Below are 110,792 nucleotides of genomic sequence, written 5' to 3'. Positions count from 1 at the left end.
ACTGTGTGCACCTTTGAAGTTTCCTCTTTGATTTTTTAACAAAGATAAAAAAAAAACTTCCTCTGTTATTTAACAGTTGAAAAACTCTCAAAGCAATGAGTTTGATTATTTCATTCAGTGTCATTCAGTACTGTATAAATACTAACATTAGGGATGGAATTCATATTACTATAAATAATGACATCAGCAGTCTCCTTGGTGATCATGATTTCAAGCTCGATTATGCTTTCTTGCGCCATCTAGCGCTCTGTGCATGCCAACCGCTAGTGTAATCGAGCTTGAAATCATGATCGCGCCTAAAGACTGCAATGGCAAGATGTATGGTGAAAATGATCTACATTTTGATTTTTTTTTTTTCTAATCCAAAATCAATTAGATTACTTCAGATATGGATTACATTTTATGGATTACTTTTCTGCTGCCTTTATGTGCTTTTTGGAGCTTCAAAATTTTGGTCACCATTCACATGCATTGTATGGACCTACAGAGCTGAAATATTATTCTAAAAAATGTTAATTTGTGTTCTGCAGAAGAAAGTCGTACACATCTGAGGTAGCATGAGAGAGAGTAAACAATGAAAGAAATTTCATTTTTGCGTGAACTGTTTCTTTGTGTTAAAAAAAAAAAATCATTTTGCAGTTTTTTCCCTCTCATGAGGAAAACTCTTCGTCTGATGTCATGTTTACATTTCTTTTCATGAGATCATAAACTGGCTATGAAGCTGTGCCTCAACTTTTTTCATTTTATTAAAAGATAAGAGACTATTCAAAATGCTCTGGGAGGGTTTGTATCAGCTGCCATTCCCATAGCAAAATGATTGACATGCATCTTTTGTGAATATAATAAAGCATCTTTATTATATTTTAAAGGACTGTTAAAAAAAAAAAAAAAAAAAAAAAAAAAATTAATAACCTGGGGCCATCTAGTAAATCGGACATTTCAAGACATCCTCTCCAGTCCAAACACACCAACCATAAATCGCAATGCACGGAAGCTGTCAAGCTGTGCTACAAGATCGACAGCTCCTCTTATCCAATGACTAGTCGAGCACTGACGGCCACCAGCCAATGGCGTGTAAGAAGGCGGAGCCACGAGCCTCCAACACACCAGCGGAGGAGGTGTTCCTGGTGACCATCTTGGATGCGCGAAGTGATTGTTTGGCGAATAAAAAATAATAGGAAATATAAAATACAGCGTGAAAAGTTGGGAAATTGCGTTGGAACTGAAAAGGATATTAAGAAGGAAAGTGCTACTCAGGAAAACCAGGTAAAGCATCATCGCATCGCGGGAGCGTCACTCCATTTACGTGCCTCTTTTATTCTTTTCCTTTCCAATTTGTACCCCAGCCCAAAAAAAAAAAACAAACAAAAAAAAAAAAAAGAGCTCGAGCCGGTCGCGTTTACTACTGGCTCGCGAGCCGCTTACGGCAAGAGTCGCGAGCTTTCTGACTCCTCTGATGTTTATATATTAACGCACCAGTGTCTCAGCTCGCCGAAAAAGTAGTATGCATCTGTCAGAAGTTTCACTTAAGACCAAAATAAGAGAAGCCACATGCAAGGAAAGACAGTGGCAGGCTCTATGGTTTCATTTGATTCAGGACCATTTTCTAAATCCAACTTGTTTTAAATGAGCTGTTATCATTAGGGCCGTTAGATCTGGGGGTTTAAGGGGTAACACAGACTGAACTTGCATTGCATGGAGTTAGCAAAGGCGATGGAGGGTCTACATCAGCTCGCGCTTTTGAACTGCCAGCTGCATTGTTGCAAGAACTCCATGGATTCGCGCGACTGTGTGTTTTTGTCAGAGAGCTTTAATTGACATGGATGTGACAGCTTATATTTTGAGTCCTCTGTAAGGCTGGTGAAAGGAATTGCACATTTCTCATGCACTGTTCCGATATATTCTAACTAGTCACTATGGACTATTGCATAGTGCCTAGTTGCATGAAATAATGTTTTTCTTCATATTGTGGCATTTAAGCTACTGTCTCTTGCTTAGCTGGTTTAGATGGAAAAGATTTATGAAAAGCCTGAGATGTCCATTGCTTTGGTTTGAAATCTGGTCAAGTGCTTGGATATACACTGCATGCACAATTATTAGGCAAGTGAGTTTTCTGATCTTATCATTATTTCCATGCAAATTTTCCAACTCCAAACTATATAAACTTGAATGCTTATTGGATTCAATCATTTTCAGGTGATATATATTTGTGTAATGAGGGAGGGTGTTGCGAAAGTGACTAACACCTTATATCAAGGTGTGCATAATTATTAGGCAGCTTCATTACCTCAGGTAAAATGGGCCAAAAAAGAGATTTAACTGGCACTGAAAAGTAAAAAAATTTAAAATGCCTTTCAGACGGATGCAACACTCTTGAAATAGCTAAACTATTGATGCGTGACTACCGGACAATCAAACGTTTTTGTTGCGAATAGTCAACTGGGGCGCAAAAAACACATGGAGAAGAAAAGGCGCAAATTAACTGCAAAAGACTTGAGACAAATTAAATGTGAAGCTACCAGGAACCCATTATCCTCCAGTGCCACCATATTGCAGAACTGCAACCTACCTGGAGTGTCCAGAAGTACAAGGTGCCAAGTGCTCAGAGACATGGCCAAGGTCAAGAAGGCTGAAACACGACCACCACTGAATAAGATTCACAAGTTGAAGTGTCAAGATTGGGCAAAGAAATACCTGAAGACAGATGAAATGAGAGTGACTCTTGATGGACCAGATGGATGGGCCCGTGGCTGGATCACTAATGGACACAGGGCACCACTTCGAGTCAGGTGTCAGCAAGGTGGAGGAGGGGTACTGGTGTGGGCTGCTATCATGAAGGATGAGGAAGTTGGACCTTTTCGAGTTGAAGATGGACAAACTCAACTCCCAAACCTACTGCCAGTTTCTGGAAAGTAAGTTCTTCAAGCAGTGGGACAGGAAGAAGTCCTCAGCATTCAAGAAGGCCATGATTTTTATGCAGGACAATGCTCCATCACATGCATCCAAGTACTCCACTGCTTGGCTAGCCAGCAAGGGCCTCAAAGATGCCCAAATAATGACTTGGCCCCCTTCCTCACCTGACTTAAATCCTATTGAGAACTTATGGGCCCTTCTCAAACGTGAGATTTACAGTGAGGGAAGACTATACACCTCTCTGAACAGCATTTGGGAGGCTGTGGTTGCTGCTTCAGCGAAAGTTAATCGTGAACAGATCAAGAAACTGACAGACTCCATGGATGGAAGGCTCATGGCAGTTATTGAAAAGAAGGTGGCTGTATTTGCCACTGAATATTTTTGAAAGGCCAAAAATGTTATTTAATTGTCATTTTGTGTTACTTATTTGTTGCGCTTACTCTTAAAAAATTGAGTAAACAATTGAGTTGGGAGAAATTATTTTTGTAATTTAGTTGCCTAATAATTGTGCACACATATATTCCCATGAGAAAGACAAAATTCACTTTTCCTTTGTTAAACATTCAGGTTTGAGGTTCAGTAACATTTTGGATTGACTGAGAGCGTTGTGTTTGTTCAACAATAAAATTAATCCTGAGGAATACAATTTGCCTAATAATTGGGCACGCAGTGTAAAGCTGATAAAGAAGTTCAACTACATCTGCATTTTCTGCCTGAGAGAAAAATAATTGTCTTTATAATCACATCCCGAGTCTCCAATGTTTCCTAATGGCAATTAAATGTTACATACTGTCCAATAGTTTGTATTGTATTGTGCTGTTTTACACCCCCTCAAGCATCACTATTTGACTGGTGAATTGCATGCTTTCAGTGCCAAGGAACAAGCCAAGTCGAAAGGCATTTAGGCTGATACAGTTGAAGTCGGAAGTTTACATACACTTAAAGTCATTCAAACTTATTTTTGAACCACTCCACGGATTTCATATTAGCAAACTGTAGTTTTGGTAAGTCGTTTAGGACATCTACTTTGTGCATGACACAAGTAATTTTTCCAACAGTTGTTTTACAGACAGATTGTTTCACTTTTATTTGACTATATCACAATTTCAGTGGGTCAGAACTTTACATACACTAAGTTAACTGTGCCTTTTAAGCAGCTTGGACAATTCCAGAAAATGATGTCAAGCCTTTAGGCAATTAGCCTATTAGCTTCTGATAGGATAATTGGAGTCAATTGGAGGTGTACCTGTGGATGTATTTTAAGGCCTACCTTGAAACTACGTGCCTCTTTGCTTGACATCATTGGAAAATCAAAAGAAATCAGCCAACACCTCCACAAGTCTGGTTCATCCTTGGGAGCAATTTCCATATGCCTGAAGGTACCACGTTCAACTGTATAAACAATAGTACGCAAGTATAAACACCATGGGACCATGCAGTCATTATACCGCTCAGGAAGGAGACGAATTCTGTCTCCTAGACATGAACGTAGTTTGGTGCGAAAAGTGCAAATTAATCCCAGAACAACAGCAAAGGACCTTGTGAAGATGCAGGAGGAAACAGATAGACAAGTATCTATATCCACAGTAAAACGAGTCCTATATAGATATATCCTGAAAGGTTGCTCAGCAAGGAAGAAACCACTGCTCCAAAACCGCCATAAAAAAAACCAGACTACAGTTTGCAAGTGTACATGGCTACAAAGATCTTACTTTTTGTATAAATTTCTTCTGATCTGATGAGACAAAAATGTAACTTTTTGGTCATAATGATTTGGAGGTAAAAGGGTGAGGCTTGCAATCTGAAGAACACCATCCCAATTGTGAAGCATGGGGGTGGCAGCATCATGTTGTGGGGATGCTTTGCTGCAGGAGAGACTGGTGCACTTCACAAAATAGATGGCATCATGAGGAAGGAAAGTTATGTGGATATACTGAAGCAACATCTCAAGACATCAGCCATGAAGTTAAAGCTTGGTCGCAAATGGGTTGGAAGACAATGACCCCAAGCATACCTTCAAAGTTGTGGCAAAATGGCTTAAGGACAACAAAGTCAAGGTATTGGAGTGGCCATCACAAAGCCCTGCCCTCAATCCGATAGAAAATTTGTGGGCAGAACTGAAAAAGCATGTGCAAGCAAGGAGGCCTACAATCCTGACTCAGTTACACCAGTTCTGTCTGGAGGAATGGGCCAAAATTCCAGCAACTTATTGTGAGAGGCTTGCGGAAGGCTTCCCAAAACATTTGACCCAAGTTAAACAATTTAAAGGCAATGCTACCAAATACTAACATAGTGTATGTAAACTTCTGACCCACTGGGAATGTGATAAAAGAAATAAAAGCTGAAATAAATCATTCCCTCTGCTATTATCCTGACATTTAACATTCTTAAAATCCTAACTGACCTAAGACGGGGAATGTTTTTTACAATTAAATGTCAGGAATTGTGAAAAACTGAGTTTAAATGTATTTGGCTAAGGTGTATGTAAACTTCTGACTTCAACTGTACTTCCACATGCGAATATAGTGCATCAAGCATTCAAACATAACGAAACCGAACGTCATGAAAATCATTCGATTCATGTATTATAATGCAATCATTACCAGATAATTTGTATGTGTGGTGGAAAGTTATTAAAATTTATTCGCATATCCACTCGAAATCCGAAAGAGGTCTTCCCTTCTTGCCGATGGCATAAACGATTCTGAACAGTGCCTTCATCTTTCTTCTAGATTAACTGAGTAGCAGGAAACAAGCACAGAGCCGTTCTATGCAAACACCTGCAAAGCCTACAGAGCCCCTTGAGGACAACTGGAATGTGTTTCAATACTTTTATAAGGAGTCACAGGTATTGTTGGAAAAAGCACATGCCAGAGTGGTGTGTGACACTGCAAAATTCACCGGCCAAATTGAAAATTTAACAACATTTAGCACTTTGCAGGTGTTAATTTCAGACCCTGATGGTATCATAAATTGGGCTTCTTTAGCTCGGATCACAATAAAAAAAACGCTATTTTTCAGGCTCGTCCAGCTAGTGTGCATGTGCATTGTCGAGTTGACAGGTGATGTCTATATCTGAAGAGTGATTTGCTCCATTACCTGTAAAGCAGGACTATTCGCCATTTATAGGTGTTTTAATTTCTCCCATTAATTTGAATGTAAGTGGACCATCTTGGGCTAAACATTCTTTGATTGTACAACATGTGCATCGAACTACCAAAAGCCAAAAGGGACAAAGTAGTGTTTTATAAAATCACGTTTTAATGTGCATAGGTTTAAAAGCATGCAACTTCTAGTCTTTGAGTGTATCTGAAGTTGAGACAAAAGTTAGTTTCAGTAATATTTAAATATATAATCCATAAATGTTGCCCACAGATGTAACATTTAAACTTTTTTTATAAAGTGTATTATATTTCGATATTTCATCAAAGGATGGTCCCATATGTATATCCACAGATGTCTGGGCTAAGCCCCGAATATCCACTGACACTAGCTCCGCCCCTGTTAGCAAGTCTGAGAGACTCAGAGCCGGGATTAACAATCCCATTACAAAACACAACATAATCAAGTCATGCAATGCTACCTTGAAAGGGTCATGTAACCCCAAAACACATTTTTGAAATGTTATCAGTTATGTATGCATTGTACATCATTGAAAACAGTGATAGCGCTCATTATGTTTAATTCTAAGGGGAAAGTGGTTAATCTTGCATAGAACTGATCTGAGAGCAAACTTTTGCACTAAACACCGTGGTGAGAGCAACATCACTCATTTAAACCGGAGCAAGCATGTTTCCTGGCCACAGTTCTGCTACTCTAGCACTCCAAACATGAACCAGCTACAGCACATATTACATTGCGTCTTCTCCTTATGTCTGATCATGGACAGCATAACATGACGGCTTGGTCAAAAACACGGTGATGAATATCAATCACTCAGTCATGTCAACTCTCTTTTTGGTATTTTTTACATCGTGCAGAAGTTATCGAGATATAGGCCCACAGGGTTTCCAGTGTTCTGTCGTCAAGACAGTGAAGATGAAATACTGGATAACTTTACAAAGGCAAGGTTAGTAAGTGATTTTATAACATTAGTCATGTTATTGCGTATTATGTTTAAGTATTGTGGCTGTACTATTGATACAGCATGTATTAAATGTTTTGTGTTTTGGATCCGTTTAATTTCATTAGCTACATGTGCCTTACTAAACGCAATTTTTTTTTCTTTTGAAAAAGAGGAATGAGCTGGAAGTATTTTCAGTTGTAATGAAGGGTGGTTTCACATATAGGGCTCAGTTTTTGTGAGCGCGCAAAGAGCAGTGCTACGCGCAACGACCATGCGCAATGTCTTACCCAATGTTTGTTTGAGCTCTAATTCTAATCGCAATTTTCATGCCAGCGCAAAGCGCAAGTGAGTGTGGGAGGGAGTGTTTGCGCTATTGTGGGTGTATGCGCACAAGTTGTGGGTGTATTGTATGTTAATGAAGTGGCGCAAAGTGCAATTTGCTATTTTCTGAGAAATAGGTTGTTGTGCTAAGACTTTTGAAAACCATGTCTTAACTTAGCGCAAAGTTTAAATTCAGTTTCTGCATTTGCAGTTTGGAAATTCCACCAGCAGGTGGTAATAAAGTTCATGTACAAACTTTGAAAATATAGTGGAACATCAAATTATGTCCCCGAATACTTACATTCTCTGTAATTTAACAGAGCATACATCCAAATTCTGAGGAGAATCACATTTCCATGTGTATAAAATGAGCGTGTCAGTGTCATAGAAATATGCCCGACAATCATCAATGATGCATTTTAATGCACAAAAGACAAATTCAGCACATACTGTCCATTTACACTACCAACTTCTTTTGAATGTGCTTTCTTGGTTTATATCGCAGGTGCTTGAGGGAATTAATTATATAATAGGATGCAGATTTAAACCTTCAAACCTTAACCGTTAGTGGAAGGAACGGACTCAAGATGGCGCCGAGTATGGCTGCTGCGTTGCGAGCTCCGACACAACATAGCAATGGTTTGTTTGTTTTGTTTACAATTCTTATGTTTTTTGTCTTGGATGTTGTCTGCCTTATTGTCTACGACAGACAAACACTTTTGGACATTGGTTCAGCGATCTCACACCGTAAACCGGACTTCACATTCCTCAATGCCGACCCGCTGTTTACAAACACGCAAGAGGAGCCCTTTGTCTGGGCAGCACGGCCGCGGAAACGCAAGAGGAAAAGGGGAAACAGAGCCGGCGTTCTCATCAGAGTAAGACGCCGCGCAAATCGACCCCCGCTACCCACTATTCTACTGGCAAATGTTCAGTCTCTGGATAACAAGCTCTGCGAGCTGAAAGCGTGGATCTCTTTCCAACGAGAGACGAGGGACTGCTGCATTATCTGCCTTACGGAAACTTGGATGTCTGCGGAGATTCCAGACTCAGCCATTGAACCCGCGGGGTTCTCCATGCTCCGAGCGGACAGAGCGAAAGACCTCTCAGGTAAAACTAGAGGAGGTGGTGTATGTTTTATGATCAACAAATCCTGGTGTGATCAGAGGAACGTACATTCCATCAAGTCTTTCTGTTCTCCTGATCTGGAATTTCTTATGCTTCTGTGTCGACCATTCTGGCTACCGAGGGAATTCACAGCGGTCATTATCACTGCTGTGTACATCCCACCACAAGCCAACACAGACCGGGTACTCAAGGAACTGTATGGGAGTATAAGTGAGCAGGAAACCGCGCACCCTGAGGCCGCGTTCATTGTGACCGGGGACTTTAATAAAGCCAGTTTAAAATCAGTCGCACCAAAATATCACCAGCACATTAGTTTCAACACACGAGGGGACCGGGTTTTGGACCATTGCTACTCTCCGTTCCGGGATGGCTACAAATCCCTCCCCCGCCCACCATTTGGCAAATCGGACCACTCTTCCATTCTGCTTCTGCCCGCTTACAGGCAGAAATTGAAACAGGAAGCACCCACCCTCAGAACGATCCAGTGCTGGTCGGACCAATCAGACTCTACGCTACAAGACTGTTTTGATCGCACGGACTGGGAGATGTTCCGGTCAGCCTCTGATGACGACATCGAGCTTTACGCTGATAGCGTAATGTGTTTCATCAGAATGTGCGTAGAGGAAGTGATTCTGACCAGAACTGTGCGAATCTATCCGAATCAGAAGCCGTGGATCAATAGCGATGTTCGCGCGGCACTTAATGTGCGGACCTCCGCTTTTAATTCCGGGAACGCGGAGGAGCATAAACAAGCCAGTTATGCCCTCCGAAAAACTATCAAAACAGCAAAACGCCAGTACAGGAGCAAGATTGAAGGACAGTTTAACACCACCAACTCTAGAAGCATGTGGCAGGGAATTAACATCATCATGGACTTTAAAGGGAATAAAAACTCCGCCATGAACACCGCTGCCTCTCTACCGGATGAACTAAATACTTTTTATGCTCGTTTCGAGGGAAATAACACCGCCCTCGCGGAGAGAGCTCTCACGGCTGAAGCTACAGAGGTTAGTTCACTCTCCGTCTCTGTAGCGGATGTAACCCGATCCTTCCGACGGGTGAATATCCGCAAAGCCGCGGGTCCAGACGGCATTCCGGGCCGCGTCATCAGAGCGTGCGCGAACCAGCTGGCTGGTGTTTTTACGGGCATTTTCAACCTTTCCCTCTCTTTGTCTGTAGTCCCCACATGCTTTAAAACATCCACCATTGTGCCTGTTCCAAAACAATCAAAAATAACTTGTTTAAATGACTGGCGTCCTGTTGCTCTGACCCCCATCATCAGCAAATGTTTTGAGAGACTAATCAGAGATTACATCTGCTCTGTATTACCACTCAATCTTGACCCGCTGCAGTTTGCATACCGCAACAACTGTTCCACTGATGATTCCATTGCATCTACAATACACACTGCTCTCTGCCACCTGGAAAAAAAGAACACTTATGTGAGAATGTTGTTTGTAGACTACAGCTCAGCATTCAACACCATAGTGCCCTCCAAGCTAGATGAGAAACTCCGGGCTCTGGGCTTAAACAGCTCGCTGTGCAGCTGGATCCTGGACTTCCTGTCAAGCAGACGCCAGGTGGTTAGAATAGGCAGCAACATCTCCTCATCACTGACCCTCAACACTGGAGCCCCGCAGGGCTGTGTTCTCAGCCCACTACTGTATTCCCTGTACACACATGACTGTGTGGCAACACATAGCTCCAATGCCATCATTAAGTTTGCTGATGACACGACAGTGGTAGGTCTGATCACTGACAATGATGAAACAGCCTACAGAGAGGAGGTGCACACTCTGACACACTGGTGTCAGGAGCACAACCTCTCCCTCAATGTCAGTAAGACAAAGGAGCTTGTGGTGGACTTCAGAAGAAAAGACAGAGAACACAGTCCAATCACCATCAATGGAGCACCAGTGGAGAGAGTCAGCAGCTTCAAGTTCCTGGGTGTCCACATCACTGAGCAACTCACATGGTCCGTCCACACTGAAGTCGTTGTGAAGAAGGCTCATCAGTGCCTCTTCTTCCTGAGACGGCTGAGGAAGTTTGGAATGAACCGCCACATCCTCACACGGTTCTACACCTGCACTGTGGAGAGCATCCTGACTGGCTGTATCTCCGCCTGGTACGGCAATAGCACCGCCCACAACCGCAAAGCACTGCAAAGGGTGGTGCGAACTGCCAGACACATCATCGGAGGTGAGCTTCCCTCCCTCCAGGAAATATATACAAGGCGGTGTGTGAAAAAAGCTCAGAGGATCATCAGAGACTCCAGCCACCCGAGCCATGGGCTGTTCTCACTGCTACCATCAGGTAGGCGGTATCGCAGCATCAGGACCCGCACCAGCCGACTCCATGATAGCTTCTTCCCCCAAGCAATCAGACTTCTGAACTCTTGATCTCTCACAATCAAATACATCAGCACTGCACTTTATTACTCTTTTATCTCACACCGGACTGTCATAAATTATATTACTGTTATTATATTATGTCTCTCTTAACAACTGACTATCAACCGACAGCCTGAATGTCAATACAGTACAATACAACCTACTGTACATTCTATATATATATATATATATATATATATATACTTTTTATATATATATTTTAATTTTTATTGAATAATGTGAATCTATATAGGAAAAAAAAAACAAAAAAAAAAAACAGCATATTGTATACTGTACAGTGTATGTTATTATTTGTATATTGTTGAGTGTAATTATGTGTATAACAGATGTTTAAATTGTGTTGTGTTAATTTGATGTTTTAAGTTGTGTAATTATGTATAACAGATGTTTAAATTGTGTTGTGTTAATTTGATGTTTTAAGTTGAGTGTAATTATGTATAACAGATGTTTAAATTGTGTTGTGTTAATTTGATGTTTTTAATTTGAGTTTAATTATGTATAACAGATGTTTAAATTGCGTTGTGTTAATTTGATGTTATTGTAAATTGGTATATGTCTCATCACTGTCATGACTGCTATGTTGATCGGAACTGCACCCAAGAATTTCACACACCATTGCACTTGTGTATATGGCTGTGTGACAATAAAGTGATTTGATTTGATTTTGAGATGGTGGAATTGAATAATAACCGGAGAAAACCTCAGAATTAAATTGCAATTTACAGAATACTGAAATTTCATGTCCATGCCAACTGACTTTGCTCTTATGACTTATGGCATAGCACTGCGCTTAATGCTGGCGCTCTTAAAATAGGGCCCATAGTCCATTTTAAATTAACCAAACCCAGTTCAGTTTAAGTGAACCAAAAAGAGAACCAGCTGTAAATGACCTCAGTGCTTTTGGTGTTCACAATGTAATTGGACTTAAAAGAGGACCCAGTTTCTTTTTTGGTACTTTTAGCATTGATGTGGTCTCAGACCATTTGTTGTTCACACCACAACTCCTTATAAGAACTCAGACCCCATGGCAGTCATGATTATGTCATTTGGCTAACAACAAATCGTCATGCATATAATTGTGATTATGAAGATAAATTGACACTTCTTAAGGTGTGTGTGTGTGCTTAAAACACATTCACCTTATGTAGTAATGTATTCATATTTAACTTGGAATCAGATAATAGGGCTATATTATTTCCTTTAAGGCTTTAAAAACTTTAAATATTGCACAGGCATAGAATGACATGAAAAATTATATTTTAATTAAAATATTTCCACAAACTTAAAATATGTCCCTCTTTTTGGTCAACTTTACATTTACACCATTTTTAATATAACCCAGCCAATTATATTCTATTCTTATCTATTCTATTAATATTATGCAATAGTAATATATTTCTGTCCTAATTCTTCACTTTCACATTATGATAAGGGTCTCCAATTAAACCCCCAAACACTTATTTTGCATGAAGGAAAACGAAACAAGATTCTGTGACTATTTGGAAATATGTTTCTCGGTTAGATAAATAATCTTGATAAAGCGATTATGTAATACAGCTATGTATGGCAAGCCTCGAGGTACTTGTGTCATAGCAAAATGCAAAACGGGCTGATACCTCTTTGCCTTCACATAGCAAGAATCATTCAAACCACAAAAGAACCCACAAACAGACCTTACTCAGATCACCTCCCACTCTGATACTGTTTAGAGTGCTCAAATGAACTAGATGTGAAAACGCTCTAACATTATGCCACAAATGTTGCATGTCAATAGAGTTTAACTTGAATTAAATCTTAAACATATCTATAAATTTATGTTAAGTTTCAAAGCAGTCTTGCTTTGTCTGCTCTTAGTGCTTGTTTTGAACAAAACATCTTCATCCTCACTCTTCACACGTTCACACTTTTATCCCGTAATTGATATACGTCAAAGTGTTTAAACTCTTTTGCATTTGTCTCCAAATGCACCTCTATCGAGAGTGTTGTAAACCTGGAAGCGAGTTGTTGTGCTTGACCCCATCCCACCCACTACCCTCCCACCTTTCTACATATTTTCATGCCAATCTTTTATTTATTTATTTATCTGAGCTGTGAACAACTGGTGCTGAACTGGGGGTTTCATCATGACAGTTTAAATCAGATAAACGAAAAAGACACCAGTGTTCACCAGCCCAATATTATCATTTTTACACATAATGATACGTTTATCACGTACATACCTGTATCATTATTTACATTATGCTGTTTATTATTACTGAGTCCAACCTGGAGAAAAGTAAAAATGCACCTTAATTTTACCCTTAGACATCCATAAGGCTTGTAAGGAAAGTATGGTTTGCTATGTTTTGCACGTAGGGAGAAAGAAGGAAAACAGGACCTATCAAAAGGCGTCTTCCGCTGTCCGTCAAAATGAGGCGAGACAATTTGAATTGTAATATGTAAACATCATCTAATATTGCTGTGCTGCTCTGTACACACTATCTAGAGAGTACTGCATAATTGTTCTCCCTTCGAAGTGCACTCATTTATGCCACCTGTCCTGTGTTATGAATTGGGATCGGACACATTTTGGAATGGAACTGCGAACGGAATTAGGCTTACATAGCTAGAATTGTCTGCATTCACGTAGTATGTTACGGCCTTTAGACTTGCTAGTTTGGATGAACTGTTTCTTTAAGGCTAGGCCTGCAAACACAAAGATGGTACGTGCAAACCTACTCTATCAGCATTGTGCCCTTTTACAGGCCATTGAACACCAGGTGTGTGCAGGGGGGCTCTCATTGCAATTAGTGTACTGTACATTACCGTGGTTGGACAGCATCTGGCTGTTGGCAAGAAATTAAAATAGCTGTCTAAACATTGTTGGAACTTGTAATTGCTTTCATATTGACAGAGCGGTTAAAGTAAATAGTAACTTGGGAGTATGTGGTCCCACATCAGAGGTTTGGTTTTAGATAATTAGTAGATAATGCAACACAAGGAAATCTTTTGGAATCTTTATTCCAGTTCCTTTGGAGATTATTTCAAATTGTTAAAAATGTTAGGCTAATTGCTCTTCATTAATACACCATTGGGAATCTTACAATCCCACAGTGTTTGTAAAGATGTCATCACACTACAGTGCCGGACACTGCAATTACAGTAATTACACTAACACTGTAGAAATATTAAATAAATAAAATGGACAGTTGATCACCCAAATGGCTTGTTCTTTTTTGACATGACATTAAGCCTTATTATTACAATCTTGTTTCTTCGTAGTATATCCAGTAATTTGTAATTTTCTCAATTTCTTCCATGAAACATAAAATGTTAATGCTGTCAGGCAGAATGACAGTCTCAGTCATCATTCACTTTAATTGTGTGGAAAATAGATGCAAGGAAAGTGAATGGTGACTTAGGTTGTCATTCTGCTTAACATCTCCCTTTGTGTTGAAATATGAGGATGAGCTAATGATAACAGAAATTTTTTTATTTTTGGGTGAACTTTCCCATTAAGAAACAAGACAGTGGACGAATGACCTGAAGTGGTGCTAATTTTCTCTTCTGTTTTTTTTTCCAGTAAAAGAAGGCATGAAGAAAACATCATAGTCAAAAAGTCATGGCTGATAAAAGAAAACTTCAAGGTAATCACATATGATAGCGGAAGAAATGTGAAAATGATGGCCATCTGGTTTTAGTTCTAATGTTTCTGATATTTCCTGGGCCTTTTAAGCAAAGAGTACATGTTTAATAGCCTTTTTGAAAGATATCTAAATGCAGTTTGAGGAGAGCGGTATATGAGTAGCTTACATTATTCATCATTATCAGCTGTATCCTGATGTATTTAACCCACGTGTGTGACTGTGTGTGTGTCTCAAAGGACGTGGCCTGGCCTGACCTCAACTCCTCATTTACCGCATCTCTGCTTCTCTCTCCTCAGGTGAAATAGACAGATGTTTGAAAAAAGTTGCAGAAGGGGTAGAGCAGTTTGAGGACATTTGGAAAAAGGTAAGAAACGTGTACATTGAGTTAACTAATATATATATATATATAATATATATATATCACACACACACACACACACACACACACACAGTTGAAGTCAGAAGTTTACATACACTTAGGTTAAAGTCATTTAAACTCATTTTTGAACCACTCCACAGATTTCATATTAGCAAACTATAGTTTTAGCAAGTCGTTTAGGGCATCTACTTTGTGCATGACATAAGTAATTTTTCCAACAATTGTTTACAGACCAATTGTTTCACATTTAATTGACTATATCACAATTCTAGTGGGTCAGAACTTTACATACACTAAGTTAACTGTGCCTTTAAGCAGCTTGAAAAATGCAGCTTGAAAATGATGTCAAGCCTTTAGGCAATTATCCAATTAGCTTCTGATAGACTAATTGGCTAATTGGAGTCAATCAGTGGTGTACTTGTGGATGTATTTTAAGGCCTACCTTCAAACTCAGTGCCTCTTTGCTTGACATCATGGGAAAATCAAAAGAAATAAGCCAAGACCTCAGGAAAAAAAGTTTGTGGACCTCCAAAAGTCTGGATCATCCTTGGGAGCAATTTCCAAATGCCTTAAGGTACCACGTTCATCTGTACAAACAATAGTATGCAAGTATAACACCATGGGACCACGCAGCCATCATACCACTCAGGAAGGAGACGCATTCTCTCTCCTAGAGATGAGCATAATTTGGTACGAAAAGTGCAGATCATTCCCAGAACAACAGCAAAGGACCTTATGATGCTGGTGGAAACAGATAGACAAGTATCTATATCCACAGTAAAATAAGTCCTATATCAATATAACCTGAAAGTCTGCTCCACAAAGAAGAAGCCACTGCTGCAAAACCACCATAAAAAAGCCACACTATAATTTGCAAGAGCACATGGGGACAAAGATTTTTCTTTTTGGAGAAATGTCCTCTGGTCTGATGAAACAAAAATTGAACTGTTTGGCCATAATGACCATCGTTATGTTTGGAGGAAAAAGGGAGAGGCTTGCAAGCCGAAGAACACCATCCCAACCGTGAAGCATGGGGGTGGCAGCATCATGTTGTGGGGGTGCTTTGCTGCAGGAGGGACTGGTGCACTTCACGAAATAGATGGCATCATGAGGAAGGAAAATTATGTGGATATATTGAAGCAATATCTCAAGACATCAGCCTGGAATTTAAAGCTCGACCGAGCTTTATGGGTCTTCCAAATGGACAATGACCCCCAAGCATACCTCCAAAGTTGTGACAAAATGGCTTAAGGACAACAAAGTCAAGGTATTGAAGTGGCCATCACAAAGCCCTGACCTCAATCCGATAGACAGTTTGTGGGCAGAACTGAAAAAGTGTGTGCGAGCAAGGAGGCCTACAAACCTGACTCAGTTACACCAGTTCTGTCTGGATGAAATTCGGGACAAATCTGGGCCAAACTTCCAGCAACTTATTGTGAAAACCTTGTGGAAGGCTACCCAAAATGTTTGACCCAATTTAAACAGTTTAAAGGCAATGCTACCAAATACTAACAGTGTATGTAACCTTCTTACCCACTGGGAATGTGATGAAAGAAATAAAACCTGAAATAAATCATTCTCTCTTCTATTATCCTGACATTTCACACTCTTAAAATAAAGTAGTGATCCTAACTGACCTAAGACAGGGAATGTTTTCTACGATTAAATGTCAGGACTTGTGAAAACTTCTGACTTCAACTGTATACAGTGTATATATATATATATATATATGTACACCGATCAGCCACAACATTAAAACCACCTGCCTAATATTGTGTAGGTCCCCCTCGTGCCGCCAAAGCAGTGCCAACCGGCATCTCAGAATAGCATTCTGAGATGCAATTCTTATCACTAGAATTGTACAGAGCGGTTATCTGAGTTACCGTAGACTTTGTCCGTTCGAACCAGTTAGGCCATTCTCTGTTGAACTCTCTCATCAACAAGGTGTTTCCATCCACAGAACTGCCGCTCACTGGATGTTTTTTGTTTTTGGCACCATTTGTAGTAAATTCTAGATACTGTTGTGTGTAAAAATCCCAGGAGATCAGCAGTTACCGAAATACTCAGACCAGCCCATCTGGCACCAACAATCATCCATGCGATTATTTAATCAGCAAATCGTGTGGCAGCAGTGCAGTGCATAAAATCACGCAGATACAGGTCAGGAGCTTCAGTTAATGTTCACATCAACCATCAGAATGGGAAAAAATTGGATCTCAGGGATTTGGACCGTGGCATGATTGTTGGTGCCAGATGGGCTGGTCTGAGTATTTCTGTAATTGCTGATCTCCTGGGATTTGTACACACAACAGTCCCTAGAATTTACTCCAGAAACAAAAAAAACATCCAGTGAGCAGCAGTTATGCTTGTTGATGAGAGAGGTCAACAGAAAATGGCCAGATTGGTTTGAAATGACAAAGTCTACGGTAACTCAGATAACCACTCTGTACAATTTTGGTGAGAAGAATATCATTTCAGAATGCTTTTCTGAGACATGGGATGGAGCTGTTTTGGCAGCACGAAGAAGAGCCGGGGATATATATGAGAGAGAGAGAGAGAGAGAGAGATGGGGCCGCTCTGTGTGTGTGCTTGATCCAGTGGCGCGGGTCCAGTGTCATCGCCCGGCGTCGCTGAGGACTGCTGCCCAGCTGGCTGAGCACCGACTGATGGCGTGATCGGGGGCCACATGTGTCTCATTCTCTCTGGCGTCCCCGGCTCTTCCCTTATGTCCCTCCCACTGATTAGGCAACTCAGTACCGGGCGTATATTCTCATGGCACGGACACGCCCTCCTCCTCATCACAGTATTGATACAACATCATGAGAAAAAAGCTTTGATACTGTATATTGATGCATGATTGTATTAGCACAAGTGTACTTTTCTCGTAAATTCTCAGATTGAATTGAATACAAGGATTGGATGTAATTAAATTGACATAAGAATGGTTTCATGAATAATTTTAATAGAAATGTATTACAAAGAAAAAGTTTAATGTATGAGGCTTAAAGTACAGAATACACAATAAAATAAAAGTTTGCACGCTTTTAGAAAAATCGTACATGAAAACAAACATTTGACCCATGCTTTTTTAATGATCAGTCTTTCTAAAATTGCACTCAAATGTTTCCATTCACACCAAAAGCATTCTTGTGCTAAAATAGCTAGATGCAGCACAATGAAAATACCAGAACACAAGTTTCTCGAGATGTGTTTTCATAGTTGAAGGTCTTTTAAATGGACATGACTTCTAAAAAACGTGACTCTCCAGCACGAGAAGCTGAAAAAATGTGAGACGTGGCGCAACAGTCAAAGGCATCCTTTAAGTGCATGTTTACGTAGAAAAACGAATGTGTTCGGTTCATACAGCCCCTGAGGGTCCAGGCTAAGAAGAGTCCTTATAAACGTATTGTTTTTAAATATATTTTACCATTTTTTTTAATTTTTTTTTTAACATTACAAATTACATTTATATGTACCATATATTATGTACCATGTTACCAACACCTGTCAATGCAGACTGAATCTTGTATGTTCTGAGGCTGTTATTTTCCCCCATTAAATTGATGTTTATGAAGAAATAATTATGTTCTAGTTAGCTCTATGTCTGTGCTTTTGTCAATCAGCTCCACAATGCAGCCAATACCAACCAAAAAGAAAAATATGAGTCTGACCTCAAGAAAGAGATTAAAAAATTACAGGTGAGAATTTCCTTTGATCATTTACTGATTGCACTCGGACATAAGTGAGCCAATTCAATCAAGTGTGTTGCTTTCTGAAGGTGTTGACTTTGACCAAGTGCTTTAAATTGATGGTAATACATTGGCATATTTCACAGCACAGTGTGTGTGTTTTCTGTATTGGTAACCATAAGGACAAGTGTTACCCATGCCAGGTGTCATGTGTGCATTTGTCCACTGAGCTTGTAAGATGAGTCCATGCATGCTTGATTTCAGGCATCCAACTCTAAATTTTCTCTTTCATTCTCGCTTTATTTTCTTTTTCCATGTTTTTTTGTTTGTGCCTGCGTTGGTTCTGCAGCGTCTTCGAGACCAGATTAAGACGTGGGTCGCCTCCAATGAGATTAAAGACAAAAGGCAGCTAGTAGAGAACCGCAAACTTATAGAGACGGTGAGTAATCTGCATGCATTCGTGGGTGTTCGAAGCCTAGTAGTGTTTTATTGTATTAATGTTTTATAATAAATAATGCCATCTTTAGACAGCCCCCGTGCTTTATTGTGCCTTCAGTATCTTTTAATCAGACTTTAATATATGAAATATATTAATAATGTATAAAAAGGGGGACATACACAGTTTTTTTTCCTGTGTTGCCATATTACCTGTTAAAAAAGGAAATTTGGGTGGGACATATCAAAGAGCTTGTCCCATTTTTTTAAAATAACCTGTAGTTTAGGTCACAGCAGTGAACCATGATTTGCTACTTGTTATTGCTCTGGAGTTGATATTCGGGGAAGGGACGTTCTCATCAAAGAGAGCATTTTATTGGACAAAAATATGTATATGCCTCTGAGTGCAAGATGAGTTATCAGTGTTTTTGGTCCGTTTTCCCATAAGTAAAAGACTTTTAGATATTTTAGATGCATTTATCTGTTTTAAGTTATTTCTGTCAACTTTTAGGAGTACACTAGCATATACAGTAGATGGCCTTAGAGCTAATAGATATAGACTAAAACCACAAGCAGAAAAGTGCTCCTCTTTGTCATACTTATGCAAACAAATGTTTTATGTATTTTGACTCAGATTGATGATGAGCTTTCTTTGTGTTCACAGCAAATGGAGCGGTTTAAGATTGTGGAACGGGAGACCAAAACGAAAGCATACTCTAAAGAGGGACTCGGCCTCGCTCTGAAAGTTGATCCTGCACAAAAAGAGAAAGAAGAGGTTGGGCAGTGGCTAGCGGTAAGAATGGACCAGAACATTAGAGCATTCACAGAATCCTCAAGAACGTCCTGTCATTCTTGGGAGGATCTTTGTCTTGAACATAATAATACTTTGTTTTTCCTTTAAAAGTTTGCATAATTTACTAATGTCACCTTTCTACTTCTGCTTTGTACACTTTTTGTACCCTCAGAACACGATATACACTTTGAATATGCAAGTGGACCAGTTTGAGAGCGAAGTAGAATCACTTTCTGTCCAAACCAGAAAAAAGAAAGGAGACAAAGAGGTCAGTTACATTTCAGCCACCATTCTCTGTACTTCCACTCCATCTTTTACTTACAGTGTAATCTGTTGATTGGTTCTTTAGCAAATCAATCTGAATTTAAAATGATCTTTAAAAATCAAATGAAAATGAAAGGTCATGAAAATATATTGGTCATGTGTGGGAACTCTGCATAGTATTACCATGGTACTTGGTATACATGGCATTACCATTTGGGCCATGAATCAATTTAATTTTTTAACCAATTAATCCCACAGTTTTCACAGAGATTAATCACATTTAATCATAGGACATGGCACATTACAACAAAGATTAAAAAATATATCATCATAAATATATTTACTTTATACTTTAACTTAAAAAATCTTCTTGTGTTTTTCAGTGAAGGTAATAGGAACAAATGGGCAGATTCAGTTCATATTAAGATTTATTGGCAAGATAAACTTAAGTGTGCATTGCCAATCCATTATTAGACATTATACTTACAGATATAAAGCAAATTAAATTCAGTTGCTGAAGTTCAAAATCTTAAAACTATTATTTTGTCTGGCTTCCGTTCAGTCTTTACAAGTATACCTGGCTGCAGCTTGCTGAACAGCCAGGTCCTTCTGTCGCGCACACTCTGGGTCTGTCTCGCGTGGTTTCGCTTTTGACAGTGGTTCAGATGACACTTAGTGAGCTTTTTCGGACGATCCGAAGAGATACGGCAGCTTGCCTGTATCTTTTCCACACCTTGCTCACCACTTGCGGGTGAAGTCTCCATTCTCACAGTAAATCCTCTCCAGTGTTTATTATGCATGAGACATTTGTAATGAATTAGTCTGCACTGCTCCACAAAATCTTTCAAAAAGTTTCTGTGCTAGGATGTGCAGTCAAGTGTGTACCTCCTGGAAATGTATATATGCCCATTTTAGCCACAGGAGCTGTTCGTGAAGATTAGTGAATTTTCAGAAATGGAAAAAAAAAAATACTACCGAATTGCTAAAATGTTCTTAACACTTTAATTTCTGCGATTAATTGTTGACTATTTAATGTGTCAAAAAGTTCCCAGCTGTAATTATCATTTCAGTTTTTTTGTTTGTTCCCACATTCATTTGTGGCAAAATTATATATTTTTTCCTTATGCTGTGACCTTAGAAGCAAGATCGAATAGAGGAGCTGAAACGATTGATCGAGAGGCACCGGTATCACATCCTCATGCTGGAGACCATCCTCAGAATGCTGGACAATGAATCGTTACAGGTGGACACCATCCGCAAGATCAAAGATGATGTAGAATACTACCTCGATTCTTCTCAGGACCCTGACTTTGAGGAGAACGAGTTTCTCTATGACGACCTTGATTTGGAGGAGATCCGTAAGTATTTGTGTGCATGCAAGATATCTTTTGAGTGTTTCGTTCTCATTCATAACTCTGCCTTTTCCGTGTGTAGCCCAGCCACTGGTGGCCACGTCTCCATGTCAGGCAGAGGATGAAATTTTCCAGAACTCCAGTTCCACGCCAACCTCAACAACGTCATCTTCGCCCATACCTCCCTCCCTGGCTACATGCACTACGGTGAGTATCTGCCCCTCTTAGTGGCACTTGTTCAAAATAACATAGTTTATGAAATTTCGACTCATCTCTCAGTTTGTAAAAACAAACAAAAATTGCATTTACAGATGCAAAGGATGTCTATGGGACAAGACATTCCAGAGAGTTTAACCCTCCCTTACTGATCGGTCATTTTTGACCAAAATCACTTCTGATGTAATAAAAATTGTTTCCTTTATCTGAGCAGTACAAGTTTAAGTGACTTTTACCCCATCTGAACACACATACAAAATTTGGACTGGATTTGGAGAAATACATTTTGATTCTGAAAAAAAAAAGCAGCATACACCCCTCCCCCCAACAAAAATGAACTGGTGACACTATAACATAGAGCAATTTTTTATTTTTATTTTGGCAAAATAAATTCTATAAATCAGCCACATTGCAGAACAAACACACATAAATGAGGGGGGAAGACCATTACACACCCACAATGCAGCAAACACACACACAAATAAACGGGTAATAAATTAGACTAACATAGCCAGAAGGCAGAACATACACACACATATGCACACACTCAGAAGAACAAAGTCTTCTTTTTTAGAAACTAATTGAATTTTCACAGTCCATTTTATGGATAGGACGATATATCGAATTTCAATATATTGCAGACCAAAAAAATTATTAACACTATCATGGCATAACTCGATATTTCGAAATTTGCAACTTTGTTCTCTGTCCATGTGATCATAAATGAAATGACCCGTAAACCATCATAATCTCTCTATCGCTAGATTTTACCACTACAGCACATTTTTCTACACTGTTTACAGGGTTCACACAAGGTCCTTGAAGTGCTTAAAAGTGCATGAATTTAGCTTTTAGAAATGTAAGTACTGAAGTACCTGGAAAATCGCATTGTTTTGATGAAAAGTATTTGAGATTAAAACGGATCGTTTCCTCCGTATAGTGTGTGTACATCAAAGATGAGGTGACTCCACTTTCATTGAATAATGTGTCTTAACATCCTTTCTGTTCTTTACAGTCAGATAATAAAGTAAAAAGAAATATACATTTTAATCTCACACAGCATGGATGTGCTAAAGAAACACTGAAATGCACATTGAAATTCTTTTAAAGTGACTTTTTAGCGTTTCTTATACAAATGAATGTAAACTCAATGTTTTTACTTGTAAATTGTACACATTATTTCAAACAGTGATAGCTCATGTCATTATTATATGAACCATTTCATGACATAATATTAATTAATAGAATGTAGAATTTTTAAATGTTAAAATGTGATATTAATAATGATGGCAAACAAATGATTAAAAAATCAAATATTCACTTTCACATACCTTTTTCAAGACAGGTTTTGTTCAGTTCTATTGCTTGTTCTGCACCTGATCAGCCTGAATGTACCCCACTATTTTTGAAAGCTTATTTGTTTGTCATCTTTTCTTATATAGAAAAGTATATGAGAAACTCTTATTATTTAAACTTTGAGCATTTATATTGTGTATTAAAGAACTTTATTTTGATGAGAAATTATAAATGTATTTTGCTCAAACTTCTTAAACTTCTTAAAAATGAAAAAAAGTTCTGTAATATTTTGTAATTTTAAGTGTTATTATATCGAATCAAGTTTATATTGAATCGTGAAACTCATATCGTATATCGAACCGAATCGTGAGATAACAATATCGTCCCATCCCTAGTCCATTGTTGTTCATTTCTGTTTATTACTGTTCATTTTCTTGACATTATTTTCCTTTGAGTTATTACATTTTGATGTTTGAAATAAATGATTGGTAACAAAATGGTTATTCTATGTCTTCACTTTGTAACACCAGGTCAAGTTTGACTGTAAGCATGATGTAACATTATTGCAAAAATGTACAGTTCAAAACAGTTTAAAAAAAAATTAATTCTAAACTTTGACAACTAATAATATGATAATGTCTAAATATACTGTATATCCAAATGCAACCTAACCCTTTCTGGTATCCTTGCACATATTCCATGAGTTACTTTACATGGTCATGACATGAGTTGAAAGATAGGGTTATAACTTTGCACAGACATGGTTAAGTGATTTTATCACTCACTCACATCATGTTAACACACATAATATTAATGTCTTGTGGCTATATTTTTTAAACGTTGTGTATTTAAATTAATATTCCAGTATAGTGCCTTGCCTCATATACATCTATTGTATATGTATTACTATAAACATGAGTTTTGTTTGCTTTTACAAACTCGGGATGAGTGAACATTTCTGTAGCAATTGACAAGATGGTAGAGCTTGATGGATCTTAACTTATTATTATATTGAACCCAGAACATTCCTTTAAAACACTAAAAACGTAAAAAAAAAAAAAAAAAAATCATAAAACACTTATTTTTGGAATGAATAAGTAAACTCAGTATATGTGGATAGATATCAATGTGTTATTTTTGTGGAACAATTTTGTAATTGTTTATTTGTTTGTTTTTCTGTTCTGTTCTCTTTATTTGTGCTGTTGAGAATTCGGAAGATGAAAAGAAGAGAGGTCGTTCGACAGACAGTGAAATCAGTCTGGTGAGACATAAAACAATTCAATATAAGTGTTTTTTGATTGACATTTAGTTTACCAATCCTGCCTTTTTGTCATAGTCACCTATTAAGAATGGAAATCCATCTTCATCTCTATCCTCCTCCTCTTCGTTGTCCTCATCTTCTGGAGCTTCTTCAAACTCTTTGATCTCCATGGCAACTATCGCCAGAAGTGGAAGCTTGACATCAGGGGGCAGCAGTCTCTTAGGCAGCCTGGGCGGCTCTGGCAGCTACAGTTCAGCCACCCAGCAACAAATGCAGCAATCCCAACAACAGCACCAATACAAAAACTCCATCTCCTCTCAATCCAATCCCAACTCTGCCTCCTCCAGCAACAGTATCTTACTCCCAACATCCACCTCTACTTCACCGGCCAACACCAGCGCACCCGGCTCCCTCACGTCCAACTCACAAAGCCAGCCTCTATCGGGGACAGGTCCCATCTCTAATATGGGCCTCGGGAAGGGTACAATGTCATCAAGTGGCACAAATCAGATACCGGGCTTGGTTTTATCAGGGATGCCGGCGTCCTTGAGCAGTATGACTGGGTTTTTGAGTGGATCTACCCCAGCGCCTTATGCGCAAGCGGCCGCCGCAGGAGCCAGCGGGCTCTCAGTGTCCATTGGAACGAATGTTAGTAGTACCAACTGCAGTGGACTTGTAACCTCAGTGGGAACAAATGGAGGTTTAGGCTCCACAAGCCTTTTGGGCTCAGGTGTTTTGGATCTTGGGTCGATGCAGTCCGCAGTGGAGCCTTTGCCTCTGGTGGCTCCCAGCTCTGTGGGAGGAGGACTGTCCTCAGGAAGCAGTGTGGGAGTTATGGGAAGCAATGCAGGGACATCTGGGACAGGAAGTGCATCAGCTGTGGGAAGTGTTGTGTTACCACAACCGCCTAGTGCACCGAAACAAAATGGTGGTACAAGTAAGTACCTGATGCAGAGTAATTCTCCATATAGAAATTGTAAATTGTTAGACATTATTAGAAAGTAAACCAATAAGCCACTCAAGGCTTTGCATCGTGCCTAAAAACACTTTACCTATGGTAAAATCACTGCAACACTCTGCGTTTACATTGGCAGTTATCATTGAGGTGTGGCGGGTTTTTGCATAGTTGAGCTACATTCTTCATCTGTCTGCCCCAGTAAGCATGACACAATGTGTAATTGAATATTAGAAGGAAGGTCGTCAGCTGATGAAGTGCCAGTAATACACTGGCGGCCAAAAGTTTGGAATAATGTACAGATTTAGCTGTTTCGGACGGAAATTGGTACTTTAATTCACCAAAGTGGCGTTCAACTGATCACAAAGTATAGTCAGGACATTACTGATGTAAAAAACAGCACCATCTCTATTTGAAAAAAGTCATTTTTTATCAAATCTAGACAGGCCCCATTTCCAGCAGCCATCACTCGAACACCTTATCCTTGAGTAATCATGCTAAATTGCTCATTTGGTACTAGAAGATCACTTGCCATTGTATCAAACACAGTTGAAAGCTATTTGGTTTATTAAATTAAGCTTAACATTGTCTTTGTGTTTGTTTTTGAGTTGCCACAGTATGCAATAGACTGGCATGTCTTAAGGTCAATATTAGGTCAAAAATGGCAAAAAAAGAAACAGCTTTCTCTAGAAACTCATCAGTCAATCGTTGTTTTGAGGAAAGAAGGCTATACAATGCTTGAAATTGCCAAAAAACTGAAGATTTCATACAAAGGTGTACACTACAGTCTTCAAAGACAAAGGACAACTGGCTCTAACAAGGACAGAAAGAGATGTGGAAGGACAGATGTACAACTAAACAAGAGGATAAGTACATCAGAGTGTCTAGTCTGATCAACATAGCAGTCATGACAGTGATGAGACATATACCAATTTACAATAACATCAAATTAACACAACACAATTTAAACATCTGATATACACATAATTACACTCAACAATATACAAATAATAACATACACTGTACAGTATACAATACACACTATATAGATACACATTATTCAATAAAAATTAAAAATAAAAATATATAAAAAAAAGTGTATATATATATATATATATATATATATATATAGAATGTACAGTATTGTACTGTATGTAGCACTTCAGCTTTTGGAGCATGCGCATGACAGCGAGGCCAGTTGTTGTCCGATTAACGTGTATACATGATGGACGAAGCCGAGCTACAATCACATTCGCTGAGTCCGAAATTGCATACTGTCAGATTATGTACTGTATTTGATGAAGGATGCACTTCTAGGCCAGTAGAAAAGTGCATTCTTCTGGTATGCAGGCGAGTAGTGTGAATACATTCCGAACATACTTCATCTGGGAATGTGGGCATTGTCCCATGGCCCAAATATCGTGAAAACAATCAACCCTGGTTTTGTTTAATAAATACACATTAAGCACAAGGAACAACTTTCTTGGCATCTGTAGCGCGTACAGTTGAAAGCCGTTCGACCTGTGGTTGTCCCCGTTTTTTTTTCTATCCAGCATTTTAATGTCATGTCTCCTCAACTCCCGATTTATTAAGGGATGGTACAGTGTCCAAAGGATGCGCAACTCAGAATTTTGCCAGAAATATTAGGTCATCCCGGTATTCCTCGCTTTTTCTTGTTTTAGTCCGACTGAAATCAAACTAAATGTAATCATAATGGCCTTTGGCTTTTATAAAACTGATTTTAAACTGTAATACTGGTTTGCAACATAGGAGCTTGGCACATTAATACAGAATATGCGGTCACAGGTGTACATTGAAAGTCATTTTGCAACGGCTTTGAAAACTGCTCATCCAATCAGTTTAAACATTAATTTAAAGTCGGAATCAGTTTTACAACAGCTATTACACAATATAATGTAATAAGGAGAGACTGAAATTATTATATTAATATTTGTTTATTCCCCCCCCCTTCCAGGTTATAGTGCTGTGGTAGCAGACAGCACGTCAGACTCCGCCCTCAACAGTGCCAGCCAATCACAGAACAGCCAATCCGTGTCTTTAAATTCCACAACAAATCAGCCGTGGGTATTGGTTCACTTTCTTGTACTCAAACTCATATAGACAGCCACAGAACTGCAACTGCCTTATTACATTTGAAAAGTATAATAGTGATGTAATATTGTGAGTTTTTTGACCATGCTATACAAAAATCAAGTTGATTTTGTCCCTTTTTTCCAAAACTAGTAACAAAGAAGGGTTTATTAGTGGCTCTTGCTAATGCAAACATCACTGACTTGAAGGAGGTACCCAAGCTATATCTAGGGATCAGAATTAAAGCAACTTCCCAGAACATCCCTTCAACCACATAACAACACATTAACAACCGTTCAGAACACTATAGCATTCTGACGGCAAGTTTTGCACAAGCAGGCAACACTCACATTTTCTTCCGAAAAGCTAAAAATCTAGTTGGAAATAAAGTGGTAAAGACTGCATCAAAAGAAGCTAGAAATCAATGCTTTTCCTTTAAAACTGCTAAACTGCAAATGTGTTTGAAGCATCATTAAAACAATTTTGTAAATGCTACTCTTTCTCTTGTCAAAACAGTAAGGACAGTGGGTCCAGCCTTCTGGGGTCGATGACACTGATGCCCAGCTCGCCCTCGCCATCATACAGTGAGAGTAAACCGGGTGCTGGCAGCCTGCTGAATGGCCCACACTCCTACACACAAGCTGCCGACATCATTAAGGTCAGTCGCACCTTCAGATACACACTCGCCACATCATCTCAAGATATGTTTTTAAAGCTGAACTTGTTTTAAAGGGATAGTTCACCCAAAAATGAAAATTCTCTCATCATTTACTCACCCTCATGCCATCCCAGATGTGTTTTTTCTTCAGCAGAACACAAATGAAGATTTTTAGAAGAATATCTCAGCTCTGTTGGTTCATACAATGCAAGCGAATGATGAAAAGACCTTTGTAGCTCCAGAAATCACATAAAGGAAAGATAAAGAAATCCGTATGACTCCAGTGCTTAAATCCATATCTTCAGAAGCAATATAAGAGGTGAGGGTGAGAAACAGATCAAAATTTGTCATTTTTTTTACTCTAAATCTCCACTTTCACTTTTACATCTGAAAGTCACATGTGGTACCTGTTTAGATTCACTTTCACGTCTGAAAGTTAAAGTAGAGATTTAGAGTAAAAAAAGGACTTAAATATTGTTCTGTTTCTCACCCACACCTGTTATATCGCTTCAGAAGATATGGATTTAAACACTGGAGTCATATAGATTACCTTTGTTTCCTTTATGTGATTTTTGGAGCTACAAAAGGTCTGATCACCATTCACTTGCATTGTATGGACCTACAGAGCTGAGATATTTTTCTAAAAATCTTCATTTGTGTTCTGCAGAAGAAAGAAAGTCATACACATCTGGGATGGCATGAGGGTGAGTAAATGATGAGAGAATTTTCATTTTTGGGTGAACTATCCCTTTAAACATTCCCAGAGTGCATTCTGAGAAAGCTGTTTGCTGTACAGAATAGGCTAGTGTTTTATTAGTTTCATAATTTGAATTTTGTCACCACAATGTTTATTCTATGAATTTGGGATTGTTCACAGAGGATGTTCTTGCATCCGTCTGCACTGTTTTAATACATTTTCTGTCTAAACATTCGCTAAATGGACATCTTTGACTGTTCAGGTTTTTCTTGCTTTTTGGTGTCTTGCGCCATGAATGGCAAATTTTTAAGAGGCAGTGTCAAGTTCAAGGTACAGATCACCCAAAAATGACAATTCTCTCATTATTTACTTACCCTCATATTATTCCAAATCTGTATTTCCTTTCCTCCACGGAACACAAAAAGATAATGAAAGATTAAATGGTTCTGGAATGGGAGAAACATAAGGGTTAGTAAATTATGACAGAAATTTCATTTTTGGGTGTACTGTCCCTTTAAAATAATTTCAGCTTTTAAAAACAATTCCCCCCCGCCTCCCCCAATCATCAACAGGCTAGATCACTAGAGGTAAACATTTAATTGATCACCGTATCAGTGGTATAATTTCTTTAAATGGCAAATGTTGCTAAAGTGTATTTCTGTTGGATGTTCTTGCTCTCTCCAGCCTCAGGAGCCCCTCAGTTCTCTCAAATCAATGGCAGAGCGGGTCGCCCAGGAGTCAGGTTTAGAAGGAGAACTGTCTGCACTACATATCACTAGTGGTAACTATCAACACACTCTTATTCTTTCCCGTTATATCAGAGATTAGGAGTGGGCAAGATACTCCCCCTCCCCTGAACCCCATTCCCCCCACCCCCCCCCGCTCTTTTGTATTATGATATGTCCTGTTTATATTTAAAACAAATCAAGTAGTTTTTGAGTCATTTTTCCATTAAAAATATATATGTTGTGATTCACCTCATTATGTCATACTTTGTTATATTGCATTTCTTTCTTTCATCCTCTCTCCCTCCAGATATATTCCCCAGCTCCACGGCTACTTCAGACACTCCTGCAGCTCCTCACCCTGCTCTGTCAGAGGTGAACATCCCCCCATCATTAGGTGTGTGTCCGCTGGGGCCCGTCTCCCTCTCCAAAGAGCAGCTCTACCATCAAGCCATGCAGGAGTCCGCCTGGACACACATGCCTCACCCGTCCAACTCTGAGAGAATCAGGTACACACACACATATACAATTCCTTAGCTCTTAATGATTCTGACAGGTGAGTACAGGCATGCCTTCAAGTCTATGAATATTATAGAAACTCGTCAGATTTGCCCATGTTTTGGATCATTTTTTTTTTTTTTTTTTTATATTGTATGATACAATATATAATGCAGCTTTATGATGATTTTGGGCACTGAAAAATTTATAGAGTTTGCATAATTGTATTTCTGTACAGAAACATCCAGATGTACCCCTTTTAGAATATGGAGCACCAAAATGTACTCAAAATAAAAAATAAGTAAATCAATAAATAATTCTATAAATCAGTAATTTAATGTATCAATTATTTTTTTCATATTAAAAAATTGTATTTCCAAAAGTGACTTTTAATAGGTTTCAGTAGGTTTTAATAAGTTTGACTTTTAATTAATAGGATACATTTCCAAATGACTCCTGATGAACTAAATTAATTTTAATGAACCCTGATTTCAACAAAGTAAAGAGCATTTCCGTAATAATGGAAGATTTTTCAAAAAATCTTTGTGTTCAGCAAAAGAAAGAAAGTCATACACATCTAGGATGGCATGTGGGTGACAAAATGATCAGAGAATTTTCATTTTAGGGTGAACTATTCACTAAAGTACTTTGATCCTCCTAATATGATTTTGGAATCATCCACACACAAAAATATCACATTTCTGTTGATCTGAAATGTCTGCCTTCTTTCAAACTTCTGTTTTCTTGTACTCTTTAATCATTCTAAAGTTAGAATTTAATTCTTTGTATTCCACACAGGCAGTACCTGATGAGGAACCCCTGCCCAACACTGCCTTTTCACCATCAGATGCCACCTCCTCACTCTGAGAGTGTGGAGTTCTACCAGAGACTGTCCACAGAGACCCTCTTCTTCATCTTTTACTACTTGGAGGTGTGTGTTTCTGTCTTTTAAGGACATTTAGAGATGCTTGTACCGTTAACGTCCTTCCTGAAGCCTCAGTAATTGCAAACAAGTTGTTTTGTCCTTCAGTAAGCACACATACTTTGCATTTGTTAGATAGATCGAGGTAGTTTATTGATCTCTGAGGGGGTTTTCAGGATTACGGTAAGATCACAGTCCCTTTTACTGGTGTATTGCTGGTGAATGACTGATTATTCTCTTCCTCTCCCTAGGGTACAAAAGCGCAGTATCTAGCAGCCAAGGCCTTGAAAAAGCAGTCGTGGAGGTTTCACACAAAGTACATGATGTGGTTTCAGAGGCACAAGGAGCCTAAGACCATCACTGATGAGTTTGAGCAAGTGGGTCACACTCTAACTTAAATTTATTTTACCACATCTCTTAAGAACAACCAACAGTCAGTTGTTAGACTGATTTAAGTCTCACAAACTTTAAATACCAGCATTCCTACTAGGGGTGTGTAATAATATTGATGTTTCTGATGCATAGTTATCTTCATTTGAACAATCTCGATATCGATTTGTAAATCCCAAGATCGATCTTTTACTCTATGCGCAACCCTCTACGCCAATGAGAGGAAATCGCTCTCATTTGCAACTAAATTTTGTGCTATGTGACTAAAATTGATATATTTGGCAACTGGCTGGTAAATGTTTAGATTTCACTCAACAGTGATTGTGTAGTCTAGTGGTGGAGTATTCAACAGCGAGATCCTTACACTGCGTGTTAAGAGTAAAAGTTGTTCCATGTAATGTTTCCAAAGACAAGATCCACGCAACACATTTGTCATTGAATACTGTCTCTTTTAATACCTTTTCTGTTCTTTCCAGTCAGTTGTTAATTGAAAACAAAAAGAAACGTTTAATTCTAATCACACATTGCACGGATGAGGTAAAGCCATTCGAGTCCTTTCTCGTTAATATGCACTCATTTACAGATGCTCTTTACAGAAATGCCTGTTTTCTTAAAGAGACAGTACCGGTTTTTAGCACATGTTCAACAAATCAATGTAAATACTTGTAAATAGTATAAATTATGCATTAAACAATAAGCATGTAACAAATAACATATGCAATATTTTTACTAATTTTATTAATATTTATTAATTGAATACATGGATTTGTTCATTTTTAAAAAGCTAAAATGTGACCAAAATGATGAAAAATTCATATAGTACAATTAGTAAAATGTATATTTTCATTATGTACCTAGTTAAAAGGTCCCTTGTATAAGTAACAACATTAGCTGGGAGAGAATTTCTTTTAAATGTAAGCAAAGGGACATTATAACTGAAATATACCCATGTGAATCTATTCATAATCGAATCGAGAGCTTGTTAATCGGAATCGATCCCTGCCCAAATTCCTGCGGCCATGGGAAACCTGGAAATATCAAGAGATTTTAACTTTTCCAGGTCTGGAAATCTTCTGGAACTTAATAACATCTTAAAAAGTCCAGGAAATGTCCATATTGAATATACAATTTTGTAGTTAGTCTCACAAAGCCAGACTTTTTTACTATCAACATAAAGTCTGGACCACTGAAACCAATCACAGTTTGTTTTTTACATACCCTTCAGGGTTGGGGAAATATGAAATTGATAATATTACATTAATGGAAAAAATCATTCAGCTAATGGCGCAGCAGTCTTCATAAACTGCTATACAAAACAGTATGGCTACTTCAAGTTTAATGTCTAGTACCAGCAACTTCAAATGACCCTACAAACTACTTTGTCAGATCTAAATTCTGGGTTCTGGATTAAAACTATGTTGTAGTAAATGAAAATTAAATTTACATGAAAATGCTTCTATTTTTTTAACTGCATATTTCTAAAAGAGTGATTTGTTTCTGTCTTTCTACAGGGGACATATATTTACTTTGACTATGAGAAATGGGGCCAGAGGAAAAAGGAAGGATTTACGTTTGAGTACAGGTACCTTGAGGACCGAGACCTTCAGTAACGGATGGACAACAAGAACGGAGGACTATGTCGACATTCCGGACTGAATCAACACACTCTCTTTTATTCACTGAGGTGGAGATCCAGATGCATATGCGGAACTGTTTTATGTCTCGCTGGTGCATAATGCATCTGGAGCCCTCCCACTCTTTTCAATCCACCCCACCCACAAGCCACTCCCTCCCCTTATGACTCTGCCTTCTCATTAAATCGCGCTGAACAGCGTTAAATATCTCAACTTCTTCCATCTTAGATAATGAAACTTTATGGAGCATTATTGCACCAAAGAAGATGTTGAATGTGGTCGTGCAAAGCATTCACCCTTATAAGCAAAATTACAACAAAAACAAAACTAGATGTGGACTAATTATCTAGCCATGGTTAATTGTTTAAAATTAAGTTCTAAAGATTCACTATGACATTGAAAACGTAAAACTAAATTAAACAATTTTTTCTGAGCTACAGTTGTTTTATTCCTATGATACCTTTTAAAGTAAACATCAGCAATTAAAGGTTTCAGCAAAACCATATTCTGGTTGCCAAAGTAGTATCAGTTTTGACCTAAGAAGCTTTCTTTCTTCGTTACACCTTAGTCTTGCAGGCACTGATTAATGCACAGGTCTTTATTCATAATTAATACATATAAGCTTTCATGTACATGCCCCCATACTCTTAATAGTAATATTTATAGCCATGCACTAAATAACAGAGTAATGAGCGAGTCTACAGCACTAGCTATTATTAAAAGCACACTTATTTTAAAGGTGTGTTTATAAGCATTAACAAACAAAGAGACCAAGTTACTCCAAACCGGTCAGGATTGTCACTCTCACCAAGATGTAAAAAAAAATGTGCCTCTGTGATCTGTTTGTTAAATATGCAGAGCTTTTATTGAGACTCAGAAAGGTAATTAATGAACATGTTTATGAATATGGTAAATGTACATCGTAGCTAAATTATTTGGGAATTTTTGAAAGTGAAACAATATCGACAAGCTTTCCAGAGCTTCACAAGACTTCATTAACTCTTCACTTTTTCTTTTCACAATGACAGTTTCTGACATTTTAAGCTTAAAGTATTGTCCCCCCTATTTGTTTGTGCCGGGTAAGTTTGCAACCACAGACATAAGGAAAAATTCTGTAGAGAGGGATGTGGTCAAGTCATTTATAAGTTTCTTTATAATTCATCAAGAAAGTGGTGTTAAAAACCCAACCTACAAAATGCCCATGGACAAAACCATGTTTTTATCGTGACGTTTATCTTTCACAATGAGCATATGGAAGAGAGGAGAAATGTGAAATATATATATATATACACTGATCAGCCACAACATTAAAACCACCTGCCTAATATTGTGTAGGTCCCCCTCGTGCCACCAAAACAGCGGCAACCCGCATCTCAGAATAGAATAGCATTCTGAGATGATATTCTTTTCACCACAATTGTACAGAGCGGTTATCTGAGTTTGAGGAGACTTTGTCAGTTCGAACCAGTCTGGCCATTCTCGGTTGACGCCTCTCATCAACAAGGTGTTTCCGTCCACAGAACTGCCACTCACTGGATGTTTTTTGGTTTTGGCACCATTCGGAGTAAATTCTAGAGACTGTTGTGTGTGAAAATCCCAGGAGATCAGCAGTTACAGAAATACTCAAACCAGCCCATCTGGCACCAACAATCATGCCACGCTCCAAATCACTGAGATCAAATTTTTTCCCCATTCTGATGGGTGATGTAAACATTAACTGAAGCTCTTGACCCAGAGCTGCTTGATTTTATGCACTGCACTGCTGCCACGTGATTGGCTGATCAAATAATCGCGTGGATGATTGTTGGTGCTAGATGGGCTGGGCTGGTTTGAGTATTTCTGTAACTGCTGATCTCCTGGGATTTTCACACACAACAGTCTCTAGAATTTACTTGTTGATGAGAGAGTTCAACAGAGAATGGCCAGACTGGTTCGAACTGACAAAGTCTATGGTAACTCAGATAACCACTCTGTACAATTGTGGTGAGAAGAATATCATATCAGAATGCTACTCTGAGATGCGGGTTGGCGCTGTTTTTGCGACACCTAGGGGGGCCTAAACAACATTAGGCTGGTGGTTTTAATGTTGTGGCTGATCGGTGTATTATTATTTATTTATTTATTTATTTTATTTTTCTATAGGGAAAAGTGTTGTACAGAACACTTGTTCTCCTTCTGTCCCCCCCCCCCCAAAAAATTTTCATTTAAATGGCATGGGATATTTCACTTGCAAAGTGGACTGGATTAAAAAAAACACTGCAATGAAAGTAAAGACTGTAAAATATAAATAAAATAATTACTTAAAAAAAAAAAAAACACTTTGTGTTTTCATCATTGTTGAGAATGAGCGATTTTACACTAATTATATTTAACAATCTGCCATGTTCACACTACAAGCTCTGGTATACGTCGTTTATCCACGTTCAGGATCGCCTCGAACACGCTTGAGCGCTCAGCTTTTCAAAGTATACTCTTTTGACTGCGAGCAAATACGAACGCCTGCGACACATTCACACTACGACTGCTTTGTGATATTCTTTTAGTAGTCAACAGCATGCGCCGACAATGTGCACAGACGAGAACTGTACTTGTTGAGAAAATTTGGGCCACACATGGACAGTCCGTGCAGACTGTGCTGATGACAAAATTTGTGTTATGCTGACTGCACATTCCGATCAGCAATGTGGACAACCGAAGATGACTTTGGCCTTAATGGTGCAGTCATACTAGACTTTGTGCAGTTGTGTCTAGAAGTTAACGGTCCGTATGCCAGAGTCTCACGAGAGTCGCATTTGCTGTTACCAAGGTTAGAGTTGGATTTATGGGTTTCTGTGGGACTCCAAATAAACATAATAAACGCAGTGTGTGAACTTCGCAAGACTTTCGGCATCCGAATGGTTTCCTTTTAGACACGACCACTTCTGAGTCCTCTTAGGAGGTCTGGTATTGGTCTGGATCTTGAAGAGAATGGTTTTAACTCTCTTACAAATAAAGAATCCTGAGGGTAGTCTTGCATAACCAATATTGAAACAAAAACAGGACTTTAATGGTAATTTGTTGGTGGAATTCTGTTAAATGTAGCAGTAATTTCCATTTCACCATCAATCCTCTGTGTATTACTGAAAGCATGCACATTGCATTAATACACTTTTAGATGTATATTCATATTTTTCATAGTGTAAAACGGGTATCTCAGACAAGGCAGTGAGAAAACACTTTTTTGTTTATAGTCACAGTATTAGCACAGTACACATTTTCCCCAGCTATGTTATGTGGATTGGCATGTTCATATTGAGCCGCACTGCAAAAATACCATTACAACATACCTGAATATGTTTTTATCACATTCATGCATCTGTGAGCATATTCGTCCCATAATGCCATGTTTTTATGTCTGATTATTTGTGCGTGTGGCCTCTGCGACGCATTTGGTTTGGGCCAGCAGCTCCAGGACTGTTTGAATCATTTGGCTGTGTATGTTTGTGTGTGTGAATGCCACGAGCACTTCTGGCAGGTTCACTACCATGAAGCTCCCACAGTGACAAGCCTGACCTCACCATTGCCTCCAGAAACACAGGGTGTCGTGTCATGCCCCACATACAAACATTCTCTCTTACACGTCACTGCAGATTGAAATGCTCATTCCCCAATGTCCTATAGTGTGTTGCCTTTAAACTGCAGTGTGATACTTGAAAACAATGCTATCTTGTCCAGACTGCTTCCTGAAACCATCTTGAATTTTCACAACATGAGAAAGCCAGTGCCAGCTCCCAAAGAGTTTATATCTATGCATGGCATCCAGTTACTGACAGAACCACTGGCGTAAGAATTAAATAAGAAAAAAAGATGGAAAACAAATCATGCTCAATCACAAAGTTTTTGGGACATGTTTGTATGGGTAACATTTTTATAAGTATAAACCAAGAAATCACTTGGGCCACACTGGTACTGAAAGAATCTGATTCAGATTCAGTCATAATTTAACATTAATTTATTAATAATTTAACATTCATTTATTTAATCATTCAAGAGGAAACAATCTTTAAGAACATGGCTGAGCCAGCTGGTATGTGATAGCTGTGCATTGTGTGTAAACCTCACTCCCATGGCCTCAAGAGGCGCACTAGCGACTGACGCTAGGGGCTGTAGTCTTTAGCCTCCTCATTAGAGCGCCCGCCTCCCATGCCGGCTGATGCCGGTTCGAATCCCGCATGGAGTGGTTCGAGCAGGAACGGATACAGTGATTCCATGACCCGGATGGGAGTGAGGTTTAGGGGGGTTAATGTAACGGGAGCCAGCTGGTACGTGATAGCTGTGTGGTATGTGTAAACCTCACTCCCCTGGCCTCAAGAGGCCCACTAGCAGCTGTACTAGAGGCTGTAGCCTTTAGCCTCCTCATTAGCATGCCCGCCTCCCCTGCCGGAGACGCCGGCTCAAATCCCGCTCCGAGCGGGTGGAGCAGGACTGGTTACATCAGCAGTCTCCTTGGCGATCAGGATTTCAAGCTTGATTACATTTCCTAGCATCATTTAGCACTCTGCACATGTGTCAAGCACTAGGAATTGTAATCGACCTTAAAATCATGAATGCTCCTAGAGACTGCAATGGCAATATGTACAGTAAAACAGAATTATATAAAAATAGAGTTACTGTATAATTTGGTCTGTTCTCACCCAAAACCAAATGGATCACTTCAGCTGACATGGATTAAACACTTAAGTAATATGGATTACTTTTATGCTGCCTTTATGTGCTTTCTGGATCTTCAAAGTTTTGGTTGCCATCCACTTGCATTGTATGGACCTACAGAGCTGAGATATTCTTCTAAACATCTTTGTGTTCTGCAGAAGGAAAGTCTTACACATCTGGGATGGCTGAGGGTGAGTAAATGATGAGATAATTTTCATTTTTGGGTGAACTATTCCTTTAAATATTACCAGAATGTGGTTTTTGACCATTTAAATCCTAACGCCTTTTATTTTATTTTTTTACTTTTAATTTTTTACTAAATGTTTTGCATAAAATGTGCTTGTGCTATCTTTCTTTGATGCAATTTAGTTTGATATTGTTGTCCAATGCAAGGACTTTCAATCATTTTAAATGTGACACAAGTGTCCAGAGGGTCTAGCCATACACAGATATAAAATTTGCAAACACCTGTCAAACTAAAAGAGAAAGAGTTATCATTCAGTGGAACTGAGTTAAATCCATTATTGATTGTCATGGGATTCTTCAGTTGCCAGAGCAACCAACTGTACAGCATTTATATATATATATATATACACACACACACACACACACACACAAGGTTGGGGAGTAACGGAATACATGTAACGGGATTACGTATTTAAAATACAAAATATAAGTAACTGTATTCCACTACAGTTACAATTTAAATCATTGGTAATTAGAATACAGTTACATTCAAAAGTATTTTGATTACTGAAGAGATTACTTTGCATTTTATTGTCATTTGTTTCATTTAATATTTAGTCCTTTCAGATGGAAAACATTTATACATATAAATGATGCGATCCAAAGTGCATTTGAACAGCGGTGAAACACTTTCTTATGATGTGTTACATTCATACGAGCAGACAGAGAAGTAAGTTTGAAGTAAGTTTGGAGCAGAAGAAATAGAAATAAACCTTGTGTAAATTGTCAGCTTTACGCTAAGCTAAAATGCTATTTCTAGCCATTTTACATGCACATTACCAGGCACGATCATATTTTTTTATCAAGAAAATTCACGTTGGATCATAATTTCTTTTTTTCTAGTAAGACTTTTGATATTAGTATTCTTGATGATATTTTTTGTATTGTTTTCCTGTAAAAATATCTAAAAATCCTTAATACAAGATCAGTTTGATTTATTTTGTTTTAGAAACAACACTGCATAAGATATTTAGGTTTTTCAGAGAATGTATTATTAACATTGTGTACTTTGTCTTACTGTACTGCCAGAGTTTGTCTGTCACACATCAAACGTAAGGGCAAATCTCCATCTGTATTCTAACTCTGCAGATGCACTCTAAAGTAATATAATAATCTAAGATAATGATATAAGAGGTTCACAAATTCTCGCGCGCTTGAATATCGTACGCGCGTGCCTGCCTGCACACGAGCGTCATTTTATTTTCCCCTATAAAAACCATAGGTCCAGCACGCGCAGAAAAGACGTTCTCGGCCAATGAAGCGTGCCAGCGATTGGCAGATTATTTCCAACATTTAGCAAATGAAACCACGTGCATACATCTGTTCGCTCCAATCAACTGATGTAAATTGAGCGAAGCGGACCTTTGTGGGAGCAATTGGTTTTCCTTGCGTTTCAGTGGAGCGGAGGTAGATCGCTATTAGTGATGTGTGGAGCCCATTGAATTTGTATTGGAAGCGGAATAATAGAGCAGATACGGTCATTTAAAGAGCAGGGAAACGGATATTACCGGGCGCGTCTAATTAATCCGCTGTTTTACGCTTATTTAGCGACACGCGGATTATACTGTGCATTGTCAATAGCGTTTTATATATATATTTAAAAATCCTATTTTTACCTGGCTGGAAGCACGGAGTGAATTTTTTCTTTCTTTCTTTCTTTCTTTCTTTCTTTCTTTCTTTCTTTCTTCTTCATGTTGGACAGTAAATTACGCATGGTCGATATTTTTTTTTTTTTTTTTTTTGCAAATATTTTGGAACTATACCGAGACGTTCATTTAATCCTTTAACCTTTTTATGACTTGTGACTGAATGCAAGCTATATTTTTAAAGTGCTGTTCATTTTTGCAGACCAGAGCAAGCGGAGATAAAGGAAAACATTACATAAATCAGCCGTTGTTTTTGAGTCGCTTTCCAATGAAATATTCTTCCATCCCCAGTGCAACAAAAAACTGCGTCTTTTTCTACGAATCGAGAGTTGTACAGAAGCGCGAGACCCCATCTCTGTGAATATATTGCATCGCCTTCTAGCGCGTGCTGCATGATCTAATTCAATTTTCAAGAGAGGGGCAACAATAACTTTGAACTGTGTAGGTTATGATGGGACATTTTCCCCCCTCAATCTCAGCTTCAAGACCGCCGTTTTCCGCTGATCTGAAGCGGGCAGTTGTTGACACGCGCGCAGGTAAGACGTGCTTTCATTTTGTCTGATGCTGCGGCTGCAACGTGCGCGAGGATCGCATACACATGGGTCGCGCTCTCAGTTACAGACTTTCCTATACAGCATGTTGTTTTATTTTTTTGGGTTAATCGTTGTTAATGGTGAAATTGGATTTGTCATCTAAACAAATAAAGTGTATGATGATAATAAGACTGAGGATGGATACGTTATGTCATAGGCTAGGTGTCACACAGTATGTGTCCTCCGCCACTGGAATTTTAATTTCCTCCTTGAGATCTGCCATGATGCTGCTGTATGGTTGGCTATAGAGTGTTTGTTTGTGTACGACTTGTATGGCAATTATACGTATGGTGCATCCCCCCATCCCCCCCCCCCCCACACACACACACACACAAAAGGGGGCCATAATTGAGCAAATCTTTTAATGTTTCACGTATCAAATGACATGAATCAATGTTAATATCCGAATCTTTTGTTCTTTACATGCATAAATGACGCCTTTTGTATTACTTAAAGACTTGTTGCTAACACACTTAAAAAAATAAATAAATAAATAAAAATAAAAATAAAAACCCTAACCTGACAGAGTTAACAGGTTCATTTTGTTTTCTAAGGCCCAGTGTCATCTCCATTTCCTTTCTACCCTCCATCCCCCCCATATGCCACCATTTTTGATGTTTGCTTGCTCGTAAAATGGTAATGGGTTGCATATTGGCCTGACATCTGCCATGTGCAACCTGTTTGTGGATGGGACTGATGCTGCTGTCCCTGAGCCCATCCTCCTGAGCCAGAGAAAAGGGAAACATGATGATGGAGGGAACGGATAAAGGAGGAGAGGAAAAGGCAGATGAGTGGAGATGTGTACTGCAGGCTACTTAATGTGCCTTGCTTAAAGGGATAGTTAACCCAAAATAATAGTGTCATTATTTACTCACCCTCATGTTGTTTCAAACCTGTATCACTTTCTTTTTTCTGTAGAACCCAAATGGAGATGTTAGGCAGAATGTCAGCCTCAGTCACCATCCACTTTTTACTGCATCTTTCTTTCTTTTGTGTTCCACAGCAGAAAGTCAAAAGGGTTTCGAACAACCTGAGGGTGGTTAAATGATGACAGAGTTTTTAAGAGCAAATATAAAAGATATTTACTGCAAGCAGGGATAAACAAGCAAACGAAGTAAGGTAATCTATCTACCCATCTCTATGTCACATTCCTCTATCTCACTCACTGCGGTAGAGCTATTCTAAGAGAACACATTCGACCCACGCACTGACAAACAGATAGAGGAAAAGAAAGTGTATGAAAAAAGACAAAGTGAGGCAAGAGAAGTGTGTTGTGTATCACACTAGGGCCACTGAGGAGACCTCTGTGTCCTTAAAGAGATAGTTCAATCATAAATTAAAATTCTGTCATCATTTCCTCACCTTCACGTTGTCTCCAAACCTGTATGACTTTCTTTTGTTCCACGGAACACAACAGGAGATGTATGGCAGAATGTAAGCCTCATTCACCATTCAGTTTCATTTTTATCTTTTTTCCCCCATACAATGAAGTGAATGGTGACTAGGGCTGGGCAAAATATATAGAATTTTAATCTGAAAGTTAAAGTGGAGATTTAGAGGAAAAAAAAGGACTTAAATATTGTTCTGTTTCTCACCCACACCTATTATATTGCTTCTGAATAAATGGGTGTAAACACTGGAATCATATGGATTACTTTAATGATTCCTTTATGTGATTTCTGGAGCTACAAATGTCTAATCACCATTCACTTGCATTGTCAGGATCTACAGAGCTGAAATATTCTTCTGAAAATCTTCATTTGTGTTCTGCTGAAGAAAGAAAGTCATACACATCTGGGATGGCATATGGGTGAGTAAATGATAAGATCATTTTTATTTTTGGGTGAACTATCCCTTTAAGTCGTGTAATGTCCCACTGTATCTGTCCGATTATCAGATAAACTGACTCACAACGTGTGCTGGGGCTCACGACCTCCTGAGTGTCAGAACTTGCACCGTGTACCCCGCCTTTAAGCTAAAACTTCTGTCAGAGGTTCTGAACTGCGGCTATTCTTAAAGAAACAGTACTGTTTTAGTGCTTGTTCTACATATCAATGTAAATACTTGTAAATGCTAAATGTAATGTAAATACTATGGATGTCATTCACTTAAAATTTGTAATCAAATTAATTACATGATATGCTTATTAAGCGAAATTAATAGCATTTATAAATATTTGCAGAGAAGGGCCCCCAAATAACAATAATTAAATCTATAATGATAAAATAATTATACAAAAATTATATTTAAATAATTATAAATATAATACATATTATACATCTAATAATTCAGACAATTAAAATGCATTACATTATTGTGGCAGACGAGTGAGCATTGATAAGACAATACAAAAAGTGGCTTTAAAATGCAATATCAGTTATTTCCATATAATTATAAGCATAAGCATTGGCCTACAGTCCATAACAATACATTTTGCAATTGAATTCTCTTTGAGGTTTATCATAAGGGCTTTTCTAAGCACGTGTCTACATACACATGTGTTAGATGGATGATTTTGGTGGATCTCACTATGGTAGCGTCGCATCATAAAAACACAGCGTTTTTTGGTCGCTGTGTAAAGTTAAACTTAGTTTGAAATGAAGAGACCCCTGCATTTGAAATTGCGCTCCATCCAGCTGTGTATGAACGCAAGAACACGATCTCATCTTGTGCTGTTGCTAGTGTGAAGCAAGTCTGAGTGTGGCTTGTTGTCTGCACAGCTGTACGTTGCCTATACAGCTGGAGTTTTGCTTACTGCCCCCTGCTGAAATCAGGTGGGACTCAAAGCTTGAATTGTTCTGATGGAATATTCTGTTACTGTGCTATATTAGGGTAAAGTTTTTGAATGTGTTATTTTTCATATAATTAATTACACTGAATTAACTTGTTTAATCAATGGCTCAAATATGTACATAATTTTTTATTGAAAGAATACATAGAATTTGCTAAATTTTTAAAAAGCTAATATGTGACCAAAATGATGAAAACTAATAATAAAATACAATTTATACAATTAATATTTTCGTAATGTACCAATATAGAAGGTCCTCTGTATAATTCACAGCATTAGCTGAGAGAGAATTTCTTTTATATGTAAGCAAAATGGACAGAAATGTACCCTAATGAAACGGTATCGAAATCAGAATCAAATCAAATAGAATCTGAATCATTACCCAGCGCTAATGATGACTTTGGAGGCTTTCAGTCCCTAAATTCTGCCTAAAATCTCCTTTTGTGAGGCAGAAAGTTATACGTTTTTTTTTTTACAACATGAGTGTGTAAATTAAAGTGTGATTGATAACACAATTATAATTTTTGGGTGAACTATACCTTTAAGACACACTGAGTGTGCAACAGAGTTAGTGTGCATGCGTGTCAGTGGAATATATCTGCAGATGCTGTAGCACACATCCCTTGAGCGCTCAGATGTAGGCACCGCTTTCACAAGTTTGTGCTTCCAGGACCCTGTCTCTCCGCCTCACATCATTAGCCACACAAGGCGTTGCCGATGGCAACTCTGGAAGAGCCGACTTGGTGAGCGTACCCAGTCAGTAAAGCACACTGTAAAATGAAAAGGGCATGAGATGCACCCGGTTGCAGTCAGGGGCCATTTAAAGGTGCGTAGCATTGTGTGTTTAGATTTTTCCCCTCCTTATCTCATCATCGCCTCTGCCACAAGGTCCCCAAGACCCTTCCTCCCCCATCCCTGCATCCTTCCTCTTTTCCCCTCTCTTCTCAACAGGGTTCCTCTCTAGTCTGCCAACCTCCCACTCTCACCACATCTGTGGTTGTGTCACCCCCTGTGTCCTCTCTCTATCCATGCTTTCCTCCAAAGCTCCATCTCTTTGAATACTTAAAGCCTTCACTGCATCCCCTACATGCATGCCTTTTTGAACCTGTGGCATTTATACTGTTATTATCTTATTTATTCTGAGTGCTGCCAGGGAGGGGAACATTGCTGTTTAAGATTCACTGTGTTGCATCAGCGGTACCAACATGTGCGTCTTGTGTAAGGTTTGTGTGATGGCAGAAATACAATGTATGTTACTCACTGTTGTGGCTTTGACGTGTGACTCAGTATTTGAAAAAGCTGAGGTCGCACTACTATATGCACGAAATATGCTGTGCATATTGCATATCATTTGCATCTTGTTGATCGTGAAGTATGATGTGGTTCTCAGGCGTATGATTGTGGTTGATTTTAGAAACAGCCTTGACTTTAAACCTTAAATTCCTGTTGTTTGTACCGTTAGGGAAAATACTAATTTCTTAAATGGATAGTTTATCCAAAAAGGAAAATTCTGTCATCATTTACTCAACTTCATGTTGTTCCAGATACGTATGACTTTCTTTCTTCCGTGGAATAAAAAAGGAGGTATCAGGCAGTATGTTAGTCTCAGTCACCATTTACTTTCATTGCATCTGTTTTTATCATTCCATTAAAGTGAATGTTGACTGAGGCCATTTATTCTAACATCTCCTTTTGTGTTCCACAAAAAAAAGTAAGTCATACAGGTTTGGAACAACATGAGCTTGAGTAAATGATGACAGAATTTTCCTTTTGGGGTGAACTATCCCTTGAACATTATTTTTAATAATTTTGATGGTAGTCATTTCCTGACTGGATGTGCAAGTATGTCCTTTGGAGTGTCAGATGGACCTTGCATGCGTTTTCTAGTTTAGTATGATATACAGTTGAAGTCAGAAGTTTACATACACTTAGGTTGAAGTCATTAAAACAAATTTTTTAACCACTCCATAGATTTAATATTAGCCAACTATAGTTTTGGCAAGTCATTTAGGAGGAGAAACATTTCCAACAATTGTTTACAGACAGATTATTTCACTTTTAATTGACTATATCACAATTCCAATGGGTCAGAAGTTTACATACACTAAGTTAACGGTGCCTTTAAGCAGCTTGGAAAATTCCAGAAAATTATGTCAAGCCTTTGGGCAATTAGCCAATTAGCTTCTGACAGGAGGTGTACTGAATTTGAGGTGTACCTGTAGATGTATTTTAAGGCCTACCTTCAAACTCAGTGCCTCTTTGCTTGACATAATGGGAAAATCAAAAGAAATCAGTCAACACCTTAGAAAAAAAAAATTGTAGACCTCCTGGTTCATCCTTGGGAGCAATTTCTAAATGCCTGAAGGTACCATGTTCATCTGTACAAACAATAGTATGCAAGTATAAACACCATGGGACCATGCAGCGATCATACCGCTCAGGAAGGAGACGCATTCTGTTTCCTAGAGATGATTGTAGTTTGGTGTGAAAAGTGAAAATCAATCCCAGAACAACAGCAAAGGACCTTGTGAAGATGCTGGAGGAAACAGATAGACAAGTATCTATATCCACAGTAAAACGAGTCCTATATTGACATAACTTGAAAGGCTGCTCAGCAAAAAAGCCACTGCTCCAAAACTGCCATAAAAAAAGCCAGACAATAGTTTGCAAGTGTACATGGGGACAAAGTTCTTACTTTTTGGAGAAATGTCCTCTGGTCTAATGAAACAAAAATGGAACTGTTTGGCCATAATGACCATCGTTATGTTTGGAGGAAAAAGGATGAGGCTTGCAAGCCGAAGTACACCATCCCAACCGTGAAGCATGGGGGTGGCAGCATCATGTTGTGGGGGTGCTTTACTGCAGGACGGACTGGTGCACTTCACAAAATAGATGGCATCATGAGGAAGGAAAATTATGTAGATATATTGAAGCAACATCTCAAGACATCAGCCAGGAATTACAGCTCGGTTATTGTGAGAAGCTTGTGGAAGGCTACCCAAAACAAAAGTTAAACAATTTAAAGGCAATGCTACCAAATACTAACAAAGTGTATATAAACTTTTTACCCACTGGGAATGTGATGAAAGAAATAAAAGCTGAAATAAATCATTATCTCTTCTATTATCCTGACATTTCACATTCTTAAAATAAAGTAGTGATCCAAACTGAACTAAGACAGGGAATGTTTTCTACGATTAAATGCAAAGACTTGTGAAAATGGAGTTTAAATGTATTTGGCTAAGGTGTATGTAAACTTCTGACTTCAACTGTATATTGTCACTGAATTTTTCACAATTAGGTTTGTTTTATCAAGGCTCCTCCAGTGATGGTCAACAAACATGATACACTTTAAGATTTAAGTTATAGTCAATCAAGTTTGCATTTACAAATACTCTGGAAGAGGATGAGGTTGCAGTTGCAATTTTTGTGGATAATTATAAATGATTTATCTGAAATTTGTGTTGAAACATTAAACTGATACATTGGTCCCATGTTAAATCACTCTATACATCAAAACTTTGGTAGATTTAAAGTGCAACATGTTGATGAAATCAATGCATGAAACGTAACCCTCATGTCATCACCACTAGAACACAAAAGGAGATGTTAGACAGAATGTTAGGGGCTGACAGACTCAGTCACCATTCACTTTCATTGTATGGAAAAAAATGCAATGAAAGTGAAAGGTGACTTCACAACTGCTCTTTTCTTTTATAGCTATGGCGTCAGAAGACTTGGAATATAGCACATTAGCCATATTGACTACTTTTAATGTATTCTTATGGTGTTTTTGTCATTTATGGAGCTGAACAACATTCATCCCCAGAAGAAAGTCATACAGGTTTGAAATGACATTAAAGCGAATAAATATATATATATACAGCTGCAATCTAAATTATTTAGCTCCCCAGAGACAGTAAGGATTTACAAAGGTAAGATTTTCTGATGACCCAGAATTTTTAAACTTTATATCTATATCAGTTGAGTGACACATTCAAAGTCATGGTGTGAATATATAACCTGATATTTCTAAATAGCAGGATTTTTTAAAAATACTGCAATGTCATAATTATTCAACCCTTATTGCATGTAGCTGTTCCTTAAATATGTAAGGCTACACAAGTAATTGTTTTAAAACAAAATTAAGTCATCAGTCTGTAATGGCACTTATTTAAGTTTTAAAATTTAAGTTTAGCTTTGTAAGCAAAAATGTATTTCTATGCAAAAAATGCAATTAAAAATAAGCTGTCTCAAAGCTAATAGAGGAGATTATTATCATTACACAAGACCAGGTCATGACTAAAAGTACATTTCCAAGGCACTTCAATTTCCAACAGACAAAACTGGCAGCACCATTCATAAATTTTTTTAAATATGTTACAACAGCAACCTTCTTGGGGTGTGGAAGAAAGCAAAATTTCACCAAGGGAAATGTTGACTTGAATATTCAAGAAGTAATAGGAAAGACCTGTGGAGTCCTGGAAGAAGGTTTTATAGACGTATGACACTAAACTGAAAATGAGTTTTAGATCCATGGGTCAGCAGTACGTCTGGAGTAAGATGACAAGGTGATGACAAGAACGACACCATCCCCACAGTCAAGCATGGAGGTGGGTCAGTCCTGTTATGGGGGTGTTTTGCAGCTGCTGGAAACGGCTATCCTAACAATGTGACTGACACCATGGATTCTTTCAGGTATCAGGCCATTTTGGCATGAAAAATGTGATGCCTTCAGTGTGTAAATTGAAGTTCAATGATCACTGGAATTTCCAGCAAGACAGTAACACCAAGGATACATCCAAGTTGTCCAAAATCTGGTTCAGGGATAGGTCGTGGAATGTCCTTAAATGGCCCTTTCAGTCCATCATTAAAATCCCATTGCAAACCTTTGTTGGGATTTCAAGGAAGCAGTGGCAGCACAGAAACCAAAGAATGTCAATGAGCTGGAAGCTTTTGCTCATGAGAAATGTGTATAAATTCCAATAGAGAGGTGTCCGAAGCCTGAGAACACTTAACTGAAACATTTATTTGCTGTTATTGACTAATGATTGACTTTGGGGGTTGAATATTTTTGACATGACATGACAATAAGTTCGTTATTTTCTTATTCAAAAATTTGGGTAAACTGAACCCTTTGTTCTCAAAATCACTTAAATGTGTATTAAAAACTTACTTTGACTGTTTACTGAGGTTTTAGTTGTTGTGTTTTAATTCACATCACCAGAATGTATTGCTGGTCAGGGGGGTTGAACAATTTCGATTGCAACTGTGTGTGTGTGTGTGTGTGTGTGTGTGTGTATATATATATATATATATAACACACACACACACACACACACACTGTATATATTGTGTAAACTAATATTTGAATGTGTTATACATAAAATAATCTGCAGTGGTTCTCAAATTGGTTTTGCTTCAGGATGCATGTATTACAGTGGACATCAGGTGGCTTGCTTCTACTGAGTGATGCCACCAAAAAAAGATATGGAGAGTGTCGTCTCATCCCTTTTAATATTTGATAAGCCTATTTATTTTTGTATATTATGGTTATTAGCATGTACTTTTTTTGCATTTAGCATTGTTTTTTTTTTCTGTTGCCCAAGGTCCAGCAGTTGCGAGACACATATAAAGTGTGCTGTTTCTAAAATGTAATGATGGAAACATGTCCCACAGGAGCCTGGTGGAATTCAGGGTTTAATTAATTCTTGACTTCCTTCTGTCTTTCAGTGAAAATCAAAGACTAACAAAAGAAAACAGAAGCCACAACGAAGTGCCCTCGGCCTGGATGAAACTGATTGGAGTCCCAGCAAGAAATACAAGTTTTCTAAAGTATATAAACTATTAATTGTTTTTGTGAGCCAGAGGTTTTTGAAGGGATATTGATTTTTCTCAGATTGATGACTATTTTTTATCAACTGCTACCAAAACCAGTGCCAAACATTAACTGTGCCAACCAGAAGAAATTATTTCACCTGCATTTTTGAATTTTTCCTTATCCATTTAAGTCAAGACAGATTTTTTTTTTTTTTCCACAATCAACACTGACATTGATTTAAATTTTGACTTTATTTTCAACAATCGTTTTTAATTCAATAGCATGTAATAGCTCCCAAATTGAAAAGTTTTGCATGGTTCTGAAACAAAGAGGCAGAATAGTGCTTTATTGGTTAAACATGCTATATGTAAGTGTGGATGTTAGTAATGCATTAGCCTGAGAGAGTTCGGCTCCTGATCGATTGATCGATGGATGGACAGGCTTATGGATGGCTGGCACAAGCCTCATTAAATTTTCCAAAGTGAGCTGCTGCTAATTCAGTTGATTAGTCATCTGTTCCTCTCACAAAAGCCCATTTAACTCTTCCTCTACATCTTTAGTGTCTTTAGTCATCCATCTCGAAATCCTTTCTTTTGCTCCTCTCCTCTTCCTTTGCCTCTACGGACTCTGCATGTTTAGAGCATGCAGCAAAACCCTTAAGAGTCTAAGGGTTAAATACTGAAGCCATACTTCTCATAGCCATATTAACGTCAAGATCCCTGTCATCATTGTGAAGAAACAGGTGGATGGGTATATTCAGGAATAATTTAAGAGGTCTGCATGACGTTCTGTCATATTCTGCCATATTCACCAGAGAGCCATTGACGCATTTACTGTGTTGCCAGTGGGACAATGTTTAAAGTTGTTCCGCTACTTGAAAAAAAAGTCTTCACCGTACTCTTAGAATAGGATCTTTGGTGGAAACATTATTGAGTTCGCTTGCTGGTCTCTACGTGCCCCACATTGACGGATGAATCCCGACTTGTTCATGTCTGTTCAGTGGGCTCAACCATGCTGTCCTGCCAGAACTGGGCCCAAGCCCCCGTTTGTTTTATTTTGTTGGGTTGAGCTAAATCCAGAGCAGAGACACTCAATCAAGAGGGTCCAACACACATAGACCCTCAAGTAGACAGCCTTTACCTTGACTCAGCATCCTTCCATTTCCTCTCTTCTCCTGAACACTTCTTCCTTTCTAGTCTGACTTGTGTTGTCAAACCAGAAACTAGTATACCTGCTGCTTGTTACACTTTGTGAGTGCCCTATAACTATATACACTCTTCCAAAGCCTTCGTAATTAGCCTTTGTCTCGCTGTGCTGCCTTTAGAAAAAGATCAGCTCTTCCTGGTTGTAAAGTTCTGAGGTTTCATTTCTGAACTTCTTAAAGTTGTACTTTCATTGCTTAGTTCTATCTTAATCTCTATACTCATTGACTTCCTTTTGAAACTTAAAAGATAAAGTACTTAGTATTTTTCTGTGGACATTTCATGAGAACTGACACTGTTAGCCTGATTATTTGAACTGCACAACAGAACCTCAATGACGTTGGTGTTTTGAAAGGTAGTCTCACAGACATTCTTATTGACGTGAGCCTAAAGCGCCAAACAACTGAGATTTGTTTACGAGACAACATCAGTTCTTGGAGCTGACGATGACAATTGTTTACAAGGAATAGCTCAGTAGTAGATACTGTTTCCTTAAGGGTGATATACCATTTCTTTCTATAGAGTTATTTAGTGGGTCGTCGTGTAAGACAACTGAAGTGCCAACCCGAAAAGAGAACATTTGTGAAAACAAGTAGACTTTGAGATATAGTTTACACTCAAACAGAAATGTTTACATGTTTCCCATAAGATGAACTCAGACTGAGATTTGAATGAATCGTTAGTGCCATAGATCAGTTATATAGACTTAAAGTAAAAACACCTTTAAAAAGAAACTGTACCCATGACTTTGACTTTTGTGACACTTTAAAAAATTTACATTGTTTACAGAACTAAATTGCTTACAAAAAAAGTTTAAAAAAAAAACAAATATTCTTTGTTTGCATTTAAATCATTTCCATATTTTTAAGCTGTTGTTTATAGAATATTCCATGGAGAAGATTTTAATCCAAATATTTAGTTTTGTGCCAAATCAAAGTTTTAAAACATTCCAGCTCACACTCATTAAATTCAAACAAGCATAAAACTTGTATATAGATTTACCTCGTTGCGAATAATCTCCATAGAAATATGTTTACACCCTGACCGAGAGTCTCATGCCATGCTTTTTCTTTAACCTGAACTCCTGCACTTGGATGTGCATTTTGCATATTGAATAATTTGCATACTGGTGTATGCACGTGTGAAAGAGAGAATAACTTTACATGTCTTATATATTGCCGCACTGACTTGCAACTTTTGATAGTCATCTCTTTAATACATAAGCTTTTTGTAGGCCTGACAAGTCTTTTGTATAAAGGCTTCACATTTTTTCATCTTTGAATAAAAAGCCCCCTGTACCAAGATGCCACCTGCTGCCATCTTGTTTTTCCTCCTATTTGGCCCTGTGCTCTCTACAGTGACTATTACCTCGGAACGCTCCTCAGTGAATGGGGGGCCAGTGCTGCTTCTGTTGCGAGGACGCAACCGCAAGGTTCCTCCTCTCCAGCTGGACATACGAGGCAAGGAATCTGCTGCCATGGCAGCAGAGCCAGAGGCTGCCGAGATCCCTCCAAAACCCCTACCACAGATTATGCTACCCCGTAATGTGACAGCTGACGCCCTGAAGCCCCCATTGGGTGCCGCTCAGGTGGCGCCTCCTCCTCGTCGGCTGGTGGATGTAGATGTTTGTCAAGGTTACTACGATGTGATGGGACAGTTTGACAACACTTTCAATTGCACCAGGGGAACCTACATCTACTGCTGTGGCACCTGCCATTATCGCTTCTGCTGCGAGCATCAGCGCAACCGTCTAGACCAAGAGTCTTGCACTAACTACCGCTCACCCGACTGGGCCAACACGGGACCCATTACCCAGTCCCCAGTCCGCCACGACCCTGATTTTGACCCACTACATCAACAAAGCAACAACACGGCATACGTCATTGGGGGAGTCATCTCTTTTACGATGGCTGTGGCCATTGGGGTTAAAGTGGCCTTCCATAAACTGTCTCGACGACCAAGGAACAGAGACATCAATATGCCTAGGTGAGTGAAAGGTCAATTTTGACATTATGAGAATGTGATGGGTCACTCGTATACATATGAATGTAAGAATTCATAATGGTAAATATGGCGGCTGTAGTCCCGCATTAAAGTTAAAACAGCCAATTGCATTTTTGATAGTGTCAATGCAACCTGCAATATAGAGGCTGTAGGAATTGAAGTCCCCCCTTACAGTTAAAACAGCCAATCACCTTTTTAAAATAGGCATCGCAACACACAATGTGGTGGTTGTAGGAATGGCAGTCCCGTCTTACAGTTAAAACAGCCAATCAGCTTTTTCACTGAGGTATTAGAATGGTAAATATGGCGACTGTAGAACTATAAGGCCCGTCTTACAGTTAAACCAGCCAATCACCTTTTTGATAGAGGCATCGCAGTGTGCTATATAACAGCTGTAGTAATGGAAGTTGTCCCTTAAAGTGGCCAATCACTGTTTACTTGAGAACGTGCATGCGCATTTGCTAGACTAGCTTGAAAAGTAGCGTTATGATTTGTGTGATCTGAGCTAAAAAAAAAAAAAAAAGTGCAATTTGTGGACCCCATTGTTGTCAGATTTTATTGCTGATTTGAAATATGTTATTTGAATGTAATCTTGACCAACAGATTCTGAGATTTCAGTCTTTCCCCATTCAAGTAGATAAGAGCTGAACTTGTATGCCTAGAAAATAGCTGCCAGGAGGTGTTACAAATATGGCAGCCAAGTGACTTGACTTGCCTTCAAGGGACTTTGATTATGATCAGAAAGGGAGCCTGTCACATTGCGGAAGAAGACAATGCTGTATACATCAGAGCTGTGACTTTATCTGCTGACTGTATCGGTGATTGCAGTCTGAAAAGATTGGTAGTGATTGTAATGTCAGACTCATTTAACCTTTTGGCTTTTGATTCCATCATATACACATCCCGTATTCTCACTCCCTCTCTACAGAGCACTGGTGGACATTCTGCGTCACCAGTCCAGCCCTGTCCGACAAGGAGAGAGAAACAACAGTACGGTCCATACAACTACCACCTCCAGTGAAGGCACACTAGGGCGGCCGTCTAAAACTTTCTACCCTCCTGTCCTCCAGAGCAAAGATAACCGAAGTGAGTCTATCTTACTAGTAGACACACTCACACACACACAAGAGTTAGTCACTGACCATATAAAAGCAAAACAGATAATGGGTGTATGATAATGAGAAAGAAATAATGGATGTAGCCACAAGGTAAATTTGGAAAATTTTGTTGCAGTGTAGAACACAGCAGTAGAACTGGAAAGACAAGTTGCATGGAAAGAATTAACATACATGGGGACAGAGAGGCTTGGCAATATTAAGTTGTGCAAAGATAGGCAAGTGTGATTTCTAGGCCTGTCACAATTATTTCATAATTAAATACTATTGTACTGAGTTAACCGTGATCATTGTCGACAACCGTTTTGACACAACTGTGATCACTTTGCGTTCTAATCATATCCAAATAAGGTAATTTTAAACAAATATATAAATAACATATCTTTTGTTTGCTTATAGCATTCATGGTGAACAAAAAGCACTCTGGGTTCCTTTTTTATTACATGCTTGTAATTGCAAATATTTGTAGTTAACATACAAAACTATCAAGAAATACAGTGATGTAAAATAAGAGATTTGGAATGAGCTTAAGGGTTTAACTGGACTTCCTTAAAATAACATTTTAAAATGAATTAGGAAAGAAATATATTACTACTGCAAAATAATATTATAATTACATAATAATATTGCATAACATAACATTACATACATGTATTATTATTATTATTATTATTGTTATGAATAATATGAATAATAATAATCATCATTAAAATAATAATCTTATGTTAAATATGATTGTAATCTTCATAATCAATATTATATGACTCAAATATAAAATGTTATTTTTCATGTCATTCTACCTGCAATATTTGTTTACTAAGCCTTAAAGGAAAGCACACATTTTATTGTATGATATTTAAATATTCAGATATCAAAATGATGAAAATCTACAGTACAGAAGTAAAGTCTGGAGGCATGTTTTAGTCAACAAATTAACAAGCCTAAGTGTGTATGAGGTAATGCAGAATAGAGGATGTGTCAGAAATGAGTCAGTTTGATTCTGTTTCAGAGGCCAAAGATACAACATCATGTAATCAGATGCAACTAGAAGATCCAAGTAAAGGGGGGAGTAAGAATAATAAAGGTGCTTTTTCACCTTTGAAGTTAAAGATCCCATGAAATTGCTTGATGAGTGCAGGATTCTTTCTTGTGCTGACATATTTCCTAGGTAGTTTGAGTGAGATGAGGTGGTATTAGCGGGAGATTCTCATTTTAGAGCATTTTTTTTATTATTATTATTTATTTATTTTCAAATCTGTGTAGCTCAAGATGAGTCATCAATATTTTTGGTTTGATTTTCCAGAAAAGAAAAACAGTAAATGTTTATAGTATCTACTAAAAGTGAATTTTGTTAAGCTTTAGGACTACACTTGCATATAATTGGACTGGACATGGACTGAACTCTAAGTTGGATTTCATGGGTTCTTTAAAGGTCATCTGCTGGGCATTACCAACTAACATATACAATCTTATAGGCTACATGCAAAGCAGCCTGGCATGTATTTTATGAATTTGGAGTCGGTCAGTGTTTACTCTGCTCTCTTGCAGTTGGGAAACACAATTTTGTACATACTGGGTCCAGTCCTAAACACACAGCTACCATCGGTAAGCCAAGGACCTTAGGCAGATGTGCAAACATGTTGCTTGAAATAGCAGGTCTGTATGTGAATGCTAGTAACAGAGAAGCAGTCGCTGTGTGCTTCAGTTGTGTCTTTTGAGTGTCTGTCACTGCCTTTGCTTTAGCTTGGTCACACTGGTTCGAGTGTTTGCTCATGCGCTCCCACTTTGTTGCTAACCTGATCAGTTTTTTTTTTTTTGTGTGTCCTGTTTGCAGTCACCAAAGCTTTGATAAATGTTCTGGCATGCATATTTACAGAATGTCAAAATCATTCTGTATGTTTATGTATAATATTATATTCATTTGAAATGCAGTTATATGAATATGATATTTAGCCTAGTGATTCTAAGAAAATGTATGGATTGTCAACTAAAAGTCGGCAAATGTATATGCAGGTTTGGGGAGTAACGAAATACATGTAACAGGATTACGTATTTAAAATACAAAATATAAGTAACTGTATTCCACTACAGTTACAATTTAAATCATTGGTAATTAGAATACAGTTACATTCAAAAAGTATTTATTACTGAAGAGATTACTTTGCATTTTATTGTCATTTATTTCATTAAATATTTAGTCCTTTCAGATGGAAAACATTTATACATATAAATGATGCGATCCAAAGTGCATTTGAACAGCGGTGAAACACTTTCTTATGATGTGTTACATTCATACGAGCAGACAGAGAAGTAAGTTTGAAGTAAGTTTGGAGCAGAAGAAATAGAAATAAACCTTGTGTAAATTGTCAGCTTTACGCTAAGCTAAAATGCTATTTCAATCATATTGTTTTATCAAGAAAATTCACGTTAGATCATAATTTCTTTTTTTCTAGTAAGACCTTTGATATTAGGGCAAAAATCATATTCTTGATGATAATTTTTGTATTGTTTTCCTGTAAAAATATCTAAAAATCCTTAAAACAAGATCAATTTGATTTTATCTTGTTTTAGAAGCAACACTGCATAAGATATTTAGGTTTTTCATAGAATGCATTTTTAACATGTGTATTTTATCTTACTGTACTGGCAGAGTTTTTATAGTCAAAACAAGTGAATAAATCTTCCAGTGCTGAAGAAGTAATCCAAAGTATTTAGAATACGTTACTGACCTTGAGTAATCTAACGAAATACGTTACAAATTACATTTTACAGCATGTATTCTGTAATCTGTAGTGGAATACATTTCAAAAGTAACCCTCCCAACCCTGTGTATATGTATATATGTATATGTATATGTATACACCAGGGGTACTTAATAGGCGGACTCTTGTCCGGATCCGGTCCGAAGGACAATTCAATCCGGACCAAGATAAACAATTCTGTGCTAGTTATCTCTGACACCTGGCTAAGTGATTGTGTAAGCATACGTGTATATGTGCGCAAAGTGTAATTAAAGCATGTTCAGCACTAGAGAGAAATATTTCTCTCTACAGCGGGAATAAAGCACGTTTAGCACTACATGCTTTATTCCTGCTTCGCAAACGTTGCTTCTCTCCCCGCTATAGACATGAGGCACCGCATAAAGCCTGATTTACTGTATGTAGAGTTGCAGGCGTGGTTATTTTAACAAAAGTAGCGGAGACACCGCTACAGATACTGGCATCTTTCACTTAAACACACCACAGAAAACAACATTGAAGCAAAATGAAACTATCTTCATCTGTCTGATATGTGATTCAAACGGTTCAACTAAGCCAGGTTTGTGTCAGGACAAGTTAAGATGATGCCTTTAGACTATAATTTTTTTTTTTCCATCTAAATTTAGCTTTATTAATCAGCATGTTATGCCTTTCATAATAAACAAAAAGATTTTAGTTCTAATTTTGTGAAAATTAATCAGAGATATCATCATGGCATGGATGGCAAGGAAAGCCTATTTATACTTAAATTAGGCCTAAGCAAACAGTATTTTAATGCTTCACTGTTGTTATGTACCTCATTTGTAGAATAGTATATTCTCACTTTAAGGAAAATGTAAAAATGGTCCATTAAGACGTTTACATTTTCATATTTTTACAATTTTCTCTCAGGGGACAACTTTGTACCCCTATACAGTATTTTTTTTATCTCTCAAAATCTCTCTTATGTCCCATACATATATATTCTGAAAGTAAAAATATTTAAACACAAAAACTGGACTGCTGTCATTCAGCTTCAAAATGACCTGTTGATCTTATCTTTTACAACCCCAATTCCGAAAATGGGACAGTATGAAAAATGCTAATAAAAACAAAAAGGAGTGATTTGTAAGTTATATTCACCCTTTGCTATATTGAAAGCACTACAACTACACATTATATGATGTTTTACCTTGTGAATTTAAATTTTTTTTTGAAAATGTACAGTAATTTAAAATCAGCTGATTGCAACATGCTCCAAAAAAGTTGAGAAGGGCAATTTAAGACTAATAACAATTTGACGAGTTGAAATAAGGCGATGTGAAACAGGAGATGTTAAACAGGTGAGGCAGTTGTGTCTTAATACTATATACTGTATATGGAGCTTCCAAAAACAGCCTAGTCCTTCAAGAGCAAGGTTCATTCAAGACTTGTCAATTTGCCAAGAGATGCTTCAGCAAATAATCCAGCACTTTGAGAACAATGTTCCCCAAAGACAAATTGGTAGGAATTTCGGCATCTCACCCTCTACAGTGCACAATATAGTTAAAAGATTCAAGAAATCTAGTCAAATCTCGGTGCATAAAGGGCAAGACGAAAACCACTCCTAAATGCACGTGATCTCTGATCCCTCAGACGTCACTGTCTTAAAAAAACAACATTCATCTGTAATGGATATCATGAACATGGTCTTGGGATAACTTTAGTAAACCTTTGTTAATAAACAGCACTCACCGCTGCATCCACAGATGCAAGTTAAGACTTTACTGTGCAAAGCAGAAGCCATACATCAACACTGTCCAGAAGCTTTGCCGACTTCTCTCGGCTCGGTCTCATCTTAGATGGAAAGTAGAACAGTATAACTGTGTTTTTTGGTCTGACATTTCAAAATGTTTTTGAAAAACAAAGCCGTCGTGTTATCCGGGCCAAAGAGGAAAAGGGCCATCCAAGCTGTTATTAGCGTCAGATCCAAAATCCAGTGTCTGTATGTACCAGGGGTGTGTCAGTGCCCATGGCATGGGTAACTCACACATCTGTGAGAACACCATGAATGCAGACAGATATGTATAAATTTTGGAGCAATATATACTGCCATCCAACACCATCTTTTAAAGGGACGTCCCTGCATTTTCCAGCAGGACAACTTCAAACCACATACTGCCCAGATTTCAAGTGTATGGCTGTGTAAGCAGAGAGTGCGGGTGCTAGATTGACCTGCCTGCAGTCCTGACCTGTCTCCAATTAAGAATATGTGGCGCATTATGAAGCACACCATATGGCAACGAAGATCCTGTACAGCTGTGCAGCTAAAGACCTACATAATGGATGAATGGGGGAAAATTCCACTTTCTAAACTTAACAAACTTGTGTCTTCAGTGCCCAAATGCTTAATAAATGTTTTATAGAACAAATGGTGATGTTTCACAATGGTTAACACTTGACTGTCTCAACTTTTTTGGAGTGTGTTGCAATCATCTGATTTGAAATGACTATACATTTAAAAAAAAATAAAAAAATAATGAAATTCACAGGTTAAAACATCATATAATGTGTAGTTGTAGTGCCATAAATATAGCAAAGGGTAAATATAATTTACAAATCACTCATTTTTGTTTTTATTAGCATTTTATACTGTCCCAACTTTTTCGGAATTGGGGTTGTAATATTCATATCCAAGTGCCCTCAAAGTGATGAAGTGATTTTTTTCTTCTCATTTTGCCGACTACAATCTGGTGAGCATTGACTTGAACCCATATACAGTTGAAGTCAGAAGTTTACATAAACATTAGCCAAATACATTTAAACTCAGTTTTTCACAATTCCTGACATTTTATCATAGAAAACATTCCCTGTCTTAGGTCAGTTAGGATCACTACTTTATTTTAAGAATGTGAAATGTCAAAATAATAGTAGAGAGAAGGATTTATTTCAGCTTTTATTTCTTTCATCACATTCCCAGTGGGTCAGAAGTTTACATACAATTTGTTAGTATTTGGTAGCCTTGCCTTTAAATTGTTTAACCTGGGTCAAATATTTTGGGTAGCCTTCCACAAGCTTCTCACCATAAATTGCTGGAATTTTGGCCCATTCCTCCAGACCAGGGCTGGATTGGTAATCTGGCATACCGGGCATTTTCCCGGTGGGCCGACACACTTTGGGGCTGATCAGGGGCGGACTGGCCATCGGGAGAACTGGGCGAGCCGGCTGCAAAATGGACTGAATGTGCCGCGATAAGATGAAATGGGCCGCCGCGTTATGCAGAACGTTCTGCGTTATGCAGAATGGGCCACAAAACGGTGCCGCGATAATGCAGAAAAGGACAGCGACCCCTTGCAAGCCTCACCCTTTTTCCTCCAAACATAACGATGGTCATTATGGCCAAACAGTTCAATTACTGTTTCATCAGACCAGAGGACATTTCTCCAAAAAGTAAGATCTTTGTTCCCATGTGCACCTGCAAACTGTAGTCTGGCTTTTTTATGGCGGTTTTGGAACAGTGGCTTCTTCCTTGCTGAGCAGCCTTTCAGGTTATGTCAATATAGGACTCGTTTTACTGTGGATATAGATACTTGTCTACCTGTTTCCTCCAGTTTCCTATTGTTTGTACAGATGAATGTACAAGGTACCTTCAGGCATTTGGAAATTGCTCCCAAGGATTAAACAAACTTGTGGAGGTCCACAATTGTTTTTCTGAGGTCTTGGCTGATTTCTTTTGATTTTCCCATGATGTCAAGCAAAGAGTCACTGAGTTTGAAGGTAGGCTTTAAAATACATCCACAGGTACACCTCCAATTCAGTACACCTCCTATCAGAAGCTAATTGGCTAAAGGCTTGACATCATGTTCTGGAATTTTCCAAGCTGCTTAAAGGCACAGTTAACTTAGTGTATGTAAACTTCTGATCCACTGGAATTGTGATATAGTCAAGTAAAAGTGAAACAATCTGTCTGTGAACAATTGTTGGTAAATTTACTCATGTTATGCACAAAGTAGATGTCCTAAACGACTTGCCAAAACTATAGTTTGCTAATATTAAATCTGTGGAGTGGTTAAAAATGAGTTTTAATGACTTCAGCCTAAGTGTATGTACATTTCTGAATTCAACTGTATACAGTATATAGAAACTGTTATAATTCAGAGAGGCCTAACTAAAATTCATTACATTATTGTGGCAGATCAGTAAAGCATTGATTAGACAATATGAAAAGTGGCTTCAGGGGATGTACTTGCTTGTTTTGAGCAAAAAACATCCCCCTAGAAACTACACCCCTGCAGACATTATAGCTAATTTTCTGTAAAGCTGCTTTGGAACAATATGTATTGGGAAAACCAAAAATAAATAAAAAACTATACATATAAATATGATTTGACTTGATTTGACTTTTATTTTCCAGTGTTTTTTTTTGTTTTTTTTTCTACTTTGGCAACATCTCAATGATCTCTCTGTGCACTGTCAAACAAACAAGTGATAGACAGTGCTGAAGCATTTTACCAAATAGAAATTAGTAATTAAAATTCAAAGTAATGGCCTGCATCATCCAATCAGTGCCAACCATGATAAAATAAAAATGATGCATGATAAATTCTGAATCTATGTACTGATTACCATTGTCCCAAGTCTGCCAAACATGTTGAGTGGTCCAAACATCATCTGCAGCCTGAAACTTAACTTTTGGTCAGATGCTTGGAGTGAATGCACTTGGCTGGAAATCTGTAGGATGCTTCCTTGCTCCCTATTTAATGAATGACTAAACCTCCAGTGTGCTGTCTGTCTTCACTGGTCTCAGAACAGTTTGAAATGCACCTTATTTGCAACTCCATATAAAGCCTCTATAAAAAAATAAAACATTTGATAATGCACAGTTAATATAACATTTCTAATGAAAAACTAATGCTGTTGTCCACTATATGGGTCATTGTGTTTAACAGCATGTCCTTTTGCGATTAATCGCTCAAATAATAAAACAAAAGTCATATCAGATGAAACTACAGTTCTAATATTTTGACTCAAACAGATTTATTTTAAAAATGTAATTAGGTTTCTTACTAGATAGATAGATTGTCTTATCCCAAAGACAAACTCCACTGTGATCGGCACCATGTTGTTATGTCACATGACTCTGTACGTCGAATATTTAACCCTTTACTGACAGCCCAGAGTCATCTGAACTGAGATCAGTCATGAGATTTGCATAGAGCGAAGCAAAACACAATGTCCGTGCAGAAGGATGTGGGGTTGCATGAGGTTAAAACAAGACAAATATACTTGATAAGCAAAATCGTATTAAAATACTAAAACTTATTTTTTACAATTTTAAAATTTTATCTTAAGTTTATTTGTATTACACCATTAGCTAACTGTTTTCTCTTGTTTTAAGCATATATCTAACAGCATTTAATGAGATTTATGCTTAAAACTAGAAAAGCAACATAATAGTTTTTGGTATTTGCCTTATTCTCCTTTCTTGTCCCCTCTTAGAGCGAGTTCCACGCATGAACAACACCCAGCTGGTCTCCACAGGAACGCTGCTCTCCAGCAAGCACAGTAATTCTGGCTTTCACCCCTCTCTCTCTCACTCCTTTCATAACCTTGCCCAACTACCTCCATCATACGAGACCGTCATGAAACCAGAGATCAACCGCTACAGCTCCCTTAAGAGACTAGGTAAGTGCGTGTATAGAGGAGCATGCCATTTAAGAGTGTTTCTGAGTGTAGCTTGGGGTAAACTGCTCCCATTTTAGGGCAATGCCTTATAGCAATAGACATGTTTGTTGTAGTTATAATTTTTGCTCATTCCGTGGCCCCAAAACGTATTTGGACACTTAAGCCACCCCTAATACGAAATTAATTTTATTGCATTAGATAACAAAAATATTAAGCCAGGTGGTGTCTGCAAAAAATGATAAGTGTATGCGTACTCAGCGCCACTGATAACAGCCGAATTGTGCACTCATCATAACATTTAAAATAACAAATTCCAGCAGCAGATCGCCACTCATTATAATGAACACAAATGAAAAGGAAACTGTTAAAAAATTGGAGATGTTTTCTCTGTATTAGAAATCTCCCTGACAATAGTAATTTGAAAAAGTGGTGGGGACAACATTGACCATGGCAAAAAAGTGGTGGGGCATGTCCCACCCATAAATGTCCCCTATGATTTGAACCTAACAAACATAAAACTTTTTATAAAATACTTTGTTTTCTTTTAAAATAACTGTCACCTGGTTTAATATTTTGTTATCTAATGTAATGACATTCATATATTTTTAGGCGTGGCTTAAGTGTCCAATTATTTTTTTGGAGACTTATTAGACTCAATGGGGATAAAATCATATAAAATACTGAAGTTGATCATATTCAGTCATATTCAGGTTTTTTTTTTTTTTAAATCACTTTTACTGAGAAACTAAATTAAAAAGTTTTTTTTTAAAAGTCCACATTTGTACAGGACTTTTCAATGTTTGGACTACACTATAAAGTTCATTATAAAAGTTCAAGGGTTGAGATTTGTGGATCAAAACTGATTGATTGAGGGTATTCTAATCTTGTATTTTCCTAAACACAGAGAAAAACCTGGATGACTATTCTGGATATTACACCTCCAAGCAAAGGCCAAACAACGCTCCGCCCAGTTTCCACTCCTCCCAGCACCACCTGCACTGGGGCGGTGACTTTACACTGGGTGCCAGAGGTACTTTGCCTCTCCATGCATCCCGCACGCGAATCCATGTGCCCAGTTCCACATCCACCCCCAACCCCTACCCTTTACCCCCGACGCAGTACCACCCCACCTTCGACTCATTGAGTAAGCCACCTCGCCGTGTGATGTCCCAAGACCAGCTTCTGGCACTGGGGGAGGGTAACACTCTCTCACGCCTCTCCAAGAACCAGCAGCATCAGTATTACAAACCCATGACCACAAGCAAGAGCTCCAACCAGACTTTACGCAAGTCTCACGAGCGCCTCCTGGTGTCACCAGACCGCCTGGAGGAAAGAATGATGGGCGGGAGAATGGGTGATTACGGTGCGATGGTGCCCACCATGTCCCATCTTACCCACAACCAGAAAGCGCAGTCCCAGCAGAACGTATGTGTGACGCCATCACTCGACCGCCATCACATGATCAAAATGAATTCACACCCTACCACCGGCAGTGAGCAAGACCACACGATCGCGACCATGTCGTCTGGTCATGGGGGCGGGACTTTGGGTTGGGGTGAGGGCCACGGTTCCGGTGGAGGACCTGGAACGATGGGCCATAGCGCTCGCCGGATGGCCTTTGCCACAAAACGACAGAACACCATTGAACAGCTGCACTTCCTTCCTGGAGGGAGTGGCGGTCAGGCACTTAGGACAGGGAGCAAGAATGAAGTGACTGTGTGAGTGAAAAGAAAGAGAAAATATGGCTAAGGAGATGATGGACAGATGAGGTGTGATTGCGCAAGCCGAGGAGAGGGTAGACAGTGGAACATAAAGAAGGCTATGACCTGAGACAGAAATGAAGAACGAAATGGAGGAAGGAAAACACAGAAAAGGCTTGAAGATTAATGGGGGGTAGAAAGAGGCTAAGCCAGTATCGCTAAGCCTTGAATGAGAGAAAGAGTGATATGAAACTATAACAAAAGTGATTCAGTAGATCCTTAAATTGCTAAATTCTCAATAATTGGAAACCTGAAGAGGGGGTCCAGATCTCTTCTGAATGCGTGTAGCATTTAGTTAGTGTTTTGATAGCACTATTCAGAAATGTTCTGAGAAGATACAAATAGAATGCAGGTAAAAGTAGATAATTATTAGAATAGGGCAAGTTTTCTCTAGTGAGAACATTCCAACTCATTATATTGACAGATGTTAAAGCCAAATGGTTTAGGGTTCAATTCAGTTTTATTCTGTTGGATTAGATGACAGCAATTGACTGATAGAACCTTGCCTCAAGAGTTCACTGAAAGTTTGCCAAATTTTTGGTTTGCGATCCAACAGTACGACACCACACAAAGTGTCATTCGTCAGTCAAATGAGGGAACAATGAGATATTCTGGATGAAACTGGGAAGGTGTCAAATAGTACACTGAATTACCTCATGGAGACTATGATTTGACCACTTTCAAAACAAATGACTTGGGAATGGATTGTGACTTGGGGAATACTGTGCGCATTGCGGCGTTTGCCATCCAGTGAAACTGTTGACAGACAAATGCTGGTGATCCGTCAAAGAGAAGAAAGAAGAGAAAAGAAAAGGACATCGAAACTGTCACTCATTTTGTGACCTGACTCTTTAATCTGCACTGTTAATAGAAGTCCAAATGTCATCAGCCATATTAGAGTTTATTCACATGGAATACAATGGAGGGAAACATTTTCATTGGGAGATGGGAGTTCATATATTGAAACTAATGATCAAAGATTTTTAGCCTCTTATAATGAGACTGAATCCTTAAAGTTGACATGAATAATTGTCATTTTGTTATTGATTTTTTGCATTGTTGATAACCTTTTGGCTGTTTTATAATATCTTTGACAGGCTGACCGATTATATAATTGATTGATGGGTAAATCAGGTAATACTGTCTGGACTAATAATGTTTAAGCACCTAGAGAAAACTTAAATATACAAATTGTACTAAAAGCAGTCTCAGCCATCCATATTTGATAGTTCAAATCTGATAAAACTCAAGCCTCTTTCTTGCATGTTTGACCAATCAAAGGACAGCTTAGTATGACGGCATCAAAGACTCTGAAGTCGTTATGGTTGTTCTGGTATTTACAAGTGTATAAGAGAAGAAATATACAGTAATTATAGGCATGCACTAATGTCAAATAAGACAGCATAGTCTTCACACTTTATTTGCAACTCAAGCTGTTCACTATGTAAGGTTGTATAAGAGGGGGGAAAGGGAAAAGGGTTGTTATACAATGGACAATTTATAATCCAAGGGCTATTACGAAACTTCTTTATGTGTGTCTGTGCTTCCGTGTTCTGACGGCTTTTTAACTTTTCCCGCGTCAATGTTGGGGACGCGGATGGTGCGGAACATAGAGGCTACATGCCTATGAGAGTACAAAACAGAGCAAAATAAAACAAATTCTGCAAAGCTACTTTACACTCTGTCACACTAGGATGCATTACTATCTAATTGATGAGTTAGGATTTAGGAGTGAAAAGCTGTCTTGTTTATCTATATTATATTCTATAAAAATGTCTTTTTGTTAGCGATTTCTGTGTGTTTTGCAGCTGTCTACACATCAAATGGACAGTGTTGTGGTGGAATGTCTGAGAACAACCTGGCTGAGGAAGATTATTGGGCCATAATACTGTATAGTACTTTAGATCACTCTGCAAGGTTTAAGTTTTAATTAACTCAGTTTTAAAAAAAAGTGGAAAAAACATTTGAAGTAAATCCCGAATATTCAAATATGTACACATGCCAATTTATGTGCATATATATAGTTATCAATATTATTCATATACTTTATTATTAGCATTATCTTTTTTTTTCTGTGACTTTAGAAATTGTCTTTATTTCTGATTTCTGTTTATATTTGACTTTCTAGTGGATTCTAACCTTTGTAACTCAACAAAAAAAGCAGATGCAATCATAGTGAAAAGAAGAAACGCATGAAGATGTCAAAGCCAGTGTTGATGATGTCATATTGCTGACTTCTGATGTCAAGGTGTGTATGTGTCCAGTTTGTGTGTCTGTATTTGTGTGCTTGTGTGTATTTCAGTGTCTATTTTGGAATGCTTTATCTCACATTTTATCTGACGTTGGATGGGTTTCAAGTCAGAGAATGTGGATTTCAGAACACCTAAGGGATATTAAACCCCAAAAATATGATTTTATTTTTTGTGTCTCTTTGAATGCAAAAAATATACAAAATAAAAGTGTTCATATTTCATTGCTGCATTCACCAAAGGTACAGAAAAGAGAATAAAATAATAATAATAATAAAATAAAATAATAAAATAAAATAAAAAACACTAGAGCATTTAATATTATTTACAGTATTTTTGTGAAGACATTAACATGTTTTATGCCATGAGGTAAACATACCTTGTAAATTTTCTGAAATAACAACTGCATAAAATTTTACTGTCTAAGAACTTTATTATTTTGAAATAAAATTCTCACCACTAACAGAAATTGAATTCGTTTTTAGAGAGCGAGAGAGAGAATAATGGCTATGAATTACAGCATATTGATGTTTAAGGTTTGTTTGCATTACAAACCTCAGGTCTCAACTATTTTATCTTCCCATTGTGTATATGCATTTATGTCCTAGCGTTTTTCTCCTCATTTGGTTAAAACGTCAAATAATACTTTTATTTAATCTTCAAATAGTTTAGTGTATAATAATACTGTATGATATACTCTATTTATTGTTTTAAAGAATCAACGTCATTTAGGATTCCTGTGGGAGATGGACGAGGCATCATCGGCACTCGCCATTTTGAGGGGCAGGGTGGGCGAGGACCTTATGTTCGGGTAGGGGTGGGGGAGAGACGGCGGCATGTTGGCAAAATGGCTTCAGTGAGGTGCTGTGCCCTGTGTACTCTCTAAAATACATTCCTGTGCTGGACTGCACTCTCCCTCTGTCGTGTTCTCGAAAGGAAAAATAACTGTTCTAATTACTTGCCCTGGCATATGTGCGGAACAGCTGTTCTGAGCGGTTATTTTGTAACAGTCATCGGCGTGAGAGAGCTGAGAAGTCACGTTTTTGAGCGCGCGCGCGCGCGTGTGTGTGTGCTGATAATGCGCCATTACTACGTCATAAAGCAATGCAATATTTACAATCCCCACGCGCCGTTTGTTTTTCTTTTTTGCGCGAGCTAACCAATACAATAAACGCTACGAGTAGCTGCAAGATACAGCTTCTCAGGGTATTTTACAAAAATGACATGTTATTTTTCTTCCAGCCTACCTCAATAAACTACAGTGCAAAATTGAATAAAGCCTTGAATTAGTGCAAAAGAAGGCTTTTCTGTGCTTTCACTTTATTACACACTGATTTCAATAGGATTAGCTCAGTAATGTCGGACGCTTTACCATGCAACACCACCCGGAACTTTTATCGCTGCCCGGAAACGACCACTGTGAGGGGAACAGAAGTACCCGAAGGAAGACGGGGGCACCAAAAATTGACACGGGGCGGAAAATATTTGGCCGACCCTTATCCGTTAAAAAATACGAGGAAAACGGACTGTAAGGACAGTTTAGGTTGAAATCCTGTGACGAGAACTACGTCGCGCGAGCTTGAACGTTAGCTCGCGCAGTCAGCGGAAATCGGAGTTTGTTTAACGGATCGAGAACGATGGAGAGGCCTGCGAGAGTGTTTTTCCACGGGATGAGGAAAAATGACCTGCTAACCTGAAATCGGAAACCGCCTTTGTGCACATCTACGCTTTCGGCGCCCTTTTCGCATAAGTTATTTTCACGCTTTACTCTCCTAGAGGACTTTCTTCGTTCACGAGCAGGTGTGACTGCATAGCATTTGAATGCTTTCTGTTGTGGTGTAAAAGGGTACGACGTCTTTATTTAGCTTGCTAAGAGGCTAGTGAGCCCAAATACATCTGACGGACTGTCTGCACTCACAGTCACTTTCTTGTTTACGTTTCGGTCTTTTTGACATCTCGTTGGGCCCTACGCAGCAAGTAGCATGCATGCATTTAAATAAAAACAGTGAATACTGTCGCAAAGTTGTTAATACATTAAACGTGTCTCATTTTGTTCTAATTTACATTTCGAAACTTTTTGGTCTCTCATAGAGGGATGTGATTGAAAAAGTGATTCCGGCTCTTCTCCCTTCACAGTCAACAAAATCATCTCGGAGAGCCATCAACGCCTTTACTTCAAGCTGTGAAGACATTGGTAAGTGCAATTGCAATTATAAAATTGATCTTCATAGTACCTTCAAGAATTTCTTGTCAAGTGTATGCATTGCTGACGTTTGCACCCATTAAATAATTACATAACCTAGTGCTGTTGCAATTAAATGTTTTTACCCTATTTTATTCATTTTTTATTTATTTTTTATTTTTTTACTTATGACAGGTATAATGTTAAAGGGATAGTTCACCCAAAAATTTAAATGTACTCATCCACATGCCATCCCAGATGTGTATGACTTTTTCTAATGCTGAACAACACAAACTAAGATTTTTAGAATAATATTTCAGCTCTGTTGGTCCATTCAATGCAAGTGAATGGAGGCCAGAACTTTGAAGCTCAGAAAAGCACATAAAGGCAGCATAAAAGCAATCCCTAGTGGTTCAGTCCATGCCTTCTTAAGCTATATTATAGATGTGAGTGAGAAACAGATCAATATTTAAGTCCTTTTTTGCTATAATATTCGATATTCACGAAGAATGTGAATCACAAGAAACAAGTGGACATTTTTAGTGAAAAATTACTTAAATATTTATCTGTTGGATTTATATTAAGACATGGATTTAATCACTGGAGTTGTATGATTATTTTTATGCTGCCTTTATGAGCTGAGATATTTTTCTGAAAATCTTTGTTTGTGTTCAGCAGAAGAAACAAAAAATCACATACAGCTCATACAGAAAAAATAAGTGATCACTGCAAAATGATCAGTTTCTCTGGATTTACTATTTACAAGTATGTGTTTAAGTAAAATGAACATTTTTGTTTTATTCTATAAACTGACAACATTTCTCCCAAATTCCAAATAAAAACATTGTTATTTAGAGCATTTATTTTCAGAAAATGACAACTGGTCAAAATAACAAAAAAAGATGGTGTTTTCAGACGTTGAATAGTGCAAAGAAAACAAGTTAATATTAAGTTTTAAACAACACAATACTTATGTTTTAACTTGGGAAGAGTTCAGAAATTAATATTTGGTGGAATAACCCTGATTATCAATCACAGCTTTCATGTGTCTTGGCATGCTCTCTACCAGTGCTGAAGCACCCCCAGATCATCACCGATCCTCCACCTGATCGTCTAATGGATAGACGGAGACCTGGAGAGGCCTTCAAGCCACAGTGTTTCGCACTCACTGTGAAATTTGGTGGAGGATCGGTGATGATTTTGGGGTGCTTCAGCAAGGCTGGAATCGGGCAGATTCGTCTTGGTGAAGGACACATGAATCAAGCCATGTACAAGGTTATCCTGGAAGAAAACTTGCTTCCTTCTGCTCTGACAATGTTCCCCAACTCTGAGGATTGGTTTTTCCAGCAGGACAATGCTCTATGCCACACAGCCAAGTCAATCAAGGTGTGGATGGAGGAGCACCGGATCAAGACCCTGTCATGGCCAGCCCAATCTCCAGACCTGAACCCCATTGAAAACCTCTGGAATGTGATCAAGAGGAAGACGGATGGTCACAAGCCATCAAACAAAGCCGAGCTGCTTGAATTGTTGCGTCAGGAGTGGCATAAAGTCACCCAACAGCAATGTGAAAGACTGGTAGAGAGCATTAAGACGTCTGAAAGCTGTGATTGGAAATTAGGGTTATTCCACCAAATATTGATTTCGGAACTCTTTCTAAGTTAATAAATTAGTATTGTGTTGTTTAAAAATTAATGTGAACTTGTTTTCTTTGCACTATTCGAGGTCTGAAAACACAGCATCTTTTTTGTTATTTTGACCAGTTGTCATTTTCTGCAAATAAATGCTCTAAATGACAATATTTTTATTTGGAATTTGGGAGAAATGTTGTCAGTTTATAGAATAAAACAAAAATGTTCATTTTACTCAAACACATTCCTATAAATAGTAAATCCAGAGGAACTGATAATTTTGCAGTGGTCTCTTAATTTTTTTCCAGAGCTGTACATCTGGCAGGGCATGAGGGTGAGTAAATGTAATGAGTAATAAGTAAAGTTTTGGGTTAAAAAGCCTCTATTTTGCTATTTTTATTGTTTAATACTATATTTAATACTATTATTTTTTATTTTAAATTATATTCTCAGCATAACAATTTGAGTGAAATTCTGAAAAATTAATTTCAGAATTTCATTTTAGGCTTATTTATTATGTCCCACTTTTGTATTAATGACAACGTGAGCTGGCATGGCCTCCAAAAGTTGTTTGAAGTAGATTAAAACGTAATGATCCATGTTATCTCTACATTATTTTAAAATGTTACAAAGAGTTCCAATGGACACAAATAAATCTATCTGACCTTATGTACAAACAGGATTTAACATAGTGTCACAAATTTGCTTACTAGTGCTGCCCAATTTGGACAAAAAGTCATAATTGCGATTATTTAGAAAAATACTACGATTAAGATATGAACTGTGATATGATAAACAAAAAACTAGTAAGTGATTCCTTTTTACCAAAATTTGGTAATGTTTTGCACATTTTCTACTGCCAATAAAAAGACTTGCGCTACTCTTAGAGGGTTCACACTAGGGCTGGGCAATAGGACGATGTTATCAGATATCGGTGATGTCTTGCAAAGATCCCGATGCCGATTGCGACACTTATTGGCAGACGATGATCGACAATATTGGGAAATGGCAAAACCATGGATCTGGGAAAACGCCAAATATATTAAACAGTAGCCCAGGGTGTGAAACTAGCACCCGCCACCCGCAAATTGCAACGAGGCTGAATCCAGTTCGCAAGCTCCTCATCCAAATGTATTTCATGTTTGGGTAATTTTACTCATCTACCTGCAACAGGCGGACGACCTGTAAGATGTCTCGGAGTGATGCATGACAAGAAATGCTGTTTGTCACAGACACATGCTTGAAGAAACACACGTTATTATATTTTTAAGAACAGACAAAAGAAAACCGTCAATGCTCGTGTCTGATTCACCGTCTGATTCAGGCGTGCAGCATGAGCCTGTCATGTGGAACAAGCACATGTAAAGAGTTTTCGCTCTTTCTCTTTCATTTGTCTGAAAACTGTTTGCAAGAATAATGTCATCTATGAGAATGCTGCAAATTATCTCCGATCGTCTCAGGTAGGGCTGCACAATTAATCTTATTTTAATCGCAGTCACGATTTCTGCCTTTCATGGTTAATTAAGCATAATCATCTGCGATATTAGTGAGATAGCAAGCAGAAATGATCAGCCAGACAAAGTTGCAAATTGTTGCTTATTTTTATAATAGCCTGTCTAAAGATGATAGGTCATATCACAAGCTTCTGTTTTCACCTCACCTGACCAATCAAGCTCTCTTTAGAAGTTCGCCACTGACCAAACACTTTTCAGTTTCGAACACGAACTAACATATGGAACCACAGATGTTTATGAGTATGTTTCATATATCACTCTGATTGATACAAGGGTCGCATCAGAAAGCTGGAACATGCTGCCTTCGGAGACTATGTGGAGGTATGATGAAAATCCAGTCATTCAATAACTCTGTCTGTTCAGCCATTAACTGATTACGCAGCAAGTCAGCTGAATAAACTTTGGTTGCAGTGCGGTGTTACAGCGGTTTTAGAGCGGTTCTGTGCTCAATAGCGATGAATTCCATCTTGTGCTCTCATTATACACCAGCAGCTGTGCTTGGAGTTTGGTTAGGTTCGTGCGCGTCACTAATTTGTGTTGAATGTGCTAAAAGGTGCTTCAGATTAACCTCATTGCACATTTGAGTAATTTCAGGTATGTTTGGCCATTACAAGTGTCTAACAAAAATCAAAGGTAAATCCATGGTACTAGGGTTTTGTGGGTCGAGTAGGAGATTAAGGCCTTTCACCATATTTGGATGGAGCACCAGAGCCTGCCAAAACTGTTGTCAAGAGAAACAACACATGCACTTCCTTCAGTTTTTATTTTTTTTATTTTTTTTTACATAAAAGTAAAGGCTTAAGATCGTTTTGCATTGCCACCTGCTAAATTATTACAGAAATATATTACTACTGTTTACTGCAATAATAATAAAAGTAAATCATTTTTTAAAGAGAACTTAAGTGTGAAAACCCTTAAATTGGAAGTAAAGCATGGGCAAAACATTACTTAATTTTGGTCAGAAAGAATAATTTACTTGTTTGTAGTTTTAACATGAGAGCTGCTGTTTAATGTAATTTAATTTATTTAAGAAAAAAAATCAAAGCTGTGGCAACAGTATTTTTTTGTTGTTGTCCTAATCGTGATGACTGAAGCACAAAGTGTCATGTGACCACGCCTTAATTCCCAGCTGTTATTGCAAATTATTATTCTTTTTTTATGTATAGGAAACATTTAATGATAAATATATATTTTTTAAATCTGGCATATATATAAAATATGTTGTTTAAAATAACATTTATAATTTTTGTGGTGGGGCCAGTGAAAATGATGGCAGGGCAAGTAAAAATTGGGCCTGACTGGGTGAGCAAGAATAAAATCCTGCCTAGCCCGTAGTTTTAGTAATAGCCCTGCCAACATTTTCACTGTCCCACCACAAAAAATTGCTATTAATTCTCGGTAGTGTATTTTATATGTACCAAAATATTTTCCATTAAATGTCAAGTTTTCTTGACAAGTTGTTAAGTAATTAAAAATGGGTTTTCAATTTTGCAGTGATAGCTGGAAATTATACAGCTACAATTATGGCTATAAATTCACAACACGCTGGAAAGCATTGCAAAACATTACTGATTGGTTTGAAATTTTCAATCCATTCTTACTGATGCCTCTAACTTAAGACAATTGCAAGTCATTCTTGCAATTTCAATACCTCATGTTAGCCATCTAGTTAATGTTACCTTGGTGACAAGTTAAAACATTAGATTTGGCAAAAACAGCTTTCAATACAGCACAGAAAACCAAATGTTTTAAGTTTGCAAGGCTTAACATGAACGACAAACGTAAGATTTAGTGATAACGCAGCAGTTCAGTCAACTGACCATCATGATCGTTAAAGGAATAGTTCACCCAAAAATTAAAATTCTCTCATCATTTACTCGCCATCCCAGATGTGTATGCCTGTCTTTTTTCAGCAGAACACAAACAAACAAACTTGGAAGAATAATTCAGTAGGTCCATAAAATGCAAGTGAATGGGTGCCAAATTTTTGAAACTCCAAAAAGCACAATATAGCCATCATTGGTAAGTACATATGAATATCTATGCAGAGGAGGCTTTCACGCTCAAGTTTGAACTTCAACCTCGTCAACGAGCTGGCCGGAAGCGAACATTTTTATTAAAAAATATATTTTTTAAATATTGATCTATTCCTTACACCTAGCGTTTCACTTCAGAAGACATTAATTAATCCACTAGAGTTGTATGGATTACTTTTAGGATGGCAATATGTGCTTTTTGGAGCTTCAAAAATTTGCCACCCATTCACTTGCATTTTATGGACCTACATAGCTGAAATATTCTTCCAAAAATCTTAATTTGTGTTCTGCTGAAGAAAGAGAGTCATACACATCTGGGATGGCATGAGGGTGTGTAAATGATGAGAGAATTTTCATTTTTGGGTGAACTATTCCTTTAATTCCTTTAGTAATTAGTAATACTGAGAAGTAACTTCTCAGTAGTAGCCTAAAACATTTATGGTTTGGGTAATGGTTGGATTGGTTTATTTATTGTTATTTTTTTTTATGAAGTCTATAATCGACTCATTTTACTAGGAGTTTACTATGCTTAAAAGGGATTGTTCATTAGGGTTATGGAATAATATGCTATGGCTAAATTTCGTTTTTCAGTTGCAAGTGATAGTCATTGCTTCTCATGACTTGATTGTACCATGCTTTGTTGTTGTTTTGAAATATTCATGCTTAGATTCAAAGGCTTATATTATTTCTCACCTCAGCTTTTTTAAAGATTTGGACTGGCGACGACCGGACAGGAGGAAGACAACGACCGACAGGACGACAACAGTCAGGAGCAAGAAAGAACTACTTGGTCATATCACTGTGCTGTGTTTCTGGTCTTCCAGCTAAGAAGTTAAGAAAGAGGTTGGATATGCCCTGTGGACAATCTGGCCTTTCCCCTGTTTCGCTCCGATTCGAATGATTGAAAACAAGTTGGTTGCTCATCAGAAAAAGTTGGTTAGATTTAAATGAAGACATTTTTGAGAGAAACTCAAATTGGGACCATTTCTAACGGGACTTGTCAAAGAAATACACGAATATCAAGAAACAAAGACATTCCCTCATCACTTCAATTTTAAGTGGCTTTCAACACTAAATTAATTGCTTTTTAGTGATAGACACATTTTGTGAAGCAAATTTGAAATGGTATTAGTTGACAAACTTTTGTTTTAACTGTAGATTTACTAACACAGACCTATGTTTATTACATGACATTGTGAACCACATTTTGTTTTGTTTTTTAATGTCACTTATTTATAGATTATTATTTAATCCAAGACTTCCAGAGATTTAACACATATAAGTGGCCTATTACTATATCCAGAACTCTTTTTGTTTATCTGGGATGGACAGTCAAACATCAGATAAATTACTCTCACACAGCATTTTTTTTTAAAACTGGAGCTGCTAGCAGATTACTTTAAAGCTTTATCTTGATTTTTAGTGGCCCTAGCACCACATTTCTCTGCACATCTATTACATTAGGTAGCATTGTCCACTTTGCTGCAGTAACAAGGGAGCAGGGAAGACATCTAAGAAACACCCCTCAACAGTGAGAGGGAGATGTTCCAGTTTGGAAAGTACCCTATGGACATTTTAGAAATGCTCAGTGGACACCAGGCTCACCAGTTCAAAGGACTGGGGCTGGAAAGACAACTGCAGCACCAACAACAAGTCCAACTTCAGCACCACCAGCAGCAGCTTCAACAGCAGCAGCAACAACAGAGCGAAGCCTCAGGTGGCCTCCTGTCTGGGCTTGGCCTTGGCTCACTTCAAGGATCTAGAAGTAATGCATTTGCTGATTCATCATCCATATTTGCCAAAATGAGTGCACCCCCTCCACCTCTTCCACAACAAACTCAGTCCTCATCCTCACAGAGCACACGTAAATCCAGCAAGATGAGCAGCAGCAGCAGTGGGAGTGGCAGTTCTGCCTCTGGCTATCCACAGTTCTTACGCACATTTCACCCGGCTGAGGCAGCTCTAGCCCAGGAGCAGCTTCACTCAGGAATGGGGCGTTTTGATTTTTCAGGGGGCAGTACTGGAGGAGGCTCTGGTGTAATTGGAGGAGTTGTAACATCTGCTCCACCTCCACCACCCTTGCACCCTGTCCTTTCTGTTCCTCAGCCATCTCCTGGACCATCCTCCTCCTCACCCTCTCCTTCGAGTTCAACCACCACTTCTAATAATCCCTCCAGCAGTAGCAACTCAGTGGCTGGATTAGTTGGAGCTCAGTCAGATGCAAGGAGTTTACACCAGCAATTCAGTTGCATGCTTGCTGCAAACCAATACCTTTTTTCTGGAGTGCCCACAAATGCCAGTTTGGAACAGTTTCTAGTCCAGCAGGGTCCCCATAATCATCTTGGCCTTGCAGATTCAAATACAGGTCTTGCTCCACCTCCTGCCCTTCATCCTTCTCACACCCATGGCCATCCAGCCCCCCAGCCCCAGCAACAGCAGCAGCAGCTGCCACCTCATGCATTATCTCACCCGCACAGCCATGCCCATCCACACCACTCTCTTCACCCTGCCCCCCAACCATCTCCTCTTGGTGGTTTTGATTTTCAAGGCATCCCTGTTCTTTCCTCTAATCAGCTGGCTTCCCTAATGCAACAAGAAGCAGGCCTGCCTTTGCCACTCCCACTCCATCTATCTGTACCAAAGGATGAGGGGAAAGGAGATAGTGGCTCTGGGGCTGGAGGAAGTGGAGGTAGTGGCAGCAGGAGAAAGAAAGCCATGGCTGGCTACCTGCCCCAGAGAAAGACAGATGGTAGCAGTAGCAGCAGTACTAGTGGTGCTAACTGCCATGGCAGCTCTGGGGCACATGGTCATGATGGGTCCTCTGGTCTTGTGGGAGGAGGTGGAGGGGTTGGTATGAGGGGTCTTGGTGGTGACCCCTCCTCCATCCTCTCATCGCCAACACCATCCTCCTCTTCTTCAACTGTCTCCTCCTCTTCTTCCTCTGCCCCATCCTCAAACTCTGCCTCTGTGCTGGTATCAAATATCTCTCAGAACCCTAAACCTGAAAGCCAGCAATCAATGACTCCAAATATCACACAGCCTGAGCAAGAAGCTCTCTTTCATTGTGGAGAGTGTGGCAAGTCTTTTTCCTATCTCCCAAGCCTTCGGCGACACATACGCTGCCACGAAGAAGATGGTAATGGTAGAAGCAGCACAATCACAAATCCAAGTCATCAGCATCCGTCAGAGCTCCCCCACTCAACACAGGATGGAATTTCTCAAAATGCTCACCACCAGCATGAGCAGAATCCAGACCCAATGTCTTCCACTTGTTCAAGTCCAGATAAGTCTTACTGTTGTAATGAATGTGGAAAGGGGTTCAAGAAGAGAGGACACTTACTTCAGCACGGTATCATCCACTCTGGAGCTCGCCCATATGCCTGCTCTGTCTGTGAGCGTTCATTCAACCGCAGAGAGTCTCTAACACGACATGAAAAAATTCATGAAGAAAAGCCCTACCGCTGCCCAGCATGTGGCCGTTGCTTTATAGAGAGCACTTCTTTGCTTAACCATGCTGCCTCTGGTAACTGTGGCAAGCCAGGGAGGAGATCAAGAAGCAGTGATGGTAGTTCAATAAGTTCAGTAGAGGGCAAGGTTGAAAATGATTTCCCAAGTGGACAAATGAGTGATGGAAAAGAACTGGTATTTTGCAAAAACGAGGATAGCAGAGCAGGGATGTCCTGTGACAGTCTGTATTCTCAAGGAAGAAGTGGTACTCAAAATCCTGTGTGCAAAACTGAAGAGAAATATAATCCTGAGAAGTATAATCCTGAGTATTCAAGAGATCCTTACCAAACATCATACAGGGTCGATGACTACCGTCGCCAACAGGGTAACCCATCATCCTACTCTGGAGACTCCTGTAGCAACAGCTTGTCAAGTCCAGCCCTCAGAAAAGCCCCTTTAGCCCCAACACTTCATCCACACCCTCAAAATCAGCAGCACCATCACCAACAAGCTCATCTTCCTCTGTCCTCTCTTATGGATGACTCTGAAGATGAAGTCACCAGTAGTGCCATGTCTGCCATTGCTGCTGCTGCTGCTGCCTCTGTCTTGCCTGCTGAGATGAACAATAATGGGGGACGAGAAGAAAGAAGGGATATCATTGGGGGTCTGTTAGGAGGGCTTGGCTTTGGGTCCATGGGTACCTCTTCCTCTACATCTGCAGGAAATGGTGGGAATGAAGAATGTCTAAGTGGATCAATGATACCTTTATCTCACCCAACCCAACAGCAGCCTAATTCACAAAATGCCAATCCTAATGCCAAACCCAAGCGGCCACGGAAGCCCAGACAAAAAAGAGAGCCCAGACCTGGTGGGGCTCCAGGAGAAGGAGTGAAACGTCGGAGAAACAATCAGAGTGGTGCTGGTGGAGATGGCTCAGAAAGGCCTTATTTATGCACTGTCTGTGGGCGGGGATTTAGCAGGCGCGAGACACTTCGTCGACATGAACGTGTGCATACAGGGGAAAAGCCATTTCATTGTGACATCTGTGGAAAAGACTTTCGAGAACCTTTTCACCTAACTAAACATCAGACTGTTCATTCGGGGGAGAAGAACTACAAATGCACCCTCTGTGGAAAAGATTTTGGATATGCACAGAGTCTAAAAAGGCATGAAAAGCTGCATCTAAGGGGAGATTTTAAGCCGAGGCAGAGTAAAAGCAAACCTTCTGCAAATCAAGGGGCACCCGCTAATCAAGATGGCAATCAAACCAACCCTGGCGCTTATTACTCATATCCTCAGGATAAAGTTGAAGAGTCTAATGCTAGCACAAGCAACCAACCCCCTCCTAAGCTATACACATGTGAGATTTGCTGGAAATCATTCCGCCATCATTTTCACCTGACTGCCCATCACCAAGCCATTCATGAACATGGTGGGGAGAAACTTTTCTCATGTGAAGTGTGCGGTAAGGCTTTTTCTTACTCCAATAGCCTGACCAGACATAGATTATCTCAACATGGTTTGGCCCGTACTGGACCAACAACACAACCAACAGGAAGTGAGTCTATTGGAACTGCCTCATCTGTCTCAGAGAGTGAGGCTGCAGCCAATGCTCTCCTTCATATAACGCCTGAAAGTGGAAGTCATGTAGTACAACAGCCCCACTCAACCATTGCTCACACACAGCATCCTCAGCCTGCTGGTTATTCCCCACTCTTCTACACTCCTGAGTCGGGACATCACAGTTCAAATGTCTCTTCACACCCCCAACATCTGCACTACTCAAACCCCTCTATGGGTCCCCTCCAGCTTCAACAACCAACAAGCGGAAAGGGGCAGTTAATTTATTCAGGGGGTATAAGTAACACCCTTCATTCCACTCCACCTCATATCCACATTTCACCACCCCAGCACTCTCAACACCAGCAGCAACCACACCCTTTCCCCATGCAGTCCCAACTTCTACAACAAAGCCCTCAGGCCACAGGAGATGCCACCCAGCGGAAGAAGAAAAAAAAAAAGAAAAAATATAAATTTACCAGTGGTGCGCAGTTAATCAGTGGATTCAGTGCTCATGAAATTGCCAGAAGGCATATATATTTAAAAAGGAAGAAATGCAGGCTTCAGCAGCAGCGAAAAAGGAAGAAGTGGCTAGCTCAGCTAAAGTGGGCCAAGTTTACTGGAGGAGGGCTTGGTATAAATTTAGGTGGAGGAATGTGGCGTGTGGGGAGCTTAAGGTTTAGAGGCCTGAGGTCTCTCATAGTCCCCTTAAAGTCATACTCTTGTCCCGTCTGTCCATTCACCACGTTTACAAGCCGTATAACTCTTTCAGTTCACCGCGTAACCAGGCATCCACCAAGAAAACATGGCCGTCAGGCTCGTCTACGCTGCATAGTCTGTGGAAAGCATTGTAGAAGGCTAGTGTCAGCTCTGCGTCATCGGGCCTACCACCTCTCTCAAGGAGCTTTCTCTTGCTCTCGATGTCCCTCACGCTTTTGGAATGGCACCCTCTTGCAGCGCCACCGATTTGCTTGTCGGTGTGTTAGTAGAGGAAGCAGCATTTCAATAAAGGGGACTAATATTCAGAGGGCAGAGGACCAGATTGAAAGATCAACAGTTGTGACAGGGTACAGGCACTAAATAAATGGACATCTAAAAGAATAAAAGTCCTTAAAACAGATGTTTTGGAAGCAATGTTAACGTGAAAGTAGGCATAGAGGACTGTTATGGAAATTACCACACATTCGACTCCTAAAATGTGTGGTCTGATTTTAACCAAGGGAGTGCCTCAAAGTAAAAGACTCAGTTAACAAAAAAAGCCTGTACCTAAAGAACCATCCATTATAGGCATGGATCTCTAACACGGTTTCTCCAAAGGGGAAGATTATTCTAGAATATTAAACTGTTTTTTGGTAGCACCTTTGGTTGTAATGGTAGCATCTCTATCCTCCTATAAATGCATTCACTATGTATTTTCGTAACTTTATTTGTGCTGCAATGATGGATGCATACCAGTGAAAGTGAACTAATCTGAACAGTAACAATCTATTCTCTAAACTAGTTTCCCCCCCTTACTCAGAGTTTAAAGGTATAGCCTTTGTTTACTTTCAATTATACGTAGCTTTTTGTTCCTTGTGGTGTCGTGTTTTGTTTTCCCCCCTTTTGCTGTCTTCATGTTAAAATTCAAATGTTTGACCTGAAACTGAACGTTACTGGTTGGGATGCAGAATAAAGTACATAGTGTGTGTATACCCTAAAAACAACTTTTATCAATAGACACAATGTTCAATTTAACGGGGTCTCAAAGATTATTCATCAGGACTCTCTGCAGTAAAACTGTCAAAACGTGCAAAATATTCTGCAGCGCTGATGTGGAGGGGACAGAATGGTGTTGATAATGCCATGTTCCTGTGTTTAATGTCACCATTTTTATTTTTATTTTATTTTTTTTAAATATGTAATGAACCTTTGCAGGTGTTTCTATGGCAAGTGTTAATGTCGTTGGTTGCGAGATTGGCTAGAAGGAGAGAGGAACAACCAGCCAGTCTGTACTGTACAATGCGTATTATATTTTATTATGTAACGGTTGTTCTTTCTTTTTTATTATTCAAAGTATAAGTTCTTTTTTTAATCATTTTTTCTATTTTAGGGGTGGGTGGGTATGTGGCAGGGTCTGTCATTGTAAGATGTGGGGAATATATGTATCAGTGTGATTTTTGTTCCCTGCCCTTTTGATCTGTTTAACCCAAACCACAGTTTAGCCCAGCTTTCCCAACACTATTGTATTCATTCTCAATACATTACTTAGCTCTACTGTCCCAATGTTTTCCTCTCCATAAACAAATACAAAATATAAATACTAAACAACTGTTTTCTTTTTCTGAGCCAACAGAAATGTTGAGTACCTCAGAAAGCAAATAAAAGATAGACAATGTTATACAGTTTTTTGGAGTATTTGTAAAGGTTGAATTATTATGATTTTTTTTCCCCTGAATGTTTATGAGAAGTGGAGCTCAGCCGCTTGATGATGAGCAGATTAGGTTCATTGTTTTTTATGGCATGTAGGTTAAATGATTTATAAACTTAAAATGAGAGGATACGGCCAGGTGTTATACACCTGGTGCCATGGTGCAGTGTTCTGCGGGATGGGGCTGTTTACAGCTCACCTGTTGGCACATGCCCTCTAAAGTGCCACACACTATTAGAGGTGGAGGGAAGAATGCCCTTATGGGTGCAATGGTTTGGTGTGTTAGAGGAACACAACCGTCTGTTCGCTTAGTTTCTCTTCAGTGTCTCCAAGCGAAAGTTTAATGAGTTTAAATACGGAACATAATCTCACGTGACTTTAATTAAAATGAACATGAACCTGCAAACAATGTCCTCTAGATGGCGGTAGTGTCCTGTAGTTGGCGGTGGTGAGGACATTAATCGACTTGCCTTGCAAGGCTTGCTGTGCTCTGCCTTAAAAGATTAAACATACAGATAATTCTAGTGATTCTGTCGTTGTACTTATTTTTTTATTATATCAGAATTATATATATTGCTTAAATTTGTCTCAACCTGCTACTTAGCACTAATTTTGTATCAGTATTATAGAGAAGATTTTTATATTTAAAGTAACTGTAGCCAACTGTAAACTCTCAGGTTTAGTGTTGGCAGTTTTTCCTCTCACAATCAGATTTAAACAAAAAATGGCCATATACAGGGTCCTGCATTCATGGAAAACCTACAAATATCAGGGAATTTAAAAATTGTGAATGTTTTAAATTTGAGATTTTCTAGACCTGGAAATGTTATAGAAATTAGTCAAATCATCACATAAATGTCTATATTGAATTTACTTTTTTTCTAGTTTTGCCCTGCATCTAAAATATTATCTTGACTACATATTGCTCTTTTTAAGTGCTTGTGTATAGTAAAGCTTGCTTGCAAACTAATGTGAAACATAAGTCAGTTCTTATTGGAGACATTTGCACACTGAATAATAGATTAAATCAGTTCATTCAAATCACTACACGGTATGCCAATACCATTGAAATCCACCAGCCAAACTCTATAAAATAACATTTAAAAATTCTTGTCCAATAATCCTGAATGACTGGAAAGGTCATTGAAAAGTCATGCAAATTAATTAGTCTGAAAGTGCAGGAACCCTGCAAATGCCAATGAAGTCAGAAGTTGCTATACATGCAGATAGAAACAAGGTAAATAATCATAAATAAAATAGTTACATGTAATTGTTTCATTTTAGGTTATTTTGCTTTGATTTATGTCCATGCATTAAGCAATGTTTTTACGTATACACCGATCAGCCACAACATTAAAACCACCAGCCCTAATATTGTGTAGGTCCCCCTCGTGCCACCAAAAAAGCGCCAACCCACATCTCAGAATAGCAATTCTGAGATGCTATTCTTCTTACCATAATTGTACAGAGCGGTTGTCTGAGTTACCGTAGACTTTGTCAGTTCGAACCAGTCTGGCCATTCTCTGTTGACCTCTCTCATCAACAAGGCATTTCTGTCCACAGAACTGCCCCTCACTGGATGTTTTTTTTTGCTTTTTGTTTTTGGCACCATTCGAAGTAAATCTGGAGACTGTTGTGTGTGAAAATCCCAGGAAATCAACAGTTACAGAAATACTCAAACCAGCCCATCTGGCACAAACAATCATCCATGCGATTTTCTAATCAGCCAATCGTGTGGCAGCACTGCAGTGCATAAAATCATGCAGATACGGGTCAGGAGCTTCAGTTAATGTTCACATCAACCATCAGAATGGGGAAAAAATGTGATCTCAGTAATTTGAACCATGGCATGATTGTTGGTGCCAGACGGGCTGGTTTGAGTATTTCTGTAACCGCTGATCTCCTGGGATTTTCACACACAACAGTCTTTAGATTTTACTTCGAATGGTGCCAAAAACAAAACAAAACATCCAGTGAGCAGCAGTTCTGTGGACGGAAATGCCTTGTTAATGAGAGAGGTCAACAGAGAATGGCCAGACTGGTTTGAACTGAAAAAGTCTATGTTAACTCAGATAACCGCTCTTTACAATTGTGGTAAGAAGAATAGCATCTCAGAATTGCTATTTTGAGATGTGGGTTGGCGCTTTTTTGGCGGCATGAGGGGGACCTACACAATATTAGGCAGGTGGTTTTAATGTTGTGGCTGATCGGTGTATGTATATAGTGCATTGCCCTTGCCTTTCTATGCAGGAAACTATATGGTTAGATATGTTATTACAAATACAAATTAAATTGTAGCTTGACTCCCATAAGACATAATTTCACACACTTTAAAAGAAGCATATGAACTTGTATCAGTCATGTAGACAAAAATGCAATGTGTCTATATCAATGTGGATAACAACCCGCGTGCAAGGCGCTTTCTTCTTATTTGTTTTCCTTTTTAAACACGCAAAGGCAGATTCCATTTGATCTCTGCGTCTGACAAGAGTTGCCGGCAACTAATCCACAAAGATCTCACCAAGCCGCCTTTGCATGTTGTTTTACTCCAGTCTCACGCGGCACTAGCATGGGGAGAAGTCTGGGAGGAGCGACTGACCTAGTTTTGTCCAATGGAAGCGCGCGAAAGGCAGAGACTGACCTACTTTTGGCCAATCGCGTGAAGGAGAGGCCGCCGGTAGGCAGCGATTGCGCGTGCCTGAGCCATGTGCTCGCTATGAGGACTGGTGCTGGCCTTAAGGTACTATGGAAATACATTTGTGTCGGCCAACTCGAAATACTCACGTTTTTGGCTTATTCTGGCCAGTGACAGCTAGTGACAAAAAGAAGAATGAATGACTATGATGATTATTAGTTTTGTTATGAATAGCACTCGTACTAGGAGTCATGGTTTGGCTTAGAATAGACCCGTCCAATAATTCTACGCTATTCATCCTGTGATATATGTCAAATGTTTACATTCGCAGGAACATTCTCACATACGATACATTATATATATTTTTTTATTCCAGCCGAGAAGTTGATTACTTATGTATATGCTAGACAACTTTCTTAGCATAAGTGTAATATTTTGAGCTTTTGTCTTTCTGCCTAAGAGTTGTGTACGTTTTTTGTCCTTACATTCGAGGTCGATCCATGGAAATGCAACAGCACAGAAGAGGTTAGGAAAAACAGGGGTGGTCTGACAATAATATGCACGGTAGCACGCAGACTATTGGCCAGAGCGGCTCGTTTATCATATTGTGGGCGGTAACCGAGGGGGTGTGTCTCATGAATAATGAATAGATCCGCCCCTGAGAGCCGTTCCCCCGTGAGAGGTGACGTCACGAGCGCTGCCCGTGTACGTTCCAGCTGACTCTTGCTATGATACCGAGCGCTCGGTTTACCGAGTGTGCCCGGAGAAAGAAAGAGGTTGCGGAGGTTAGCTACAAAAATAAAGAGAAAGAGAGAGCAACAAAGAGGGCAGCGGAATAATAACAGCCGTCCATCCTAACCGCGTTAGCTCACATTAACATATTATATATGTTTTTATTTGCATACATTTTTGAGTTTTTCGAGGTCTGTCTATTCGATTTAGTCTGATTTTATACTTCACTCAAAGTGTGCGGCAGACTGTGAAGGACTGAATTTTATTTCTGCCTCCATGGACGCCCGTCTCATACAGCTCATTCGCTTTTTCGGGGAATATTTCTGTCCTGGCCGCGAGGAGCACCAGATGAGCGCGAGACTGACATACGTCAACAAATAAGCGGTGATCCCAGGGAAGATCAGAGCCGTTCTTACAGAACGCGAAACAATTGTCGTAATACTTTTAAAGGAGCCAAGAGGATGTCAAGAGGATGAAGTAAAACTCCCAGCAGCTACTCACTTCAGTCAGTGGACCATACAGGACGTCAGTTCACTTCACTAATGGGTACGAATTAGGAGAAGCGCCTTTAAGACGAATTTTAACCGCTCATAAACTTCGATATACATCCTTATTCGCGAAGCGAGGCATTTACTCAATTACCGAACTCAGTTTTTTAGTATATTTCTGCCTCTGGTTGGAACATTTTTACAGTCAACTGTCTAGTGATCTCAAAAGTTATTAACTGGTCGAACCTGGACTAGGTGTGACACCAAGGAATGTCCAGGCCAATTTCTCAGCTATTGCCACCCGACCTTCCAGCAGGGACCAGCCCGCAACTTGGACCTGCAAACCCTGCAGGTACCACCACCAATGGCCACCTGAATAATTCCATGGCCAGTCTGAAATCCCTTCTTCAGCTGCCCATTAAAGCGGACCATAGAGGAAAAAACTGCTGTGAGATGAAAGGTGACTCTCTCTCTCTCTCTCTCTCTCTCTCTCTCTGTGTGCTCTCTCTCTCTCTCTCTCTCTCTCTCTCTCTCTCTCTCTGTGTGTGTGTGTCTCTCTCTCTCTCTGTCTGTCTGTCTCTCTCTCTCTCTCTCTGTGTGTGTCTCTCTCTCTCTCTCTCTCTCTCTCTGTGTGTGTGTGTGTCTCTCTCTCTCTCTCTCAGTGTGTGTGCTCTCTCTCTCTCTCTCTCTCTCTCTCTCTCTCTCTGTCTGTCTGTCTGTCTGTCTGTGTCTCTCTCTCTCCTCCACGAATCCACTATTGTTATTGCTAATACAGCCCTTCCCTTCCTCTTAAATAGTATTTCTGTCTAGCTTAGCTCCCAGGGTTACCAACAATGTTTTGTTTTTGCTCTGAAATAGACTAATTCTGCTGGTATGCTTTTACAAAGTCCAGTCAAAGGAAAAATAGGCAACATAAAGATAACTTTTGTTGACTAGGAGTTCTGCATCACTTTGTTGAACTGAACTCAGTTGCATGGATAAATTGTTGACAAACCATGTGATGTTAAAGGACCATAACAAATTAAAGTAATTAAAGCCTCTCCCATATCTTAAAGGGATTTCCCAAGCTCCCATGGCTGTCTGTATTTTCCTCTTGTTAATCAAGACAACAAGAAGAGGTGGATGGGTGCTGTGACAAAGCTTTTAGTAGATAAAAAAAATTTATTCGTTCCCCAAATAGCTTTTTTGTATAGCTTATGTGTAAATTATCTGGTATGAGTATGGCCTATGCTGCACCTTGTAATGCAAATTCCACAGTCATATTTTGTTTGGTAATGTTAAAAACTCACACTCTCCATGTAAATCTCAGTGTTTCATTTTTGTGTATTCTCCTATCTTTACGATATCCATTTCCCTCTTTATTCTGTCGTCATCTCATTGTCTATTTGTCACACCATAAATATATCTCTTGATAAGGATTTTACTTCCCTTTTGTCAGGGTTTTTTTCTTTCTCTCATCTTAACTGGTAGAGTATAGATCTAGCAATGCCAAGGTCATGGGTTCGATTCCCATGAAACACAAACTGGTAAAATGTATACCTTGAATGCACTGTAAGTCGCTTTGCATAAAAGTGTCTACCAAATTCATAAATGTAAATGCCAGTATACTGCAGTGCCATTGTTGGGTAAAACATGGCTATTCCCAGCTATCACTATGCAGTGCATATTCCCTAGCTCCATCTTCAAAAGCATCTGTGCTGAAGATGACATCTTAGCTGACTGCTTTGAGCTCTTCTCTCAGAAGCACTCATGCAGCACTCTCATTTGCCAGCTAGTCCCCCCCCCCCCAATCTCTCTTCTTTCCATCTGCCATCTTGGCCCCTGGTATTTCAGTTCAGTGCATGGCATTGTGTTTTCCAAGCCTACTGCAGCTGTAATGGCGCAGGCTACATGCACCAAGTGACGGTTCAAGGGTCATCTTCTCCCATGAGCTTTGTTTATTCATTACACAAACTGTACGCTCTTATGCATGGGCACAGTGTTTATGCATAATATGGAAACTTTAATTTCTTTGTGCAAAATATGAGCTCTTTAAATCAGTGTTATTATAGTCTTGGATTATTTATTTAGTTTTTTTTTTCTTTCTATTTTCTATTAAATTTTTCATTACAATTTAGTTTAATTTTCGTTAGTTTTCACAGTTTTCCTGTTAGTTTTAGTTTAGTTTTCGTTTTCTCAGTGTTTTTTTTAGTATCAGTTTAGTTAGTTTTTATTTTAGTTTTAGTATTTTTATTTTATTTTTTATAGTATTTTTATACGCTATTGTAGCATTTACTGGTGTAATTTAAAAAGTCTAACATCATTACGTTTCTCTGGGCAGTCTTGTGTTACGTCTGTCTAGTGGTATTTTCATGTTTAATGTGGATTGTAAATGTTTCAAAATTTATAATATGGGATGAATATGGGCAAAGTGACAAAAGACATTTAAGCTTGATCCACATTATATCCATATGTATTTCTTTAAATGATTATAAATCATTACTAAACTAATCTTTGGACAGTATACAATTAAAGGGATAGTTCACCCAAAAAATGTATGTTCTCTCATCATTTACTCAACCTCATGCCATCCTAGATGTATATGACTTACTTTCTTCTGCTGAACACAAATGAAGATTTTTAGGAGAATATTTCAGTTCTGCAGGTCCTCACAATGCAAGTCAATAGGGGCCAAAACGTTGAAGCTCCAAAAATCACATAAAGGCAGTATAAAAGTTATGCAAATGACTCCAGTGGTTAAACCCATGTCTTTAGAAGCGATATGATAGGTGTGAGTGAGAAACAGATCAATATTTAAGTCCCTTTTTACTGTAAATCTTGACATCAGCAGTCTCCTTGGCAATCATGATTTCAAGCTCGATTATATTTCCCAGCACCATTTAGCACTCTGCAAACTGTACTAGTAAGTGTAATCGAGCTTGAAATCATGATCGTTCCTGTAGACTGCAATTGCAAGATGTACAGTGAAAAGGGAGTTACATTTTGGTCTGTTCTCACCCAAAACAGATTAGATCACTTCAGAAATCATGGATTAAACCACGGGAGGTTTTGATGATTTTACTTTGGGTTGTGTGGCAGAACTCATTTCATGACCACAGGTGGGAAAAACAATGGTAAAGAAAATGACATAAAATTTAGGTAAATCTAGTTTATTAAAAAAGTAAAAGTTAACTTAATGTTATGATGTGAAAGTGTAGAAGAAAATATAAAAATTAATTTCAAATATATATATATATATTTTTAGAGAATAATGTTTTTCTCTGTCCCACTTTACCAGTAGACCCTGCTGCTTAAACACATCTGGGATTTGGTCAAAAGAGGATCTTCAAAGGTTCTATTTTCCAGTATTGAATATTTCTTAATTTTTGCTTTTGACTAAGGTAGAAGACATCCTAAGCTTTCTTCAAAGGTATAATGTTAGGTTATGTATGCCATTCACCATATTATGTCAAAAACTAAAACTAAAATGAATTTGAGATCATTTTTATTTTATTTTAGTTAGTTTTGGAGTTATGTAGTTTTTTCCAATAATTTCAGTTTTTATTTTTATTTTAGTTAACAAAAATTATTTTAGTTAGTTTTCATTTTAGTTTTCATTAACTATAATAACACTGCTCTAAATGAGAAGAGCTAAAAACATGCAGGTTTATCATTTGGACTGGTTTTTTGATTTTGGTTGAGGGGCCCAGTGTCAGCATTTTGTGAATTTCAGAGCATGGACTTTTGCAATGCAGTTGATAATTTTTTTGTGAAATCGGTCCTTTAAATATTTTATTGCGTAATTTTTTTTTTTTTTTTTTTTTAAATACACTCACTGAGCACTTTATTAGGAATACTATGGTCCTAATAAAGTGCCCGACATGATCTGCTGTTGTAGCCCATCCACCTCAAGGTTCGAAGTGTTGTGCATTCTAAGATGCTACTCTACTCACTACCAGTCTGGTGATTAACCGTTATCATCTCTCACCAAACATGGCGTTTCCGTCCGCAGAATTGCCCCTCACTGGTTGTTTTTCGTTTTTGGCTCAGTAACTCTAGAGACTGTTGTGCGTGAAAATCCCAGGAGATCAGCAGTTACAGAAATACTCAAACCAGCCCGTCTGGCACCAACAATCATGCCACATTCTAAATCACTGAGATCATATTTTCCCCCATTCTGATGGTTGATGTGAATATTAACTGAAGCTCCTGACTCACATCTGCATGATTTTATGCATTGCACTGCTGCCACACGATTGGCTGACGATCGCATGAATAAGCAGGTGCACAGGCCTTCCTAATAAAGTGTTTAGTGAGTGTACATACTGCATTCTTAGATTATTATTCAGAGACAACTAATAGCTATTCATAGGTTGATTCCCTTAGAATAGTGTAAACACTGTGGCGCTTTCAAAACGTTGCTCTTATTAAAACTTATTATGCTTAATAAACCCACAACATGTAAGTCCATATAAAGCCTTAGGTGGTTTTCCTTAATCAGAGTAAGGTCATAAATGGTGTAAGCACACAAAGATTTTGCCCAATACTCTGATTCTGCATTGCACATAAACACATTTACCAACATTCTTACTGGCTTATCCATTGTGAGCATGTGTTGTGAACATGAATGTTCACAATTTGTCATCAAAAGCAGAGAATAATCCTCATAAATCTCATTTAAACATCTCATGTAAACATTCTTTGGTAGTTGTTAGTGTATTAGTGTGTATGTCTGTTTGTCAGATCAGTGGAGGATTTTTTGAGAAACTCGTTTGAAAACATTATTTTTGCAATTCCATTTGGTGACACTGTGGAGAGATGATTGAATCAAAGTACTATTGTTCTTTTATCCACTGTCAGATAAAGACAAACCTCTGGATTCTGATGAGGATTCATTGGGCGGAGTAGGAGGCATGAATGGAGGCAACGGCTCCCTGCGCTCCACCAACCAGTCCACCTTCCTTGGACCATTGCTTTGGGAGCGCTCATTGCCATGCGACGGCGGCCTGTTCCAGCTACAGTATATGGACCTAGAGGAATTCTTGACAGAGAACGGGATGGGGTGCATGCCTTCGGGAAACACTTGCAGTACTGCCGCTCAGGTCCCTTCCCAGAGCACGCAGTCGGCCGTTCCCAGCCAGAGCTCTCAGTGCCCCCCATCTTCCTCTCCGCCGTGCTCTTCATCCGCCTCCTCCATCTCTTCCCTGTCCTCTTCATCTTCATCATCCTCTTTGCTGGGTTTGGATGTGCCGCAGGCCCCTGGATTGTTGGGAGGTCCAGAGTGTCTGCATGGTAAGAACCATGATGAGTTTTTCATGTGTTTGTGAAGGTTATAGGTTTGGAAAAACATGAGCGGGAGTGAATGATGACAGAATTTTCATTTTTGGGTGAACTGTCCCTTTAATGCATAATGTGTGTGTGCATCGATGTGAACATGAGCAGGATAGTGTCAGTGACTCGTGTTGACTTCAGTGATGCATTATGGGGTGTCTAAAACTGTTGGCCTCTGATGCCCACAGCAATGCAGGCTTTGAAGCTTGTGTGTAGTAGCGTATGTGTAGTGGAAATGTCTCTTTACAGCAGAATTATCAGAGCAGAAAATAACATAATGAAACATTTGAGGAAATACCAAATTTAACTAAAAAAAAAAAAAACCGAAAAAAAAAGTGAAATCATAACTAATGTTTTGATAATGTTATTTGTAATACAGTGGTCTGCAAGACTTGCAGTGTTACCACTAATTGGGATGGTGCCGAATTGAGATTTATGTAGAATAAAATGCAAGATTTTGCACAATATTAACAGAAAGATCCACTTAGATTTTCAAAATGCTGCATGGAGAGAGGACTGCTGGAGATGGTGGGTGCGCTTCTGTAGCATGCTTTGAAATGTCTCTCCCCCTCCCTCCTGCTTCCTCACACGTTGGGGCCATGTGCAGTCGACTTGTCACGTGCTGATGCAGAGAGCAATGGAGAGGGAGATAGAATGGACAGGGGAGGAGAAAAAGGGGTGAGAGAGAGAGAGGGGGGAATGAGAAAAAGAATGCTAAAATTATATTTATATGTTTTAAAGCAGTAAGAGCTATATGCCTGTGTCTGGTATTTGTCTTTTGATCATGATAACTTGGCAAAACAAGATGTTATTGGCATCTGAAACAGATCAAGTGGTGTGTGTTGTGTATGGGTATGTGTGGCTGAAGAGATGTTTATCATTGTACATTAAAAGGACATTAACTTACAGATAGACAGACAGATACATAGAATGACAGAACAATAGAACTTTAGATAGAAAGATAAACTGATAGATGGACAGACAGACAGATACATAGACAGACAGAACAATAAAACAATAGATACTGTAGATAGATAGATAGATAGATAGACAGACAGTTTGATAGATAGATAGATAGATAGATACACAGAATGACAGAACAATAAAATAATAGATACTGTAGATAAATAGTTAGACAGACAGACAGATACATAAACAGAACAATGAAATGATAGATAGACAGAATGACAGAACAATAAAACAATAGATAGACAGACAGACAGACAGATACATAGAATGACAGAACAATGAAATGATAGATAGATAGATAGAATGACAGAACAATAAAACAATAGATAGACAGACAGACAGACAGATACATAGAACGACAGAACAATCAAATGACAGACAGACAGACAGATAGATAGATAGATAGAATGACAGAACAATAAAATAATAGACAGACAGACAGATAGATAGATAGAATGACAGAACAATAAAACAATAGATAGATAGAACGACAGAACAATAAAATGCCAGACAGACAGAAAGACAGATAGATAGATAGAACGACAGAACAATAAAACAATAGATAGATAGACAGACAGACAGACAGACAGATGCATAGAAAGACAGAACAATAAAATGACAGACAGACAGATAGATAGATAGATAGATAGATAGATGATACAGAATGACAGAACAATAAAATAATAGATAGACAGATAGATAGATAGAACGACAGAACAATAAAATGCCAGACAGACAGAGAGATAGATAGATAGATAGAATGACAGAACAATAAAACAATAGATAGATAGATAGACAGACAGATGCATAGAAAGACAGAACAATAAAATGACAGACAGACAGACAGATAGATAGATAGATAGATAGACAGACAGACAGAATGACAGACAGATACATAGACAGAACAATAAAATGATAGATAGATAGATTGACAGACAGATACATAGAACGACAGAATAATAAAATGCCAGACAGAAAGATAGATAGATAGATAGATAGATAGATAGAATGACAGAACAATAAAACAATAGATAGATAGATAGACAGACAGATACATAGAAAGTCAGAACAATAAAATGACAGACAGACAGAAAGATAGATAGATAGATAGATAGAATGACAGAACAATAAAATGACAGACAGATAGATAGATAGATAGATAGATAGATAGATAGATAGATAGATGATACAGAATGACAACAATAAAATAATAGATACTGTAGATAGATAAATAGATAGATAGATAGACAGACAGACAGATACATAGACAGAACAATAAAATTATAGATAGATAGAACAACAGAACAATAAAACAATAGATAGACAGACAGACATAGAAAGACAGAACAATAAAATGACAGACAGACAGACAGATAGGTAGGTAGATAGATAGATAGATAGATAGACAGAATGACAGACAGATACATAGAACAATAAAATGATAGATAGACAGACAGACAGATACATAGAACGACAGAACAATAAAATGCCAGACAGAAAGAAAGATAGATAGATAGATAGATAGATAGATAGAATGACAGAACAATAAAACAATAGATAGATAGATAGATAGATAGACAGACAGATACATAGAAAGACAGAACAATCAAATGACAGACAGACAGATAGCTAGATAGATGATACAGAATGACAGAACAACAAAATAATACTGTAGATAGATAAATAGATAGATAGATAGACAGACAGACACATAGACAGAACAATAAAATTATAGATAGAACGACAGAACAATAAAACAATAGATAGATAGACAGACAGACAGATACATAGAACGACAGAACAATAAAATGCCAGACAGACAGACAGATAGATAGATAGATAGATAGACAGAATGACAGACAGATACATAGACGGAACAATAAAATGATAGATAGACAGACAGACAGATACATAGAAAGACAGAACAATAAAATGACAGACAGACAGACAGACAGATAGATAGATAGATAGACAGAATGACAGACAGATACATAGAACAATAAAATGATAGATAGACAGACAGACAGATACATAGAACGACAGAACAATAAAATGCCAGACAGAAAGATCGATAGATAGATAGATAGATAGACAGAATTACAGACAGATACATAGAACGACAGAACAATAAAATGCCAGACAGACAGACAGATAGATAGATAGATAGATAGATAGATAGACAGAATTACAGACAGATACATAGATGGAACAATAAAATGATAGATAGACAGACAGACAAATACATAGAACGACAGAACAATAAAATGCCAGACAGAAAGATAGATAGATAGAAAGATAGATAGATAGATAGATAGATAGATAGATAGATAGATAGATTCATTAGAGGGGCTGTTTTGGGTTTGCCTTTGTATGGCTGTATAAACATTATGTGTCATTGTGTGTGTGTTTGTTTAGCTTGTACTATGTGAATTGTGCACACAGCTGTGTCTCTTGTTTATGTCTCCTCCCACATAGAGAGGAAAAGGCCCAAAAGACAGCTGGTTTTGTGCATGCCCATGGGAAGGAACACTTTTTTTTTTCCTCTGGTAGTTTTTAGATAGACAGGGATTAAGACAGGAACTGGACAAGATGCTGGGATATGTGGGAGGGGAGTGTGTTTTATGTAACATACTTCCTATATCTCTTTGTGTTATTCTTTATGTGTTTTCTGAATAAATGACAAACAAATCTTTGGCAGGCCTTCTGAGTGTTCGGGCTTAGAAGCTCATTATTAAATTACAAAGAATTTAATTATGTTTACATGAGCAAATTGGGCTTTCAGGAGCTGTTTTAAGTCTGATGGCAAATTGTGCTGTTGTTGAAATAAACAGAATTATCTTATTTCAGCATTCACTGGTGAACAGCCATGGCCCGTGCATTTTAAGTCTAGGCCTTCAGTGCGATTCATGCCATTAAGAAAACATAGTTTCACAATGAATAAGACACTATGCCTTTCATACATTACGTGGCAGTCAATTAATAATACCAACTGACATTTTAAAAACATGTCCACGCATGAAAGCCAGAACTTGAAACGACATTTAATGCTCAAGCAAGCCTAATTTTAACTGCAGCATGACTGTTTTGTGAAATGAACGTTGCTTGCAATAAATTTCGTTTCGTCAGGGTACACGGTTATGCTGCGTTCCATTCAAGTTGGATGTGGGATATTCATACTTGATATCTCCGACCATAAATGCATTCCATTCCCCGATAGGAAACAAAACTGCAATGCTCCCGTTAGCTTAGCAGGGGTTTGACTCTCATTAGAGATGTCTCCTAGCAACCCAACTGATAAACAGTGCTGCAGCGCTAGCATTTGTGCTTCAGGTGTACGATTATCAAAAGAGATTATAATGTTTTATACACCTGTTTCTGCAGGCGTTTGTTAAACAAGCTTTAATATCATGTAATGTGGAAACAAACTTATTTATCGATATTACTTAATAAAGTGAATGTTTATCACTTTGTATATCTTCCTGAGTGTCGACATGTTTGTGTGACATCATGCCCCTGCATCTCGGAGTTGAGAATTTCTGCACGAGCCTACAAGTTGTAATTCTGACTTCAAGATGCATTCCATTGCACTTCTCCTAGTAGGAAGTTGTAAAATCCGACTTTCCGAGTTGAATGGAACGCAGCACTACTTTTCAAAACTTGATCCGACACTGAATGCTCAAGAAGCCTAATTTACACGTAGAAAACCTGATGTTGCTATAACAATGCAAAAAGCACTTACCAATTCACTTGAAGTGAAAATCAGTCCTCCTTTCCTGTTTAATAAATTAAGCAATCACACGGTCATGCAGAACATCTCGTGTTTGTAAATCCATAAGGATCTCTTTCTCAATGGTGATGAGGCAGTAATGACAGTCGACTCGTCAGTAAGATCTCGAGCGCTTCGCTTTCAAATTACGTCACTTAAAGCGTGATTGCGTCACTCTCAGCTAGAAGGCCTCGACCAGGACACATCCTAAAGATCACACCCACCAAGAACAAATAAATCAATGTGATTGGCTGATGAATCTGATGATCTGACTTTAGTTGCTCATTAATTTGCACTGTTGAGGGATTATGAAGAAATTATGAAGTCCTGACAAGGTGGAGCTCAAACTCACATGCTGCTTCGGGCTTTGGACATGTGATTTGTGAAACGAAACAGTTGTCAGGCTTGGCTTGTAAGCATCAAGGAATAAATTCTGACTGGATAATCTTTTCGTTTTTCTCTATTTGTTTGTAGATTAATTAAGAGTGGAAAGCGATTAAAAATACATTGGCAAAAAGGTGATTGAGAATGAAAGGATGAAAAATATTTATTTATTTGGCATGTTAGGCCAGCAGAGAAGGCTTTGCTGGCCCTGAGAAATCGCCACTGCTGGTGATATTTACAAGAGTATACAACAACAAACGGTATACATGTGTAATTGGCTCTTAATTTTATGTGGATATCCTAAATATATTATGTCTGTGCAAGAAATCACTCTGGAACAATTTAAATGCACAGCGCAGAGCTGCTAAAGCAGAAACTGCCATTACGGCTAATTTATCATAATTAATGTCAAGTGCTCGCATTTCAACTGCAGGGCTATTTGCTGCTCTAAAAGCATATTTCAAACTAAAAAGAGGAAGAATATATGGAAAGCAAGCAATGTAAAAGGCTTAGAGTTGAGAGTTTTCTGGGTTGATTTTATGATGCTTTTCTGAATGTTTATAACATAGATTAGAACTGCAGATTGGCTTGTTGGCCTTGCCTGCCAGCTGCTGAAATTGGCAAATGTCCATGTTGGTTTTTGCTGCACCCTGGTGGCCAAAAGGAACATACAGTACAATTCCATTGTTCATAATCCTCTTTGCCTTGAGCCCAGATGCTTGGTTTTATTCTGTTTGGTAACATGTGGCCTGCGACATGTGAGAGACTGTATTTTTCTTGACACTTACCCTCTCTCAACAGGAGCTCAAACTGTACCACCTGATCCTTCTCCAAGCCCCTCCTGCCCACCTCCGCCTGTGGTGCCACCCACCAATGTGGCTGATGTCATGGTGAACTTTGATCCTGACCCCGCAGACCTCGCCTTGTCTAGTGTGCCAGGTCAAGAGGCGTTTGACCCACGCAGGCATCACTTCACAGAGGATGAGCTGAAGCCTCAGCCCATGATCAAGAAGGCCCGCAAGATGCTGGTGCCAGATGAACAGAAGGTACTGCATTGCATTTAAAATGTTTTATGACTTACTAACATACTATATTAGCATTTTGATGGACTATTATCAGTTAATCAATAAAATGTGGGGGAAAAAAAGAAAAAACTTAAATATCTATGATATGAAGGAGTTTAATAAGCATCACAGAGAATAATATATATATATATATATATATATATATATATATATATATATATATATATATATTTAAAAAAAATAATAAAGTGACATGGTTCCCATGGTCATGAAATACCTGGAAATATCAGGGAATTTTTTTAAATTGTGATATACAGGCCTTGAAAGTTCATGGGGAAAAAAAAGTAATATCTATCTGTTAAGGGTTTTATTGGAGACATTTTTACATTAAGAAGTAATTATTAAGTAATTGTTTAAATATATTATTTAAAAAGATTGTTACCTGATATACAAATAGTAATCCGCACAGCAATCGCTTTAAAACCAATTCTAAATAATTTTTATACAGTAATCACAAATGACTGGGAAGGTCATGGAAAAATCATAGAAATTCATAGACCAAAAAGTGAAAGAACCTTTGATTCAAATGTTAAAAATTAGAAATTGCACATAGCTCAGAATAGGGGTGTGCAGCAAAGCCATTATCTGTATTTGTATCTGTTCATATGGCAGAATGATCTGTTTCTGTCTCTGTATTCGGATAGAACCGGGTGTGGGCAGGGCTTAAACTGGAAGTGCGTCAAAACTAAATGAAATGGCCATTTTTAAATGTTACATTTATAGTTTATATTAATAAAATATGCTTTGTATATGCCTTTTCATAATAATAGCCTAATAATAATAATAATAATAATAATAATAATAATTATTATTATTATTATTATTATACAGCTATTATTTAAAAAAAAACATATTTTATTATTTTTTTCTTACCAGATGAAACTGAATTTGTAGGCTACATTAACTGTGGAATATGTTGTTAACTTAGAATTTCCACTTGTCTGTGCATGTATAACAATAACAGTGAATAATAAATACAATTTCAAACATTAAAAGAAATTAAAATAAAATCAATATAGCCTACAAACAGGTGAAAGTCCTGTAAATCTATCAGGAATTTTGATAAGACACCATTATTTAGTTAAATAATAATAATAATAATGTTACATTTATATAGTGCCTTAACAGAGGTAGCACAGTTTAAAGAAGAAGAAAAAAAGACGGAGCATGTTTCAGTTTCTTCGTTTTACATAAGGAGGTATATTACTAATAGATGAATACTCTATGAAGCATTTAAAACATTATGGAACGTAACCAGCTAATTTCCTTAATCGCTGATCTGGACATAAATGTGGTCAACTTTAAGAGATGGATGAATGAGCTATGACATTAAACCGTCACTTCAGGTCAGGAATTTAACATCGCGCTCAGTTTTAGGCTATAAATGAATACATGGGAATCACGTGTGAATCGTGTGATACATTAACATAGACATTTCAAGAAGTGGAAAGTTTATATGATGTCGTGTCTTAATGTTACACTTGATAAGATCCAGATGCGCACAATTAACAGAGACCGCAAACGGAGTCGAGACCGTGCCCATCCGATCTGAAATAAGGTTTACACTTTAGAAATATTGGCTGCACAGATTCATAAATTCTTTGTAATATTTTATGTTTATTTAAAATGTTGCTTTATCCTTGTGCCTCTTGGATAATCAGTCATACAAATATTTTTTATATTATTCAGATGAATGCGTTATTTGTTTTGAAGTCATTATTTGCGCCTTTCCGAATAAAGTATTCAGCTCAGAAAAGTGAGTAAGTTCTGAGAAAGGTCTAGCATTTTTTTTGTTGCAGATACAACATACCTATTTTGTTCTTCATGCATTTTAAAGTGACTTTAGGGGCCAAATACTTTTCGGGGGCCACTGTATATTTTTCTGTTTTAATGTCCAATCAAAATAATCTGATTTTTTTTTTCTCCTCTTTGTTCTCTCTTCTCCAACACCCCCCAACCCCCCCACCCCCGCCATCCGTTCCCCTCACACACCACCTTGGACAAACACTCCTCCTGTTCCAAAGGACGATAAATACTGGAGTCGGCGCTATAAGAACAATGAAGCAGCAAAGCGCTCTCGCGATGCCCGCCGGCTGAAAGAAAACCAGATTTCTGTCCGAGCAGCTTTCTTGGAACGGGAGAACGCCGCCCTCCGACAGGAAGTCGCTGATATGCGGAAAGAACTGGGCCGCTGTCGCAACATCATCAACAAATACGAGAGTCGTCATGGAGACTTATGAAAAGGAGAGATGGAGAATATAAGCAGAGAGACAAAATTAACAGTTTTGAAATAGCATTTCAAGGGCTTTGCAGCTCATCTTGGAATGGCATTTTCTCTTAGTGTTTGCTTCAAATAAGCACTACGATACTCTATTCACAAATTTACGTTTCTTCGTAAGTGCAGGGATTGGCTGAATTAGGTGGTGTGGTGCTTGGTTGAATCAAAAACTTGAAAATTGTGGGTTAAGTTAAACAGCCCCAGTGTATGGATGTCCACCAGGTCTACATGTAAGCACAAGCGATTTCATAAGCTTCACGTGTTCTTTTACGATACAACCCTGAACCCTGACTGTGGATGTGCAATCTCACATAAATACCCACGGATAATAAACGCAGATGATTTATAATGGCACATAGCCCTTGTGAACATCCTCTTTCTATTCGGGATGATTTTCTCAGAGAGAGAATTATATAGATGGTGGTAGAGATGTAATTTTTTCTATGACATTGTATATTTTTGAACTGTTAGGGTCAGCCATCATAGAATAGAAGAAGAGGAAATGTGGATGGTAACGAGAGAGTGAAGAGATTTTGACAAAGGAAAACTGTATATTTTTATATTCGCAGAGGCAGGAAGATGATGAGATTTTGGAAATAATCTTTTTTGTATATTTTATATATGGGTGGGAGGGGCTACAGGGAACTGAACTGAAAGAGGGCTATATGAAGAAGTTTGTTAAAAGTCAAGATCGTTATCATTAATGATACATTTTCGACATCAGGAGCAGTTAGGCAGGTCAGGAGGAACATGACCAAAAGGGACAAATGTCAATAAGAGTCAAGAAAAGGAACAGAGAGCCGAGGTGAACTAGGACAGAGAAAAATAGTAAACATGAAAACTGTATAGTTTAAGGATGATCACTTTTTTGTTTTTTATTTCTTATCTTTGATTCCTTTTCTTAAAATTCAGTGTGTTTGATTTATCCTGGGGTGAGAGTTGGAAGAGAGAAAGAGAGAGTGAAAAACATTGAAAGTGCTTTGCTTCGAAAAGGCTTTGTTCAGACTGCACATAAATACGATTTGTTTTTCAAATCTAGTCTTTAGGACTGTTTGTTATTTTGCAAGTGATGAAATCTGATCTGCTTGTTCAGACAGTTTAGTCAATTTACAGTATATCTGCAGTACATCGGTTGCCATAGTAATGACTTAAGCGTCAACAGGACACCAAGACACATAAGGTTTCAATTTATGACAGCTCTCCATCAGTCAACATAAGCATCAGTTACATAGTGAATACCACATGTGAGCATGTTTAAGTGAATTCATACACAGCAGTTGACACACTGCTGTGCTTTGTGTTTGATGCTGTGTTGCACGTGGTATCCCAAGTGATGAAAAAAAAACTACTTGAAATCTGATCTGACCATTCAGCTTGAACTGTACAAATCAGATTTCTAACCACATATGGATGTGGTTTGGCAACATGATCACACAGGAAGTGTTTTGGAATCCTGGCATTGACACTGTTATGACAAATATCTGGCATCAGCTCCTATCAGACATCTTTGCATCAGTTCAAATGTGTTTACCTTTTCCTGTGGTGCTACTGTGAGTGTGTTACATAAGCAGTCTCAGAGACACAGGTTCTGGTCTTGTGGGAACCAGGAAGTAATTGCTTTCACATAATCAATGATAACCATGATTCTAAGATTGGGTTGGTGTTTGGGTTACGCCGATTGGTTCATAAAATATGCGGACCCACTTTATATTAGGTGGTCTTAACTACTATGACCATGACCATTTGATACAATGTACTTATTATGTACATACATGTTGTTGCATTGTAATTACATTTTAAGTACTTGCATATAATTACATTTGTAGTTACACTGTTAACTTTACCCATAACCCAACCTTTACCCCAAAACCTAACTCTAACTCCTAATCCTAACCCTAACCCTACTCCTAAACCGACCCGTGCCTCAACCTCAGTAGCAGCAAATGTGGGTATTTTACAGAACAACATATAGTTACACAGTAAATACATAGTCTTTTTAATGTTAGTACATAGTAGTTAAGGCCAACTAATATAAAGTGTGACCAAATATGCATTCCTGTTGACTGTATTATGTATTTTACAAGTCGATATTGGCATCACTCTGTGGACATTTCACCCGGAAGCTGGAGCTCACACGTGATTATATGGTCAAAAACACTTCCAGCTTCGGCCACTGGGAACAGTGGTTCGAATTTCGGTAAGCACAGACCGATTTCATCTAAAGAACTTTTGACCTACTGTTGCTGAATTCACAGTGATGTTTGTAAAAATCTGATTTTGACTGTTTAGACTTCAAGGAACTAAAAGCATCTGAGTTTTTGCTGCCAGTCTGAACAAAGCCAATGATGGGTAGTTTCTACAACTGTGTACAAGATTTTTCAGTGTACAGTGTATATTTAAATGTTAATACAAAAATGTTCACACACAGATAGTGAAACAAAAGACTTTCACATGAACTGTTAATCACGACAGCAATATTCTTTCTCTCGGTTTCTACATCTCTTTCACTCTTCCTCAAACTTTTGATGTTGGGAACTGCATTGGTGCTGGTATAGCATCGGGTATGTTGCATGCTGGCGCATACTTGCGTATTTTTTCAATGCAGGAAAACACTTGGGTTTACGACTGTAGTTTTATATGGTGCTCACCCAGTCTCTTGACCCAAATGCACATAACCCAACGCAGTTATAACTTGTTTGCCAATAACCCTTCTCTTTTTAGTTTCTTATTACTGATCATTGTATGAGGAATCGTATATATATATGTGTATATATATATATATATATATATATATATATATATATATATATATATATATATACACACACACACACACACACACACACATATATATATATATATATATATATATATATATACACACACACATAGACCTACACAGGTATATTTATACATCTCCTCGAAATTAACCCCACATCCCCAAAAAAGATATGCACCCTGATACTACTGTACCATACAAAGTACAATATTATATTATATATTAAATATTAAACTATTCTCTCACTAGATATATGTGTGTACATGAGTATATGCTTGAATATGTGACTATAGATGTAATTTGCATAACTTGAATATATAAATGTAGTATATTTCCAAAAAAAGACCTGATTGATCAGTTTTCTCAGGCGTCACCATGCTGATCAGCAAAATTGTGGCTTTTGCTTGATTGTTGTCCACATTTTTGGAGCCAGCTAACGGTGGCTGTATAGTTCCAGAGAATTTCACAATGAAGTGAATAGTGCACTACCAACAATTTTTGGAGGAATATTCTGGTTGAAAGAAGAAAAAAAAAAAAAAAAACAGTGCTGGATATATAACTTTATTACTTTTTGTGTAGGAATTAAATGTATTTTCCTTTTTAACCTTGTTGCTCTATTATTATGATTGCTTGCATTATCATTATTGTTGTAATTATGATTATAATTCTTTTCAACATTTTCTTGCAACAACTTTTCAAAGGCAATGTATCACTCTCTTACCTCCCTTTTAACTGCAAGACCATCTTGAATTACTCATTTGAGCCCATTCACTGTTGGAACCATCCACCAAGACTGTGCAAGGCCTCAGGTGCAATGGGGGGCCGTAATCTTGTCCTTGTGTGGATGAATTTGATATAACCTGAAACAAACTGAAAAATGACTGTTTCTTTCTCGACTGAACTTCTTCTACCAACTTTGACTTGGTGGTACTTTTGATGCCATGTCAAAGAAGTACAGTTTTTTTGTTATCTTAGAACTGTTTAAAAGAAGCTTAAAGCAAGTTTTGAAAACATGAAGGTTTAAACCTTAAAGAGTTTAAAAACTTTTGACAGTGCTATTTTTCTATGTAACTTTGTGCACCTACTCTCTTATGGGCATTAGTAGCTTGTCGTCACTTTTGCGGTGATGGCGCGCTGCTAAATGTTATTGCGGGTATTCATCATTTTAACCCTGTCCACATGTGGATTATGAACAGCTCCCTGTTTGTGACTGTTATGAACTAAAAATTCCATGATTGCACCACTACCAAACTTCACATGGTAATGTCTACTGTTCCTTCCTATGGGTATGCTGGGATATGTGGTCTGGCTTTTTTCCTAAAACGCCAATAAATGATTACCCCTATTCACTAACAAAGTATCCCTTATGCTGTGAATACAAATTTATGTTCATTAGGGCACTGATGGTTGAAAGTAAACTTTAATTAATAGATAGAGGACCTTAAAAGAATAGTGTAATGAGGTAAGGTGGGCAAGGAGGAGGCAGGAACCGGCTTAACACTCAATATAAAGTTTAATGATAAAACTCAACATAAAACAAGCATAAACGAACACAGACACACATGCATCGCCACTGCGTGCATCTCTCTCTCTCTCGAACTGGCACCTCCAGCTAGTATTTATCCCCCTCCCGGCTGATTAGCCTGATTCAGGGCTGGCCATGTGTCCTCACAGCCCGGCCCAACTCGCCCTCCTCTTCGTCACAAATAGTCCACCCATGAATTAAAATTTTTACTCACTAAAATCACATCACTAAATTCATTTGTATGACTTTTCTTCTTCTGTGGAACACAAACAGAGTTATTTATAATAGAATTTTGGACAGTTATTCCCTCAACATGAGGTACCCCAGCGGCTGTTTTTATATCCGTGTCTCCCACTGAACGTATTTAGATGTGCTCTACAATATGGAACAGCCTTTCTGTGGGCACCCCCTCCAGTCGGGCTGGGCCCCCATCAAGCCCAGGTCCAGGACAAAAGGTCCAGTTGTCCCCCTTTATCGGAGGCCCTGAGTGATAGGCTTATGGTCAATAATATGGAAATAAACCAAACAATTTATTGACTTTTAAAGCCTTGTTTTTGTATTGTCTAATGTCTTTGAATTATCTGAAATATTCTTATTATATGGAACATTTATAATTATTTTGATTGCATTTTGAATTATCTGTATGTGGGGGACTTTTCCAGCAAATATTGATATGTGCAATTATTTGCAATTAATTTGATTAATTAATCGGCATATCATGTAATTCATTCTATAAAATTGTTTTAATTGACTGACAATCCTAAGTGAAAGTGAATGGTGACCACGGCTATCAAACAAGATTTTCAAGGCAGTTTCAGTCTATACTCAAAACACATGTACACAAATCTATTTTATTGGAATCCAACGCAGAAGTGTTCCACGATTCGACTGTTTTTAATTTCCAGTCCGCAGTGTTTTCACTCTCATTCTTAGCAGGTAATGTAATGTTTAAGGTATTACATTTGTAAAAATTGTCAATAAACATACAGATACTTCACAGAGTCGACATGACCTTTTTTTTTTTTTTTTTTTTTTTTTTTTTTTTTTAGACAGTGCCTCACCTGAGTATGTAGATGACATGAAGCGATGGCCCGAAGTTAGTTGCATTGATATCAGTAAATATTTTTGAGTTGTTAGAGAGTTGTTATGACAGCCAACAACTGCACGTTGAGCCTGAAATAAATTTTTACTCCAAGTAACACTTACTGTAAATTGTTGTTTTTCTCCTCTGGATCACTCATTTTATGATGCTTTTATGGTGCATTTTTGCCATTTTCAAGGCTTGACAGCCCCTGGTCCCCATCCACTTTAATTGCATGATAAAGAGCAGCTTGGACATCAACTAAACTAAATCAACTAAACTTTCATATTTTCACCTCAATTTCACAGAAGAGAGTGATACAGGTTTTGAACAAAATGAGGGTGTATAAATGATGACATCATTTGTATTTAAATAACAATGCTTGCCATGAGGTGAACATTTTAAAATGAAATCAAACGTTGATTTTTATAAATCCACTGGTAAACCGGACCAGAATTGTATACCTGTCTCACAATCAGCATGATGCTAGTCACCATGCAGAAGTGCAATAACAGCTCAGCCCTTGCTTGAGTTTACTCTGTGGTATTGTCAGTCTCTAAGCTAATTAATTAATTTAACTGATTAATAAAATTAATTGAATTCATTTTAACAACAGCTGTGTCACAGCTCGTCAGCCAACATTCCAAACCAGTTTCAGGCATCCGAAAGGCTCTTTTGCCTGCTTGCATACCATCTGTTTGGCCTTGCGCATTGAAGGGTTACGTCAATGCAGCCCTATTATGTAGGAGCTTAAGTCTTCTCACAGACATCTTAAAATGTAGGTGATGATTTAACTGCGCCATTCAAAACCACCCCACAAATCAGACAAGGGCAGACACATCATTTGACTTCACTGGCCCTGAAGGTCATGTTAATCTTGACCTACATGCTCTTTCATCTCAGAAAAGCATTCAAATGTAGCATGCGTTTTCCCAAATGGCCTTCATTGCTTTGTTACAAAAATCGCACTGTGAAAAATCTTGAAATCGCACTGTGAAATGTCATAGCTCCTATTCCACTCTACAGAAACCTCTCTCAATCACTGTAGTTATGTCTAAGTTAACTGAGTTATGGGTAGGTGCAACAGAAAATTATATCCATGTAAAAAAGACTATTGCTGTGGAGGTTTTATGTTGCAGTGTATTGAAATGGTGTAGCCTTGGGGAGTCTAGTTATTATTGTGTCTCTCTTCTACAGAATTGAAGACAGCACAAAATATACTTTCTCCAGTGACTTTGGTGCGAACATTTAGTATGAGATAGGCAACAATAATCAATAAATGGAAATAGAAAAAAATAAAAGGAACATTGCCATGAGACTGGCAACAATAAATGAAACATTAATATGAAATGTACAATGTAGTGCTCAGGAAAGTTAATTATTGAAGTTTCAAGGTGAGAATTATTAGGCAGGGTTATCATGATACCTTAATAATATCTTACGGAACAATACCAGCTAAAGTACTACAACACCACTCATGTTGTTTGAATAATGGGGCTGAAAGATGTAGCTATTCTGTTGTATTAATTCTTTAGAGTTTCATACTATTGCTATTGTTATTATATTAAATATTAGAATATTATTATACAACATAATGCAGTTCTGAACTTCGGTCTTAATTTATTTAATTTCACACAGCGTTGTGAAACTTTTACAGAAAAGTTGTTGCACTAAAAAACCAAGACCCAGCGCAGTGAATAAAACATTGAGCAGAAGTCTCGAGATGTAGTAAAACTTTTTGGGGGGTTTGGCATCGCCCCCCCCTAGATTTTTCTTTCTTGCCCCCCCCCCCCCCACCCCCCATTTGGAAGGTAAACCGACCTAGCGGGAACCCCATGGCCACCATAAAGGTCAAAATACCCCCCAAAGATCACATCAAGGCCCTGACGGTAATTACTGGTTTATAGTTAATACAGAGTGACCATTTTAAAAACACTTTGCTACAGCCAATATTTTTTTTCATCTGAGGTAGGTACCATAATATAACTAACATACAGCCTTTTCAGCACCTAGTAGACTTCTCATGTGGGTGGTGGGGGGAGGCAATGAGTCAGTGCTGTTTGAGGAAAAGAAGCTTTTGTTACATCTGCTGGTTGTAGTATAAAAGCTCATTGGCCTTCTTCTGGAAGGCAGTGGAGAAATGGAGAGGTCCTATGATGTGATTCCTCAGGAATTTGAAGTTATTAACCATTTCCACCTCTGTGCAATTGATATGCTGACAGAAATTGATGACCATCTTGTTGACATTAAGAGATTATTAGCTGCACACCAGGGTAGGGTTGCACCAGCTGTGCATAAGGTCTCACTTAAGTTGAGATGTAAAGTTCACACTAAGGGCTTAGTAACTACTAATAAGTTTCTAACTAAGTCATTGCTTAATTTGGTTGCATCAACTGTTCTTAAGGCAAGACTTAAATCGTAAACTCTCCATAAAGTAATGCGTAGTCGCATAATATGACGTTTACCTGTATTGATCCAATAAGCAGCCTTCAAATTTGTGCGCAGAAGTGTTAAAAAGCCACGAATTTCAGTTTGATCTTGTTACGGTTGATGTTCAAACCTTGTTTGCTCATGTAACTGTCAGCTGTAATAAATTATATCCCCACTGAAATACAAAACTTAATAAAACAAGAAAAATTTCATTATTGGTATATTTAGCCTGTGTAAATAACAATATTCAGTAACTGTATCTAAAATGAATAAGGGGCAATAAATAAATAAAAACTAATACCACAGGCTGGAAAAATAGACAATTATTAATTTTAATATCGTATTTTGTATATGTTGAAACTTGACACCGGGCAGAGTACACAGGAAAGTGCACCTTTAGATTGGTTTCATGCTGAAGAAGTAAGTTTTTTACATAACGTTTTCTCCCGTAAATGTAAATGAGTGTAAATGCCAACACCATATGTCGAAAGGATAAGAGCCTGTCAACCAAAACATGAGCTCATCGATGTCTTAAAATGAGTCTGCTTTTTTATTCCATCCGTTACTCCTGGTCGGAGGCTTCCGTAAATATTTAGTTTATACGTAGGGTTACGTTCTACCTAAGTTTAATGGTGCAACGCTCAAATATTTAGTAGTGCGTAAATTGCGACTTAGTGCCCATTTACGCCACAACTAGGCTAAGTTGTAACTTATGGATAGCTGGTGCAGCTGGCCCCAGGTCTCAAGGCATGTTACTTTCTCTCTGTAAGTGGTTTCATCATAGTAAGCATATCTATTTAGAGTAATATTACATGAATAAACCTGAAGAGAAACATTTTTAATTAAATTGAAATCTATTTGTAGTCATTACAAAACCAGAAAGTGGTAAATTTGGTCAATGCTTACTTTTTATAGTTTTAAAAATATGATGTATTGGTTTTGTTGTTGCACGACATTACGGTTTTGACTATTCAGCAAAAAATTGAAACTACTCACATTGATTTTAAAGAAAATAAATTTCATATAGAAGGCCATGTCAAAATAGGATTACAATTTTTATTATGGCCAAAGGATTCTGGTTGTATATATGTACTGTATGTATTGAATTATGGGAGTGTTACGGATTATATTTGTGTTTAAGGGGAGCATTTGTGTGTACAGGAGGATCTTGAGAGACAGAACTGGGTGAGAGGCCCTATTCATTAGAACTGTCCAATGTGCCATGCCACAATAGAAAACATATGTGAGACCTTCCTATACCCTTCCTGCAATCCACACAAGCAGTCTAGTTATTAATCTTTACCCTGGCTCCCTCTTCTTTTCTCTCCTATCTCTTGTTATTCATCTCTCTTTCCATCTAACACTTCATCATAGTCCTCTGCCTCAAATTCCTGTCTCCTTAGCAACTGATTGGTAACACTGGGCTGTTAGGACCCCATGGTCATTCCAAGAAAACTCAGGCGGGGGAACACAATGCTGAAAATTGTTGCCTTCAAAGTTCCTCTTGCTCACCACGTGACTAGGAGGTCAGCAGACCATTTGCTTGTGTCATATTCATTCATGTTCACTACTTGATACCAACTCTGGCCGAGATTTAACTGTTCACCGATTTTCACTTGATTTTGATTTTCAACATTGGTAAAGTAGGTAACCTCTTAAAAGCATAGTGCACACAAAAATTAAACTTCTGTCATCATTTACTCACCCTCATGTTGTTCTAAACCCAGCCGCGGCCCGTGCATTTGAAGTCTATGCCTTCAGTGCGATTCAGGCCATTAAGAAAACACAGTTTCACAATGAATAAGACACCGTACATCATACATTACTTGGCAGTCAACTAATAATACCAATTGACATTCTAAAAACACATCCACGCACAAAAGCCAGAACATAGGAAGTCTAATACCAAGAAAAAGCTCTCTAATAATATTTGCTATTTAAATTTTGCATGCAATACATTTTGTTTCGTCAGGGTACTTTTCAAAACTTGATCCGACACTGAATGCTCAAGCAGCCTAATTTACACTTAGAAAACTCCTGATGTTTCTATAACAATGCAAAAAGCACTTACCAATTTGCTTGAAGTGAAAATCAGTCCTCCTTTCCTGTTTAATCGCACGATCATGCAGAACATCTCAGGTTTTTAAATCCATAAGGATCTCTTTCTCAACGGCAATAACAGCAGTGATGACAGCCGACTCGTCAGCAAGATCTCGCGCTCTTCGCTTTCAAATTACGTACATCACTTAAAGCGTAATTGCATCACTCAAGGCCAGCTAGACGGCTTGGACTGGGATGTACCATAAAGACCACACCCACCAAGAACAAATAAATCAATCTGATTGGCTGATGAATCTGACAATCTGACTATAGATGCCTATTCACTGCAGTGTTGAGGGATTCTGCAGAAATTCTGAAGGCCTGACGGGTTGGAGCTCAGACTCACGTGCTGCTTCGGCTAAAGAGCATGACTTCGGGCATGCGATTTGTGAAACAGTTGACACACTTTACTTGTAAGCATCGAAGAATAAATTCTGATTGGATAAACATTTTGTTTTTTGCTATTCGTTTGTAGATGAACTAGGAGTGGAAAGCGATTGAAAATACATAGGTAAAAAGGTCAAAGAGAATGAAAGGATGAAAAAATGTTTATTTATTATGCATGTTATTCCAGCAGAGAAGGCTTTGCTGGCCCTATTAAATCTGCCACTTTCTAAACCCATATGTCTTCAGTTCTGTGGAACAACAAAGGAGACTTTAGGCAGAATGTTAGCATCAGTCACCATTCACTTTCATTGTATGGAAAGAAAATTTAATGTAAGTGAATGTTGACTGAGACTAACACATTGCCTAACATCTTACTTTGTGTTCCACAGGATTGTAAATGCAACGCAAACTGTTCAATAAATAAAATCATTACATTTTACACTTCCAGTAAAGGGAAAAAATACTGAACTCGAATTACAAGCTTATTTATTGGCCAACGTTTCAATAAATAAGCTTGCATATTGAGTTGTGTTTTATATATGACTCCTTCAGATATTTATGAAATAACTTCTACATTTATTAAGTGTGTGACTCAATTGTCTTTTCATGTCACTTTCAGTAAGACATTTAAATATAACTTGTAAGCAGGCTATAAAGCTATGCTTTTATTGAATAGTTTTCATTTTACATTTTATAATTTCTTTCTCGAAACAGGATTAGTGCATCATATCTTTCCTCTTGATTGACACACACACGTGTGACGCTGGCACAGAAGATGCTAGACGTTTGATGCAGCAAAATCAAATTCGTTTTTTTTTTGTGTGTGTGTTCATCCAAATCAAAATATCCCAAACAGAATAGACATTTAGACCCAAATGAAGGAATTCATACGCTCCACATTCGGTGTACTGTGAGGTAGGCACAAGAGTTTATTTTTTTAATTATTTATTTTTGTTTATTTCCTTTTGCCATACAGGCTCACTTTTTTCATGACAGTGTAAAATAGTACACCAGTCTTTTTTAAATAGTGCAATTTGTGTTATCCTAACTTCCCGTGTCAAGGTGGACCATTACGTTACAAGTGCTAACTGTCTCACTTTTTTCTGTAAAAAAAGTAATATGTAAAATATAATCAAATGTACTAGCGTGCGTGCTCCTGTTTAAATATGTGTTCTGGGCGATATGTTTGTTTGTTTGTTCTGCGTCATGGAGTTTTGACGTGTTTTAAATATGTAAAAGTTCATTCTTGGGATTTAAAAAAATGATATTGGGATAGTTGGCGATTAATTGTAAAATCGGTATATTTACCCAGCCCTAAAAATCACTGTATCGCACAGACTCTTATGGCTCATTGCTTTTATAAATGGAGGTACGTTCAGGCAACAGCAATATGATATGAACACACTGTGTTCAATAAACAGTAACATTATTATGAACAGTTATTGGAGTAAACAATTCTTCCTTAATGTAATATAGTTATTTTTTTAACTGTAGGCACTAACTTAGCAACTGGGCTAATGTGTGCATGTGTGCATTTATAGTAATTTTACAGTGCCTTCAAACGTGGATCATCCAATCAGAATTTAGAGTCAGAAGTATCCGTTTTATAATATTTTACACTAAGCCAGTGTTTAGGCCAAAGCCAATTTCACATGCTAAGACAAAAGTATTGTGACCCAATATACTCTTCCCCTAAAAGGATGGCATATCACCGAATTCTATCGCCCGACCAGTTCCAGGCTCTAAACAGGAGTGGGTGCGATTATGCTGCACTACTGGCAGCATGAGATGTTTTTTATACGTTGTCACCGCAGTCATAAATCTTGCATCACATCTCTCTTACTCTGGTCTTCTTGCATGCACCAGGTGTCCTTGAGGTTCAGATGAACTCTTGGCCTTGCGCCTCATGACCTGATCTTTGCATCCCCCTACCTAACAGGGATATCACACTTTATATTTTTTCATGCCCAGTAGATTTCACGACTCCAGCATTGACACTATTCTCCCTTTCATCTCCTTATTTATATGTTTTTATTAAATGGAAGCCTCTCTAAAGAGTCTCACCACTGATCTTGACTGTCTGTCATCACTCATCTGAAGACAGCTTTGGTCAAACAACAAGACCTCTGGCTCGTGGCTCGTAAAAAGAAGCAGAGAAGTGTCCACTTCCTCTGCATTTATTCAGCAAGCATCTCTGGAGTGTCTGCAGCAGAAAATATAGGCACACACAGCTCAATACTGAAGCAGTTCACCTTCAAATAACCTAGAAAAAATTTCTCAACTCAAAAGGTAGCCACGGATCATGGGCAGAGAAAGAGTCACAACAACTTTCATAGATGTAAGACTGCTATATCTGAGCAAATATTCATAAATCAGTCGATATTTGGCGATTTTGAGATTATTAGCATTGGCTGTTAAACATGTAATTCCAAAAATCTATCTACCGAAACAGCCTAGTCAATGACACTGCATATTAAGTGTTGCCTGCTAAGGCTATTATTATTGCTTGGTGTCGGACTCCACAGCTATGTGTGTCTGAGTAAATGCAGCCGGTGCTAGCCAGACATCACTTCAGTATTTTACAATGGACTTCAGAGTATGAACTGATGCCAACTCCAACTGTGAGACATCGGATACTTCATATGCCACTGCCTGAACCTTGGACATAGGATGGCCCTAGCGAACCTCACCGAAGTGACCTGCCGGTTGAACTGCAATGCACCTCATTGATCTCTGCCTGCATCACCTTTGTCTATTGATGGACTACACTCTTGAAATGGAATACATAGACTATAATTTAATTGCCAACAAAAGCCTTCATCAGCCAA

The 110,792-nt window shown here is 38.3% G+C and overlaps 4 protein-coding genes across 11 annotated transcripts; all 4 read left to right on the top strand.

The window, feature by feature from the left end:
- The first annotated feature begins 1,116 nt into the window (after positions 1-1,116).
- On the top strand, positions 1,117-33,153 carry LOC127421523 (CCR4-NOT transcription complex subunit 3-like). Its single transcript, XM_051664621.1, has 18 exons — positions 1,117-1,266; positions 14,402-14,465; positions 14,762-14,829; positions 18,468-18,542; positions 18,883-18,972; positions 19,633-19,761; positions 19,934-20,029; positions 21,164-21,383; positions 21,460-21,584; positions 24,097-24,150; positions 24,226-25,087; positions 27,081-27,186; positions 27,713-27,854; positions 29,236-29,332; positions 29,587-29,785; positions 30,573-30,705; positions 30,948-31,073; positions 32,598-33,153. Exons 2-18 carry the CDS (start codon positions 14,441-14,443, stop codon positions 32,694-32,696), a joined length of 2,646 nt encoding a protein of 881 aa, XP_051520581.1. The 5' UTR covers positions 1,117-1,266; positions 14,402-14,440; the 3' UTR covers positions 32,697-33,153.
- A 6,543-nt stretch (positions 33,154-39,696) lies between these two features.
- On the top strand, positions 39,697-64,657 carry shisa7b (shisa family member 7). 4 transcript variants are annotated; one of them, XM_051664629.1, is made up of 7 exons: positions 39,721-39,837; positions 41,617-41,704; positions 48,419-51,694; positions 52,641-52,798; positions 54,376-54,432; positions 61,044-61,229; positions 62,134-64,657. In XM_051664629.1, the coding sequence occupies exons 3-7, from the start codon at positions 51,012-51,014 to the stop codon at positions 62,949-62,951; spliced, it is 1,902 nt and encodes a 633-aa protein (XP_051520589.1). In that variant the 5' UTR covers positions 39,721-39,837; positions 41,617-41,704; positions 48,419-51,011; the 3' UTR covers positions 62,952-64,657. The 4 variants fall into 4 exon arrangements, with proteins under 4 accessions (XP_051520590.1, XP_051520589.1, XP_051520593.1 ...); XM_051664630.1 differs by lacking the exon at positions 41,617-41,704 and having other exon boundaries at positions 39,697-39,837; XM_051664633.1 differs by lacking the exon at positions 54,376-54,432.
- A 1,670-nt stretch (positions 64,658-66,327) lies between these two features.
- Positions 66,328-79,988, top strand: LOC127421522 (uncharacterized). 5 transcript variants are annotated; one of them, XM_051664620.1, is made up of 3 exons: positions 66,328-67,038; positions 67,375-67,432; positions 73,300-79,988. In XM_051664620.1, exon 3 carries the CDS (start codon positions 74,144-74,146, stop codon positions 78,686-78,688), a length of 4,545 nt encoding a protein of 1,514 aa, XP_051520580.1. In that variant the 5' UTR covers positions 66,328-67,038; positions 67,375-67,432; positions 73,300-74,143; the 3' UTR covers positions 78,689-79,988. The 5 variants fall into 5 exon arrangements, with proteins under 5 accessions (XP_051520580.1, XP_051520576.1, XP_051520578.1 ...); XM_051664616.1 differs by having other exon boundaries at positions 67,330-67,432; XM_051664618.1 differs by having other exon boundaries at positions 66,328-67,084.
- A 3,355-nt stretch (positions 79,989-83,343) lies between these two features.
- Positions 83,344-101,551, top strand: dbpa (D site albumin promoter binding protein a). The gene is made up of 4 exons (XM_051664644.1): positions 83,344-84,330; positions 88,710-89,141; positions 95,101-95,345; positions 97,409-101,551. Exons 1-4 carry the CDS (start codon positions 84,141-84,143, stop codon positions 97,622-97,624), a joined length of 1,083 nt encoding a protein of 360 aa, XP_051520604.1. The 5' UTR covers positions 83,344-84,140; the 3' UTR covers positions 97,625-101,551.
- The last annotated feature ends 9,241 nt before the right edge of the window (positions 101,552-110,792 follow it).

This window comes from Myxocyprinus asiaticus, chromosome 30 (genome assembly GCF_019703515.2).
Source record: "Myxocyprinus asiaticus isolate MX2 ecotype Aquarium Trade chromosome 30, UBuf_Myxa_2, whole genome shotgun sequence".
Classification (NCBI taxonomy): Eukaryota; Metazoa; Chordata; class Actinopteri; order Cypriniformes; family Catostomidae; genus Myxocyprinus; species Myxocyprinus asiaticus.
Note: the sequence above shows the minus strand (reverse complement) of the source record. Positions and strands in the feature narration are given on the sequence as shown.

Excerpts from the sequence above, each read along its gene's own strand:
- LOC127421523 (XM_051664621.1), top strand. The coding sequence starts at position 14,441 with ATGGCTGATAAAAGAAAACTTCAAG. Across the intron at positions 14,830-18,467 it reads TTGAGGACATTTGGAAAAAG|CTCCACAATGCAGCCAATAC; the intron begins GTAAGAAACGTG and ends TTTGTCAATCAG. Across the intron at positions 20,030-21,163 it reads AAAAGAAAGGAGACAAAGAG|AAGCAAGATCGAATAGAGGA; the intron begins GTCAGTTACATT and ends CTGTGACCTTAG.
- shisa7b (XM_051664630.1), top strand. The coding sequence starts at position 51,012 with ATGCCACCTGCTGCCATCTTGTTTTTCCTCCTATTTGGCCCTGTGCTC. Across the intron at positions 51,695-52,640 it reads AGAGACATCAATATGCCTAG|AGCACTGGTGGACATTCTGC; the intron begins GTGAGTGAAAGG and ends CCCTCTCTACAG. Across the intron at positions 52,799-54,375 it reads CCAGAGCAAAGATAACCGAA|TTGGGAAACACAATTTTGTA; the intron begins GTGAGTCTATCT and ends GCTCTCTTGCAG.
- LOC127421522 (XM_051664620.1), top strand. The coding sequence starts at position 74,144 with ATGTTCCAGTTTGGAAAGTACCCTATGGACATTTTAGAAATGCTCAGT.
- dbpa (XM_051664644.1), top strand. The coding sequence starts at position 84,141 with ATGTCCAGGCCAATTTCTCAGCTATTGCCACCCGACCTTCCAGCAGGG. Across the intron at positions 84,331-88,709 it reads AAACTGCTGTGAGATGAAAG|ATAAAGACAAACCTCTGGAT; the intron begins GTGACTCTCTCT and ends ATCCACTGTCAG. Across the intron at positions 95,346-97,408 it reads TGGTGCCAGATGAACAGAAG|GACGATAAATACTGGAGTCG; the intron begins GTACTGCATTGC and ends CCTGTTCCAAAG.